At 36.7% G+C, this 131,012-nt stretch overlaps 3 protein-coding genes and 1 long non-coding RNA gene across 4 annotated transcripts in view; 2 read left to right on the top strand and 2 right to left on the bottom strand.

Moving 5' to 3' along the window:
* Positions 1-11,506: 11,506 nt before the first annotated feature.
* Positions 11,507-25,881, bottom strand: LOC129266577 (uncharacterized). Its single transcript, XM_064103180.1, has 13 exons — positions 25,759-25,881; positions 24,657-24,771; positions 23,477-23,638; positions 22,732-22,851; positions 22,367-22,535; positions 21,275-21,347; positions 19,386-19,757; positions 18,567-19,202; positions 17,613-17,805; positions 16,087-16,355; positions 14,806-15,030; positions 14,011-14,148; positions 11,507-12,674 (listed from the first exon to the last, which is right to left on the bottom strand). Exons 1-13 carry the CDS (start codon positions 25,871-25,873, stop codon positions 12,487-12,489), a joined length of 2,775 nt encoding a protein of 924 aa, XP_063959250.1. The 5' UTR covers positions 25,874-25,881; the 3' UTR covers positions 11,507-12,486.
* Positions 25,882-33,294: 7,413 nt separating this feature from the next.
* LOC129266666 (uncharacterized) lies at positions 33,295-76,319 on the top strand. Its single transcript, XM_064104051.1, has 14 exons — positions 33,295-33,392; positions 37,612-37,972; positions 39,587-39,886; positions 43,986-44,083; positions 53,387-53,509; positions 55,623-55,728; positions 55,953-56,119; positions 58,503-58,604; positions 61,458-61,538; positions 68,844-68,985; positions 70,110-70,219; positions 71,157-71,336; positions 72,625-72,706; positions 73,936-76,319. Exons 2-14 carry the CDS (start codon positions 37,645-37,647, stop codon positions 74,055-74,057), a joined length of 1,941 nt encoding a protein of 646 aa, XP_063960121.1. The 5' UTR covers positions 33,295-33,392; positions 37,612-37,644; the 3' UTR covers positions 74,058-76,319.
* A 13,127-nt stretch (positions 76,320-89,446) lies between these two features.
* On the bottom strand, positions 89,447-105,556 carry LOC135155305 (nephrin-like). The gene is made up of 10 exons (XM_064104259.1): positions 105,472-105,556; positions 104,044-104,385; positions 102,023-102,361; positions 101,131-101,463; positions 96,780-97,088; positions 94,830-94,946; positions 93,394-93,594; positions 92,056-92,343; positions 91,064-91,375; positions 89,447-90,387 (listed from the first exon to the last, which is right to left on the bottom strand). The coding sequence occupies exons 1-10, from the start codon at positions 105,554-105,556 to the stop codon at positions 90,065-90,067; spliced, it is 2,649 nt and encodes an 882-aa protein (XP_063960329.1). The 3' UTR covers positions 89,447-90,064.
* Positions 105,557-122,242: 16,686 nt separating this feature from the next.
* LOC135154936 (uncharacterized) overlaps positions 122,243-131,012 on the top strand; it is an 11,688-nt gene continuing 2,918 nt past the window's right edge. The window contains exons 1-2 of the long non-coding RNA XR_010294332.1: positions 122,243-122,443; positions 123,927-124,042. This is a non-coding gene — a long non-coding RNA (uncharacterized LOC135154936). The remainder of the gene's footprint in view (positions 122,444-123,926; positions 124,043-131,012) is intronic.

Here is a 131,012-nt window from a genome sequence, read left to right as displayed (position 1 = left end):
TAGTGTATTATGTTACCTTATTCTGTATTCTCATGCATGCCATTTGAATGATGTTTGTTTAACCACGAGACGCTATTGTAAAGCAGTTTCTCAAACCTAAACAGGTCAAGCATGCAGTATAGAATAAGCAAATAGAATTAATCAATAATGAATATAATTATTGAGGTTATCATTCCAATTATATTTATATATTTTTTCCCTGAATTATGAAGCCTATGAGGCATTGTTTTAGACTGGTACCGTAATTATTTGCATGAATGCCAACAATATGTTTTCATTAACAATAATGTCACAACTGAGAAATATTAACAGCGGTGTTCCCCAGGGTTCCATAATTCGCCAGCTGCTTTTTATACTTTGAACCAACGATTTTAGCAAATTGTCAGATTTATTTTCATTTATCATGTTTATTATGTATGCGCATGACACCAATCTTTTTCTTTCTCACAGAATCATATAGAAAGTAGTTGTCAGGTATCAATTCTGAATTGAATTCCGTGGCAACATGGGTTAAGGCCAACAAATTATCCATAAATCTAGACAAAACCAATTTTATGCTATTTAGTATAGGTTTTCCCGTCCAATTTCATCAGAGTTGCATTTAAATTAATGAATGGACGTTCAGATTCGAAAGATTTGTGTCCACCCTCTGCACACATGATTCATTTTCATTCATTCAGCATTCATTTTCGTTCTATATCATTCATTTAAATTTGTAGAAATTCAATTTAGAGAGAATTTCGTTCAAATTAATGGCCCAATGTTGTCATTTAATTTCGCGACGGCTTACTGTTCGTTCAGTTTCGCCTTAAATACCATTTTCAATTTTATTTTTTCGGCACACATATTTGGACTTTAAACGTCCAAATTCAGATAACATGTTTCTGTGTTTATTTTTATTAGGTTATACAATATTTTTTTCGAACTTTATAAATCAATGAAAAAATCAATAAATTCAATTCAATTCAATTCTAGCAATTTCTTTCCATTTATGGCCGTATTATATAGCCCAGCTTTAATAAGATCTTTCTTCTACAATTTTGTGCTGACAATGAGCGAAAGTTTACGATAAATGTCTTCCTACAATTCGCGATGATATCTATCCAATCATTTATCATACTGTTTGCTCTTTCATCTCAAAGCAGCGTTTTATCAACCCTAATCGGTTTTGTTTTCTTCAACTCGTTTACATGTTTTTTACTGACGTCTTTTGGCACGAATTCATTTCTCAATGACGCAAATTAATTAGAAAAAAAGGTCATGAAAACAGGCAACGTCACTACATTACTTAACAAACTGCATGCGCGCGTGTTATATAATGTGGTATTTTATCCTGTGTTTCTCCCCCTTTTTTGATAATTTTTTGATATGTGATTTGGCAGTAAAGGTTCATCTGGGAGTATAGGGGATGGAATCTAGGCTTTGTGGCGTGCACCTAAACTCAAGTTGAAAAAAAAAAACTTCCCAAAGAAAGCAAAACCAACAACCGTGGGTTGGAAGGTTTGGTGGAGTAAACAAGCCTATATTTTTTAAAAGGGGAGTGAACTGTGGGTAGTCTCTCATTGACTGTGTGTTATAAATGCATAGTCTTAAAATATACGTTTTCAGATATCTACTAATACTACAGAGAATAAATTGACCTATAATTGTATTTGTATAGAAAAACTAAAAAAACATTTGAGTAAAAGTAATTGTTTTGCTACTTGGTGACATAATTATTGCGGTATAAATGTATTGAGTAGTTTAATAATTAGCATGTTATCATTCAAGTTGGTCTATATTACGAGACTATAAACTAGCATTATGGGTCATGAAACTGGCCAGGTATGAGTAGTTGAGGACTCGAGATGGCGCTATTGGTTCGTATCTGCTTTAAAGCTGGTGACAAGTAGCCCCCTCCCCCAAACAACCAAACACTTTTTGCTACAATTTAAAAGAATAAAATTGTACTCAAACTGCCGCATATATATATATGTATATATATTCATTTTTATTTTTAAAAGTATACCCCCAAACTCGGAATAAGCTTGCCTGCTCACTTCGCTTTCTCGCTTATGAAATCTGTATCATCATTGACCTACTAACTCCCGAACAAAATGTCTGCACACGGCCATCATCACATTTGATAATGTCATAACACGTTTCCTACATTTGTTAGCTTAATAATTGTAATGGTTTAAATCAACATGAAAAAGACCTCGCCATGAGAGATCTTTTGGATTTTGGAACTCCCTTTTAACATTTAATTTTATTGATATTTTTTAGGGGGGGGGGGGCTGTTCCACGGTGTGAGTTGTACACTCTATATTCCAAGGATTAAAAATGAATCCAGATCGACTTTGAATAGTAACCATCCGAATATCAGATTTAGATTGGAACCATGTAGATTTCAATATAAAGCTCAAATAGTTTTATTCAAATCTTTTGAAATTTCAAGAGTTAATCCTTAAGATTAACAAGTGGAATGCCTCTGGCCGTCTCACCTGCATCACGCGATTCAATATAGCAGCAGTGCTGATTTTGAAAACTACTATAACTCGCACAAGATGTTCAGTGATACTTGGTTACTCTTATTTCCACGTTTTATGAACTAGACCAATACACTTATAGAGATATGATGGCAATTCAACAAATACCCCCAACGTGGCCAAAGTTCTTTGACCTTACATGACATTTGACCTTGATCATGTGACCTGAAACTCGCACAGGATGTTCAGTGATACTTGATTACTATTATGTCCAAGTTTTATGAACTAGACCAACACACTTTCAAATTTATGGCTGTAATTCAACAAATACCCCAATTTGGCCAAAGTTCATTGACCCTAAATGACCTTTGACCTTGATCATGTGACCTGAAACTTGCACAGGATGTTCAGTAATACTTGATTACTATTATGTCCAAGTTTCATGAATCAGATCCATAAACTTTCAAAGTTATGATGGTAATTCAACAGATACCCCCAATTCGGCCAAAGTTCATTGACCCTAAATGACCTTTGACCTTGGTCATGTGATGTGAAACTCAAGCAGGATGTTTAGTGATACTTGATTAACCTTATGTATAAGTTTCATGAACTAGGTCCATATATTTTCTAAGTTATGATGACATTTCAAAAACTTAACCTTAGGTTAAGATTTTGATGTTGATTCCCCCAACATGGTCTAAGTTCATTGACCCTAAATGACCTTTGACCTTGGTCATGTGACATGAAACTAAGGCAGGATGTTCAGTAATACTTGATTAACCTTATGGCCAAGTTTCATGAACTAGGTCCATATACTTTCTAAGTTATGCTGTCATTTCAAAAACTTAACCTCAGGTTAAGATTTGGTATTGACGCCGCCGCCGCCGTCGCCGCCGCCGTCGCCGCCGCCGCCGTCGCCGTCGCCGTCGGAAAAGCGGCGCCTATAGTCTCACTCTGCTATGCAGGTGAGACAAAAATTAATCCAATATTCGGCTGGTACCTAATAGCGAACAATATGGATTTATCTGAAATCCTTGAAATTTAGAGTGTTAGTGGAGTCATACCTTGTATTTTTGGAAGGGTCATGCATGGTTTTAAATTTCAAACGTGGAGAAAACGATTTTTGATTGTCTAAAGATGAAAATTTCTTCAGTTATTATTGCCATCATGCACCCGGAATGTTTACTCGAATGAGTTGATAATCATCTAATGCATAGGAAGAAAAACATATCGCCACCTCAGGCTAAGATATATGGGCATGATGCCAAGGAGAAAAAAATATATAATACATGAACGCGCAAATTTAGCTATATTTGTTATGGTTGTTATTTGTTAGCAACACATTTTATTATTGTAAGTCTCTGGGTTCAAATCTGTCTTCAAACCCGAAAAAGAAAACGATATACAATCTATCTCCAATTATTACTCTTCCCATTTCTTGTGTTTATATACTTTTTTTGCTTTCAAAGGGCCGGGGGGGGGGGGGGGGGGTGCTCGCATGTGTCATAAATGTTATTCTTATTAATTAATATGTTGTACTCTCATACCCCTAGAGGGGGTCGATAGAGTGAGTAAAATCTTATCGTTAATAATATGTTCTTGTCTATCCGCATTAACCGATTGATTATTGGACCCGACTGGTCCCTATATATACACCAACAACAACAACAAAATCCTCGTTGGGCCTCGTTCATATAACAGATATTATTCAAGGGATGTTATTGGTTTGGTTTGTTTACAGCTTGTTTCAACACTGATCAAGTGATTCGAGGAGAAGTTAAGGGGGGGGGGGGGCAATATCGCGCCGAGTATTAGGGATGTACGCGTCCATGCGCTAATCCGGCTTACATTGACGTGAGGATATAGGAGATGTGTGATTATATGGTATCCATGGTAACATATTTTTCGATCGGGAAGCCCGGTGTTAATGCGCACTTTCTTTTCGCCTCAGATACTCCTGAGATGTGTTAGGTACGATGATTTTGATGAGAGAGGGAGACGAGGAGGTAATGACAGAAAAATGAGGCAAAGATTGAGTTTTAAGGCTATTCTTTTGGGGGATTCATTTGTTATTTAATCTCGATTGATGGTTTCATCCATTTCGTTGATGATCTTTTAGATAGTTTGCAGTTATTACAGTACTGAAGAAAGGGGAGAGAGGGAGGGAAAAAAAATGGAAGAGGGGAGAAAGAAAGGGAAAGTTCACGAATAAGGTCTATATACTTTCTAAGGTATGATGTCATGTCAAAAACTTATTTGTAACCTTCAATATTGACGCCGCCGCCATCGTCGGAAAAGCGTCGCCTATATAGTCTCGCTCTGCTATGCTGGCGAGACAAAAAGTGAGATAACCTCGGCTAGGTAAATACACTTGCATCGCCAGATGGCAGCATGCACTTTATAAGGTTAAACCACAAAGGTGTCCTGTCAATGCTAAAACGGATTGGCATTCAAGAAGTATAATCTATATATACCATCATCCGTCATAACTCATCTTAAAGGGGTACTCATGGTTGAAAATATTTATATCTAAATAAACAAAGTAAAATTCACAAAGCAAAATGATGAAAATTTCATCAAACTCGGATGACAAATAGCGAAGTTATTGAATTTTTAAGTTTTGCAATATTTTTGGAAAATAAAAATAGTATATGCACGTCATCATGAATATTCATTAGTTGGGCTGATGATGTCACATCCCCACTTTCGTTTTTCTTATGTTATTACATGAAATTATAACTGTTTAATTTTTTCATACGTGTGTGAATAATGTGTCTCCTTTATAATAAAATTAGCTGCAGCAATGAATATCTTCTACACTAAATCAGTTGTCAATTCAATTTTTTAAGTTCTTGGTAGAAAAAATTTGAATAAACCTAATTTTATGTGATAAAATACAGAACAACAAATGGGGATATGGCATTATCAATTTGCTAATTGAATATTCACGACATGCCTAGAACTATTTCACCGGAATAATGCAAATCTTTAAAATGCCATAACTTTGTTATTCCTTGTCCGTTTTTATCAAATTTTCAGTGTTTTGTTTTGTCTGATTTTTCTCTACTGTTTAAATCATAATATTTTCAGCCAGGAGCATCCCTTTAAATATTATAGGTTTTAGAATTAAAACACCTTTTTCTTTGCATTGTAAGGATTCTGTAAAGCAAGTCCTAGTATTCATTTATTGAATATGTATGTGAATGAACTACTTGGAGACTTATCTAGTATTTTGGGGACCACCAAGAATAACTTGTAAGAACATTTGAGTATGCAGATTGATCATACATAAAGGCCAAGGCCAGCTTGCATTTATGATACTTTATACATGGTAACACCTCCATTAATATATGTAACCAACATAAAAAAGCAATGGATTCCAATCACTATCTGAAAAGTGACATTATGGAATTTAGATAAACAATAAAAACAATAAAAAGTGAATCATAAGAATGATAGACGGATTTAGCATTGCTGAGCCATGAAAGACTCAAAACTTTTATTCCATATAAAAGAAAGACAATGACCATTTAATGGCAAGAACGCTAAATTATCAACAAACAACAAATTCATAATAAACAGAGTAGTTAATTTCACTAGAGCTCATTTTCTTATATTAGGTCTATTACCATTGACAAAATTGTGACTCAATTGCATTTGCCATACTAACAGAGTTATGTTTAATATGAACAAATTCACCAATCTTGTTGAATCTTCAGTCTATTTCCAATTGGTCTAATGCCAATTCGTCCTATTTCCAACTCGTCCAGTATCATTTGGTCTACTATCAGTTCCTCCACCATTCACATGGTCTAATTGCCATTTTGTCCACTCACCGTTTCATCTAATAACCAGTTGGTCCATATTTGGTCCATATTGGTCTATTTGGACGAGGCATAATTTGGACAAAATGAATGAAAATAAAATTGATATTAAACCAACTGGTTTTGAGACGAAGTGGTCATAGACGAACTGGTGATTAGACGAAGTGATGATTGGACAAAATGGCTGTTAGACAAAATGTCGATGGACGGAATGGCATCAGACTAAATGAAGGTATACAATGTGATGAGTGGACGAGTTGGCAATGGAAAAATTTGCAGTTTTCCAAATTTTCAACAAGTAAAATGAAACAAGTGGAATGCCTCTGGCCGTCTCACCTGCATCACGCGATTCAATATAGCAGCAGTGCTGATTTTGAAAACTACTATAACTCGCACAAGATGTTCAGTGATACTTGGTTACTCTTATTTCCACGTTTTATGAACTAGACCAATACACTTATAGAGATATGATGGCAATTCAACAAATACCCCCAACGTGGCCAAAGTTCTTTGACCTTACATGACCTTTGACCTTGATCATGTGACCTGAAACTCGCACAGGATGTTCAGTGATACTTGATTACTATTATGTCCAAGTTTTATGAACTAGACCAACACACTTTCAAATTTATGGCTGTAATTCAACAAATACCCCAATTTGGCCAAAGTTCATTGACCCTAAATGACCTTTGACCTTGATCATGTGACCTGAAACTTGCACAGGATGTTCAGTAATACTTGATTACTATTATGTCCAAGTTTCATGAATCAGATCCATAAACTTTCAAAGTTATGATGGTAATTCAACAGATACCCCCAATTCGGCCAAAGTTCATTGACCCTAAATGACCTTTGACCTTGGTCATGTGATGTGAAACTCATGCAGGATGTTCAGTGATACTTGATTAACCTTATGTATAAGTTTCATGAACTAGGTCCATATATTTTCTAAGTTATGATGACATTTCAAAAACTTAACCTTAGGTTAAGATTTTGATGTTGATTCCCCCAACATGGTCTAAGTTCATTGACCCTAAATGACCTTTGACCTTGGTCATGTGACATGAAACTCGGGCAGGATGTTCAGTAATACTTGATTAACCTTATGGCCAAGTTTCACGAACTAGGTCCATATACTTTCTAAGTTATGCTGTCATTTCAAAAACTTAACCTCAGGTTAAGATTTGGTGTTGACGCCGCCGCCGCCGTCGCCGTCGCCGTCGGAAAAGCGGCGCCTATAGTCTCACTCTGCTATGCAGGTGAGACAAAAATACATTTACATACCACCAGAGTAGCTCATGTGGCTCAGGTACAGAGATGATATTAACACCAACACACTATGACATGAGAGTTACCATATTAACAGATTTTCTCAGTCATTCAAAATCAAGTGTTTTACTATAAAGCTTTATATGGTAAATCCACCGGGTTGGGTACAAAAGAAAAGAAGGAAAAATAAGAAAAAAAAAACATGTTGTCTATGTAACATAGGTATGATCAATTACCCAGTGAAGTTTAATTCAGATGTGACTTAAATATGATGTATCAATGTAAGGAAGGTCTCCTATCATTGATCTTGAAATCTTTCTGGATTTGTTGTAGTAGAAACCACCTTTTTTTTTAACCAACGTTGCATGGACATCACATTCATATATAATTAGCAATAGAAGGCCAGCTGCAACACATCAGGATGTAGTCTGTAAACATTTTGTGGATACCATTTTTTTTGTGAAAGTAATCAATGGAAACTATATGCCTAGTTTATAAATGAGACACATATTACTGCTGTACTTTGGCAAAAGGAAGCAAGTGACAAATTTGTTGCAAATGAGCGATGTGTGTTTGTCATTTACATAGGCGTCAATGCAATTTAACAGCATATTTCCTTCAATGTCTTTCCATAGAACGATCATTTCTTCCCAAAATTTTGCCTGAATGTGCAACATACAAAGGGTGTTTCAGAAACAACAATAACTCAAATCTGACTGATGTCACTTGCTTCCTTTTGCCAAAGTTGGGCAGATTACAGTTCTGGTATGTCACAAAACTGTACCCAACCCAATGGACTGACCCATATATACAAAACAAAATCTTGATGAATTGATTTTTAACGATTGAACTCCCCTCCCTCTAAAACCCTGATATTTATCCATCTGAAGTAACAATATAAAGAGTAAATATACATAAAATGGACTCAACATTCATTATAAGCCAAACTCTTCTAGAACAAATATCATATAAAAATTATGTACATCGTGAAAGGAAGCAATAACTGCAGCAAAGTTCTTGGCTAGCACAAAACATATTTTTTACAGTATGTTTCAATAATTTTGCAAGCTATAATGCACCTGGAAGACTTGAGTTTTGAAAGATTGAATACATATCTAATGTAAATAATAAAAAACAACACCCCCGAAAGAATCCATTACTGCATACAACCCATAGAATTATTTGAGGTTCAAGTTTCTGAGTTTTTGTACCCTGTTTCATGAATAAACATCACTTTTAGAAAACAACATAAGCACATGAATACAAAACAGGGTTCCCAGCTTTTCAAGAAAAAAAACTCCCTGATTTTTCCCTGATGAAGTTAAAAAATTCACTGATAATTATTCAAACCCATTCCCAGTTTCCCATATTTTCTAAGTTGTTGGAGTGAATCAAATGTATTTTCAGTACAAAAACAATAATGTAAAACTAATTAGTACCACCATAACCAGTCATTAAATAGATGTTGTTTTGATATGCAACAAAATATAACAGAGTCTGACTGGTCATACCGTGCTTTCGAATTTTGGGCCGATTTAAATTCCCTGATTTTTCCCTCATTTGAGGCATTTTCCCCTGATTTTAGGTATTTAAAAGAAAATCAAATTCCTTGATTTTTCCCAGACTGGAAAAAAATAAAATAATTTTCCCTGATGAGCTGGGAACCCTGCAAAAGAGGTATTAGACCTACTGGTATTTTTTTTTAGTTGCAAAGCACAAAAGAATGATCCCCCCCAAAAAAAAAATTAAAATCAATAATCAGTTAAAAAATCATTGATAAATGAAATAAATAGAAACAATCAAATGCAATATATACAGTAAATAAAAAATAAGTTATAGAATAATAAAACTGAAAGAAAGAATAAACAAATATCAGTGTAGAAAAAATACAAGACAAAATCATGGAAAAACAAGATGGGAACAAATACAAAACAATCACAAACAGATATCTGAATAAATGATGAATATTGAATATGTTCACACCTTTATATCATTTAAACAACACTAAGATCACATTTGTTATTAGCACCTCTTTGTTGAAAATTTAATATTTAGCTATGCATTGTACTGGAAATGACTATTATAATATTTTCTATATTTATTTTTATTTTATAGTTTGTATCAAAGTACCCTACAACCATGTGCATTGCATAGTAAAATGTGTAATAAAAGCAGATGAGATGAAAAAAAATGCAAAGAATTGAGAAAAGTCAGCAGTAATTCCACAAAGTAACAAGTTTGAACAAAGAAAGGCAAGAATGCAATACTTTTGTGATAGAAGGAATGAATGAACAAGTAACATGAAATACATTTTATTTTAAATTTTTTTTTTGTCAGAGAAGTGAATTTTGAGAAGATATTTACAAAATAGAAAATATCTAATACTTTGATATACAATATGTACAAGCTCATAAGAATACTGACATTTATCAGATGCTATTTAGCTAAAAAAAAAAGAAGAAAAGAGAACATACTAACAGTTAGAAATATTTCACAAGTAAAATTTTGGCAAGATAATTACCTTCCAAGTACTCATTCGATTGTGTATGTTTATGAATGAAAGAATGCAAAAACTTAGATTACATAAATGGTTATATTTAATTTATATTTCGTTAGAAAAGCAATTTTTGATAAGCTATCTACATATTGGAAACTCAAACTTAAATTAAATACTATATATACAATATAATTCATAATGCAATCAGTAAAAAAGAACATGGACACTTGGAAGATGATGTACAGTAAACTCAGAACGAGTAACAGTTGAAATATGCAATGTCAACAAGTTTTGGCAAAATAATTACATTCTAATAATTTTGATGAAATGTTTACTTTAAGGAAGTATGGCAAAACATGGCAAAGTTGTTGATTGAGGTAACATTGCAACAATGGCAATCATATATTTGAAAAAAAAATACTGGCAAGAAAACATTTGTGGGATACCATTTTTTTGCGGAAGTAATCACTGGAAAATATATGCCTCTAGTTAATTAAATGAGGCACATTTTTTTTTGTTCTGGTATATCTTTAATGCTATTTTCTACAACCATGTATTTATATGTTCATTATCTATCACTTGTATGTATTGACTTGTGTATGTGCTTATTATGAAGAATGAAATGAAATCGATAAAAAAAAAAAAAATGCTGGACCCAACCCAATGGACTGGCCCAAGAAAATCTAATGAATTAATTTTGAATGATTGAACCCCCTCCCCTTTCTCCAAAGCCCCTATATTTATTCACATTTACATGTATATAAATAAGTAACAATATGAAAGTAAATATACATAAAATCGACTCAGCATTCATTATACATTATAAATAAACCATACTACTAGTATTTGAATTCTAAAACAAATGTAAAACATAAATTATTTGGAAAGGAAGCAATTATTGCAGCAAGTTCTTGGCAAGCACAAAACATTTTTGTTTTTACAATATATCTCAATAATTTTGCAAGTTAAATGCACCTGGAAGACTGAGTTTTGAAAGATTGAATACATATTAAATGTAAATTACAAAAAGCAACAACCCCCGAAAAAATCCATTATTGCATACATCTCATGGAAGTATTTGAGGTCCAAGTTTTTGAGTTTGGTACATGTACCCTGTTTCATAAATAAGCACCACTTTTGGAAAACAATATAAACAAATGAATACAAAAGAGGTAGGACACCTACTGTTTTTTTTTATTTGAATAGCAAAAAAGAATGCCCCCCCACAAAAAAGAAAAAAGTACCCTACTACCATGTGCATTGCATAGTAAAATGTGTAATAAAAGCAGATGAGATGAAAAAATGCCAAGAACTGAGAAAAGTCAGCAGTAATTCCACAAAGTAACAAGTTTGAACAATGAAAGGCACGAATGCAATACTTTTGTGGTGTAAGGAATGAATGAACAAGTAAATGAAATTATTTTTTTATTTTTTTTTATTTCTCTTTTGTCAGAGAGGTGAATTTTGAGAAGATATTTACAAAATAGAAAATATCTAATACTTTGATATACAATATGTACAATCTCATAAGAATACTGACATTTATCAAATGCTATTTAGCTAAAAAAAAAGAAGAGAAGAGAACATACTAACAGTTGGAAATATTTCACAAGTAAAGTTTTGGCAAGATAATTGCCTCCCAAGTACTCATTCGATTGTGTATGTTTATGAATGAAAGAATGCAAAAACTTAGATTACATAAATGGTTATATTTAATTTATATTTCGTTAGAAAAGCAATTTTTGATAAGCTATCTACATATTGGAAACTCAAACTTAAATTAAATACTATATATACAATATAATTCATAATGCAATCAGTAAAACAGAAGAACATGGACACTTGGAAGATGATGTACAGTAAACACAGAACGAGTAACAGTTGAAATATTCAATGTCAACAAGTTTTGGCAAGATAATTACATTCTAATTATTTTGATGAAATTTTCACTTTAAGGAAGTATGGCAAAACATGGCAAAGTTGTTGATTGAGGTAATATTGCAACAATGGCAATCATAAAGTTGTAAAAAAATATACTGGCAAGAAAACTAATATGACAACTAAGAGATTAAAGATGCAATAGTACAGTTGTGCTTGCATTATACATTGAATAATATCAAAAATGTGAATAAATAAATGGTTCATTTAGTATAAATCATTATAGAAAGAGAAAAAAGGAGAGAAAAACATCAAAATTGCATTTAACTCTTGCTTGGTTTGTCAGAAAAGATTATTTCAACCAAGTTCAAGATAAACAATAATGATGATATAAATAACACATAGTGGTAAACACAATTCCCCCCTCCATCCTCAAAGAACTTCCTCTCTATAAGTGTGCATGTATATCACCGATATTATACAATTAAAAAAGAATGTCCTTTTGTCACTTGCACCCTTTTGTCATCATAGGTCAGCACTTTTCTTCAAGCTAATCAGAAGTGTTCTGAATTGCTTCCACAGTGGGAGATCTCATCACATCGATCTTGATCAGTTTCTTACCGACCACGCTCGGGGGACTGAATTTGGATGTGAGTTCTGCCTCCGCTCTAGGGGAGGTGGCCGGGGATGGAAAGGGCGGCGTCAAGGCTTTGCGGAGCTCTACTGCTGCTGTTTCTTCTGTAGTTTGTAGAAGAAAAAAAAATTGAAAAAGAAAAAGAAAGACATCAACTAAACACATTAAAAATTTATACATGAAAGTACACACCTAACTTTCAAAATTCTTAAAGGTCAAGTCCAACCCAGAAAAAAGGTTGATTTGAATTAAAAGAGAAAAATCAAACAAGCATTATACAGAAAATTTCATCAAAATCGGATGTAAAATAAGAAAGTTATGACATTTTAAAGTTTCGCATATTTTTCACAAAACAGTGATATGCACAACTCAGTGACATGCAAATGAGACAGTCGATGATGTCCCTCACTCACTACATCTTTTGCTTTTTATTGTTTGAATTATACAATATTTAATTTTTTACAGATTTGACAATAAGGACCAACTTGATTGAACCATATACATGTAGTATTAAACAATGCTAACTGCACATGTTCAGGGAGGAATTATTCGTTGTTTCACATGACAACAGGGAGAAAGTTGGAATATTTCATATTTCACGTAATAAAATACAAAAGAAATAGTGAGTGAGTGATGTCATCAGTCTCCTCATTTGCATACCGACGAGGATGTGAATATAACTGTTCTGTGAAATTAAGCAAAACTTTAAAATGTCATAACTTTCTTATTTTACATTCTATTTTGATGAAATTTTCAGTGTTATGCTTGTTGGATTTTTCTCTTTGTATTCGAATCAACTTTTTGTTGGGGTGGACTTGTCCTTTAAACAATGTGACCTACAAATTTATTCCGATCATTACCAGGAATATATGCTTACATGAAGCAAGTTTGAAGGTGATCCCTTATTGCAATTCTTCATTTATTCCAAGTATAAGATATATCAAAGATTTATAAGAACTCTCGGAGGCATTTGAACTTTGACCTCATGACCTAAGATTTAATTAAATCATCGCCGCTCGCTCGTATATACATGTGCTACGATTGAAGGTCATTTACCACGGGAATGAGATACTTTTCTATAATGACCTTTGTAACTTTTGACCTGGATACCCTCAAACTAGTCACTCTCTATATAGGTACTTAGACCAAGTTTGACGTAGTTCATTAAACGGTTAATTATTGATTAAAACGGGACCTACAAGCTATTAAACCAAAAACCACTCACAGTGGAAATGTGCATAAAGTATTAAGGAAGGGGATTAAAAAATAGGTTGATAATGTACATCAAGATAACAAATGAAACTTTAAAGAAGCTGAAGGAGGCTTACTTAGATTGGATGAAAAGAAGTACAGTGGGGAAAATGAAGAATATGAAGCTTATTTCTAATGATCAAGATGGGGCTATTGATTGTGTATTTAATTTATTTTTTGTTTTCATACCTGTGGTTTCACAGTCACCTGAGTTGTTGACATGACTTGCGGCACTGTTATCTGCTTGGGTGTCTGGGATGGGGCGTGGCGAGTGCTCCTCTGGGGTGCAGGTAGGAGGGGGTGGGGATACAAGCCTCTTCTGATCTACTGGAGGGAAGGATAGAAGGAGGGCGGGGATCAAAACATGATAAAGTAGGTGGAGCACCATTATAATTGTATTCTGTATTTAAAATTGCTTCTTTTTTTTAGCTAAAATCCCTATAACATGTAAACAATTTTCCTAACTTTGTAATTGAATCTTTAATTAATTCTCTTGAAGACTCTATTATCAACATCATCATTATCATCATCTTTAGCATCATCATCATCATCCTCATCTTCAACAACATCATCTTTGTAATCATCACCATCATCATTGAATCTTTAATTAATTCTCTAGAAAACTCTATTATCAACATCATCATCATCTTTAGCATCATCATCATTGTCATCATATTGTCATCATCATCATCACCACTATCCTTACAATTATGATCATTATATCATCATCATTACCATCATATCATTATCATTGTCGTCATCATCACAATCATCTCACCATCACTATCAACTTCTTCAACATCGTCATCATCATCGTTACAATCATCACTATATAGTAACTTCTTCATCAACATCATCGTCATCATCATCATCACCACCACCACCATCATAATCATCACACTATCACTATTCTTCATCGTCATCAGCAGGAGCAGCATCGCCATTTACACCACTAACATTACATCCCAAGTCAACTCTACCCACCTTCAAGTTGCTTATCTGCATCCCCTCTGCCACTCTCTGCACCTGTCTCTCCATCATCGTCTTCGAGGCCGATGACCTCCATGCTCCAACGTAGCTGCTCCTCAAAGGTTGCATCCTCCTCCCCGCTGGCAGGCCAGAGCCAGGAGTCATCCGAATCCATCTCCATGCCGACACTAACAGGCGGGGCTTTCCTGGTGTCCTGGGATGGCATCACTCTTGGGCATTCTGTTCGAGAACAGGTGGGTGTTTCATAAAGCTGGTCGTGAGTTAAGAGCGACTGGTGATCCTTTCTTGTGGTATATGGTATAACTATTGGCGATGGTTAAGCGCGTAAGAATGGTTCACCAGTCCTTCTTAAAGTCGCTCTTAACTTACGAACAGCTTTATGAAACGGGCCCCAGAAGTAATTTATTTGTGGACTACTGAATTCTGTATTTATCATGGGTTCATAAAATAGCTTTTGAGCCAAATGAATTAAGTCCTCTTTATTCCTGAGTCTGAAACCATTTTACAAATATGAAGAAAGCATTAAGAATTAGTTGAAAACTCACCTGTATCCAGCATAGAAGAATTGTCTGTCAGCATTAATTTTTCGTTTAAAGGCATATTTATGTCAATGCTATGGTATAATTTTCTCTGTAAAGCATCTCTAACTATAGTGTATTATCAATGACTAATACAGTGTCAGAAGTTACATGTGATCTGGAATCTTGAATAAAGAGTTGAATCATCTCAATTATTAACCAACTGACACCAACAAATCCCCGCTGCCTCCAAAAATGTTAAAAATTAATCCCATATCCCTGGTCACAGTAATCTTGAATTTCCCTTATTCTATTCATTAAATAATTTTTAATTTTGTTTGCGATTGCAATTCAAGCTTGCCCTTGAAACTCAACTAGAATCAATATTCATAAAAAAATCCATTGCCCCCCCTAAAACAAATATGATTATAAATTATATTGGAGGTACAGTATAATACCATTTTTTTAATCATCTACCCATTTATTCAACACAATTTATATGATCTCATTCTCAGGGTGAGACCACATTGAATTGGCCAGCACCCTAGGTATTCTTGTATTGCAGATTACAGGAATCGGCATTCCTTCATATAGCAGACTACATTCATTGCACCCCCCTCAAAAAGATATGAGAAAGATGAGTATAAGTTTTATTGGAGGTACAGTATAATACCATTTTCTTTATCATCTACCCATTTATTCAACAAAATGTAGATTCCTTGATAGCAGACTACACATTGGCCTGTATGGGGCATACCTGAAGTTGTAGCGTGTGGCTCGGTCGGCTGATGCCGATGCAGCGCTGCCGTATCGCTCACACACCGCCTTGCATCGTGGGCATTTCCTTGATCCAACATGCCATACTCTCGCCTCAAGAGGGCGCCAAGGCTAGTCACGTTAGATCGGAGCGTCTCGCACTGTATCTCTTGTATCTTGGATTCATAGTTGTGTATGAGGTTGCGCACGCTGCCGTGTCCTCCAAACCACTCTTGGACCTCGTCCTTTTCTGCCTGTGTCAGATCGAGCCTAGCAATTAAGACAGACAGACCCATATTCACAAAATAAATCCGTACAAGGTTTTTTGATAGGGGGGGATTGGGAGCTTCAATTTGCCAACCAAGGATGCAAAATTGAAGAGGTTTTGAATCATTAAAGCTTTGAGAAGCAAAATGAAATATAGATCATGGCCTCCGAAATGGTTAAAATTTGCAAATGAAATACATATTTTAAAGTCTTTAAGATATATACATGCATCTCGAACCACTCTCTTTCAAAGATGCTTCATAACTCCAACTCAAATGCTATTAGTTCTATTTTAACTTTGCTCACAGACAATTAAAGCGTATGATTGTAGTGGCTTATTCTTTGGCAAGCTGTAATTGGTGATATGTTTTGTGAAACTAGACCCCATGCAACAAGTTCATATCTTCTGTAGATCACTGACTGATTGGATGGGAAAATGGGTTAGCATTTCTGGGTTATTTTTCACAAAGATTCAAAGAGGGAGCAAACTGACTAACAATGTGTGGTCTCTCATTGAATGTGTGTTACAAACAACTAGTCTTGAAAATATACATTTTGCAATCACCATCAATGATACAGAGAATGATGGAGCCTATAATTTAATTCATACACAGAAACTAAAATGTTTTTGATAGGAAAATACTGGTTTTGCTACTTGGTAATAATAAGAATAGTAATAGGCATTTATATAGTGCCATCTATCTAGAAATAATCTATTCCGAGGTGCATTGTTATTACTATTATTATTACCCAGGCTTTAGCTCGAGCTGCCTTTCAGCGCTCAGTGCATTCATCCTGCCGAGTCGAGTGCAACACAGTGTGGATGAATTTCTTGCTGAAGGAAAACACGCCATGGCTAGGATTTGAACCCACAACCCTCTGTTTGAAAGGCGAGATTCGCAACCACAAGACCAAGACGCCCCCACATATATACCATATTCCAGTGGCATATGGTATCTAACGCATCATCGCATTGGTCAGATGATAGTCAAGGGACAATAATCATCAACAATATTGCACTTGTCAAAAATCACATCCTTTATCAGGAATATCGCTAGCAAGGCACTATGCATGTTTTCATTGCGACTGTGCTGCATTCCCTAGTGATGAAATGTGACGATTGACTATGAAAAGCCGTTTGCAAAAGTTCCTGCGGAAAAGATGCGGCTGGGACTTTTGACATCCCCTGCCTTAAGTATGACATTTAGACAGAGTAAACTCTTCGTGAAACACCCGCTATTATTTCCTTGCTCCACTCACTTGGCTAGTGCTAAATGAAGTGACTTATCTCCCAACGGATCATCCTCTCCTTCCTCTAAATCCCCTTCTCCAGTCCTGACGTCATTGCCCTCTTGCGGCTGGGGAACGCTTTCAAGGGACAACTTGATGCTTTCGTTGACGTTGACCTCGAGGGAGAGATCACTGATGAATGCAGCGTCATTGAGGGCTGAAACTGAGGGAAAGAAGCGAGATTGTTATTTCTAGGAGTCAATGTAGGTAAATTGCCACTTGGTCAACACTCGCTTCATCTACTTTCCATTTGGTCTCTTCACACATGGCCTCATTCTAGTTCATCTTCAACTGTTTGTGTACTAATGTTTTGTCTAATTGCTGTACAGTACATTTAATCTTTTATCTAATTTTCATTTTAGGCTACACCCATTTCATCTTATATCCACTTGTTAAAATGCTACGCGGTATATATGATTAAATGAATTGCCGATTTGTGAATGAAATTTTAATTTGGCAAAGTGAAACTTGGACCATCTGGCCTTTTAACAAAATAACAATTATTAAAGTCAAATGAGAATAAGACCGAGTGATGGTTGGGCAAAAAGTAATTAGACTAAACTATCAAATTTTACCCATTGTCTCATGGAGCCACATGGTTTCATGTATAAAGTCAATGACAAAAAATATAATTGGGTAGTCCATGGGTTAACGTTTTGCCTACTGGAATTCTCTGTTCTCTGTAGAAATAAATAAATTCAGTGGTCAACAGGTTAACACCATGAGTTTGAATGAACAACTATGCCCATTGTATACTTGAACTTGGTGGTCCCTGTCCAGAGTCTATGTGAAATACAGGTTTCATTAGGAAATGCTACAAATCAGAAGGCAATCTACACCCATTGCCTACATCATACATGTGGTCCCTGAAGTCTATGGGAACTACAGAATTCAGTAGTCAACATGTTAACAACTTGAATTCACCTTGATAGAGCGAGCTTCCTGCAGTGACGTCACCTTCTTTCCCATCTTCTTGGTGTTTCCTTGCCTCTGTGTTGTTGTTCAGGTCACAAGGAGAGGTTGGGGAATGGCCCACTGTCTCCGGGAAGACCATCTCAAGATTGGCCGTAAGCATCTTCTGGACATCTATATACCTTCCTTCCTTGATGAAATTGCGATCGTCCTCGTCGTCGTCAGATGAACTGCTGATCACATCCTTCAGCATGAGACCATCGATTTTGATTTCACCTGCTTCAAAGTCATCCCGGTGATTGTCGCCCTCCTGCGGATCTCCTGCAGGGCAAGGGCCATCCTGCTGGTGTAAGTTTCCACCTACCTCACCATTGCCAACCCGCTTGACGGCATCAACGTCCACCTCATCTGGGTCGTCATCGTGGTAGGACTGGAAGTCGACGTCGAAAGACTCCTGAGCGGCGTTGCTTCCTTGGGTGCTGTCGCAGTAGTCCGCCATGAGAGCTGAGACCTTGGGTGCTAGCTCTAGTTTGAATGCATCCTCTAAGATCTCCATCATCCTGTTCTTGCAACTGTCATCTGAGGATGTCGAAGACCTATCAACATTGTCGTCATCTAATGTATCCCGTTCACTCTCATGGCAAGGATCTAAATGATAAACAATCAACCATATTTGATTACTTGTCTAGAATACTTAATAGAATTTTTGAGTAGAACTTATATTATCTTTAAGTGACTGATACAGAAAGAACAGTAGGTGATTTGATATTAATGAACAAGCATTAATTACTTTCTTATAGTATGTTCTTAAACCTCTCAAATTCTTCCTACCGTACTTTTCTGCTGACAGCTCCTTACACGCAGAAATGGCAGGAGACTTCTTTTTATCAACACGTGGTGGATCATCAGTCACCCCTCTCCCAACATGACCATTCTGGAGACCTTGGAGACTACCCTCAAAATCAATTGCAGATGGCATCTTGCCCTTCTCTGCAAGATTGCCATCACCCGTTTCGTCCTTCAGGTGATCATCGCCCTGTCCTGGTGAACTAAACTCCTCAGTGATCTCCATCAGGTCGTGGTGTCGTAGGTCTTCCTTCTCCTTGGTCGACGTAAGCTTCCCATGTTTCTCGTCCACGTAGAGGGTCAAGACGGGGTAGGTGGAGTCGGAAAGTTGGACCTTGCAGCCTTTGGCTTCAGCCTCTGTTTTACCTCAAGATTAAAAGGAGATGAACGCTATGAGAGGCTCATTATTACATAAATTGTACATATACGTTTGCATGCATGCTCTTTTAAAACCAATATCTACACAAAACATAAACATTACGATGGTACTCCAGGCATGGATACCTTACTTTTATTTGTTCACCAGCACTGAAGAATCTCTCCTTATTGTTCTAAAAGCCAACATATTCTCTTCACATTCTCTTGGTGTATCATTTTTGGTTGTTGTTGATTCATATGCCACTACCATTTTGGCATATCCAAAAGTTTGTCTTGTACAGATGTTCATTCTACACAATGGATTAAATTTATGCCAACACTAATGTGCATACCACATTTTCCATAACCATTGCTCAAAAATCGTTCAAGTAATTTGAACATCTTGACATTGTTTCCCTGATCCAAATTTACCTTGAGCATGGTAAAGGACCACATGGCACTATTGATAATTCTATGTCTCACTTGACACTAGCTCCAGACTCTAGATGCTTCTGCTTTACAGCAATTACATGTAAACGTATTGCATTCTTCTGTAACTTGTTTAATTACCATGTTCATATCTCCATAAGATAGCAATGGCAAAGGTTTGTATCCATGTAATAGCTACCTGTTCGCAAGCTTGAGTACCCACCTTAGACTTCATGGTTCCACTGCGGGTGACACTTTTGTTTCATACAGTGGGTCAGTGGTTGGTGTCGTGTTGTGGGTGCTCAAGCATGCAAACAGGGTATATTTATGTATATTTATTTTATTGATATATTTATATTACATGGATGTATCATTTTTATGTATTCATAGTTGGTGATTGATTATTCTTTGTTTAAATGCACTTTTTGTTAATAAGAATCTGAGGAAAATTTTTGTGTTTTTTAATTGAACATGACAATAAAAATAATTGAATTGAATTGTTTGTATAAAAACCATATCTGGGTCCCATCTTACAAAGAGTTATGATTCATCCGATCAACCTCAATTCTATGGAAATCCATCATTGTCATAATATTTTCTACAGGAAATTTTAACAATGTCATTTGTAAACACAGAGAAGCACACTGAATTTAAAAAAATGTATGAAATGGCATTTTAGATGTTGAAATTGCTGGTTTTCCATAGTTGTGGTTGATCGGATCAATTGCAACTCTTCGAGAGACGGGGCCCTGGGGCCTGTTTGAATGTAGAAAATTTGCAATAACAGTTAAAAGCTACTGAAATCATTCATTCTGATTGGCTGATATTAATTTTGTTATAGAAACCATGCATTTGTTTTTATAACAAGTCTTTTTGAGACAGGAACATGAAATGCAACTTGGTCTGTTTTTTTTTGTGTTAACATGGACAAGCTAATAGACTAAATTGCGTCTTGGTCAAATATTTTGGAAGGTATGTGCATTTCGCCTGAAAATCTGTAATTTTTCACTTGGTGTAAACTTTCTTGGTGTGTATTTCACATGGAAACACTCCTTGGTAAATTGCTACTGTGTAAAAGTAATGCTTACGTTTCTCTGGTTCCATCTGAACTTTCATGACATCTTTGCTTCTCAACGTATCCCTCTGTGTTATGTCCACCTCCTGTAGGAAATAAATAGCCAGGGGGTGTTTCACAAAGATTTAAGTATGACTTAAGTCGCACTTAAATGCCGACGCGTACATAATATGCCACGAGCGATCTTATTGATTGATACACAGTATTGCGCGTCTTCATGACACTATCTGACAAATGCGGTCACGCCTTTCGTACGACACGCAACTAGGTATTTAAGTGTACAGGAACTGATTTGTAAAATGTAACTGGTAACTGATTATTTTAGTTAACAACTGTACATTAAAAGATCCGATCAAATGCAAATCATATCACAGAAATACGCCCTAATTGGTGAGATTTTTATCTACAATTACCACTTTTGACCCTGGTGAAGTAAATGGGCACCTGGTAGGAAGGTATACCTTAAATGCTCAAGTACCTGATTAAGGTAGCCTCGCTAAAGCCGGAGTATGCTAGCATTATATGGTGTTTATAAACATTATAAAGTTACTTGCTATATAAAAGTGACATAAATTACACATATTAATAACAAACAATATGCCTTTGGAAGCGCCGTGGTGTAGCAGTTCTGACTCTTGCCTTGTAATCAGAGGGTCGGGTGTTTGATTTCCACCATGGCCTAACGTCCTTTGGCAAGGCGTCTATCCACACTCTGCATGCCACTCTCAACCCGGTGCTTATTGGGTACCGGTAGGAAACAACCATCATTGTGGTTGGTTTAGCAAGTGTGCGCAGGTGCTAAAAAGGCTATTAATCCAGTGACCGGGTAATAATAACTGTGAAGCGCTTTGAGCAGTCGTATATTGATATCGCGCTATACAAAAGCCACTTATTATTATTAATATTGACTCCGTATAAAGATTATCTGCTCAGCTTGAATCAGTAATGTGGCTTAGTCTTGGACTCTCTTTTGTTATGCTTTATTCAATGTATAATATGTATCTTGTCTTGTTATTTTTACACTGTTGATAGAAACCAAAAGCAGCTTTTGCCATCACTTGCAGGAAGAGTACATGTGGTACGTTATCATTAGTAATACAATTACCTCATGCTGGACAAATCGGAAGCACGTAGCTACCATGGTCCAGTCAATATTCCGCAGCCTCCGGAAGAAGGTTGTTACGCTTTCAGGAACCCTTGGTCTGAAGCGATGCTCAGGAGAGTCGGTAAACCATCTTCTTCTTCTCCATTGCCTTCCTCTGCGCTCTGGAAACCTGGGGAGGGAAAGATGGGCGGATGTGGTGAATGCAGTGATGAGATGGGCAGGTACAGATGGAAAGAGAAAGACAGAGAGGGGAGGGGGGGGGAGAGAGAGAGGGGATTTAAAAAGGAAGACTGCTTAGAATTACAATTAAAAGAAAGAGTTCCTTTTATCCATCACTCTTTAACGTCAAATGGGAAAGTACTTACTGTTGAATATTGTTTGTAAAAGCATCCCACCTGGAACGAGCCGTTCTCCTCAGCTTCTCATCCCCGGCGGTACCAACAGCATACAGCTTCATTGCCTCAAGGAACTTCCTCATCTTGAATCTAAATGATAAATATTCAAAAATTCAAATTCAAATTGATTTTCAACAGAACAAAGTAAAGTGATCATATTTATACAATGACATTTGCACATAATGAAACTGATACAAATAATGATAAATTGAAGTAGGTAATACATATGATGTTTTTTCCATACAGGAGTATTATAAAGTAAATTATCATATACATTATACATGTAAAGATCTGAGAAATAAAAGAAAACAAAATATATATAAAATAAGAATATACCAATATATGAAATAAATATATAAATATTTATTTATATATAAAAATCAATTCCAATTTTCCAAACGGACAATTCTAATCAATTACAATGATGTCAAAGTGAATCAAATCGAATCGCTTCAGGTTAAATCAAATAAATTCAGTATAACTAAGAAGGTCAAATCATACTATTTCACTTCAAATGAAAGGAAATCAACAATGCTTTGCTTCAAATAAGGAGAAAAATAATATAACATTCAAAATATCAAATACAGAAGACATTTTGAAGAAATATTAAATTTATCCAGCCAAATCGAACAAATTAACATCAAATCAAATCACTTCATATCAAATCAAATCCTATCATACCAACTAACATTAAATATCTCAAACCAAAGCACACCTTTTGTCAATCTCTTCCTGATAGGATATCCAATCTCGAGGGTGGAGACCTCGGTTGTCATGGTGATTGATGTTTCCACCGGCATCGGCCAAGATGCAGAGAATACTCGGAGAGCAGGAGAGACAGGCCGCATGCATGGGGGTACTACCATCATAGCAAGCACTAGATAGGGGGAGAAAATTAATTGCTTTATTTTCTTTTCCATTTAACAACGTAGGAATTTAGGAAAAAAAGTTAGCCCCTAAAAATAATTTTCCAAAGTATAAAAGTGAAAAAAAAAGAGCAAAATATATTTTGTGATATAATCAATGGCAATAGGCAACATTTTTTTCAAATCTCTACAGGTATATTTTTCCAATTAAATTATCAATCAATTTCATAAATAATTGTACAAGAATCACGATACACCAAAGTGTATCGTTTTGTGGAGTAAGAACATTTTCTTTTAAGGTCTGGTGAAATATGCAGCTTCGCAAACAAAAGCTCACCAAAAGAGAAGCAAACTTATTGCAATAATTAATAAGAGGTTTATTGGAATGTTTTTAAGTGCAAACTTGGCCCGGCCCTCACTGTCAGCAGGGGCTTATTAACATAAATTTGCAATTTATGGAATAGATTGAATAATAGGCCTATACATGTTATGTGTGTATTGAGCAGATTCAATCTAAAGCAGATTGGTGGCAATAAAGAAAGTAATGACGATGGAACATAATGATGGAGATAGTAATGATGACGATGATGTAAAAGTGAAAAAAAAGATTACCCTGTCATTCAGTTTCACCAACTATATTAAGCTCATTAAAGAACTTATTTTGGTGATCTAAATGCCATATTTTTAGAAATTGATAACCAACAGACAACAAATTATTACTATAATTTTTTAAAACAATTTTCAGGGGCTTAATTTCACAACTTACTGCTTAAATCTGCAGCATTGGATATGCTTTAAAATTGCAATGAATAGGGATTTCCAGGGCTTTTTTTTTTAGTTTCCAGGGGTGGAATTCTGGTACACTGTCATAACTTTTGTCATTTCTCTCCGAGATGTGACACCGCTATGTATTTTCTTCCTGATAGTGATTATTCGAATTTACAAAAAAGCCTCCAAGATTTTGGTCTTAGAAAGAGAGTAGACAAAGGTGAAGGGTTAAAAAAAAATGCACCATGGAGATGGACTTACTGATTAGGATCAGCACCAGTGGAAATCAGGAATTGAACAGCCTTTTCTCTGTTGTGTAAGGCAGCTACGAACAAGGGACTCTGGCATTGTTCATTTACAGCGTCAGGGTTTACACCTGTTAAACAAAATTTGAATTACATATTTAATATTGCATGCAGCTTATCAACTCAAATTATTTCAAATGAAACCAATATACAGTCAAGTAAAATTTTATTAATTATTAGCAGAAAAAAAAGGAAACAGGAAGGTTTTCTTTTATCCCCCTATGGAAATTCTTTTCACACCAAAGAAAATACTATTGATATTGAATTTCATAAATTTCTCCCCATTTTTTCAGATGCAACAAGACTACATACATTCAGGTATGTCTGATTTTCAAAATGCAAACCTACATAATGCTTTACATGATCATGCATTGTAAAAAGGAAAATAAATTGATTAATTTGTTATAGATTATGCTGAAACACTTATTTGACTTGTGCATGAAATGGCTTAAGGGAAAACATGCAAAAATAAATGGAAAGGGATATTTAAAAATGAAAGTTGGCAGGCTGAGGAATGAATGACTTCATGACTCATGATTATCATCAACCAAACATACATGTAGTCCATTGTTGATTTAAAAGTGATTGATTAGTTGATCGATTGTTGAATTTTTGGAATGAAAAAGAATAAATGCAATCAATTGTGTGTGTAGTGTAAGTGTAAGTGTTTTGTCAGACACGCATCACTCATGGGATTATACCGACCTTTAACGTCACCAAGCGAATGGCGTGATTATTTCTGTTTCTGTTCAATTTATGGCAGCTCCCGTAGGAACTCGGCAGGACAGCATTTTGCTGGTAAAGGCCAAGCTGGTATTCAACCAATTCCCTAGGAAACATCTTACGTCTAGGACTCTAGGTTAATCAGTCATAGTGGCTGACGTTATAGACGACAGATATCGCTCAAACCTCTGTATCAATTCGTAACCTCCTCACACAACTTTGATTACACGGGCATGCCACAAAGCCTAGTCAATTGCTATTGAATCAATTATTATTTATTCAACCAATTGTGATTCATTGATTGAATACAATTACAAGAGTGTCTTGGAACTGACCTGACTTGCAGAGTTTTCTCAACTTTCGAACGTTTCCCTTTCTGGCTGCCCGATGGAGCTTCCTGTTAGTGGTGAAGTCCTTTGGGTATTCCGTCTCACAGTCTTCGTCCTCCATCACAACAAAGATCTGGACAAGAAAGTTTGAATTTGGACTGTGCCAAGAATAATCACACAGATGATCTAGAATCTAGACTAGATCTAGAAATGTATATCTAGATTCAACATATGCCTATAAGATCAAGGTCTAAACAATTTGGTTATTCAATAATCTTAATTTTACTTAGACTAGGGGCCCCGTTTCATAAAGGAGTTACAACTGTTATAACTTTGCCATTATGGCAACAACCATGGCCAGGACTCAGCAGCCAATCAGAATCAAGGTTACTATTGGAGTTGCCATAATGGCAGAGATGTAACTCTCTAATGAAACGAGCCCCTGATCTAAAGTTAGATCTAACATTACGTCTAAGGCCTACTTCCTCAAGTAATGTTCATGTAGGCACCACTCCACTTCCGCTATGTATGCTAAGGGCAGGTGTAGCATAGTGTAGCTGTAGTGAAGCCTACATGAACAGCACTTGAGGTAGGGCCTACCAACACTAACAGTCTAACTTTAGGCCTAATGTTAGATCTACTAACTTTTAGGCCTACTCTACACATTTTTTTTTTAAGAATTAGGGGGCCAAGGCTAGATCTAGCCTGGTCTGCTTTACAATTTAATGTTAGCAAGGAATTGGTAAATATTCAACATTTAGTTTGATAATTATTCCCCGACCCTGGCCTACATCTAGGCCTGAACATTTAGAAGTCTATTTATTTTTTTTACAATTTCTAGTATGTGCAGCAGGGGCCCCTGGCCACCCATGGCCATGTTTGTGCACCTAACGTCAACGATTTAGGATCTAGATCTAGTAAAATGGTAATCCTGGGTTTTAGGGGACTAAATTGTTTGCACACAAACATGGTCGCTAACGCTAACTCATCCCAGCATTAATATCACATTGTAAAATAATTGATAAATAGCCCCACCCCCCATTCCCCCGGGTGCTGCAGTGCCGGGCTGCCCCCACCCCTCCCCTTGTCTGGGATGGGCCTGAGGAGGGAGGTGGGGTTAGGGAGGGCCTAATAACATGGCAGTTAGTGGTCAATTAATATGGGTGCAAAGGCTCTAAAAGCCAGGATTACCTTAGACTAAGGTAATCCTGGCTTAGTTAGATCTAGATAAGATCTAACCCAGGGGGCTCTGGCCCGCGAAGCGGGTTGGAGCCCAGGGCTCGTCCGTGTAATATTAGGCAGAAGGTAATCTCCAAAATGGGGTAGAATGGGGTCGCAATATTAGTACCCCAAATAAAAGGGGAAAAATGAATTATGCACTTACCTTGATTATGTGGATAAGCACTGATATTATAAAGGTCTATCGTGACACAGAATCCCGACATCGAGATTTGAGGCCCAAACTGGTCCCTCAAAAAAAAAGAGGAAAAGTTAGACCTCTCCCGCTCTGACTATGTTGCGTTAATTCTCACTCTCAGTACTGACAGTAGGCTACCAGGTATGTATTTTTTTGTGGGTCCAGTTTGTGCCTCGACGTCGCCCTCGATGTCAGGATTCTGGGTCACGTCAAAGCAATAGACCTTTTTCCATATAATCAAGGTAGATTCTACTTTTTACTTTTCTAGATCTAAATTAGTAAATAAGCATGATAAGTGCATAATTTATTTCCCCCCTTTTATTTAAGTTTTATTTGGGGTGCTATTGCGACCCCATTTTGGAGAGTACCCTCTGCCTAACTTGTTAATTATTACAAGGACGATTCCTGGGCACCATCCCGCGAAGCGGGCCGGAGCTCCCTGGCCTGGGAGTGGGAGGCTGGGTTAGCCTAGCCCAAGTTTAGGCTAGTAGAGATCTAGCCCTATAGTCCAGGAAAAATAGCCGATTTGGGGGGTCAACCTCAAACAAATTGCAACAGAATTTTTTTCACCACAATGCATTTCCCCGAAGTCCCCAAAATGACATACTAAAAGTCCAGAAAAATCCCAGTGGTGGAAAGACGCCTAATTTGCATAAATCCAAAATGGCCGCCAAATTTTCAGAAAATTTTATATTTTGTACATAGATTTTGACATGAACATTTAATTGCCACAAAATTGGTGTCATATGAAAGAAAATTAAATTTCCTACAATTTGGTATTATTTATAGGGGATAAATAGGTCATTTGGATGATATTTTAAGTGGAAAACTAAATTTTTTGTCATTTTTACCAAAAATTGAAAATTTTGGAAATACGTGATTTTACATAAATCTAAGAAAAATAGAGAAATTACCTTGAAATGTTCCAGAAAACTTTATTGATATACTATTAGCATGTGTATGAAATTCTAACTTGGTCTCTTTCTTTTTGATAAATTTACAAGGTATCAAAGTTGACTACTCAAATTTCACAAATGTCGCTTTTGTATGCATTTTCGAAGACTATATGTATAATGTATAGTGTATAGTTACAAATTGTATGTATTTATATACTCCTTTTTAACCACTTGAATAGATAAGATTAGCCGTTTCTCTGTTAGCTACATAAAAAATCCTGGCACATCAAAGCCTAGCCCTCTCATGCGGGGGGGGGGGGGGGGGGCTGTCGAAGTCACGCCCCTGGCTATATCATGTTGTACAGTGTGACTGTATCAAAATAAACGCAACCCCATTTCATTTCAAATTTGTAAAAATTGTGTTAGCTTTATAGTCCAAGAATAAAAAAACTGATTTGGGGGGTGAACCGCAATCAAATTGCAACAAAAAATTTTCACCGCAATGCATTTCCCTTAAGTCCCCAAGATGACATATTAAAAGTCCAGAAAAATCCACGTAGTGGAAAGACGTCTAATTTGCATACATTCAAAATGGCGGCCATCATGAGAATTTTTCATGATTAGTACAAACACTGGTATGATCATAGCACTTTCAAAAAATTACGATTTAAGCATTTAACGTTCATCAGTGTTATATCTTACCATAGGCTTCATATTAAAATCAGATTTAACCTCTGCTGACCTCTAGAGGTCAATGACCTTAAGGTCAACGACCTAAAAATATCAGAAAATTGATGTTTTACATTTTTAGTTCATGATGAATATTATAATAGTTATAAAGCAAACAGAATTATTTGATATTGATTTTCAAGGTATACTAGAAAGAATTTTGTGTACTATAACTTCTGACCTTTGACCCCGGAGCACTGGCAAAGGTCAATGACCTTAACATGTTAGAATATCGATACTTAGCTTCAGTAATATATGATAAACGGGCCTCTCGTGTAAAAATTACAATACAATTCATTTCAGCACAGTGCATTTTCACTAAGTCTGCAAAATGACATACTAAAAGTCCAGAAAAACCAATGTAGTGGAAAGACATCTAATTTACAGAAATAAAAAAATGGAGGCCGTCGTTAGAATTGTTCATGATTACTATATTAGCAGTTCCATTGCAACACTGGTCTGATCATAATTCAATGACTTTGAAATATCAGACAATTTATGTTTTGCATAAGGCATCAATATTTCATAAAACAATGGTTAAAATGAAAAATAAATATGTTTTATTGACTTTCAATGTATCGATCCTGATATTCTAGAGAGAATTTTGTGAATTGGAAGTTCTGACCTCTGACACTGTCTGGAGAGATGACAAAGGTCAATGAGCTATAAGTTTTAGAATATTGACACTGACTGGTTAGTGATATACAAGACTTTCATTTAAAAATATTGCAATACAAGTTTCCAAGATGATATACTTGAAGTCCAGTAAAATCCAAGAGGTGGAAAGATGCCAATTTGCCTAAATCCAAAATGGCTGTCATCATTACAATTTTACATGATTATCCCATTCCAGGTATAGTATAAACACTGGTCTTATCATAACCCTTTTAAAAATAAAAGCCTTAGTAGCTCTGTGGTTACATCCTGTCATAAACTTCCTTTTAGAATTAGCGTATTATAAGTCAAATTTGACCTTTGCTAACCTCTACGGGTCAATGGCCTCAAGGTCAACGACTTTAAAATATCAGAATATTGATGTTTTGCATCGATAGTTCTTGATTAGCGTGTTAAAATATTTGTCATATCAACGCTTATGTGCCTGAAAATTCCAGAGATAATTTCTACAGGCTTTGAGTTTTGAAATTTGAGGACCTCTAAAGATAATTGTCCTTAAAAATAATGTAAAAATATTGGTACTCGGCATCACTGGTTGATATGATATTTTGAGATATTTGACCTTTCACTTTTCTCAGCAGTCAAATGCTGAGGTCTGCGATCTTTACCCAAATGATCTGTTGAAAAATAACAAAACTGTATCATTTGTACTAGTATATCATTTGTATCATTTTTTTATGAACCAATGATGCTAAGTACCAACATTATCACATTTTTGAGGTCATTGACCTCTGAAAATGATCTCTGAAGGCCCTCCGATGTCAAGGGTCAAAACCTGCCATACTCATTAACACTCTCTTAATTATTCTGACTATTTAAAAGTTGTTTTTTTGCCCATCATTTACATGTAGGCCCTACAATTCCAACCATAGGTTGTTTTGAGTTTCCTCCAAGCATGAGGATTGCGGGGATGAAACAAGCTAACATTGGTTTGGTTGGGTTTGAAGAACATGGGACTCCAGCGAGAACATTACCTTGAAAGACTAAATTCTTTTCAATTCTTCACAGCTGGTCTTCCTGTTGAGCTCCATAAAGAGATGTTTGTTTTCTAGTAGAAGTTTGATGAGTTTGGTCAGATGAATGTCTTCAATGTGTTGTACCATTATATGAGTAGACCAGTGTCAGATGCAGTTGTTAATTCAACAAAATGTTCTACACCCGTTAGTTAGTTAACTGAGTCTGGTTGAGAACCTAGCCTGTATATTAAAAACCAGCCTGGTTAGGAAAAGGATGCTGTTCTATAATGAGACAATCTTTTGTTCAGGATGAGATGCTCAAGTAGCTTGTAGAGATATCAGAGTAGGGGGATCGGCCTGTAGCTTTTAGGCACATTTGGATCTTGCCCAGGTTTGAGGATAGCAATTGCTCTACCCTTAATTCCACCAAATTTCTGGAAGATGGGACTGTATAGCAAAGCATGCTGCAAAGCGATTGGTACCATGGAAGATATTCACTTTACTGTGGCTTGTACCGGGTTGCTCTATTCAGCAGAAGCTGGTTAGTAAACTAGTTAAGTTTCATATTTTAAATCCAGTGACCTTTGAAGCCCTCAAGGTTAAAGGTCACAACTTTTAATACTCACCTATTTTCTCATGAAAATCAAAGGACCTTACAAGTTAAGATTAACTATTCTCACAAACTAACAATGTTTATAACGAACTTATGATGCAAAACATCAATGTTTATGATATTTCGACGTCAATGATCAATTAGGTCATTGCCTCCAGAGTCCAGCAGACGTCAAATCTGACTTTCATATGAAATGAATTTTTAAATGAAACCTATGATAAAATATACCACTGGTGAAAGTTCATTGCCTTAATCATAATTTCAGTGTTATGATTAGACCAGTGTTTGTACTACTACGATTAATCATTTTGGATCACTTTGGATATATGCAAATTAGACGCCTTTCCACCACTTGGGTTTTTCTGGACTTTTGGTACGTGTATGTCATTTTAGAGACTTCATGGATATGCATTGTGTTGAAATAAATAGTATTGCAATTTTTTTGTACAGAGAGGCCTATTTAAGCCTATCATAAAACAATGAGCACTAAGCGTCAATACTCCAATATATTAAGGACATTGACCTTTTCTAGCTCTGCAGGGTCAAAGTTCAAATCTTATAACCCATCAAATTCTTTATAAAATTATAGAATATCAGGTTACTTTGAAAGTCAATATTGGATGATTTTGTTTGCATTAAAACCATTTTTATCATGAGCTAATGATGCAAAACGTAAATTTTCTGATATTTTGAGGTTATTGAACTTAAGGTCAGTGACCTCTAGAGGTCAGCATAGGTCAAATCTGACTTGCATCCTAATTTTGGAATTAAGCATACATGGTGAGATATACATGTAATACCAGTTGGTGAAAGTTTAATGCTTTAATAATAATTTTTTAAAGAACTATGATCAGATCACTATACGTACTACTATTAATAGATATGAAAAATACTCACGATGGCAGCCATTTTGGATTTATGCAAATTAGACGTCTTTCCACGACATGGACTTTTAGTATGTCATTTTTGAGACTTCATGGAAATGCATTACAATATTTTCATGCTGAAATAAATTGTATTGCAATTTTACACAAGAGGCCTATTTCTCATAAACCACTGATGCTAAGTGTCAATATTCTAATATGTAAAGGTCATTGACCTTTGCCAGTGCTACGGGGTCAAAGGTCAAAAGTTTTTTATAATACACAAACTTCATTCTAGAATATTAGGATACCCTGAAATCAATATTGAATATTTTTTAGTATTATAACCTTATTTATCATGAACTTATGATGCAAAACATCAATTTTCTGATATTTTGAGGTCATTGACTTAAGGTCATTGACCTCTAGAGGTCAGCAGAGGTCAAATCTGACTTGCATCATAATTTTAAAATGAAGCCTATGGTAAGATATAACACTGGAGAACTTTTCATGCTTTAATTATAATTTTTAAAAGTGCTATGATCAGATGAGTGTTTGTACAACTAATAATAATTATGAAAAGTTCTCACGATGGCCGCCATTTTGGATTTATGCAAATTAGACGTCTTTCCACCACTTGGATTTTTCTGGACTTTTAGTAGGCCCTATGTCATTTTGGGGACTTCATGGAAATGCATTGCGGTGAAAAAAATTCTGTTGCAATTTGTTTGAGGTCAAACCTTATTTTTCCTGGACTACTAACCTACTCCGTACTATCGTAGAACACTCTTTCATAGCTAACTAACGTTAACGACAGTAACGTTTTCGGTTTAGCCTTAGGCCTAGATTATACATGAATTTAGGGTCTATTAGATTATCCAATTCACAAAAAATTCAGGTGATAATGTTTGTTACATTTTTAGGAGTAATTGTGCCAAAATTCCCATGAAGTTTGGAAATAAATATATATGATTTTCTTGAAAAAACTTCGATCGGCCAGTCTTTTTCAGATTGAACAAAAATGTGCCCCTGTTGTCTGCGCACCCATATTCACTTTACACACGTTTCGGTGATTTTGATGAGAAAGGCTGCAAAAAGTGCAAACGATCAGTCAAAAGAGTGGGATTCAAATACAATTAAAAAGGAGCATCTGCTAATGGCTAAGTAAGTATAGATATGACAAACCTTTTTCTTTACAACTCTAGATGGTGCCTGAACCCGAGTCTCGAAGTAAAAGTGCACAATTTTGAATATTAGTTGAATTTTCAATCAGGTTTTCCACTTATGACATCGGCATAATTACAAGTTAAGAATATCGACGTGAAACTTTCAGCCAATCAGAAGCTGTCTAGACCCTGACGATAGATGGCGTTTTAAAAGTTTCATTAAAATTACATAAACCAAAGGAAAAGAAAGTCGCGACTTGCTGGGTGAGAAGGCTTCCCATTTCCCTTTATTTATTTTCGTAACATTTCTGTGGCTGTTGTTAAGGTAAGCGTACCACTTTTGGCCCCACTTTTTACGAAAAACATGCATTTTATGTCCATTAGAATCTATACATTGATGTCTTAAGCAGAAGAAATGTTATTCGAACATCAGTCACTTTCATTTACTGATCACGCTCCCCACTCACTGAGCTGACCTCGGGCTCAGCCCAACCAGCGGGAGACAGCGGCGTGTCCGCCCGGCTCTAGGCCGGAGCTAGATGGTGGCGTCCTGTTCATCATCATCTGCTAAATCAGGGCCCGGCGCTAATGCAGTTTCTATCTCGAACTTCGAAGATGAAATTAGAGACTAAGATGCACGTTATGATGAGGAGTGAGGGTAATTTCCATGGCGATTTTTCAGGAACTTTTGCCTTTTTGGGAACTGTCAAGCGAAACTGCAAGTGCAAAGTCAAACTCAAGACTCAAGTCAAAGACAGTAAAGTTGGGAGTCAGTTCTTCCAATAAAAATCCAAATCAGATGACAGAACGTTGGGAAATAAATTAAAAGGCAAATTTCCACATGTTCAACTCCCTCCCATAACTACAGGGACCCGCACTTGCAGGGAATTTGCATGCATAAGATACATGAACATAACTGCTATTGAACACACAGTAGATTCAAGTTACTGCTCAAAATCCAGGCCAGGGACCAGGTAAAAAAATAAAAATCCATGATTTGACTTCCAGAGATTCTTATGACCCTCACTAATATTATTAATGGACTCCAAAAGATCGATGACCAAAAAAGAATCTTGTAAGGGGAAAGCGATATCCACCGGAAATACTGCTGCCAAGATCGCACATGTTCAATCTATCGCAATAAAAAAAAATCTGCAATGGCCTCCGCGTGGCTTCCTTACGGCGGGAAATTCGACCCCCTTCTAAATATGGCACAATCCCAAACATTGGACATATCGGCCGATTGCATTGGAAATGCGTGCTGTTGATGCACGCGTGCTCGTTTTCAGAACGAAGTCGCTCGCAACTGAGCGAAGACGTCCGATGTTCGGAGCCGAAAGAGGTCCGATTGGCAAGTAAATTATCATTATTTACCGATTTCTATATCAAAATTATTGATAGAAATAATTAAAATCGGCATTTGCGCAGCTAGAATAAATTATTTTATCAACAATTAAGCAATTATTTTCGGGTCTAGAGTGCGACTTAAATCGTCAAAATTGATTGCGGGGCACAACTTTATGCGTCCGATATTTGGAAAATGCGTCCGATTTTTGGCAAAAAACAAGCTTCTGGTAGTAAGTAAATAATTTCCGTTTACCATAATTTTTTCGATTCTATTTTTTTATGACATTGATATTCAACATTTGTACTACAGAAATAAACATGATCTTTATTTGATTCAATGATTGTATTTTTGTTTTGGTCCAATTATGCTTAAGTGTCCGATATTTGGGCATTATTAATTTGCACAATCAGGGTCCCATCTTACAAAAAGTTGTGATTGATCCGACGGATCAACCACAATTATGAAAAGCCAGCAACATCAACATCTCTGCATGGTTGTTTAAGATATTTTCTAGATATGATGTATGTGGGCGATTCCATGGTAAATCGCATAACACTTTTACATGTCTCTTGTATGTACTCTTTTTCTAATACTTGGTGCTGTCAGATTTAAAGGGGGGGGGGGGGGTCTTTCTGTCAGGTTTATGTTGCCAATTTATCTTGACATATATATGAGACTTTAAAATAATACATACAAAAAGGTTGAATGCTGTAGGCCTACATTATGGACGCAATGACATCCCAAAAATTGGTCAGTCGCATTGCACAAAAGGACATGGAAAAACGGTGACTGAGTACTCTATAATAGTTCTTTCAAATCAAAGCACTTGTACCAATTCCAATACCTGCAAAACATGACTTACAGTTACATATAGTTTCCAGGGATGCCAGTTTTCAGGCAATAGCCTGAATTCAGGCTCTGGTCATTTATTTTCAGGCCATAGTTTTAGCATTTTTGTGTACAAAATATTGTATTATTGTAGGAGTGGGCTATAAATGGGTGATTTTTGGTTTTACTGTGGGAACAGTTTTTTTGTGTTCCTTTTACCTTATCTCAACATGAAATGACAATATTTTTTGTCTCGGGTCCGAGAAAAAAGCGTGCCGGGCCAAAATGCAAAATGGCCGCCAAAACCCCCCAAAATCACAGTTTTGGCCACAACTTTTTTATTTGGTGGTCATTTTCTCTGGTTTTGGTGTCTATTCATATGTTTTGGGGGGCAGGCAATTTGTTTTTCCTATAATTAGTACTTTTAAACCATTATTTGTAGAGTTAAAGTAATTATACCTAAATTTTGCCATTTTTGTAGCCTTTTTTCAGCCAAAAAGTGGGTTTTATCATCCTGGGGTTCTGGGATATTAGATGGTACCAGGTCAACAATAGCAAGCAGCTTCATGTAGCTATATTGCTTTTATTCCTTCACTTTGGGTTTTACGGATATTTGTGAAATATATCTTATCAAATAAAAGAAAATGTCATTTATCCATAGGGGCTATACGGTGTACAATGCACTGTACATACTACACTGCATATATCCATGCATTGACCACCATGGCATATGACAAGGCCTGTATATAAACTATAGTGTCATAGAAATGAGCTTCAAAGGTTTAGAATTAGATTGTAAATTTGATTCCTTGTCAGCTGATGTACATGGTGAAACCAGCAAATTAAATTACACTTACATGTAAATATCACATACATGTATCTATACCAATACGTACATCACATTTTTAGCCATATCTTCTTCATTTGGAGGCTTTTTTTAAAACCTGGTTCTGGTGTATAACTGGCCTATGTTTATGGGGTCAGGTAACTACTAGTATCATGGTAACGCTGATCAACAGCCAATCAGAATAAAGGATTGCATGCAAGTTACCATTAAGTTAAGTTAAGATAATGGTAAATTTTTATGCAACGGGGCCCAGAATAGCTACAGTGTAAATTACCTCTCTCCGCCCCCTGAATTAGCATATTTGACAAAACATGTCCTCAATTTCTGAGACAAAACATATCTTCAATTTCTGAGGCATCTAATTCTAAACCTGAGAGCTCATTTCTATGACACTATAGTTTATACAAGCCTTGTTATCTGTCATGGTGGCCAATGCATTTATGCAGTGCAGTATGTATGTACAGTACATTGTGCATATGTATACTGTATAGCCCCAACGGATAATTGACATTTTTTTATTTAATAAGATATATTTCACAAATATCCGTAAAACCCAAAGTGGAGGAATAAAAGCAATACAGCTATATGAAGCTGCTTGCTATTGTTGACCTCGTACCATCTAATATACCAGAACCCCAGGATGATAAAACCTACTTTTTGGCTGAAAAAAGGCTTCAAAAATGGGAAAATTTAGGTATAATTACCTTTTAACTCTACAAATAATGGTTTAAAAGTACTAATTATAGGAAAAACAAATTGCCTGGCCCCAAAAACATATGAATAGACACCAAAACCAGAGAAATTGACCACCAAATAAAAAAGTTGTGGCCAAAACTGTGATTTTAGGGGGTTTTGGCGGCCATTTTGGATTTTGGCCCGGCACACTTTTTTCTCGGACCCGAGACAAAAAATATTGTAATTTCATGTTGAGATACATTACAAGGAATTAAAAAAAACTGTTGTCATATTGAAATTACAAAAAAAGTATTTTTGACCCATGTATAGCCCACTCCTAATTATAGGTGATTTTCAGGCCCTCTGATGAATTCCAACTGGCATCCCTAAGTTTCAAATAAGACATAATTTGAATTTGGGAAGCAACTTCAAGTTTCTTTCTTTGATATAAAAATTCCAGTCAGTCGCATTACACTTTGTTTTTTAGTCTGGCACCACAAATTTGACATTTTATATCCCTTCCCGGAACTTATATTATGAAAATTTTCTTTTAATATGAAATTCCATTTGAGTTTTGATAGAAAAATTTGATCCAGATTTGAAATAGAGCCAATATAATTTTTTGGAATATGTCGGCTTTTGCTTGGAATTGCCTATATTCAAACATTCATCTTTTTCTTGAAAATACAGTGTGCTACTCTCTGTTTACAAAGAATTCCTACGGTAGAAAAAATATGACAATGATGGATTTCCATATACATGTAGTTCAGGTTGATTGGATCAATCGTAACTCTTTGTATTAAGACAGGACCTTGTAGTATATCTGTGCACATCTTTTCTTTACAGCCATTTGAAGTGCAGACAGGCACCCATCAAGGAATGATGGCATCCTTCACCTTCCACCTCGTGACCTTAATCACGGTGATCATCGCCGTTGTAGATGCGGCCCCCGACCTGAGCGTCTGCGATCCTTCGGACCAGCCCTACCCTTACGACGGCCCCCCGCTGCCCACCCTCCCCTCGCAGTATCGGCTCAAGGTGGAAGCAACCATCACGAACCGGCACTACTCCTTCATCCTCGAGGAGTTCTACGATGAAATCAACAATCGCGGCGCGTCCGTCTCGAAGTCCAGGGGACAGACACATTACACCACCTACGACTATGCTCGCAACCAGACTCTTCAAGTCACAACAGATGACGCCACAGGTTAGTGTAGGGTAATGTAGAGTGAAAAGTGTCTCAGGAATTTAAAGGGTATACCTCCAAGAGCCCAGATACATGTATGTTCAATTTACTTGTGTCTTGAGAGCACATGTCCTCCCTTTAGATTCCCCCTGAATACATTTCCCTTGACCATTGAACCAGGAAATTTAATTGTGTAGCTCTAGGATTAATCCCCCTTTGAAAGTCTTCTCTCCATTATCTGTATAGTAAATCAGAAAAAAAAATCAGCATTTAAATTTCTGTGTACCTGATAAAACAGCAAATTAATATCTTCATTCGTGTGAATCATGATTTAAGATGTCATTCAAATTTTCAGGATTGGGTTATTGCCTTCAATTGTAAATTTTTTCATCATGAAGAGCTTTATACGTGAATGCTTATTTTGAGTATCCCCTATTTAGTGCATTTCACTATTGAATTCCCTCACAGTTATGAAGTGGAGTACACAAAATAGACATTTGTGTTTTGGGGGCCTGGGGGTATAACTTTGTGAGTTTACCTTGAAATTTATTTTGATTTGGTGCCCAATCAAAAAAAAGTCAGCATTTATTTCTTAACCTGTAGAATGCTGAATTCTGTCATTCGCATAAACTTTGTACAGGTATAACGCGGCTCCAGTTGTCAACGGGTTAACCTCTTCCCAAGCAAGGAATTGGCTTCAAATTTCAGGATATAATCTTTGTAAGCTTTCAGATATCCAATCATTGAATTTGTGAGATAATGCCAAAAATTGCCTTTTTTCAAGGCTGCAGAGAGAAGACTCTTAAACTTGTAATTTATGGACGATAATTAGGTTCCATGACATTTGTTCTGGCGACAATTGCTCCGGCGACAATTGCTCTGCTCTTGATTCCGCACTAATGGAATGAGCAACTTCAACCCTGGGTTTAACACTACCCTATCCTAAACCTAATATAAACCCTATTGCGACCCTAACCCTACATCTTAGACAAAATTAAGCCCGGAGCAATTGTCGCAGGAGCAAATGTCGTCTCACCGATATTTAATCAGGCTAAAAGTTTTGTGAAACATTTTCAGTAAGAAGGTTCAATAGTGTGAAAGGTGTAGGATGTAGATTGAGGTACTAAAAATAGCTTAAAGGTATTGTTTAACTTTGTGAGCAGCCGATTTTAAAAAATTCTCAAACCAAGATGAAACATGTGTATAAGTGCATGTATTAGAACTAATAAACCCTGAAAACAACCATTATTGAGAATGAAAAGCTAAACCTACAAGGCAAATCCAGATTTTGTAAATAGGCGTCTTATAGACGCCTAAATAGTACACATAAGTGTATGGGATGAAATTAAGATGGTGTTTCCGGTCACTTTATATTTCAATTTTTGAAGCACTGAATAATTATTTTCGAACGCAATTTTTTCTGGGCTTCATTTTTGTTACATATCACAGACACAGGTGACAAGTGTGACCTTCGAGCTCAGATTTTTTAAAAGTCAAACCAATGTTAACCAATCACTTTAAGATATCAGCTTATATATTGATAACAATGATAATAATAATATGCAGCATGCGCTTAATACAGATGATTCTAAGCACTGCATATTAAAGTTGCATCTCTCTCCTTGTCTCTGGCAGGTACTTCCAGCTGCAGGGTCAGCGGCTTTTCTCGCTTCAGCTTGTTTGGCTTCCACGTTGAGAACGGGAGTGGCCATATCAACGGCACCAACGCTGTCTTCAGGTTTGGCGAGGAATACAACGAAACCTACATGGGCATGACGACGGTGCGGGGTATTCCTGCTAACCACTGGCAGCGTTGCGTCTATGCCCCCGGGGCCAATATTACGTTCCGACTTGATTTCTACTTCTCCAATGCCAGTTTTCATCTTCAATCGGGGGCTAATGCCATTCCTCTAAGAGCAACAATTAATGGATCAGGTAAATTTGATGTCTGTACATCAAATATGTATTTAATACAGTGCACCTAGATGGAGAGATGCAATCGTTTATTCATGTTGTGTAAGCCCTAGCAAACAATATTGTAGAGCAATCATCCATTTAATATTTGACTTGAGTTCATGTGAAACATGAAACATGAAATTTAACTAAACTTTTGGGAAGGTTATTTGCTTCCCCCCTCCCTCAGTTAATTTTAGTCGCTTGTAACAAGCTTGTTATTTTTCTAAATAAAAATTTGAAATGACTCTGCCTGCATAAAGCTATTATTTGTCCCTGTGTTGTTGACACATATCTAAAAAAATGAGGGCAGCTAAAAATAAAATGTATTTTAGAAATGGTAATGTTTGCAACTTCATATTGTCTGAAAACAGTCTCCTTTTGTCTACATGTACATGTAGAACTCTTTCTAGGTAAAAAATGGTTCCACATGACATTGTAATATTTTATAATTAAAAAAAAAAATTGTTTTGACAGACAAAATTTTAACTTCCCAGTGACATATGATGTGATATCATAAATGGTACATGTATGTTGATACGTTGTTTGGCTTTTAGTAGACTTGTTAACTGCAAAAAAAGGGGTGAACGCTGCATTTTTGAGTACAAATGTCCCACTTGGCACAAATGTTCCTTGAGTCAAAAGAAAAGGATTCATCCAAAGAGACACGCTGTATCTATGCAAATAAGCAAGTAATTTGCATAAATTTGCATATTATATCGATATAGTAAAAAAAAGTATTTCAGAATATATTTTTAACCAGAACTGCCCTAAAATTGGAAATAAAGACTTAGGGTAAGAAAGGGAAGAAAATTGTCAAAAAATAATTGGGATATCCTTGTTTATTATTACCTAATTTACATAAATTATGCAAATTATAATTTAAAACAAAGTATTTTTTCATGAATCCTGAACTGTTTTATAAATAACAGCAATTAATACACAATGTCAACATTCTACATGAAAGAGAATATATTAGCGAAAACATCGATATGCTTCATGGCAGTATTAGTGTCTTAATTTGCTTAGAAAGAGGGCAAATATGTCAAAATGTATGACGTGATATTGCGCTAAAACGAGACCAAAACAACCTCTATGTCACAGTCACACTCACGAATCGGACAATAAAGCGATCAATGGTATGTCATTCGAGATAACACAATCTCAACACAATAGCTTCCATCGGCTTCTCGTATCGCTTTTGTTGGTGTGTCTGCCACACCGTAATCTATGGTATATACGGGCAAAATGCATTTCGGTATCGGTAAAACACTATTAATTTTGTTTTATTTGTTTCTAATTTGTTTCTCTTGGAAAATTTACAGGAGACATTGCTTTGCAGGTTACTGCTTTAATGAAGCTCTGGCACATGAATCATGACGAATGTACCCCACCTCAATCCATATTTTAACTTTGTTAAAATATATATCTTTTGGAGACCCTAAAGTGGCAAAACTGCATTCCCCGCGGCATTCCCGCTACTTTACAAAACCAGTTTGACTTGTATTATCGACTTGGAAAAGACAGATGTATGAGACATCAGTTAACATGTTTCCAGAAAATTGTTTTTTTTTTATTTAAGCCTACGTCCATGGGAGCCCTCCGAATTTACCCCATCCCCTCTCTGTATTTCGACACTAAATAACAAAAAAATATCGTGTTTTAAAGCCACCGGCAAGGCAAATTGCGTTTTTGGTATAATAAAGCAACTTTTATATCTATATTTCATATTTATCTATATTAATATTATTATTATCATTAATATTATTATTATTATTATTATTATTGTTATTATTATTATTATTGTTGTTGTTGTTTTGCAGTTTGTAATAATGCTCTAGCACAGTAAAGGCTATAACCCAACAGGAGCATGCCTAGGATACCCTTTCCCCTTTTGGTTTTATGTATTCAAAAATAGTTTATTGTCTTTAGAACTCATATCTTGGAATAGATTGAGGTGAAAATACTCTACAATTGACATGTAGAAGAGCTGTGGTACATTGAAGAAAAGCCACACGTAAGCTCTAAAATACCCCTTTATTGATTCCACTCTATGTTAAATTTAAATATTTTTAGAGTCCATTCGGAAGAAAGATACATTTCTACTACACACAGTAAAGCCTCTTTACTTTCTCCTCTTGAAAAAAAAAACATAGAAGGCATTGTTTTATATCGCATAAAATAAGTTCGTGTACATGACGGTGGCCTGTCGAAGTTGCCCAACCCTTTATTTTGTTTTGACAATATATATTTAGAATATCGTCTAAATGAAGCCCTCATCTGGAAAAGGGCACTTATTAAAGGCAGCATCTACATTATATAGAGGAGGCCCTGGTACTTGGAAGCGGGGGCTGAAGCACCCACAAGATTTTTCTGAAGGGGGGGGGGGGGCTGTGCTGCGTGTGTTATTCTCCATAGACAGCACCCCCTGGAATTCCGGCAGATGTGACAAAACGAAAAAAAGAAACGTTACTTAAAAAAAAACCTTCATTTGTAGTGCAATCCATTTTGTTTATTTGCTTGTTAAATTTCTTGATGTTAATTTGAAAAGCAAAAAAGTTTCAATGTAAAATTTTGGTCCGAAGAAATTTAACAAGCTTCAGCCCCCTCTTCCCAGTGCCAGGGCCTCCTCTATATAATGTAGATGCTGCCTTTAATAAGTGCCCTTTTCCAGATGAGGGTTTCATTTAGACGATATTCTAAATATATATTGTCGAAACAAAATAAACGGTTGGGCAACTTCGACAGGCCACCGTCATGTACACGAACTTATTTTAAGAGATATAAAACAATGCCTTCTATGTTTTTTTTTTCAAGAGGAGTTGCAAAGAATATAAAAATATAGATATAAAAGTTGCTTTATTATACCAAAAAACGCAATTTGCCTTGCCGATGGTTTTAAAACACGATATTTTTTTATTTAAAGTCGAAATACGGAGAGGGTATGGGGTAAATTTGGAGGGCTCCCGTGGGCGTAGGCTTAAATAAACAAAAAAAAAACTTTCTTCAGGAAACATGTTGACTGATGTCTCATACATCTGTCTTTTCCAAATCGATTATACAAGTCAAACTGGTTTTGTGGCGGGAATGCAGGGGGATGCAGTTTTGCCACCTCGGGGTCTCCAAAAAGATATATATTTTAATAAAGTTAAAATATGGATTGAGGTAGGATACATTCGTCATGATTCATGTGCCAGAGTTTCATTAAAGCAGTAACCTGCAAAGCAATGTCTCCTGTAAATTTTCCAAGAGAAACAAATTAGAAACAAATAAAACAAAATTAATAGTGTTTTACCGATACCGAAATGCATTTTGTCCGTATGTATCATAGATTACGGTGTGGCAGACACACCAACAAAAGCGATACGAGAAGCCGATGGAAGCTATTGTGTTGAGATTGTGTTATCTCGAATGACATACCATTGATCGCTTTATTGTCCGATTCGTGAGTGTGACTGTGACATAGAGGTTGTTTTGGTCTCGTTTTAGCGCAATATCACGTCATACATTTTGACATATTTGCCATCTTTCTAAGCAAATTAAGACACTAATACTGTCATGAAGCATATCGATGTTTTCGCTAATATATTCTCTTTCATGTAGAATGTTGACATTGTGTATTAGTTGCTGTTTTTTAAAAGCAGTTCAGGATTCATGAAAAAATACTCTGTTTTAAATTATAATTTGCATAATTTATGTAAATTAGGTAATAATAAACAAGGATATCCCAATTATTTTATGACAATTTTCTTCCCTTTCTTACCCTAAGTCTTTATTTCCAATTTTAGGGCAGTTCTGTTTAAAATATATATTCTGAAATACTTGTTTTTACTATATCGACATAATATGCAAATTTATGCAAATTACTTGCTTATTTGCATAGATACAGCGTGTCTCTTTGGATGAATCTTTTTCTTTTGACTCAAGGAACATTTGTGCCAAGTGGGACATTTGTACTAAAAAATGCAGCGTTCAACCTCTTAACAAGTCTACTATTTAGCAGTTATGGATGTATTGAATAATGATGTGCAACCTTTGCATTCCTGTTCTGATATTGTTTATTATGTTTTATTTCTGACAGCTGTAAACAGAACAACGCAGCAAATGTACAATTTCTATCACAATTATGAATATCTAGAAGTTGAGCCAGGTCCTATAACCTTGGAAAGAGCCTTTGAGGTGAGACACTAAATTTTTTGCATTTACTCGTGAGGACTTTTGATTGTGGCCCAGTGGATTAGTCTTCTGACTTTGAAACAGAGGGCCGTGGGTTAGAATCCCAGCCATGGCGTAATTTCCTTCAGCAAGAAATTTATCCACATTGTGCTGCACTCAACCCAGGTGAGGTAAATGGGTACCCGGCAGGATTAATTCATTGAATGCCGAAATGCAGCTCAAGCTAAAGCCGGGGTAATGATAATAATAACAACGCACCTCGGAATAGAATATTTCTAGATAGATGGCGCTATATACAGGGATGTGAGAGTTCAGATTTTTATCTGATTTCAGATTTTTTTTTTCAGCTTAATTTCAGCTTATTTTGGGCCTTCCTCTGTACAAAAAGTATGAGAGCTCTTTCTATTTCAGACTTTTTCAACACTCCTCAGCTTTTTTCAGATCTTTTTATTTGTGACCACTCACACCCCCTGTATATAAATGCCTATTGTTGTTATAAGGTGTTGCATAAAGCTGTTCTTAAGTTACAAGCGACTTTATGAACGATTGTTGACCCTTTCTCAGGAACTAAATCAACGCCAAAGCCCTATGGAAATCTGGTGTGTATTATTTACCACAAGAAATGATAACCAGAAAGTCACTGGTAAATAACAATCAGCTTAAATATCGAATGCCCACCTAATGCTGTAGAGCTCTCTAGAGTGACATTTTCAGCAACACTTTTTCTGTCACCCATTCTGTAATGGGTTGAGTCTCAGTTGAAGCCTTAAAGGAACAAGTTCAAAATGAGTCCCTTTTTTGCTCCTCAAATTGGCAACAATCAAACATGTTCTTTTCGTTTTCATAAAAAAAAAAAATAATAAAGTATGGATAGAACATATTTCTAAATTTATGATGAATCAATAGAATTGATTCATATTGAAAAGTTACCAATTTGCATTTTTAAACGATGAATTTGTTATTTTCATTGCATTGCCAATTTAGAGTGTGTAGTAATTTCCTTCAACATTATCGGCTTTTATTTAGGAATAGCAAAACATACTGTTATGGGAAGGGTATCAAGCTTGCCACCATACAGGGATGTTGTTGAGAAAGGAAGAGCATATTCTAACAACAACAAAAAAGCAGATCTGCTTCTATCATGCGTACGATATAGCCTTAGGCCTGTATTCTGAAGTTGGGTTTAACTTAAACTCAGGTTTAAAGTTGCGGTTTAAGTATGGGAAGCCAAAAGTATCAAATTTTTTATTAAGTTGTACATTTCTTATGTTTATTCTGCTCTTTCCTGATTCATTGATGGTGAAGACAATTATCTATTTATACTTCCTGGATAATTATGAATGATTTAAGAACCAAATTAGCTGAAATATGATATCTCTACTGTTATTGATTTAGGTAACAATTTGCCATCCATACTTAAACCACAACTTTAAACCTGAGTTTAACTTAAACCCGACTTCAGAATACGGGCCTTAATGTCTGGAACAGTAAAGTTACATAGGTGTAATATGGAACATTGACATGGTCTAGTGGTTTTGACTCCGTCTTCCACAATAAATTATCCACATTGTACTGCAGTCAACCCAGGCATGATGAATGGAGGGAGGGGGGGGGGTGGCAGGATTAATGTGAATCATTCATGCAGCACTGAACAGCTTTTTAGCTACATACATTGTATTAAAATCAGTAATGAAGTTACATGTATTGTGCCATTTATCCTTGGGGGAGGGGGGGGGGGGGGGTGGGAGAAAGCACTATTATGATCGCCTGTTAGGCGATGTAATTTGGGATACAGGGTCAAATTGGGCAAAATTCATCAGTATTTAATTAAAAAAAATGCTATAGTGGTCAATGGTTACATACATGTAGACAGTAAAATAACAAATTTCAATCTTGATTTTCTCAAAATAATCCCTTTGTACAAATTTGCATGAATTTTGAATTTATTATTAACAAACTTCATTCATATGGCATGAATATTTTGTCTTAAAATATATACAATGATAACATAAACAAAACACTCATAACTGTATGTCGTATAAATCAGTAATACATCAATACATAGGTTTCCAACTATTATGCAAGTTAAATTGGATCTATCTATATTAAACAAATGCTATGAAGTTCATATCTTCAGATCATGTTCTTCACATTTGTGGGAATAGAATATTGCAAGAAATTTTGATAAGGAAAAACCTTGAAAAACTTCCTCCTGTTGCCCCTCCCCCACCTGCCTCGGCAACCTTACTCTAGGTTATACATTGTGCTGCCATGTAGCCTCAGATTTCTCTTCTATATTTGTCTCATTAAATTAACGATTTAGCTTACATGAGATCTCAACTTGGTCAATATGACAAGGGATTGCTGAATTACATAATTTTCTTTTTCCTTGTAAACATTATGAAAGGTGTAACTCCCCCACCCTTCTTGGGGTAGCACCAGCTATTACCGTATATTAATTCTGCTTTTATTACTTATTGTATTGGGATTAACCACCGATTCCTTGTTTTGCAATCGTACTCTATCTAGGGCTATCTCTATGTAGTCTGCTGCGCAAACCCTTCACTTGAGTTAACCGGTCTGAGGGTGCAGTTTACAATGACATGTGTAAAGAAGACCTTCGTACATGTACAGCATATTATTTATTGTTGTTTTAGCGGTGCGAAGTATTCAGCAGTGGATGTTCGCGCCAGTTTTACATGTGCTAGTCCTGTGCGAAGAGACCCACTTGTTGATCAAAGTTTCAATCAGGGTCTGTGCCTGCAGACTACATGTCTCAAGGCGAGGCTACATGCATTGTGGACGTGCGTTGGATGCATTTCTAAAGAAGTATTGTGTGTGTTCGCTCACTGATTAGCATGATGATGATACATAACAGAGTGATATAATCAGATTTGGCAAGTTGTCAATATGCATGTACATTACATGTACATGTATCTCAAATTCAAATTTATTTCCAAAGCTAAAAATATATGACAAATCATTGACATTTTAAAAAGAGATATATTACATGTGCAGGGGTCAAAGAAAGCACAACTGCTTGTATAAATTGGCCCCATTGTAACAATAAATCATTAATACATGTGAAATGAACAATTACAATATAATCATAACATTAAAAATAAGTCTAAGAAATAGAGAGAGAGATGGGGTGAAAACAAATCATTAAAATACATGGAAAGCCGTGTTTAGAAGCGCTTTGTTTCGGAAACATGCATGCTTAAACTGATTTAGAGATATAGATAATTTAACAGAATTAGGTTATGAGTTCCAAAAGAGTGGTCCAAAATAGAAACAGATCGTCTAGTTTAACCCTAATTCTCCCGGGGGCGGGGGGCCATAATGGCCCCCCCTCGACAATTTTCGCGATATATCCGCTGCGCAAATTTTTTTGACCTCGCCGCTCACTGACCTTTTACTTTCAAGTCTCGCGCAAATTTTGAGACCAAATTTGTGACGACCGGATACGCGGTTACGACATTACGCAACATTATGTAAGTGCATGTCAGACCCAAAATTGCTCACAAACGTGATTTCATGTACAAATCCAATGCAAATTGTGTATTTAGCCAAAATTCATAAATGTATCATTATTTCTACTTTTACTGATTGAATTTAATTAATTTTGCCTTGCTTATGATCAGAATTAAGTCTGGAACGATTTCCATTGAAAAAACAATAAAAAAACAAAAAGCAAAAAAAACAAGGAAATACATAAGAAATTCATAAAACAATAAAATACATAAGAAATTGATTTCCAAACTGAAGTTTTTTTTAATTGCGATTGTTAAGAATGCTACAAAGAATATTTTAACCAAAAATTAGCATTCTAGGAGCTTTATTTAGTGAATTAGAGCAAAAAGTATGATTTATGCATAAATTAGCATAATTAATTCATATAAAATAAAATCTCAATATTTTGGAAAATTTTACCATACAGCCTTGTAGATTACATCGCACACAACCAGCGTGCAAATTTTTGCGTCGCTCGAGCGATCAGCGGCCGAGATCTTAAGGGGGGGCCATAATGGCCCCCCCCCCCCCCGGGAATGACAAGAATCAAAATACCCCGGGAGATTGAGGGTTAAAGCTATGCATGGCAAAGGAGGATGGTAACTGTTAACAATCTATTTTGATATGAGTGATACAAATTATTCATTTTAAAAATAATCTTGAAGAGACTCGGGTAACATGATTGTGGCATAGGTACATGAATAAACAGGTCTGGAATGACCTGTCAGGATTATTACATGAATTCTTTCTGTAATGTCATGGTGAGTGGACACAATGCAGCCCCATGGGTAATTTTGCCCCTATTGCAACCCATATTCAGAGATGCCAACCGTTACGGATTCGCCGTATTTGTTCCGATTTTATTCCTCCAATTACGGTGTTACGGCAACAATAAAAAGGTTACGGAAAAAACAACTACAATACATGTGTATTGTGTATTGCTTTGCTGTGCATGTGTATGCGTGTATTGTGTATTGTGCATGTATATGCGTGTATTGTGTATACATGTATCGTGCATGCAGCGTGTGTGTGGCCAACGGTAAACCAACGGGAGTTTCTCTACTGAGATTTCTATTGCAAGCGCCTCCGCGCGCTGCTGCTGAATACACAGCGAAGTGCGGAGTGCAAGCCGCGGTTCATGCATGCACAATGTCAATGGCGATTGGGTGGTTGAGCGTATAAACGATGCTACTTCGCGGGATGTTCCTGAGAAACTCCCATTTGTTCCTGACAAATATGGTAAATATTCCTGGCAACCATCCCTTTAGGTTGGCATCTCTGCATATTACTCAAAAATATTCTCAAAACCTTGATTCGATTTGATTTGATTTATTTGTTTCCGTTTCACAATTGTACATAATATGATAAACATAACATAACAAGGTCGAAAATACTACAAGACAAAATATGATATATATTACATAATCATAGATTGAAGGAACACAATTCAGTAAATAAAGATATCTCAAATGACATTTGTATTTAAAAGTAAAACGGAGGGACTTGCCGAAAAAAAGCAAAGCTTGTACAAGAGACAAGTACCTATCTTAGTTACATTACAAAATTACAACAAATAAATATTGGGTCTCAATAATAATTTTGTTTAAAAATAAATACAAACAATTTTTGTGCACTTGACAAAAACGTAACTGATGGATCGTGTGAGAAAAAAAATTACGTTTTACAATATTATAAGAGAGGGGGGAGGTGAGGGGGGAAGACAGGAGGGACAGAGGAGTGCAGTACACTAAGTAGAAACAAAGAAGAAGGCGGGCAGCAGGAGCAGGTACTTTGGCTAATTGCAATTTTAAGAAGAAAATAATTAAACGAATAATATACATGACTATGTATATAATATGAGCGCATATAATACGCATTTACACAAAAGTCGAGTATAATTAAATTAGTAATTCAGCTTGACCTGTTTGCAAGGAGTATTGCAGAATTAACATTTTTTTCAGTTTGCGTTTAAAAATATTTACATTGGGGGATTCTTTGAAATCTTGAGGCAGAGAGTTCCAGTAGGCACGCCCAGAGAAGACAACCTTATTCATTGGGGCAATGCATTTTTTTTTTTATTCCCTACAGATAAAACTCTTCCACTGGATTTTTTTCTCTAGAATAATTTCTAATACCCCATTGCTTCATAAGGAAACGATTGCCGAGTCTGCAAAGTGTCACTCGGTGACACATATATCCAAGCTACATGTATTATGGAAAGCGTAGTGCACTGTGTCACCGCAGTGTTGCCAATCGTTCAGTTTTTAATTGAATTGTCCAGTTTTTAAAGTTATTTTCCCATAAAAAAAATGACATTCAGATTTGGGGATTATGTGAGTATGGGTTTGGGTGCATATATTAGTCAATTATTATTAATCCATTTCTGTATTCTAGCACACCCAGTAATTCCTGAGGCTGAATTTTCTCTCAAGGTATGCACCAGATTGCACAATTGTTGTAAGTCCAAAAAAATGCAAAAGCTCCCTACCTTGGCCACCTCCCACACCTACCCACGTTCCTCCCCCCTCAGTCGCTCTATCTGCTCCCCCGGGGGGGGGGCACTCAGTATATAATGCATAGTGGGTATGTGCCGCGGAGGGGACCCCCATTTTTACACTCAAATTTCTGTTCCAAGGCATAGCATTTTTGTCTTATTGAGAAAAAGAACAAAGAAAGCCGCTCCAAAGCATAGCATTTTCTTCTTATCGAGAAAAAAGAAGAAAGAAATCCGCTCCATAGATTCGCATAGTTTTCATTACGCCGTTCCGGTCGCATTGATCTGCTACAAGGAGCTGCAATTTTGGTGAAAAGCGGCCGCGGAGTGCTGTCCGACCATCGCCTCTGCGCGAGCGCACCCGGCGGAGGCCGCGCTAGCTGCATTGCATGCACGCATGCCCATTCCATAGGGATGCATATACGCACTCATCACACGCTGGCGATCCGTTCCAAGGACCCCCGTTTTCACAAACATTTGTAGTTCCGAAGCCCGTTCCGAGGACCCTCCTTTTTACAATTAGCCCGCTCCAAGGCCCCCGTTTTTGTCTCGCCCGCGGCACACCCCTACCACTTTTTTGGTCGAGTGCCCCCCCCCCGGGTCTGCTCCCTCTGGCTTGGTCTCTTGACTTCCTCGTACTAAATAATTCAGTTAAATCATTCTTCAAATGAATTGATGTTGACAATTGTGTTTGTGTGAAATAACCTTTTGGACTTGTTAGGAAATTTATCTAGGGAAATGCTATTAACAATTGAGAAAGGGATTTTATTCCAGTCAGTCCTTAATAGTGTCCATATTGATAGAATCCTGAATAATCCTGGCCTTGTGGCAAAGCCTGCCAATTTTGTTCCTCTAATATCTTGTATTCCGTTTTATGTAAAACTTGGATTGTGTGACAGATCTTTGGTGACAAGATTGAGATTATAAAATGATGTTTGAAAAATACAAAATAAGTGTGAGGCTATGACATATTCAGTACAGACATGTACATGTAGGCTTATATCATAGTGCAGCATCTGACTTGGTTGCTGTTTTCTAAGGTAATTTCGAATGGGGGGGGGGGGGGGGCTTCAAGTGTGACAAACAAAAGATAATGTATATGTATGCATTGACATGGCAGTTGTTCAATGCACAACCCATTGAAAGCGCTTTAAATCTTCTTTGGAACCCCCCCCAGTTATTGGCGCCATAACATACAGTGTAAGTTGCAGTGATCTGGGGCCCGTAACACAAAGCTTAGCAATGATAATAATAATAATAATTATAACATTTGTAGGGCGCTTAATACAGGTGTTTCTAAGCGCTCAATGATCGTAGAACATTTTTCTGCAATTGATTCCATTGACTACATTGTACAATCAATCGTAAAAATCAAGTGTACGATCAATCACTAATCTTTGTGTTACGGGCCCCTGAAGTCAAATTTATAGAGTGCATGTACTGTGCTGTACTAATAGAGTGTCATTAATTGGAGCTGAGCTGTCTATAGACCTGCTTAAAGCATTCAAAGCTGGGTAGGCCTACCCATTCAACAATTCACGGTTGATTGCATATTCACAATTCTTATTGACTGAGAGGCTGCCATTCATGACTAGGATTTGAACCCCTTCCTCCTATTTGAAAGGCAAGAGTCTGAACCACCGAACCATGACACTTCCTTTATATTGCACAGGCATCACTCTTGTTTTCTGATGAAACATTTGAATGCTTTTATTTTCCAATACCTTCCAATTTCAACAAAATTTATGCTGTTTTGCTCTTATACAATGGCATGTATTTCTTTCATACAGTAATTGTCAAAAATATACTGGAATTGGCATTTGAATGTTATAAATTCCAGTTCATGGGCAACACTCAGATGATCATTTTTGTCTCACCTGCATAGCAGAGTGAGACTATAGGCGCCGCTTTTCCGACTGCGACGGCGTCAACACCAAATCTTAACCGAAGGTTAAGTTTTTTGAAATGACAGTATAACTTAAAAAGTATATGGACCTAGTTCCTGAAACTTAGCCATAAGGTTAATCAAGTATTACTTAACATTCTGCCTGAGTTTCAAGTCATATGACCAAGGTCAAAGGTCATTTAGGGTCAATGAACTTAGACCATGTTGGGGGAATCAGCATCAAAATCTTAACCTAAGGTTAAGTTTTTGAAATGACAGCATAAATTAAAAAGTATATGGACCTAGTTCCTGAAACTTAGCCATAAGGTTAATCAAGTATTACTAAACATTCTGCCTGAGTTTCAAGTCATATGACCAAGGTCAAAGGTCAGTTAGGGTCAATGAACTTTGGCCAAATTGGGGGTTTCTGTTGAATTACCATCATAACTTTGAAAGTTTATGGATCTGATTCATGAAACTTGCACATAAGAGTAATCAAGTATCACTGAACATCCTGTGCAAGTTTCAGGTCACATGATTAAGGTCAAAGGTCATTTAGGGTCAATGAACTTTGGCCAAATTGGGGGTATTTGTTGAATTACCATCATAACTTATATTGGTCTAGTTCATAAAACTTGGACATAAGAGTAATCAAGTATCACTGACAAGTTTTAGGTCACATAATCAAGGTCAAATGTCAATGAACGTAGTATTGTATAATTATATGAATGGTGTTTTTTGTGAATAACTATTCTATAGTAGTTTTCAAAGTCAGCACTGCTGCTATATTGAATTTCGTGATGCAGGTGAGACTGCCAGAGGCATACCACTTGTTACGTTTTTACACACCGTTTAGTGAAAGGGGGGGGGGGGGGAGTGCAGAAGCTCCACCTCCCCCCAGCTCTGCAACTTATGTATTTGTGGTAAAGATGTCAAAATGAGAATCCAATAAAATGATCATAAGGATGCATGTGGCAAATGCTCCTTTGCAGAAAATGTAAAACTGCACATCGAAAGCTATCTTTTCTCAACAAGATAATAATACATGTGCCCAGACATGGGTTTCTGTGTTGGCAAGGTGTATTGGCTTTTTCAATGTAAATTCTATCATTCACAGAGTTTAGTTTACATACATGTATGTATATGTACATGTAAACACACTACACACATATGTTGATCTATATCTCCGATGAAATTATAACTTTTAAAAATTCTATAAAAACTGTTTGCTTGCTACCAACTACAGTTTTACCCTACTTTAAATACGATTCTAATTTATTTTCTTCAATTTTCAAATTCAATTTTCTTAAAATACTCAACAAAAGTCATTGTGAGTTTGCAATTTCGTATGAATATAACAACATATACAGGAAATAATACACATCTATCTAATGCTGTTTTTATGTTCTTTTAGCCACCACTAGGTGTACTTTGTGAAGGGTATAATAGGACAAAGAAGTTCCCGGATTTCCCTTCCGTGTTTGGGGTGAGCTTGGAATCCATGACACCAGGTTATAATTGGATACATTTTTCAAGGGTGAGTACAGGGACCCGTAACACAAAGCTTTTTACGATTGATTGCATTGACCACAATGTATAAGGGTACAATTAGTCCAGGTTATAATTGAGCTAGGTGCTACTTGGAGAAGGAGAAATTTTCATAAAGTGCTTCTAAACCAGTGTTTTACGCTGAATATGAATATATATATATTCACTATCACGATCTGAAAACCCGATCCATTCGGATTATTAGATCTGCGGAGAGCGGGATACATGTAGGAATCAGGAGGAGTGTTAACAACGTTGTGATTACGCCGGAGGTAACAGCCGGCATTTTGTTCAGGTCGGCATGAGCGGCTGAACATGTTCAAAATTTCATGCTGATCTTGCCGATCAGAAAACGCCCATTTTGAATCGAGGGAGAAGCTTGAAAAGCGTAAGCAACATGGCGTGCAGTCGTGGGACGAGCGTAATCAGGTCTTTACTGGCGTACTAACAGCGGCACGTGGACGTACTGAAGTCCCCATATCTTTTAGAAAACTTAACTGCAAATTATTTTTCACTGACTACCGGTAAAATGGCTCATTTTCCCCCGATCCTGCCCGATCTGAAAGTTTGTCAATTTAATCGTTGCCAAATCGGCATCGTGGAACAGGGCCTTTAGTGTTACGGGACCCAGAATCTTAAAATGATTTATTCAGTTTGATCAATTGGAAAAATTTGGCACTGGTATGTCTTACAGCTTAACTGTAGAAAATTAAATTATCAGTTTTGCTTTATTTTAAAGGGTAAGTTCACCCTGACAAAAAGTTTACTGTAAAAATAGCACAAAAGATAATGAAAGAAGTTGCCGAAAGTTTGAGGAAAATCCATCAAAGAATAAACAAGTTTAATATTAGAATTTTAATTATTTGATTTGTGATGTATAAGCGAGCAGCTTTCCTACATACGTTTGTCATTTTCACACCCGTTCCTAAAAAAGAAAATAAAAAATAATATATCACGAACCATTAAAAATTAAATTTATGCATTTTATATTACATGACGTATGGGGCAGCTGCTTGTTTATGACGTCACAAGTAAAAAAACTTGAAATTCTAATAACTTTCTTAATCTTCAGTGGATTTTTCTTGAACCTTCAGCAGAATCTTTATTAGTTTTTTCTGCTATTTAAAAAAAAAAGTTTTCGTCAGGGTGAACTTCCCCTTTAAGATGTCCATGGTGATGTCTGCAACCTCAGTAATCGTAGATCGAAATTATACATGTAGCTCCTTTTGTTATTAATAGCACTATTATTTATTGACAATAGTTGAAATTTCCTGCAGTTAAGTTTATTATGTATTGTAAATTTTAAATATCGTATACTGTTTCAAATGTTTAGTTTCAGTTTGAATTATTTTTAAGTTTGCAATTTATAATATCCAATGAAAAATTGTCCATCTCAAAAATTTTCTTGGCTCTTTTTCTTTTATTTCGAATTTTCCAATTTTATTTTCAATTGTGTTTGTATGATTAGGAATACTACAGCTTTTCAGCCAGTGCTTGCTATTCTCCATGACCCTATTTTCTCGTCACATTGAAATTGGAATGTCATCATTCCAATTTTATTAAAATAACTTGAAATTTGTCTTAATTCCTTTCTTACATTTCAAGTTTTAAATTTTTATTTTCAATGTTATTATCAGGAGTACAACAAATTTTCTTGCTTTTGTCCATGAATCAATTGGCAAGTCCTAACTGAATTCCATCATTCTTATTTCAAATATCTAGTGAAAATTGTTGCAATTTTCTTGATTTCTTTTTCAATATTTATTTTCAATTATTTTCAATTTTATGGGGAATATTACAGCTTTCCTTCTATTATGTTTGCCATAGTCCACAAACTGATTGGCAAGTCATCACTGAATTCCATTATTGAATATCCTTTGAATATTGTCTCCTTTTCCATGTTTCCTTTTTCAATTTCAATTTTTCAATTTTCATTTTCAAACATATGCAATCATATTTTCTGGAGTACTACACCTTTTCTGCTAATATGCTTGCAATAGTCCATGAACCTATTGGCATGTCCTCTTATATATCCTTCGAAAAATTATCTTCATTTTGTTTTTACTTCAATTTCAATTTTTCAATTTTCATTTCATTTACAGGAGTTCTACAGCTTCCCTGCTAATATGTTTGCCTTGGTCCATGAACCTATTGGGAACTCGTCACAGAATGCCACGGCGATCCGAGAAGTCCATGATTTCAATGCAGGTAATATCAAAGACCAACATAGCAAATACATGAGGCGACGGGCGATTAATAAAAAATAAGTCCTCAAACTGGGGCCCGTAACACAAAGCTTAGCAATGATCTTTAATAGAACATTTTTCTACGATTGATTCCATTGACTACAATGTACAATCAGTCGTAAAAATCAAGCGTACGATCAATTGCTAACCTTTGTGTTAAGGGACCCTGGTTTCTCTTCTTAACAGGTCTCTCTTATAGGTTTGAGTACGGGACTGATAAATGTACCATTGGACCGATACCAGTTGATACCTTCATGCATGATGCTGATTCACCGGACGGTAAACGCGTCGTTCTGAAGTCACCCACGAGCTTCCTCCTGCCGAACCAGTCATCTTGGATTTACCAGGGAAATGTAAGAATATCAATAATTGAATGAATAAAAAAAATTATTATCCAATGAAATGATAATAACCATTTTACAAGTTTATAGCCAATTAGTTACGAATACAAAGAAAAGCAAGGATAATGCGAACCAGAAAATAGCTTGAATGCTACTCAAGTCTGGCCCCTTGTAATTCCCTGTTCATAAAGGCCATTGCAACAATATTATGGTAGTATTTGTAATTCACTTTTAATACTGGAAACTGTGATGAATACTAATGCGCGGTTTCATGCAAAAGGAACCAGAAAATAGCATGAATGCCAGTCAAGTCTGGCCCCTTGTAGTTCCCTGTTCATAAAGGCCATGAAACAAAATTATGGTAGTGTTTGTGATGTACATACTGAAAACTGAGAAGAATACTAATGCATGGTTTCATGCAAAATACTGATTTCGAGAAATTCAGTTATATGTGTTATATGGTATTTCAAAGTACTACTTTCTTCACCAAAATACTTACTTTATACATACCTGGCCTCAAACTGCTGTTTTTTTTTATTAATAGTAATCTTGGGCACTTTACAAATATTTTTTCTGATTTAATATGCATAAGTTCTTTGGGTATACTGCCTAAGGCCCCCAAGTACGAACCAAACAGGCACTGTGTGGATACAATGCAGGGTCCTACTGGATGTGAATGCCTCAGGGGTACCGCTTGGTACCTGATGGTTCAATGCGCCGGTTGAACAGCCTGCTCTTTCACGAATACTCGAATAGTGAACTGACATTAACAAGCATAGGTTGTTGCTTGCCTATCCACGAGACCAACTTTTGCATCCTTTCCGATGCATGGAGTATTTTCCAAACCGAATTCACACCTAGAGCAAAACCATTGCAGTATTTTCCTTCAGCAAGAAATTTATCCACAATGTGCTGCGCTCAACCCAGGTGAGGTGAATGGGTACCCGGCAGTATCAGTTCCTTATTTATGCATGAGCGCCTATTATTATAGCAGCAGATTTTTTGTTAGTCATATGTTTCGGCATGAGTGGGACTCGACCCCTAACTTTGAGATTTAGAATCTTATCCAAAAACAGCCGCTCTATTGACTGAGGTACGCCGCCTCCTTATGAATATCAAGAATTCATACATGTCTGATCGCAAGCTAGGAATTCAGGTGTTTTCCTGTTAATGATCGTCCAGTGAAATTGGAGAATTCATGATTTGTGTGGGCATCGTGGTTATGAATCTCGTCTTTGGATCAGAGGGACGTGGGTTCGATTCCTAGTCTTGGCATGTTTTCTTAAACAAGAAATTTACCCACATTGTACTGCACTCAATCCAGGTGTGGTGAATGCGTACCAGGTAGGAAGAAATTCCTTGAATGCTTGAGCACCTATATAGGTAGCCCAGCTTAAGTGGGGGTAAAGATGATAGCCGTCCTGCTGGAGAATAGTTATCGGAACTGAAGTGGCTACCCTGGGTAAATATACTGTTTTTATAATTGTGACCTACCACCACAAAACCACCAATAAGTCGCCAGGTAAGGTTCTCTGTAAATAGCCAAAATAGTATAAATTCACTCTCCAAAACCCAAAATTTAAAAAGTAGCTTATCTGAAAGAGCAATTCTTCCTCTTTATACTGTGAAGATTTGAAGTCGTGAAATTGAATAAATACAAGAGTTTCTTGGACACCACTTTTTCGGACTGCTTGGCAGTTTCAGTGAGATTACACAGTGTGCACATCCCATGCCTGAGTGAACCCCAAACTTTAAACCTTGTTTTCTCCTTATTTTTTAAGCTCTTGCTGAATTTCTTCTGCATTCAAACAAGTACTTGTAATGGTTATTGTTGGTCAATTTTAACATATTATATATCATTTTAAAGCTTAGGAAGTGAATTATCAAGCTCAATGAAAATCTCAATATTCATTTTTGGTCGACTTATTGTTGGTTTTCGGGTGGCAGGTCACAATTATTATGATGATCTTCTTCTTCTTCAAGCTACTCTGACTGGCTCCTTCAATCCTGAAGATTCTTGCAGTATTGTAGTACCGGGGACCGGCAGGTGCAATAAACCGAGTGAACACCCTACTCTATGACGAATAGTGTATTGGTTTTAACGTGCATAGGTTGTGACTCTCCTACACACGGGACCAACATTTGTGTCCTTTCCGATGGACGGAGTGTTTTCCAACTGCATTCACACCCGCACTGAACACAGCGGTGAGGCACGCTAATACACAACGCTAGCATTTGTTTTTTTGTTAGACGTCTTCCGGCATGCTGCGGGACTCGAACCCACGTTGAGATCTACGATCTTATCCGGAACAGGCGCTCTAACCAACTGAGCTACACTGTCTGTACGATACATACATGTATACATGTTATTCTTTTCATGACATTATTTCTGCAGACGACGTTACGTGGTATTGACGTGGAGGGGTGGATCACAGCCACCAATATTACTATCGGCCCTCTCGTCTGGAACGCTACCATGGAATACTTCTTTGCTAGGGTAAGTAGGATTACACAAGTAGCTAAAAGGACAATGTAGAGATACCAGGAAGTACTGATTTTCAGTTTAGTGTTGAAGAAATGAGAAGAAGATGGATGGTTTTTTAATAGCAAAATACTGATTTCTAAGGTTTCAATTTTATGTGATCTCATATGGTATTTCTTTATTATGCTGGTTTCCTCATTTCAAAATACCAATATGTTCTTGTTCAGGTAGGCTGCTCTGACATTGATATATAGGGTTTGAAGGGGAAATCCAACAAAAAGGAATGTTGAAATTCATACATCAGCTACTGTATGCAGAAGATGATGTCATGATGCTGGTGCTTCCTTGTGGACCCAATGGGACAACCTCTTTCTAACCAGTACACGTTGATGGTGAAATGTCACTTATGCACTATGTCAGATGACATCTTCATTTCGCGCATACTCAGACTAATTCATAATGCGTTATGACCCTATGGCAGAGCTGCCAAGTAGTACGATTTTTCCGCATTTAGTACGTTTTTGCAACCAAAATACGGCAGTACGTTTTTTCTCAAAAAAATGCGTTTTTTGTATTAAAAAAAAAAAATTTATTGAGAAAAATCATCTCTATATGTCTCTATTTCATAAAACGTACGCAAATATGGTTATTAGATCAATGTAATTTCAGGTAACTTTTTTTTTTTTTCAATCATTTTGTAAAAACCAGGGTGAGATATACACAAGTTTCAATGTTTTTTTTTTTTCATCTGCAAGAGCAGTGCACATTTTAGCTTGCATGCAAGCATTTTATTATGAAATAAACTTTTTTGGGGAAAAATACAAAATATTTATCTCATACGGTAAAAATACTGATTTTTTTGTCAAAATACTGATTTTGGGGGACAAGAATACTGAAAATGCAAAATACAACTTGGCAGCTCTGCTATGGGCTGAAAAAGATCAGCGAAACAAAAAAGGGCCATCACTGCGAGTGATGATTGATGGGGGAAACTACCCTTTATCACATGACCGCCTTCTGGCCAATCACTATAGCAAGATTCTTAGAATGCAGAATATAAATTGAAATTACACTCAAATTATGATTGATCTTGAGATTGATGTCTTGATATGAGATGGTTTGAGTTTGAATTGAATGGGTGATTTCAAGTCCGGTGTTGGTGTTGGTGTTGGAAGCACATTTTGGATTGCGTTTTCAAGCTTCAAACCCTATTCTGAGATTACACAAATAATCCAGGGCTCCGTAACACAAACGTTTGCGATGGATTGCAATTATGAAAGAACCCCACTGATTGGTCCCTGCTCAGTAATTTTAACCAAAGGCACGTGTAATATTGATATTGATTGGTCAGTTCATTTAGCGATTGATCGCTAATCTTTGTGTTATGGAGCCCTGATCACAATATTGATAGCTCAACACCTAGTGACTGACCTTTCCTTTCAGTACCATCTTCATTTTATGTTTGGTGTTATACTCGTGTAAAAATTGATCTAACACCAACACAGAGAGGTCAACACTGAACCTGAAATCACCCAATCTGTTGGAACTCTTTGTAAGACCACTCTAGAAATTAATTAAATGTAATTGAATTGATTTGATTTGATTTGGATTGGATTGTTAGATTGGATTGGATTGGATTGAATTGAATTGAATAGGATTAAATTGAATTAGATTGCATTTAAAGTAGAAATATATTGAAAATCATAAAAATGAAGAATTATATATCAAATTAAAGGGGAAAATAAGAAGAACACGATGGTGTGCATCATTTATCATGGAGACCGATGAAACTCACTTAATTGATAGTTTAAAGTTCTCTCTCTGAATGTTTCAAACACGCTCAATTACGTCCGCGAAATTGGTTTTTTTTTATGACATGTATAAGTGTACGAGAGACGTGATTGGCTCTCCCACGTCAAGCTCCACTTGCGTCTCTCGTACACTCATACACGTCATCAAATTCGAGTCACTTCAGAGACCGATGGGAGGCTTATTTCGGAGAGGCATTTTAGCGCTTTTTAATTGGCGATTTCCACCTTATGTATTACTTTCGTTATTTTTGAATGGCCAAATGATAATCCCCACATCATGACCTTTCCACTGATATATAATATTCATAATCAATATATTTCTCCTTTATTTGGATTGGAATTTGGATGGAATTGGATTGGATTAAATTGAATTGAATATAAAGATTGAATGGAATTAAATCTAATTGAATTGAATTGAATAGAATTAAAATGAATGTTTTAATATTGAATGTCGTAGATTATCATCAAATTTCCGTTTCCTGTAATTGATTCTGATACACATGACTTTCATTCATAGTACAATAAAACATTGTGTCTATATGCTTGTAGTATCATTTTAAGCTTTTCTGTATTTATAAAATATCTTTATTTTAACAACAGAAGTCAAGATTTATATGTATACAATCAGCACAGTTGTGTAATGATCTATGCCCCGTCTTACAAAGAGTTACAATTGATCCGATCAATCACAACTATGGAAAGCCAGCAAAGTCAACATATAAAATGCATGTTTGTTCAAAAAAAATTCTAGATATGAATGTACAATGTACATGTATATCCATAAATTCATTGATTTCTTGACAATTTGTTGTGTTCTCCTTTGTTTACAAAGGACATTTTGCACACTTTTTGTAGAAAATATTATGACACTGATGGATTTCCATAGAGTTACGATTGATTGGATCAATCGTAACTCTTTGTAAGACGGGGCCCTGGAAACAATATACCTTCATTATAAAATCACTCTAACCACATTTCTCAGCTATACAGCTCGTTTTAATTGATCTCGTCTGTTAGTGAATAACCCCCCTATTCTTGTGAATGATTTTTTGTACAGGGTAACTGGACCGGTGGCACGGATCAAACTGGATTGGTTCATCAGATGCCTTTACAATTTAAATCTTCTTTAACTGCCGATGTGAGTATTATGTGACTTTCACATTGTGAACCTTTTTCCCTTCTAGAATAGTGTAAACGCTGTTATTTTTTGTGGGATTTATTTTTCACGCTGGGCGGCTTAAAAACATATTTGTGGGTTCTTGAACTTGCGATGCCCACTCCACAATCACAAAGTCTCTTCCTTCTTTCCAATTTGTGGCTAGTTTTAATTAACATTTCAGGCCAAAAAATTTTATTTTCTGCTCATATTCTAGCTCTACAGCGGCGTAATTCAGCATTGTTTCGATCCAATCATGAGCTTTTGTGACATTTCGCGCGACTTTTCTTTGTGGGGCAGACAACAGGCAAGGCAAAATGGAGGTGCTGCTGGCCTGGTATGGTATGGGGCCAAGCGCCTGGTAGAGACCGGGGGATTCAAAGTGCATGGGATCAATCGACCTACCTTGGAGATCGACAAGACGTCTTCTTGAAAACTAAAGCTAGATAGTATACAAATATCAGTACCTCTCAAGAAAGCATCAGACATGTCAAACAGACCTAAACACTCGCCAATCAAACAGCAAAAACAACTTATATTTCAAGCAACATCATGTATAAAATAACGATCTGCAACAAAAAAAAAAGTTAGTATTGAAAAAAATATCTTGTGATTGCGATGTGCACGATGAAGCATGCATTATACAGTCTCCTTGACAAAAGGATACACGCAATCGACCCGGGTTCAAAAGATGCTCGTTCACATTTTTTAAATTTGCGCTCGCCGATTAATGTACGGCGAATATTTCTGAATTTACTGTAGTTTACTGCCACAAGTGCTAGGTTACTTTGTTTAACGCTGGTCTGTACACCATAGAAAAAACTTCTTTTTTAATTGTGGGAACCTTCCTTTTGCCTTTGAAGAGTTCTCTACAGGAATTAGAAAACTGTTTTCAGACAATATGACCTGAATTCACTAAGGTGGTTTTGAAAACCATCGGTTGAACCCATGGTTTATGCAGATTTCTTGAATAATTTACGCTTGATTTACAGCGTATTAAAAAAAAAAAAAAAAAATTGATGCTCGCTTTTGTCACAGTGCACCAAATTGATGCCTGTTGCTGTGGTTATCCACGCTGTTTTATTCATGAGTCCACTGTTTTGAATTAATAAGTCCACTGTTCAAAACAATGGACTAAGGAATGAAATGTTACACTCAACCATGGCAACAGGCGTCAATTTGGTGCACTGTGACAGAAAGGCGCATAGGCGTTGTAATTTATCCAGGAAATCTGCATAAACCATGGGTTCAGCCAATGGTTTTCAAAACCACCTTTGTGAATTTGGACCAATGAGATTCCACCATTGACATAATTCTGAAAGACATCTGAGCTGTCCTTCCAAATTTTCAGATTTTGAGATACAAGGTTTTCATATACTAATGATACGACGGTGACACAACATTTGCTCCAGGGGGCTGTTTCATAAAGCCGTTCGTAAGTTAAGAGCATAGAGATGTATACTAATAACGCTAGAGGGCGTACTTCGTCAAATCGCTGTGATTACGCGGAGACCGGCCGCCATTACTCGATAGGTCTTCGCAGCCTGCCATGCGCGTACAGTACCTATGGGGCATGTACATGGATGAGCATAGAACCGGAACAAAACGATGAAATGTGAGCGCGAAAGCAAATTGAAAAGCAAAATTGTAAATATTGCACTGGATTAAAGTTCAAATTAACAAAAAATCCAACAAAACTGAGGACAAATATGCCTAAACAGGCCTATTTATAGCGCATATATCCTACCTATTGGCCAACGATCAGTAGGCTACATCCCCAATTATTTTTGCTTTGATCATAACATTTCGATACATTAATATGACTTCTATTTTCTAATGATTTGGAAGGGATGAATTTTAATAAAACTATGTAGGCCTACTACTGCATTTTTTCAAGTATAGTTTCCTAATATAAGTATGACGCTGATTGCTGATAATTTATTTCTTCACCTTATATATCTACACATAGAAATAATAATAAAGAAAGTTATAATAGGGCCGAACTCCTTTTTCCCCGTGTAACCAACATCACAATAGCTCGTGAGCATTGGCGGCGGAGCAGAGGCCTTTTCTTTTGTGTTTGTGGGGACGGCTATTGTTGAGTCCCCCCCCCCCCCAAACACAAAAGATAATCCTCTGCTCCGCCGCCAATGCTCGTGAGTATCATAAAACGACTTTTTATTGATCATATTTAAAATTGTTTACACATTGGTCCAGTTAATTGATGATTTAGATTTCCAATGTAGGCAACCATCGATCATATTAATTATTTTCTTATATGCGATCAAAAGTTTGTTGACAGCAAAATTTGCATATCAAATGCGCGCATGCAGCCTCGTACATTTTGCAATGTACAGGAGGCCTAATGGGGGGGGGGGTAGGATGATTACAGTATATTATTGCCTTGCAAACATTTCAACAGTTCGCAGAGTAAACAAATTACAATGTGCAACATAAAGCAATTTCACTTTGATTTTCTGGAAAGTCGGACTTGATTCAACCCGGCTGAAATACTATGCTGATAGGGAAATATTCTGTTGATATATCGCTGGTGTTTGTGATCCTATAATGATTCCAATGGACCAATATTATGTGAACAAATCAAAGATAGAATAATAAAGAGAGGGGAAAAAAGAAGAAGAAGGATAGTAGAAGAAAAGGGACGGGAGGAGGAGATTATAATTTGTATCATACTACAAAGAATATTATTACTAAAACTGAATGTAAAAAAAAAATTGATAACAATATCAGACATGAAATGGATAAATGCATATACTTAATAAACTTATATAAAAGCGGTTGCAAAATTGTGAGTACTAAAACCAAGCATACACGTATTAAACAACGATATTGACAATAAAACACTAACAAATACTTGGAATAAGATATTCTAATTTGTCCGCTGTTGAGTGATCATCCTACTTTAATCTCGACTATATGTTCCTTTCTTGAAACTGTTAATTAACTGTGTCTGTGTCGCTTGAATATTAACTTTATGGCAAAGATTTCCCAAAAAAAACTCTGGCACCGGCCTATACATAATTATTGACAGATAAATACGCATTTTGCATAAGTTCAGTTTTGTTTGTCATTTTAAAAGTGTCTTATTTGATTTTCTGGTTTTCTTCTTTTAATTTCATTGGCTAGTCTATGGACCTGAGTTTCAAGATTATTCAGTTTTGTTTTATAACGGATTTCCATGGATGAACAAAATTATTATATCCGTTTATATGCCATGGGGCCACAGAACGGCTTTGAAATTGATCTGTAGTACACAAAATCACAATCATTTAATGTTCATTTTCACCGTTTCAGGGAGGGGTTCAGTTCCACCCCATGTATTCTTTTTTTATTAGTATGTTAAAGTGAATTTGCTTGGGTGCTTATGTTATTTTAATGCACCCCCTAAAAAGCGAATAAAAAAAATAACTTAAAGTGAAGGGAATCAAAAAGCAAAAAGTTGTAACAATAAAAAGTCATTCTCGACATTTAAAATCAATATTTCATTTTCAGTGCCACATAGGCCTGCATGTTTTGGAATTTATTATTTATTATTAACAATAATGAGATGCCCTTTATTCTACTTGCAATTAAAATTATACTACCGCATATAGTAATCAACATCAAAACACTATAACTTATACAAATTATTGTACATTAAAAATGATATATTTCATAAAAATCAAAGCAAGTTACATAAGTAGACACACCGTAGTCATTACAAAATCATATCCAACATAAACAAATTGGTCAAGAGAACATGGAATCAAACGACGTGAACTCGGAAGGAAATGTGGGAAAAGGACGATGCAGTTAAAATAAGGAAATCCAGAGAAGATGGGCTAATTCACTGTCTTTTGAATACTTGTCAAACTGTCTAATTAATGTACGTCGTATGTTTTATCTTTATATATTAATTTATGTGATATTATCAATATTGTTATCTAGTGTTATCTATAATAGGCCTATGAATGGACAGGTAAATGCAAATTATTAAGGAGAATTTCATCCCGAGAAATCAGGTAAAAATGACGAATTAATAGCATAATCCCCATGTAATCACTCTAATAGTTAATTGAGATGCAATTAGTCATTCATATTTTTCGATTGTAATGAGGTTGTGTTCTTTTCTTCAAGATAAAGGCCGGAGATGGCATCCCTTTTTCACAGCGTTACTACGTACGAGCTATGTGTACATCCGGGTACTTTTGTAAATCTAGACCTATCGAGCAATGGCCGACCACGCTCCGCGCAAACACAGACGTTAAGTACGTGCGCCTATGGCGACTCCGCACTCTAGCGTAATTAGTATACATCTCTATGGTTAAGAGTGACTTTAAGAACTACGGGTGATCCTTCTTTGTGGTACATGATATTCACCATTAAATGTTCATTGGTTGTTATTCAGCGTGGAAGAAAGGATCACCAGTCATTCTAAAAGTCGTTGCTAACTTACGTACAGCTTTGTGAAATACACACCTGGGCCCCGTCTTACAAAGAGTTACGATTGATCCAACCAATCGTAACTATGGAAAACCATCAGTGTCATAATTTTTTTTTACTAGAAATTTGCACAATTTCCTTTGTAAAAAACAAAGAGAAACACAGTGAATTTTCAAGGAAACAATGAATGTATGAATATACTTCATAGTTAGAAAATATTTTGAACAAACGTGCATAATAGATGTTGACGTTGCTGGCCGTCCATAGTTCTGGATCTGGATATAATACAGTGCAGGACCGTGAGGTATAATGCACCGGGTTAGGAGAGGGTGCAAATGAGTTTAGTCGAAACGTAGGTGGCTTTCTTCGATTTTGGCTTTAAACGCCTCTGGTGATGTACTGCTGACAACTTCGCTAGGGAGTTGATTCCATGCCAACGTTGTATTCACAAAAAAAGAATTTCTTAACTGCTCTGTGTTACAATGTCTTATTGAGAAACACTTGGAGTTATTTGTTACCTGTCTCTCTATCACATTAGTAGCATCAAAGTTTACAAATTTCTTAGCTTTGATATTACGTTTAGGTCTTGCTATAATTAGAAATTTGTCAACAGGAAGGGCAGGAACCGACCCCTCGACCACTTTGAAGTAGGATGTAAGTTTCAGGACTTGGCGTCTTGAGGCAAGAGTAGGCAGGTTAATATTTTCTCTCATTTTGGTAATCGAACCTGGTTCTCGAGAGCTGTAGTCCCCGCAGATGAACCGTACTGCTCTACGCTGTGTTTTCTCCAGACATTGGATATCCTGAAGATAAGGATCCCACACACATGCACCATATTCCAGGATAGATCTGACTAGTGCAATGTACACTGTGCGCTTGCAGTTTCTGGGCAGAAACTTAGGTTCCTTCTGAGTAAAGCAAGGACAGAGTTTGCCTTCCTCACAGCTTTGTTGATCTGGGGTGACCACTTCAGATTGTCAGCTAGTGTTACTCCAAGATATAAATGTTGAGATACATGTTTAAGTATACAGTCATTTATGGTGTAAAAGTATGTGGTTTTGGCATTTATGCTCATAACTTGGCACTTGCCAGCATTGAACCTCATTCCCCTAGTGGATGCCCAGTTTTCTAATGCAGTAAGGTCCTGCTGCAGCTTATGATGGTCTCGTTGAGACTTAATCTGTCTATACAGCACACAGTCATCTGCGAATAAGCAAACCTGTGACTTGACAACATCAGGGAGGTCGTTGATGTGGCATAGAAATAACAAGGGTCCGAGTACTGTCCCCTGCGGCACACCTGATTTTTCTTCCTCTTGGTCGGAATGCTCTCCATCAACTACAACCGTCATCTCCCTGTGTGTTAGGAAGGATGTAAGCCACTTGTGTATCGAGCCATCTATCCCGTAGTTCGCTAGTTTGTGTAGGAGTAGCGAGTGAGGCACTGTATCAAACGCCTTGGCAAAATCTAGTATGATGACGTCTGACTGTACTTTCTTGTCATGGGCGAGAAGGAGATCATGTCCCGTGGTCAGTAGTTGAGTTTCAGTTGAATGTCCGGACATGAACCCGTGGTTGAGAGACGACAAGATATTGTTTTCTTGTAGATGTTTGAAGAGGTGCTTACAGATGATATGCTCTAGCTGTCTGCAGATCACTGATGTAAGGGAGATAATTTCCAGTTGAGTGTACATCACGTTTCTTAAAGACTGGTGTAACATGTGCCTTCTTCCAGTCAGATGGTACTCTGCCTAAGTCAACCAATAACTGGAAAAATCTTGCAAACCTGGAGCCAGTTCCTTTGCACATTCGTTTAGTACCGTGTGTGGGATGAGATCTGGACCTGACGCTTTGGAAGCATTTATCCTTGATAGCAACTTCTCAACTCCATTCACGGTGATGTGCAGTGGGGAGATCTTTCTTCTGCATGGATTATTCAATTTAAAGTTGTGATTAATCCGATTATTCGCAACTCTTTGTAAAACGGGGGCCAGGTTTTATATTGTCAAAGATGTAGAGTTATGGCTAGGGTTGCAATAGGGCGTTTTGTAAGGTTGGGGGTTCGATTTAGGGAAGGGTATATTGTTAAAACTAGGATAGAAGTTAGTCTTTGATTAGTGTGTGGATTTTAGTTGAGCAATTGTCGCCGGAGCAAATGTCATAGAACCGATACAGCAACCATATTTTGATTAGTAGTGGAAGCGCCGTTTTGCAGCGATTCTGGCTCTCGCTTTGTAATCAGAGGGTTGTGTGTTCGAATCCCACCATGGCCTAGCGCCCTTTGGCAAGGCGTCAATCCACACTTTGCCACTCTCACCCAGGTGCTAATTGGGAACCGGTGGGAAACGACCGTCATTGTGGTTGGTTTAGCAAGTGCGCGTCAAACAGGCTGCTAAAAAGCTATGAATCCAGTGACTGGGTAATGGTAATCGTGGAGTGTTTTGAGCAGTCGTAGATTAATAATAATAATACATGAGCTCAAGGCGCTTCAGAGCAGAACAACAAAAACTACATATAATACATGTCTGAACAATAAGTCAATATCTATCAAAAAACACTCTTATACAGGTATGTTTTCAGATTGTCCTTGGAGGTGGTCGCTGAAGTCTGGGTATTCAAACTCTGTGGGAGAGAATTCCACATGCTAGGCCCTGCATGAGCAAAGGCCCGTTCCCCGCATGATTTATTAGCAACTAGAATTTGTAGGAGATTAGATGGTGAGGATCGTAAATTTCTTGAGGGTTGGTAATTATGCATCAAAGACCTATTGTACATTGTAACTGGGGGAAGTTCCAATGCGCTATATAAAAGCCAATTATTATAATTATTATTGTTTTCTTTTCAGGTTGGGGGCTTTCCAGTCAACGTCGTTCACATACAAAACATGTTTCATTACACCTATCATATCTCATCTTATGTCTTTGATGTTCACCTGTGCTACAATGAAGAGGACAGCCGCTCCATGGCTGTAGAGATCTTGGGAATGGGTACGTAGTAGTGGTCGGAGAGGTGCGGTGGATGGTTTATTTTCAATTGGTCTTACTCTTATGCCAATTCGTCCAATTACCATCTCGTCTTCTATTATTTGGTCTATCATCAGTTCGTCCACTATCCACACGGACTAATTGCCATTTTATACACTCACCATTTCATCTAATAATCAGTTGGTCCAATAGCCATTTAGTCCATATACCATTTGGTCTAAATGGACTGACTGTTAATTGGGCGAAATGAATAAAAAGAAAATGGATATTAGACCAACTTGTTACGAGACGAAATGGTCATAGGTGAACTGATGATTGGACAAAAAGATTATTTGATCAAATGGTTATTGAATTATGGCTGTTAGACGACATTAACCTCCGCTACGGCAAAATTAAACATTTAGTATTACCGTCGATTGTTATAGGCCTATATGAATACAGGCTGGTGTTGACTACCACATCTCAATCTATCTGTATATGGGCAATTCCATAGGTTGGTAGACATGAGCTCAATGTGTCTTTGTACTGTATAGCCCATCTGAACCGTAACGTTAGTAACCACTTTATCTGCACCCCTAGTAAAAACCATGTGTTCTTTATTTTTTTAATTATATACAAACTTGTCTCCCTAATATACTTCTTTGAAATGGATATAAACAACTTTCATAAAAGCCTTGTATGAGGACCCTTTTCACTTATGTCCACTTTTCATTTGATGCATGTCCAAATCATGTAACATGAGTAACCGACACATTTCAAAGATTTGCCATGAGCATAATGAAATTTCCCAAGTTTTGTTTTTATACAAAGGATAGTCAGACTGCGTACTATGTTGTGATAAAGAGATGATTAGTTCCTATCAATAATAATGGAGTTACAGCTCCAAGTATGAGTCAAGGTGTCTCCAAATGTAACGTGGGTAACCGTGGAATAGCCCATATGCTTTCCCTTTTTTCATTAGATATTACATACAGTGATTATGACACGGAAAGCCTTGTAATAAAATCATAGGAATTTGATTCCTTTTTATTAAAATTTTTTTTTTTGTCATCTGCTTCTTTTTTCATTATCATTATGTGAAAATGTCATGAATAACAGACTTAGGTTACTCTTTTTCTCTTTCCTAGATATTCGTAAAAACTACATCGTGAACAACACCCAAAATTTCTATGCTGCAGTTCAGCACGCCATGGCTAATGCCTCTGGTCTTCCGGCGAGCCGTATTGGCAATGTTTATGTGAGTATTTTATTGGTAAATTTCCATCTGTGACCTACCATCCCAAAGCCACTAATAAGTCGCCAGGTAAGGTTCTCTGTAAATAGCCAAGATAGTCATTTAGTCTCCAAAAACCAAAAATTAACAATTGCTTATCTGGAAGAGCAATTCTTCTTCATACTGTAAAAAGTGCAAAATAATATTTCAAGTAGCCAGAGTTGAAATGAGATTATCTGTACATTATACATTGTACATTATAGAGTAAAAGATGTGGAGCGTTGTGGCCCAGTGGATAAGTCTTCTGACTTTGAAACAGAGGGTCGTGGGTTCGAATCCCAGCCATGGCGTAATTTCCTTCAGCAAGAAATTTATCCACATTGTGCTGCACTCAACCCAGGTGAGGTGAATGGGTACCCGGCAGGATTAATTCCTTGAATGCATGAGCGCTGAAAGGCAGCTCGAGCTAAAGCCGGGGTAATAATAATAATAACAACGCGCCTCGGAATAGAATATTTCTAGATAGATGGCGCTATATAAATGCCTATTATTATTATTATTAAATGACATCCAATCAAGATAGAACTATATTTAACCAAAGTCTCATTTGACAAAGTGCGAAATGATACTTTAAGTAGCCAAATATGAAATCATATTATCTGGATATTATACATTGTACATTATAGAGTAAATGACATCTAATCAAGATGGAAAGTGCGCTATATTTATCCAAATTTTCATTTGACAAAGTGCAAAATAATATTTTAAGTAGCCAAACGTAAAATGAGATTATCTGGGCATCATACAATGTACATTATAGAGTAAATGACAGTCTACCCGTAGTGATGCTTCAGGGCTGTGACCCACTGGAAAATGGTTCCATTTACGTCATTTCAGGAACCGTAGTTCCAGTTTTTTTGTTTTTTTTTATTTACTGAATTCCACCTTTTGATTTTCACAGGCTGCTGAGGGTGTTGAAGAGATTCTGATTGTCTACTTTGACATGCTTGGCCTCCCACCTGTTGAAGGGAACGCGGTTAACCCTAAGCACGGTCCCGAGCTGGCGGAGGCTCTCGTTACCCTCGAAGAACGAGTGCTTGGAAAAGATCCAATCCGTATCAATTTCACCAGGGATGGCAAGGTAAGAAAGATATCTATTTAGATAATTGATATCAATCAGTCATCCAGGTGTTAAATTTGGTTTAGTCCCTGACTAGGTGATTTCAAGCTCAGTGTTGACCTTTTGGTGTTGGTGTTGGGCCAATTTATACACGATTATAACACCAAACACAAAATGAAGATGGTCCTGAAAAGCCACTCACTAGTTGCTGAGATGTCATTGATGTGATCTGGAGCGGTTTTACAAACTCTGAATAAGTTTTGGAGCTAGGGGAAGCAATCCAAATTTCAACACCAACGCCAAGGCCAACACTGGACTTGGAAATCACCCAATGTGGGGGTGGCTGGTTTCACCTCTACTTACAGTGATCACCCTCACCCACCTCCCTCCACTTAACTCTCTCCTGTGCACCTTCCCCCATCAACCCAACCCTCCCACCCTCATCCACTACTTGCTCCCTCTTGCTGATATAATGTAAATCACCTAGCTGTCACGGGGGCAGGGGGGGGGGGGATGGAGGGAGAGGGAAGAGAATGTGAGGGTGATCCTTCAATGTCAGGATTTTATATCAATAAACTATTGAATTTGAATTTGTGAATGCACCCCCTCCAGACCACATTGAAAAAAAAAGCTATTTATGCCACCAGCAGCACTGCCTGACATCGGAATTGGTAATTTTGTCTCTTGTTTTTCCCCTAAATGTACCCCCCCCCCTTGAAAAAACCTGGTGACGGCACTGTATCATGATTGTATATTTATTTGGATACATTTTGGATATTGTTGTACAGTGAAGAATTCTTCTTTACTGGGGCCCCATTTCATGATGAACAATAGGGTGGCTTCACAATACGGTGAGCCATCTATCGGTTGCAGCGTACAGGCCAATTTCAAACTTTGGGGTCGACATTGCGTGCTGGCAGCGCACAGTACAAGTGTACTGTATGGTCACTGTGATTACAAAATGAAAACCATATGGCAAAGGCGTAGGAAGAATTCACTGAAAACGGTCTAAATTTCGCAAGTAAGTATGCGCCAAATTTCTCTCCCACCTCCTAGCCCTGGTAAACGGCATAATTTTATGCAAAGCCGGCCAAACTCGAGCGCGCGCGCAATAGATGTCGACTTTTTCCCATAAGGCATTGCAAATTTCGTCCTGTCTGCTGCAAACGATAGGTGGCTTACCGTATCGTGTATCCACTGAATTAGGGTAACTTTTCCATGTATGCAACTACCGTGGCAACCGTACTCAGCAGCCATCAAATCAAAGTCGAGGTTTCCATTGTGGATTTATCAATTTTTTGTTTTATAGGATGTGACCCTGATTGTTGGGAGAGGATCGCTTCGGTTTGACTTTCACCCGCCATCGGATGACAATGAAGGTGTAGGAAGAGGTAAGCTATTGCAGCGCGCGACACTCATAGGCGGCGATCCCCCCCTAAATTTTTCGTTGATGATCTTTTTTTTTGGCTTGTCAAAATTTTTTGTCGGTCCCCCCTAAAAATTTTGGTTGATATATAACTTTTTTTTTTTGCTTGTCAAAAAATTTTGGTGGTCCCCCCTAAATTGTTTGGCTTCCGCCGCCAATGGCGACACTGGCAATGGTACGACGGTCCCAGACCGGTAAAAATTGCTGTCGGGCCAGTAACTTTTCAGAAAAAGCCAGATTTACTGGTCCACCATGACCAGTAAGATTATATCCGACACAAAATATATTTTTCTCTTTTGTAAATGATAAAAATGGCTCTGGCGTCTCAAAAAAATGGCTCTCATGAATTATGTTGTGTGTGTGTACTGGTTTTTTTTTTTTTTTTGGGGGGGGGTAACAATAAGCAATAAAAGACAGCAAAATAAACTCAAGTCTTTTTTTTATTTTTCTTTATTTTGGGGGACCAGTAAATTTTAGGTTTGGTCCAGTTGAAAATGGAAAAAATGGGGATGTACTGGTCGGACATGATCAGGTCGCACCAGTAGAAAAAAAGGGTTAGTGTGGAGCCCTAGCTATCGTTGGACTACCATCCCTCCTAGTTATTCTCAATCTGTTATTTGGTCATTTGCATACCTGACGAGTGTTCCTATTAAATAGCAATATTCCCATTTTTTGGGAGGGGGGAAAGAAAATTGCCATTTTTATCTGTTTATTCCTATTTCGTAAAAAAAAAATTGAATAGGGAATTTATAAGTGTTCCTAATTCTTGCAATGTCTTGGTAATTTTTTCCTATTTCTTTGCTCCTAGGGTTGGGAGGTATGCATTTGTATCCATATTCATGAAAAAAAATAGGTCATTACAATATTCATTAAATTCATGATTTTATGAACACATTCATACGAGTAAACTACATTTAAAGAATTAAGTTACACAATGATATATCAAGGGCTTCAATTGAAAAAAATAAGATATACATGTGGAGGTAAATTAAAATGTGGCACCTAACCCCTAAAAATAAGTTCCCTTTTATATACAATAAATCATAAATTTAGATTTTTAAAAAAATATCAAGTTTTGATATAAAAATTGACTACCTTCCTTGAAAAGCTGGTACAGACCTATTTTCTCATTAAATTACTACTCCTTTCATTTCTGTTATCTTCTTCCTTTTTTTTCTTTCATCCATCTATCAGGAGCTGCAGCTGGTATTGGGATCGGAATGTTCCTCCTGGGAGCTATCATCGCTACATTGATTGCAGTTGCGTATGTCAAACGTAGCTCGTTCCCACCTCCACCATATGGTGTACAGGGGTAATAAAAATAATAATAATGATTGGCATTTATATAGGGTTTTATCAATCTACGACTGCTCAAAGCGCTTCACAGTTATTATTAACCGGTCACTGGATTCATAGCATTTCAAGCAGCCTGTTAGGCGCACACTTGCTAAACCAACCACAATGACGGTCGTTTCCTACCGGTACCCAATTAGCACCTGGGTGAGAGGTGAAAATGTTCTATAATTTTATGATGGATGGGGGATCGCTGTCTTTTTATTGGGGGGGGGGGGGGGGGGGGTCGACATTCTTGGTGGTCTGCAAAGCAAATTTGGTGGCCCTAAAACTATAGAAAACACTACAATTTATCAAAACTTCGGGAGCCCGACCGGACCACCAAGTGTGGGCTTTTACAGAATTTTGGTGGCCCTACTCTCATGTTTGGTTGCCCTGGGCCACACCTAATATCGAGCCCTGCGGTTTGTATACACTTGGTTTACAAGCAGTGCCAGCCACACAAAAACGATGTAAGCACTAATAACAGAGGACCTTTTACAACCGATAATGTCACATCGTTGTCTGATGTAAGTTCCATCTTGGATCGGTGTTTGACACCCAGGGGGGGGGGGGGGGCACTCAGTATATAATGCTTAGTGGGTATGTGCCGCGGAGGGGACCCCCATTTTTATACTCAAATTTCCGTTCCAAGGCATATCATTTTTTGTCTTATTGAGAAAAAGAACAAAGAAAGCCGCTCCAAAGTATAGCATTTTCTTCTTATCGAGAAAAAGAAGAAATAAATCCGCTCCAAGGCTTCGCATATTTTCCGTTACGCCGTTCCGGTCGCATTGTTCTGCTACAATGAGCCGCAATTTTGGTGAAAAGCGGCCGCAGAGCGCTGTCCGACCATCGCCTCTGCGCTAGCGCACCCAGCGCCCGTGCCGCTGGGCTAGCTGCATGCACGTTCCATAGGGATGCATACGCACTCACACGCAGGGACCCGTTCCAAGGACCCCCGTTTTCACAAACATTTGTAGTTCCGAGGACCCTCCTTTTTACAATAAGCCCGCTCCAAGGCCCCCGTTTTTTGTCTCGCCCGCGGCACATACCCACTACTTTTTTGGTTGAGTGCCCCCCCCCCCGGGTTTGACATCACAATCCGAAAGATGTGCCCGGGCCTATTGTTCGTGCTCTGTTAATGCTAACATTTCTATGGGGTTGGTATGGTCGTCTAACACTGTCATGGCTAATCTCACTTGGTCTAACTATCAATTTGCTCTTATTACTGTTTGGTCTACTATAAATTTGGTCTAATTACTGTGTGGTCCACCCATCACATGTCCAGTACTCGCTTGGTCTTATTGGAAATATGACAAAATCGTAAATGGGCTGAATGGCAATTTGATCAAATGATTTAGATGGACATGGGTTTAGATCAAACATCAGTATGCATGCCAGTTGTAGACAATGTGGTGATTATATAATATTGACTGGTCTTGAGGGGAACATCAAATATATTGCCAGCAAAAGAATCATATTGGCCCGAGTCTTTAGACGAGGGCAATATGGGTCTTTTAAGGGCAATATATTTGATGTTCCCCGAAAGAAGGGCAGTCAATATTTTATTATCATCCAAATCAGATATCTAGAGCAAAAATCATGATAACAGTGATATCTTTTAAGAATAGAGTTCTGTTGTGTCATGATAATATCAGTGTCTAGGCTCTGCACTTTACCATTATGACGTACTTGCAAGCGCCCAGATCCAGCGTTGTCTTTATTATGACGTAGATCGTTGGTGCGCGGAACATTATGAAGCGTATCACTTCATTCGCATCCTCAAAGGCCCGGATGGGAGACCAGGGAAAATACAAAGGTATATTTTGCGTCGTCTCTGCATGCAAAGTCAATACGCGCATTGAGACCGAGGAAAATACAAACAATATACCTATCGCTTCCTGATAATAATAAAATACAGGGAAATACGGTTTTGTAAATGACCAGCTCAGATGTCTGATACGGGTGATAATCTACCATATTTCACAGTACACCTTTCATGGTGTACAATGGAATATAATATGAATCGAATATGGTGAGCCATTTGGGATTGCCGATCATGTATATAAAATGCAGGAGCTAAATTGAAATACAGGTAAAGACACCTTTTTGAGTAAATGTAGTGCAAAGTTTATTTTTTCATATTTCTCCAGATTATTATAAATATAGACTCATTTTTAAAAACAGCATGGATATATGAAAGGGAAAGTTCACCTTGACATTAGGCTGGTTTTCATTACAGCAGAAAAAAAAACCAAACAGAAAGAAAATTAAACCAAACCATTAATTATGGATACAAACATGTAACACAGGTGAAATTGAACCAAGTTTGCAGGATATCTTTTAAAAGATTAAAGAACATAATGATCACCTTCACTTTTACAGCTTGTATTCATTAATAGCTCAAGGTATTGTACAGAAAATTATGTCATTTATATATCAGTCAACTTCTATTTCTAATTATATTCCATAATTACAATGGAAACAATGGCCCGTATTCTGAAGTCGGGTTTAACTTAAACTTTGGTTTAAAGTTGTGGTTTAAGTATGGATAGCCAATTGTTACATAAATCACTAACAGTAGAGATATCATATTTCAACTCATTTGGCTCTAAAATCATTCATAATTGTCTAGGAAGTATAAATAGATGATTGTCTTCACCATTGAAGAATCAGGAAAGAACATAGTAAATATAAGAAACATACAACTTAATAAAAATGTTGACACTTTTGGCTTCCCATAATTTTAGCACAGAGTTAGACCATGGTCTAAGTTAAACCTGACTTCAGAATACGGGCAATGAATCTATATCTTTACCTTGTAATTACTTTCACTCGGGAAAATGAAAAACTCCAGTTTGTGGTTTAAAGATGGTGGATCGAAGTGTCTTATTTTATTTTCCAGTACTAATGTATTTACAACACGTGTATTGTACTTTATTCAGGCTGATTCTAAAACCACATTTACAGGGTATATTTTTTCTTTAAGTATTCACAACAAAAGTACTATTCAAAAGCTTTACAAAAAGATGCTGTATGTATATTATCTGAAACTGATTTGTATGTATTATGTTAAAGAACTTGTATGGGTTACATTATTTAAAAGTTACTTACCCACTGCATATTTTGCAGCAGGCTTATATCTGATATACAAAAAGATACTGTATGTATATTATCTGAAACTGAATTATATGTATTAAGTTAAAGAACTTTTATGGGTTACATTATTTAAAAGCTACATGTACTTACCCACTGCATATTTTGCAGCAGGGTTATATCTGATCCATTGTACAAAGTTAAGGGTTGTGCTAAAATGTTTGTATATATGTAATATGTCTTTCAACTTTCCTAAGGGAAACAAAATCCTGAGTGTACTTTGAAATTAATTGATTTTTCAAACCTGACAGGTAAAAACTGGTGATTTTATTGGATATGTAAAAAAATGCAATATATTTGTGATAATACACATAAATATTATATTTCTTGTATGAGTTGCAATCAATTTCAACTTGCTCTTCCACCAATCAAAACCGAGTAGTGGAACTTGGTTATAACTTATAGATAATAGGGAGTTTCTGTACTGCGATGCACGAAGGGATTAAAAACACAGTAAATGTATTGAAAAGGCTCGTCGAATGACAAAGAACAGCTGGGAGGTCTTTGTCGAAAATTGGTGAACCGGAACAGCAGATTCTTTTAAAGATTTGAAGCTGACCAAAAAAAATTGCAAGTTCGCAATTGTCCAGAGTCCAGGAAGAAACTGCTCTTTTGATTCACCAATGATCGACAAAGACTCCTTGGTTGTTCATTGTCACGAAGACCATTTCACAATACATTTTCCAGGGTTCCCAGCCCATCAGGGAAATCGGGGAAAATTATTTTACTTTTTTCCAGTTAGGGAAAAATCTGGGAATTTTATAAAAAAACACACCTCAAATCAGGGAAAAATGCCTCAAATGAGGGAAAAATCAGGGAATTTTGATCAGCCCAAAAGTCGAAAGCACGGTAGTCAGTCAGACTCTGTTATATTTTGTTGCCTATCAAAACAACATCCATCGAATGACTGGTTATGGTGGTACTAATTAGTTTTACATTATTGTTTTTATACTGAAAATAAGGCATGTTATTCACTGCAACAACTTAGAAAACATACGAAACTGGGAATGGGTTTGAATAATTATCAGGGAATTTTCAAACTTCACCAGGGAAAAATCAGGGAAGTTTGTTTTCTTGAAAAGCTGGGAACACTGTTTTCTATGCTCTTGAATCTGTTGTGCATTGTAGAGCAAAATACTCCCTAATAATGATGCTTTAAGTAACTCAAGATCACTTTGTCTAAATGATAGGTTTCATAATTAATCACAAATTTGTACTTGCTGGTTCACTTCTTGCAACAAACAGAAATCTCTAGACACAAATTGTAATCAGTTGTAAATTTGAATAATAATTTAGCAATTGATTGCAAATATTTTCTTGAAACAACCCCTGGTATAGTAGAATTATCCTGTAAAATGATAGATCGAAATTGTTATGGGAATTCATAACTGCATGATAAACTGTTCAGTACTAATTCAGTATTCCACTTTTTTTAACTTGAAAAATAGTGTTATGATTCATGTAAAATAATATTTGAAATGCAGATGTTTCATTATTTCCAGTTTGATATTCCTTCCTTATATTTCTTCCCAGTTTTATTACATCTTCTCAAGACCACAAGCGGCAAGTTTTCTAAAGAAATAACTTTCATTTGCGTATATTATATGAAATTATTGATAACCAGTATTGCATTTGTGTTTAAACAAATATAAAGGGCAATAATCAGAACGTCTTTCACTTCATAATGTAATACATTCTTTCACAGTAAATGAAATGCTTATACCAATATACATATGTATTCGAGATTTAATTTTTTACTTTTCATAACAGATATGAACTTTTGCTGGGAAATAATAAACGTATGCTGAACCACAAATTCTGTAGTATTATTTTGAAGTAGTCTTGAATAAAAAAAAAAATGGTTGCGATATTCAGTTGTTGCGTACCTTAAACCTTTTCTAGAGCTGTGGTAAAGGGCTCTCTAATATAAATAATATAGGGGCCTGTTGCATACAAATTTATGTCATGATTTATGTCATGAAAGAAATACATAAATCAATAATAAATTCTTATGCAACAGGGCCCTGGAGTATTTGTAATGACAGTAGGAGTGATAATGATGATTGTGATGATGATGGTGGTAGTGATGATGATGATAATGATGATGGTGGTGATGATGGTGGTGATGATGATTGTGGTGATGATGGTGATGATGGTGATGATGGTGATGATGATGGTGATGATTGTGGTGATGATGATGGTGATGACTGTGATGATGGTGATAATGGTGGTGGTGATGATGGTGATGATGATGGTGGTGGTGATGATGGTAGTGATGATGATAATGGTGATAATGTTGGTGATGATAACGATGATGATGGTGGTAGTGATGATGATAATGATGGTGGTGATGATGATGATGATGACCAATAATGAAGAAATCGTGCGCATCATTGAAGCATTAAGAATCACACCCAAGATGCCTTTGGCATAATTCTGAAAATCCCAATGCAAAGCTGAGGACGTTAGGGCTGATTAAGATAAAAAGTGTGGGTGATGATGATAATATTAACCATGATTATGATGGTGATATTGATGGTTGATTAATTTCAGAAACAACAATACACATACAGCAGTGAATGGCTGAAATGTGTTTACAAAAGTTTCAAATATACAATAAAAAATACAGATTCAAAATAATACATTAAATAGAGCCGGTAAGATTGTTAGAAAAAATATGAGTACTAATTTGAAACTGAATGATGGAGGGTAATTAATTCATCAAATTATAACCACAGGGGGGGGGGGGGGGCAGTCAAATATATTGCTGTACACACGAGTGACCAAAACAAACGCATTTAAAGGGGTGTTTTTCAGTTTTGGACACGGGTCGCGCGTGCACTCGTTATGGGTATCAAAAACGTATTTATTTGTCTATGCTACTACCCCTCTTCTAGCACGGCTATCCGGACGCTCGAGCATTCAAGGAATTCCTTCCTACCGGGTATCCATTCACTACACCTGGATGGAGAGTGGCAAATGTAGATAAACGCCTTGCCAAAGGACGCTAGTGCTGCGGTGGGATTTGATCCCCGGACCTGGTAGTTCAAAGTCTGGAGACTTATCCACTGAGCCACAACACCCCTATTTCTTATCATAGCAAGTCTCTATTAAACGGGACCCAGATAATGATTGAGTGATGATGGATGTCTTCTATAATATTTTCATTTCCGAAATATTATTATATAGAAATGCTTTTTCAAACTTTGAGCGGATCTTTTTCAAGATTGGTAAATTGGAAATGTGCATAGATGGCTATCAAAGGTCTATAGATTGCAACCCCAACCCTCAAAGAATAAATCGACATTCCCTTCCTAAAAAGTGTTACATTGTTTCCCCGGCCCCTTTCTCCTGTACACACACTCAAATATCTTTCCCATCCACGCACACACACACATGCACACACACCCACTCTAACTCACGCGCGTGAGAACACACACACACTTTCTAAAAAGTGTCACATTGTTATCCACCTCTCTCCAGACCTGTACATAGACACACACACAAATATCTTTCCCAATCCAAACACACACACGGGCTCTCTTACGCACATACACACACATACTCCAGCTATCAGGCATAGAACCCACTCTCCCGTCTTCCCACCCCACCCCTTATATCTACCCTTCATGCTCACACAAAATAAGTAGGCCTACATGTAGGTCTCGCCACACTTTATGATCCAATCACAAGAACGCAACCGAATCCAAACCGACCGATGGTATAAGCCATTTAAAACAACCTATTGGCTTAATTTCGCCTAAAAGATATAGGGTTAGGTTTAAGAAAGTGTACAGTGTTAAATCCAGTGTTGAAGTTGGTCAATCCATTAGTGAGTGGAATTTATAGTGGAGCAATTGTCGCCGGAGCGAATGTCATGATGGAGCCCTCACGTACCGCTTATGCTCTAATCACACCAACAAAACCGAATCCAACCCGACCGATGGTATGTCTGTCATTGGTAATAACCTAAATAGCTTTGGTCGTTCTGGATTCTGTTTCACTGGTGTGATCGTGGCCTGAGTACAGGGGTAATTCCATGACATTTTCTCCGGCGACAATTGCTCCGCTATAAATTCCACACACAGATGGAATTACCAACTTTTATTTATTTCATTTTGTTTACCCAGGGTAACCCCATCAGTGGAATAAGCACTGTTTTTCTTGGGGGCCCTGCACACAAGTAACAAATACAATAAATACAAACAATGAGAAAGTATTAAACAAGGAAGAAAATATGTTCAAAGAGACAAGCAACCTGCAGAACATACACACAGACATACTGAAATACATGTGTGTATGTAGAACAAAAGTCAACATATTGTCCATAATTGATTGGATTTAACTGTACTATATCTTAAACCCAACCCTAACCCTATCTTTACCGGATCTTTTGTCGCAAGAGCAAAAGTCGTGTCGCCTTGAAAATAACCTAGGTATCTGTGATTTGTTTCACCGGCATGACTGTGTCCCGAGATAGGTGTTCCATGGCATTTGCTCCGCGCGCGGTGCGCCGCTGCGACGATTGCTCCGCTATAAATTCCAAACACGAATGAAATGACCAACTTTAATCTTGGATTTAACACTATATCCTATCCTAAACCTTACCCTAAATCCTAAACACAAATCCCTATTGCAACCCTAACGTTACCTACATATTAAACGAAATTATAAGCCCGGAGCAATTGTCGCAGGAGCAAATGTCGTGTCACCTTGAAAATACCTATATTAGCTGTGGTCTGTTTCACCGGCATGACTGAGTCCTCAGACAGGGAGCTGTCATCAATAATTCAGACCAGCCTGGGTCCGTTGCAGAGAGAGTTGTGTTTTAAACGCAAGACACAAAAAATCAATCGCAAGTCCCAGATGCGCGCTGTTGATTGGTTGAAAATCAAGTTGCACATGATTTTTAGAGTTAGGATTGATTGCAACGCTTTCTGCAACGGGTCCCAGGGCAGGCAGGTGTAAGGCTATAATGACGGATAACATGCTCTGCATCCTAACACCTTTCTGCATCAGACGATCATATGGTGGCGTTGCGTCGGTTAGAGCCTGACGTGGAAGGTGACAAATGAAAGAGCCCCCCACTCCTTCAAACCCATATTACAACGATGGTCTCATCCAGTTTCAAATGTCGGTCATCACGTGTTAAACGAGCTTGAAAGAGAAAGGGAATTGATGTTATTATTGACATGGGTGCGGATCCAGATCCAGTGGATTCGTAGGTATGGTTGCCTCGAGGGGGGATGCAATTAAATTTTAAATAATCATATAATAGGTTTTTCCCAAACTGTAAAATATGCTTCTTATTCTAATAAATACATGATTCATTTCAATTTTATCATAATACTCTCATTACACACATTTTGTTATCCATATGAATAAAGGCGTGCAAACCATAAGCCTAGCTACCCTCCCACATTCCTCTCACCCTTTAACACACACTCAGTGCAATTCAAATCTCTCGCATATTAAACCTACTGTAAAGACGGGGGAGGGGGAAAGGAAGGGGGCAGTTGATCACGACGAAAGATCGACACAAACGACACAAATTTATTTCTTATGCTAATTTATGCACGAAATTATAATTTGCTTGATAATTTATAATGAAGCACAAAAAGTGATACTTTTTTGGTAAAATATTTACGGGGTTCTGATCTATTTAATCAAAAAAATATAGTCGGTATCATAATGTCATTTTCTTGTATATTTGATTTTTCCGACTTTTTGTATTTATTTATGTTTTTTATTTGTTGGCATTCGTTTATTTATACAAAACCATTTACACTTGTCATCATCCTGCAATTGTAAAAAAAAAAAAAAAAAAAAAAAAATTATTAAAAATTAAAACTTATATATAGCATGCTATATATTGTAGGTTTTACCATATCAGTTTTAGATCCTTTTTCGTGTTCTTCCTGGATATTTACAAAACATGATTAAGCTATAAATAGATAAATAATAAAAAGACGTAAGTTTCTATTTACATGTTCTAGTAGGCCTAGTAGAAGTAGTAGAAGTAGTAGTAGTAGTAGTAGTAATAGTAGTAGTATTAGTAGTAGCAGTAGTAGTAGAAACATTTATTTTACAATAAAATATTAAGAGCAAACACAATTCTACAAAATGTTTTACATTATTTACATAGTACAATTACAAAATATTCATAAAAACAAATCGATGCTGGATTACCCATTACTAGTTGTGCCAATCACGTCACTGTTGTTCCAGTAAAAAGACGAACAGAGAAAAAATAGGGTGAGAAGGGAGTCAAGGAAAAGTAAATATAAACATAGCAGAGTTCATAAACACGAGGAAAACATTATACTCGAAATAGTAACAATAGTATATAAACACATAATTGTTCATATTTATACATATAATTAGCATAAAAATACACCAAAAGTTATTACAAATGGCGCCGTTATGCTCCATCCTTCTAAATACTAAAAAAAAAAAATTGTCAAAAAGATCGAGCATGAGCAGGAAGATTATTACAAATATGGCTCCTCTACATAGTGATGGTCCTTTTCATAAATTCAGTATGGGGTTTAGGGGTTAATACCATATCTCCAGAACGCAGGTTGTATTCATAGGCGGATGTTTTGAAGCAGTCTGAAATACAGTCAGTATAGTCATTTCATTTAGGGATTTAAACATTATTCTAGATTATGCTCATTATTTTCTCCTTTCAGCGAGGGTATTCCAATAGGGGTCATTTTAAGGCATTCGATATAATATTAGTCCTATGAAATGCACGATTATTTACAAAATCAATTGACCTGCACGGTTTTGGAGTTTTTGTCATCTTTTCGTTAAGTACTTCCTAGCTGAGCCATAGATGGGTCAGGGGTGGCGGAACATATTTTCGTGTTTTTTTTTTTTTTTTTTTTTTTGGGGGGGGGGTGGGGCAAAGCGAAAAAAGGCACTTATTATGTCAATATGGGCATTTTGGTGCAAACGGATATTTTCACCATGATTTTCATCTGCGTAAAGTAGTTGTGTGTTTTGTAGTAATTAAGTTGAGCAAAGAACTTTCAAAGTGATTTCTGATTGATGAGATATATATATATATATATATATATATATGCAGCAATGTAGATACACACCTGAAAGTTGACCCTGAGTCAACCGACTTGAAGTCAATTTACTCAGAGTCATGTTCAGGACTTAGAATTTTTTCGAGCTCAGAGAGTGTACTGCGGGCGGCAACGGAGTGCTATATCACGATTGCAGTTTCTTTCAGTTGATTTTTCTAACATGTTGTCTGTTTTCTTGATAACTGTTCAACTGGTTTGAGTTATTGCTTGGTTATTCATCTCTATTTGCGTTTCCTGTATTAATTATAATGCCTTAATAACAAAATAATGAGTCTAGATTTGTCATTGCAATGTTCCACGCAGAGCGATTAATGTGGGGTTGTGGTCGCTTATTAGAACGGCCACTATACGTACGTGCATAGACCTACTGCGTACTCTGCGGAGCGAGAGCCGATTTTGAGTAATTGTGTAGTCTTATTCCAGGAATAAATAAATAAGTAAAATAATAATTATAAAAATGCTCTAAAATTGTTTGGTTTTGTTTTTGTTGTTCAAACTGTGGTGTGATATTTTGGTTCGACGCTTATTTGCCAAGATTCGTCAATTTTGACATCCAATAAAGTGTACTGACAGTGGCGTAGGCCTACTTCTGGTAGGGTTTGTGTCTTTGTGGGGCGCGCTGCTGTTCCCCCATCCCCCCCGCCCATCCCCCATATTTTCTTCAAAAGGTTTGTGTGTGTATGTGTGTGTGTGTGTGCGCGCGCATGTATGAAAATGTCGATTAATTTGATTTGATTTGATTTGTCAAGTTGAAAATGTAGATCTAGGCCGGATGAGGCAATTCTTTGTAGATCTATTGACATTGAATTGTACTTTTTTCAACATAATCAAAATACTAGATCTAGATCTATATGGTAACTATGTCAGATTTCGATACATATCACCCCGCAACGCTAAAAAAATCCACGAAGAGTCATAAAAACTTGAGGTAAGATGAATACCACCATTATTGACCTGAAGTCAGCAAACTAAAACATATCATCACTTTGAGTCGATTTTAATGAGGGATATATTACTTTATATACTTCATATATTTTAGGTCAGTTTCACGCTAAAGTAAGATACCAACTGCTCCACCCCCCCCAAAAAAAACTATTATATTAAGATATGGACAGGATATGGGAATAGCGTAATGTCATCTATTCCTGAAAATCCACAAAGAGAGTCATAACAACTTCAGGTAAGATGAATACCACCATTATTGACCTCAAGTCAGCTAAGTAAAATATATCATCACTTTGAGTCGATTATATTAAGGGATATAAGGTAATGTTATCTATTCCTGAAAATCCACAAATAGAGTCATAACAACTTCAGGTAAGATGAATACCACCATTATTGCCCTCAAGTCAGCAAACTAAAACATATCATCACTTTGAGTCGATTTAATGAGGGATATCTTACTTTAGATACTTTATATATTTTAGGTCAGTTTCACGCTAAAGTAAGATACCAACTGCTCCACCCCCCCAAAAAAAAAACACTATTATATTAAGATATGGACAGGATATGGGAAGAACGTAATGTTATCCACAATGTGCTGCACTCAACCCAGGTGAGGTAAATGGGTACCAGTAGGAAGTAATTCCTCAAGAAGCTGTGTGCGCTGTGAACGCCTAGCTTAGCCGGGTAATATAGGAGCGCCTTGAGCACCTAACAAGGTGGATATGTGCGCAATATAAATACCCTATATTATTATTATATTATATTATTATTATATATTCCTGAAAATCCACAAAGAGAGTCATAACAACTTCAGGTAAGATGAATACCACCATTATTGACCTCAAGTCAGCTAAGTAAAATATATCATCACTTTGAGTCGATTATATTTAGGGATATAAGGTAATGTTATCTATTCCTGAAAATCCACAAATAGAGTCATAACAACTTCAGGTAAGATGACTACCACCATTATTGACACCAAGTCAGCAAACTAAAACATATATTCTCTTTGAGTTGATTATATTAAGGGATATAAGGTAATGTTATCTAGTCCTGAAAATCCACAAAGAGAGTCATAACAACACACAGTCCCATTCGCACGAAATCGCGTGGGCATTGCTGCGTTAAGTCTCCATGCTGCAGAACTACTGGCGAGGAATGTGCGTCTTTAAATATCAACCCCCCCCCCAAAAAAAAAAAAAAAAATAGTATGAGTAGGTATGATACGTGGATGTCGGACATGCCGGGATAAATTAAATGTCTCTAGACAATGTACACACATGAAAACCATAAAGTGACCCAAAACTTCAAGTAAAGTTAATACTACCCACAAAACCCTCAAGTCATCTAATAAAAAACATGTCATCACTTTTAGTCAGTTACATGAAGGAATATAATCACACGACAGAGGTTGTTTTATTAACAGTTTTATGCAAAATCATGATATCAATTCCCCCCCCCCCCCCGCTGGAAAAAAAAAGTCATAGACAGGGTATGGGATGAAGTAATGTTATCTCAACATGAAAATCCATGAAGTGAGGCATAACAACATCAAGTTAAGTGAATACTACAGACAGTGACCTCCAGTCACCGTACAAAAACATTCCATCACTTTTAGTCCATTATATCAAGAAATATAATCATAATACTGAGTATTATGCTATATTAATTTATCAACTGCACCCCCCCCCAAAAAAAAAAAATTGAGACATGGACAGGATCTAGGATATGTTATGTATACATCGAAATCAAGTCGATCTACCTTTGTTTTCATTTTTATTGTTAATTCAAATATCAACTGCCCCCCCAACTGCAGCCCAGGAAACCCTACTAATCTAGGCCTAAGTACACTTAATTGGATGTAATCCAAATTGAATTGAATGAACAAATATTTTGGTGATTAATCTTGGAACCATATTATTCAACTACAAACAAAAAATCAAAATTTTACTTTTTTTTTTAAGTTATTTATTCGTTCCTGGAATAAGACTACACTATTTCACAAAATCAGCTCTCGCTCCGCAGAACACACAGCAGGTCTATGAATGTACGTAGTGGCTGTTCTAATAAGCGATCACACCCCCAACTGTGTTTCCCATCGTGAAATCACTCCATTGCCGCCCGTCGTACACTCTCCGAGCTCAAAAAAATTCAAAGTCCTGAACATGACTCTGAGTAAATTGACTTCAAGTCGGTTGACTCAGGGTCAACTTTCAGGTGTGTATCTCCATTGCTGCATATATATATATATATTGTAAAGAAATGGATGAAGAGAACAATGGTAGGCGTAGCTTAAATCAAGGTTCCCCAGAGCTATCTACCCTTTGGAAAAATTGGTGATGCCGAAAAAATGTCTCTGCCGGGAATCGAACCCGGGCCCCCAGCTTTGAACGCCGGTGCCTTAACCACTAGACCACAGAGACGGGTTAGTGGCTAGGGCGACCCCGATCCGATTGACCGTCAGATAGAGCCGCCTGTCATGGCGGCTTGTCATTGTTCGAAACCCACCTTCACCCGACAAAGGAAATTATAATTGGTATAGTGTCGAAAATCTGTCTATCTGACGGTCAATCGGATCGGGGTCGCCCTAGCCCCGGTTCCTCCATCCCTTAGATGGTTAAGCATAGTGGGGACGGATACAGCACACACGATAGCTAAATGTTTACATTCTTATTTCCATGTAGGTATTGAAACCTTTTTGCAAGGCGGAGGACGCATTGTCATACTCGGCACTATTACATTCGTAAGAAACATTGGCGTCTATATTTCCGTATGCAGCCGCGGATGCCTTTCGTGTAGGACCAGGACTAGATTTTTCAAGGTTCCGTTTCTTTTGCCCGGTTACTTGGTCTGACTTTTCAATATTCATATAGACAGTTCCAGACTTATCTTGAGTAATACCAGAACCAATGCACTCGTAATCTTGGTCGCCAGGAATAGGCTTCAGACCCATGTAGAGGCTAGTAGTTGGGCCTGGTGAGCATGGTGATAGAGATGATCGGTCCTTGTTAAGGTCTGTGTAGATTCTTTGCTCCACCTTTATAAAAACAACGGTATTTAATGTTATCTCATTGTGCCTTTCAATGTTGAACTTATAACGACAACAAATCAATTAATGAGTAAATGAAATTAAACATAAAACACCAATGAGAAAATATACCATGATAGCCTCTAATACAGAGCCCCATCTCACAAAGAGTTACAATTGATCCAATCAATCATAACTCTATGGAAATCCATCAGTGTCATAATTTTTTTGTATAAGAAATATGCGAAATGTCCTTTGTAAACAAAAGAGAACCTACCGAACTGTCAAGAAATCAATGAACTTATGGATATACATTCATATCTAGGAACAATTTTGAGCAAACATGCATTTTGAATGTTGACTTTGCTGGCTCAATAGTACTGTTGAACGGATCAATCGCAACTTTTTGTAAGGCAGGCCCCAGGTCTACTTACCGTTTGGTTTCCACGTTGGATGTCTTCTCCCTTCCCTGCAAGTACGGAATCAGATGAGGTAAGATGTATGTAAAAGGAAAGAAAAAGGTATAGCGAATTAGTCCGGACTTTCTGATCTGAGGAGACTTTGCCTGATACATGCATCTTCATTTTTATTCCAACTCCAGACAACCAGGCGGGTAGGCACACTGCACTGTTCCCCTTTTGGATGATTCTCTATTTCGTTCGGTTGATTCTAATCTTTAACCATGACAAAAATAATAGGTAAACATTATTACTTCTTACTTTTAGCTCTGTATATTTCTCCATCAATTATAATTCCCTGATTATAGGTTATGAAAAAGGGACCTTTACAGCACACGCTTCGTAACAAAATCTTCGCTTTCTTAACCCGTTCCACCGTAATTTGGCACTGGGAAGCGGGGGATGCTGAAGCACGCCAAGATTTATGGGGGAGGGGCGGGGGGGGGGGGGGTGCTGTGTATGTTATCCATCATAGGCAGCACCCTCAGGAAATGGGGTTGGGGGTTGGTAAGCTAAAAAGTAGAAATTTAACCAAAATCACCTTCAACTTTGGAATAAAAACCTTTTCGCTTTTGCTTGTCAATTTTTTTTCTGACCAAAATCAATTTCATTTAAAAGTGAAATCCCTCGTTTTTTGGCTTGTCATTAAAAAAAAACCCAAATCACCTTCATTTTTCTTTTTTTTTCAAAAACAGTACCCTCTCTTAAAAAAGCTAGAGTTCTACCGGATTTGTATCACTTCACTCTACACAGTCCTGGTTTCGGCATTGTAAAAATAAGGCTTTATGTGAACGTCGGTATTATGGTTAAAGTTGACAAAATTAAACAACTTGCCCTTCTTTCGTTTCCTACGTCCTAACGCCCCACAGAAGTGCATTGCAACCAGTACGGTAAGTAGGATTAGAACAACAGCACCCGTCACTCCAAGGGCGATTGGTAAGACTGGTGTTTGCCTCGGTGCCGTAGAGTCTAAGAAAAAAAAGGATGTCAACTCTATATATGAATAATACAAGTTTATACATTAAGCAGACAAAATAAAATACACTCTTTATGTTACCGAGGCGTTGGGTGGGGATACACCCCCCCCTTAAAAGGGAACTGTCGGGGGTAAAAAAAAAAACTTATGAAAGATCACACCCAAACACACACCTCTTTTCATATTGTTAAAGTAAAAAGTGCACAATGTCTATAAAAATCTTATCAGCCAATCAAATTGAACGATTTCAGTAGCTTGTATCTGTTTTTGCATAATGCTATAACAAGATTCGTGAAACGGGGCCCAGGACTTTGTCGGATTCATCTCACTAATTCTGACATGTCTGAAGGAACTTACCACTTGTGTAAGCCATTGTTCCTACTGCACTGCTGGTACCCAATCTATTGACTGCCCACATGGTCAACCGGTACCAAGTGGATGGATGTAGCCCAACCAGCCTACACGATGTCCATGTCCGGTTGATGAGAGCACCACAACCATCCTCACCCACTTGGGTGTTGTTCGGACAGTACTGCAGAGTGAATGCTTGCCGGTGTCCACCATCAAAACCGGGTTTCCAAGTGACGAAGAGGGTTGAAGATGTAGTCTGATTGTGCTCGACGAACAGCAGAGAAGGGGGGTCAGGGATAGCTGTATACAGATACAGATGTACATGTATAAAGTCAAAATTAACTAATCAGTGGCGTAATGAATAAAAAAAAATTGAGGGGGCGAAACATGGTGCAGGTATAAAATGTTGCAAGCAAGCGAGCAAAGATTTCGTCATTCTTATTACAAAAATCAAATTTTGTGATATATTTTGACTTAATATTCAGAAACCATATACTCTTTCCTTTTTTTCTATTCCACCTTCTTTCTCGATCGTTACTTTCATTTTACTCATTTATTTATTCATTTTTATCTATTCATTTTATTCTTTATTATTATTTTTTTTTGGGGGGGGGGGGGTGAAGCACCCCAAGCCCCCCCCCCCCCCATCTGGAGGCCACTTAAACTAGTTGATCGGTTGTGACCATTATTTTTAATTCAAAATTAAGCCTATGCAAAATCGGTTAAGGGCCTATGAGCAGAGCCCACTTGAAAGGAGAGGAGAAGAAAGAGAGAGATAATCATTGATAATCGATGGGTATAAAGGAGGAGACCCGAGGAGAATACGAGATTGGAGTAAACCCGCGCACGGCTCGAGGCCTATTTTAGTAGTTCCCCCTTCTTTGTAAAATCCCGGTGTAAAATGTGCAGGTCAAACTGTTTTACTTGATATCCCTTGCATATACTCGTGCTTACCAGACATGTTTGATGGACTTACATGTTGCGTTGAGATTAATGACAGCTTCAACTCTTCCTACGACGTTAAATGCGGTGCACCTGTAATTACCGTGATCAATGACGGGCTGCACATCGAAAATCTTCAAGGTACTCGTGACTGTGCTCTCATAATCACTGTTCATCACATTATTCACCACCAGCGTCCCGTCAAAGAGCTGTGCGGAATGGTTGCCAAGCCTCTCCCAGTTGACAACAGGGCTTGGGTTGGCTTTCATGACACAGGTTAGAGTGGCATTTTGACCCTCGTCGGCCGTTTCCCGGAAGTTGTCATTGCTTACTATGGTTGGCGGAACTGTCAAAAGTAGCAGAAATATCAACATCTGTATGGATGGAAACTTCGGGTCTAAGATAATGTTGTCTTTCTTTACTTTTTACTCGTGAAATAGTATTTCTTAATTATGTCAAACCTTTGAAGTCTCAAATATTGCAAAAACAAAATCATGAAAATATTGGTGACTGGAAGAATTAGAATTTCTTGTTTTCTGCTGTTGTGCACTGTGTTATTTTTTTATCACGGAATCGAGAACTTGAACTAAAACCAAATTACTAAGCAATGATATGAGGAATGAACTGTTGATTATCCCCTGTTCGATCGTACTTTTCCTTTAAAACAAATGGGGTACCATATGCAGCCACTTGAGAATTAGACTGTATGATGATAGAATGTCTGTGGGTATGATTATGGCAAATGCAGTGTACATGATTACCCAGTTATTGGGTATAGAGGGAACATGTATGTGATGCTGTGTAAGATAGTGCAAAATAAAATTGCATAATAATATGTACCCGTGTAAAAAGATTCTGACTCAATATTTTATCCAGGAAAAATGCGTGTTCCTGATATGGGATATTTTTTAATCCTCAACCTCTGTTAGAATGCATGAAATGAATCGTAGCTGGGAACTATTATGAAGTACTTTGCTTGCCTTACTTCGATTAATGTGGCTACAGTTATAAGCAATGTCCTCTTACATAGCACAATAAGTTGTTCATAATTGCTACTCATTGGTGGAATGTTGTTATTAGCGATGCATCTGTACACCCCTGCGTGTTGTCTTCTAACATCTCTGAATCTAAATAGCTGTGAGCCATCCTCATTAGTCATCTGGTCAAGCATCAAACCTTCGTTGTCGGTCATCACCCAGGTCAGAGCCGGTCTGGGGTTGCCTTCTGCTCGACAGGTGAATTCTAGGTCTGCAGCGCCCTCTAAAACTTGGCGGGCAGGTATGTTTCTGGAGATAAGGGGTTCTTCTGGTGGAACTGTGGAGAGCGATAATAGCAGCACATCATCGGTAATTAAATGCATATAAACCAGCAGAAGAACGTATGGCAAAATTTAAATAAATGTATAGAATACATTTTCTCCAGGGCTCCGTAACACAAAGGTTAGCGATTAATTGCTAAATGAACTGACCTATCAAGACATTTGATGCATGCGCAATTTGCTCAATTGACTGACTAGGAACAAATCAGAAGCGTTCTTTTAAATTAGCGATTAATCGGAAATCTTTGTGTCACGGAGCCTATATTCTTTATTAGGACCACGAGAACAATTTTTTTTCAATTTAGGAGATCCTTGAATATTATCCTGCATTATACAGCAACGAATTCATCAATACTGTGCTGCACTCAACCCAGGTAATGTAAGGACATGGCATTAATTTATTCTTTGAAACGCTGAGCATTTAACAGATGCTCTAAGACTTACTGGTACTAATGGCCTTTTATTTGATTTTAATAGGCATAGAGAGAGTCGAAACCTCTGACGAAGTTGCTCTTAATAGTGTTATAAGCAAATATATATCTGAAAACTTGCTTCAACATACACTGGTGCTCAATTGTTAGGAAACCCCACCAGACAATTGTGTTCAAGTTCTGACATGTCATGCATGTGTTAGATAGTTAATCGTGAAGTCAGGTAATTAAGATACGATTATCATTATCGTGATCTGAAATCTTGCTTCCACTGTTGAAACAATTTTTGAGATCAACATATATAACAGGGCCGCGGAATGGTTTTGAAAGTGGGGGGGGGGGGGGGGGACTGAACCGAAAGTGGGGGCTGAGCATGCAAAAAAATCTTAATCAGATGGTCATGTTTACGTTTTTATAAACGGTTTTGAAAAAAGTGCGGGTGCCCCACATTCCCCACCCCGTTTCCGCGGCCCTTATATGGAAGTTATCTTTAGTGAACAGACCAAATGCCACCATGGCAACAGTCAGCGCGACGAGACCGACTCCAGTACGTTTTGTCCAGACATACAATTACAGTTATGACTGTTGAGTTGGAAAACTGTAGCCCCTACTCACATTTTACATCAGGAACGCAAGGTTCTGAGCAGACGATAGAGTCACATGATGGGCTTGCAGTGGTACAACACTTGAAGTTCTGTCTGTAGTCTTGTCGGGTGAAGTTTCTCATGTAGCTAAGAGTGGTCCGGGATCCTAATGGTTCAGAGCTCTCCTCAATGTGAGTCTGCAGGTAGTTTGGCTCATAAATGGTTTCATACCCTACAATTATGACAAACATGCCTAATGTTCTATTTTGTAACATTGCTTTGCTTTCTATTATCTGCATTTACAAAAGCATAAAAGCATTTTCCTCTTTACTTGCACTACCCACAAAACTAATTGCGTCCTTATTGTCTCAAACCATTCATAGTTTGTACATCTGTTGTATATCGTTTGAAATTGTCAGCTTGGTATTTATATTCGGTCGAACAAATGGGATAAAATGTAATCTCTTTAATCTACTATTTGAATAACAAACAGGGAATTAAAGTTTTCATCATACCCACGGTTTAATACTCTCTTGAATTTAAACTTTCCCTCACTCGTCATTTTCCTGACAGCGCACCAATTGCAAATTTACTTTATTAGTTTATTTTTTTCTTTTTCTCTGATCTCTCCCTTTCCAAACATTCAAATCACTGCTTATACACTCGGGCACCAACACATGGAAGTGGTCGTGGGCATGGAGGCGGGGTTAAGTGATCAAGCAAAAAAAAAAGATGAACGAAAAAAAAACATCGAAGCAAAAATGATCTTGAAACACATAGAAGGCTTAGTATCCAAAGAACATGTAATGTATATATAAATATGGCATCCTTCCCTCTCATTAATGGAAACAATTGGAAGATATCTTTATGTCATCGATTGCAATAATCATGTGTGTAGAAAATTTAACAAATGTAATATTCTGCCTGTATATTGTGTAATGATTTGTATTTGGAATATCCAATAAGAAAAAACCTTTATGGTATGTTATCATTAATCTGAACAAGGGCGGATCCAGGATTTTCCAAAGGGGGGGGGGACATTTGCCCAAGGAAAATGTGACAAGCAAAAAGTGAAGAAAATAATTAAAAAAAGGTTTTCACTAAAAAGTAAAGACTAGTTTGTCCCGGGTTAAATTTGACAAGCAAAATAAAGAAAATAATAGTAATACTAAACAAAATAATGAATGTGACTCTAAAGGGGGGGGGGGACATTGGACGGAAATGCCCCCTCCCACGACCCGCCACTGAATCTCAAAGATGTGCTTAGCATAATAAATGGGCAACCCGTAGGAATTCCTCGAAAACAACTTTAAAAGTGCCTAAGAAGGGTAAATGCTAGCGCAGAGGTAATAATAAGCAACACTCCGAAATATTTGTATTAAGCGCGTTAATGTTGGCTTTTATCATTATAATTATTACAGTTTTGAGATCACGTAGCCCTCCCTTATGTTTGCAAGTGAAATATACCTTCGATCCAGACTAGATTACACGTAGGATTGCTTGGCCCCGATCGACAAACCATGACCTCCGAAGACCGCTCCTTAACCTCAGGACAGATGGTTACGTCAACGATCGCTGGACAGTCTAGTCGTTGTAGGCAATAATAGAGAGTAGAATTAATAGAGAAATCAGCTGAGGACAACCGTTCTCAGACAGTCGGCAAGCCCTCAAAAAGTAGCTTCTTTTATCCAAGTAATATTCATGACTAGAGGGTTTTTGCATTGTTAATGAGGTTGGTGCGGATGAAAACACCTCTTTTTATTCGGCCATTGCTGCTCTAAATATTGACAAAATTTCATGTTTTTGGTATCTTTATAAAGAAGAAATATCATTCTTTTAGGTCATGTATCTGGATTTTTAAAAAAAATTTGTAACATAGGTGAAACTTTCGATCTAAAACCTGAAAAAAAAAAAAATATTTTCATGCAACAAAACTTGTTGTTTTTACACTTAATTTCTGGTTGGGCCCAAATATTTTGTAAATTATGATAAAGCTGAAGATCTAAGCTTTAATATGATATAATTTTTGATAAGAAGAGGTATCTTAGATGGGTCAGCAACCAGCTTTTCATAGGCCAAGTACATTTAGCAGTTTAAAAACAAGAATGCTGCGCTTTGATTGGTCATAGACACCACACACCCACGCAAATTCCAATGTTCCCACACTGGGCATCTGCAAGGTCACACTTCCCATGTGGTAATTTCTTCAAATTACCCGCGCCTGTTGTTTTGAAAACACTATTCAACCAATCAGAATTCTGGATTTTTTGCTACTCAGACATTTCAGAAATCTCGTCTTGCATTTTGGTGGAAAAAGCTGGCTGCTGACCCATCTAAAAGGTGCCACATATCAAGAGTGACATTGTAAGAAAGTATAGAGTTTGAGCTTTCTGATGATATAAATAATGTTTGTGCCTAAAACACAAAATTTTGCACAATATGCAAGAGAAAAAGTGGAAGAAAATTCCGATTAAGGCATCTTTTCATGCCTATCATTCACTTATTTATCAAAATATTTTATTCAAAAGAAATAATTAGTATAAAGAAGAACGTTTACTCTTTCATATGGTATAACAATAATCAATTTTACTCAAGGAGAAAGTGGTTAAATTCTTTGAGAAACAAAGTCTCACAATTCACGAGATTTTGCAGGGACATGAATTCAGCCACGAGATGACTTGGATAAATCTTGCTCATTTGCTCATTAACACAGGGGCTTGCAGACTGACTGTTCTGCCTGGCGCACCATGGTGGGGGCTGGTATGCAAGGCTGACGAGTCAAGACATGTGGACAAGCAAGAACAAAAACGCCAGCGTCGAAAAAGACAGCAAGTGCCATCAATTGCCTGCCCCCATGCACTGCCGTCTTTTGCTTGCTCACAATGCATTAGATATATTTTTATAGCGAAGTTTGGTCTATTCGGCCATCTTCGTACCCAGAGAAAGTTTTAAGGTTGTTGTCGTCTTCGCTAGAGAAGGACGAACATCATCATCAGTAGAGAGTAAATAATATATAACAAACATGCATAAAGTACTGTTGAAGACACAGTGAATTACTAAGGATTTTAACCACGGTTTGATAATTGAATATTATAAAAATTATACCTCTGTCACATTTGCTCTACGGTGTCCGTACGGCGAGTCGAAAACAGCCGTTTTAACATTTTTTTGTACCAGCTACATATAGGTGGCTTGATTTAAATCTAATAAAATGGCTGTTTCGACTCGCCGAACGGCCGCCGTAGAGCAAATGTGACCGAGGTATAAGTTGAGAAAAAGACAAAAGAATATACAGTCGTATGAAAGATCAACAATGAGTGTCGATATGGCATTTACTGTATATACACACACACACGCACACACACACACACACACACCCTCATATCCAAATCCCACGAAATATCCATATCAACTTACAATTGACCACTAGTTTACCACTCATCGCTCTCAATGGCTGCGAGAGCTGGTCATGAATGACATTACACTGCAACACCAGCCCGTTGTCCTCCCTCAGAGGCAGGTACCGCAATTGACTCAAGGCGTCGATACGGTTCCTGGCGTCTGCGGATACCTGAAGCGTTGCATCCGCACTGATGTTCCTGGTTCCAATGAACCATTGGAAGGAGGGGGATGGCTGGCCATTGTCGGCTTCGCAGGTGATGGATGTTTGCTGATTTTCATCGATGGTGTCCGGGATACCACTGATTACTGGTGGATCAGGTGGACCTGGTCAGACACACGTTAAATATAAGGAAGCGGCATCACGATTCTTAGTATTCGTAAATGTTTCATGATTGGAAGACGAGTGAAAAATCGACCAAGTGGCTATCTGGTGACAACTGTTATAAGATACTAAAATCCTTGTATCTAATTGGCTGAGTGGAAATAGATAAATGGAAATAACTGAAACTATGGTTTGTGAAACTGTTCCCCTGTATACTAAGTTACCATCTACCAAAGATAGTACGGAAGACGTATCACTGATTTTACCAATGGGTCAGATGATCATGATCAGAGAATGGGGAAGGAAACAGTGTCACCTACTGATTATGTCGAGTTATATTACTTATCGAAAATTTGTGATGATTATTGAGGGTATTGATATCTTAGAATCATGACTTTTTAAAATATAAAATCATCTTGGGAAGATTATGAAGTCTCGACTGTTAAGAATTAGTTTTGATGCAACATCGGAGTAGTCAATCAATGTAAAAGAAATGCAGATGATGCTGTTGTGAATAGTGACTACGACAAATAACTACAAAATGTAATTAACGCTGTAGTCGTGGGAAGAAGAAATGTTTGCTGATAAACCGCAAAAAAAAAATTGTTTTTGTCTTCTCGAAGACATCACAAATGCCACAGTTGAAGCGAATGCAGCCATGATGGAACTGGTGGTTTTGCAGAGTTTACTTAATTATATGTAGCACAACCTTATGTAGCACGGCCACATCTGATGGAAGATGTTAAAAGGAAATCCAGCGACCGGTCTGGAATAGCAATAGCTGCATTCAAGATCATCATGGAGAGAGTACTGAAAACTCGAACTACTAGTCTTCCCACCAGACTTATAGAGAGAGGGCGCTGTGCAACTGTAAACATTGATTTCAGTTGTCTTTGCAATTTTTTTTTTTTTCACTTTAAATTTTCCTTTTCTGGTGTGTAAAATTGTTTCAAATTGATACCATATAGTTTTTGGATAACCAAAGTGCTGGGATATTTGGTTTTTATTGCTGGATGACATTATTATTGGTGAGATTTTTACTGATACTTTTATACATTGTACATGCCAGAATTAAGCTTGAAATCTGGTACCTCCCACATATAGATTTTTGTGTTGGGTTGTGTGAATGCTGTATATTTGTACAGGGCCTATATATATATTTAATTCAAACGATGAATGGTTATGCATTTACTGGTGTATATGAGTACTTATTCTGATTATTAGTGTTCATTATCACATACTAGGATAACAATGGAGTGGGAGATGCTCTTATTCATGATTTTAGTCTGTATTCATGGTCCTATTCCAATAAACTTGGGTGGTCATAATGACCTTGTCAATTCACCAATCATATCTGACCATGATAATTCCAACTGATGTGATGGTACCATAGTGTCTTTCACATATGTAAATGTATGTAACAGTGAGAAGAGTAAGCTCTTGGGTTCTAGAGTTTCATACTATGCAAATTCTACATCAACAGTTCATGTTACGCCTGTTCACAAGAGTGGCGATAGATAACTTGAAAAACTACAGACCTAAAGCACTAACATCTATAGTTTCTAAACTGATGGAATCCGTTCTGGCGAAATCTATCAGAGCCCATTTGGATGACTACTGTCTGGTGAATTCCCAGCAGCACGGGTTTATGAAAGGTCGTTCATGTGTAACACAATTGATGAATGTAACTAATGCCTGGTTGAATATTCTTGACAAACCCTGTCCTCCAAAAATTGATGCAGTTTTCTTAGACTTTGCCAAGGCATTCGATGTTATGCCTCACGATGTACTTTTGATGAAATTAGCTACACAGTTTAATATATGTGGTAATATCTGGAAATGGCTTAAGTCTTTCTTACAAGACCGTCAACAGCGAATTGTTTACAAAGGCTGTTACTCAAGTTGGTACTCGGTTACTTCTGGAATACCACAGGGTAGCGTAATCGGCCCGCTCCTGTTTGATTTACTCATTAATGATATTTTTTTCTAGAGTCATGTCTGGCACTGGTCAGATGTTATTTGCTGACGACTCACTGGTTTTCCGTGCTATCCATACCCAAGAGGACGAAAATTTATTGCAGTCTGACCTGACGGCAATCAGTGACTGGTGTAAGAAAAATGATATGAAACTTAACATTTCCAAATGTAAGGTTATGCGAATAACCCAAGGTAGGAATCCTGGGCAGCCTCATTACCATATCAACAACTTGGCTCTCGAGGTTGTCTCAGAGTTCAAATACCTTGGTGTTATTTTAAACAGCGGAATGACTTGGTCAAATCATGTTGATTATGTGGTATCAAGGGCAAACCGCATGTTAGGCTTCATTATCAGTGTAGCAAAACATCTATCCAGTGACACTTTAATGTGTTTGTACAAGAGCCTTGTTCTCCCACTCATTGAATATGGGCAACCAGCCTGGTTTTTACATAGTAAGGGACATATTGATAAAATTGAAAAAATACAAAGGCGAGCAACGCGCATTATTCTCAAGCAGAGAAGACAGGAAATGGAGTATCCCATACGTCTTCAAAACTTGAAGTGGTACACCCTCAATTCTAGACGGAATAATCTTTTGATGAGTTTTATTGTTAAAGTACTATTTTGCCTCATAAAATGTGAAGCTGTTGTATATAATATCCATGTTAATCCCAGATATTTTGAAGTGATTCAATTCAAACATCTAAAAGCTCGCACCCAAAGATTGCATGGTTCTGCTATTCATACATTTCCTCGTGTGTGGGATTCACTACCTTCTACCTTAAAGGTAGATATTGTACTACTGTCCTTTCACACCTGGCTTAATAAATCAAAACAACATGTATTATCAACCGGTTGAATGTAAACTCATTTTATTTTTCAACTAATTTAAATTTAAGCTCTGACAGCTTTCCAGATTTTTGTAAGCTTTATGTTGTGCAGTGTACATGAGACTCTGACGTGTGTGTTTTTTTTCTGAATTAATTGTTCCAAATTCCTTACATTGATCATAATAATTCTCAGTTTACATCAATGAATTTGTAAAAATTGCTTTTGGTCATATATTGCGGGGGGGGGGGGACCAGTAATCTCTTGTCTCAATCATAATGTTGGCTTTTCAGCCTACATGTATAGGGTCTAATCAAACTTAATTTATATGCCAATCATTTTGTATACATGCATGCTAAATCATTTATTGCACAGCGCCCTCTTCATTCAGATTGTGTCAATCTGGGCACGTGCTCACATTTAATTATTATTTGAAATAATTTTTTTTTCTCGTGAGCTCTACTTCTACCCAGGTTGACACTTCTTCTTTTTAATTCTTGATTTGATTCTAATTTAATTTGTTGTCATCTTCAACAACTATATAGTTGTATTTTACTATTTTGTAGTACATGTATGTATGTTATCTTTGTAAAGTCACATGGATTGGAAAGGAAGACCTTCGGGTTATAGTTATTTAGTTAATCTTTTTCCTTTCCCGGCATCCATGTGACTCTCCTTATGTTGTTTATGTATTTGATTATGCCGAATAAATAAAAAAAAAATAATAATAATTACTTGTTGTCTTGCTATATTCGATCTCAGTTGTTTCATAGATCTAAATGCTAGACTCTAAACAAGGTTATGCAATAGCGTTTGAAAGATAATTAAATGTTTTTTTTTTTTGCATATTATGATGGACATGTCAGTAATAATTTTAGGCCGCACTCTTAACAAGCATGCTTTAGAGTAAGTCGCGCTTACTATAAATGGAATGGGGTTTACGTGTACACCAAGGCTTGACACTCCACTCAGGGCTGATAGTGATGCCACTGGTATACGGTCTATTAACATACGCCGATGCCAAGAAAGAGGGGAACTTATTTTGGAGAGCAACGTTAGATTCTGATATGCCAGTTTAATGAAATAGAGTGGTAGTAGGTCTACACAAAATTTTGGAATTTTAAATTTCCGTACTCACTAATAAACAATTTTTTTCCTGTTATGTATAGGGAAAGATTCATGTGATATGTTATAATATCTACATTTCTTAAGAGGTCAGTTTAAGAATTTCATCGTACCATTGACGGAGAGTCTAATACTAACGTCACGGCTGATGCCAAAGGTGGTCGCTTGGCAGCGCAGAACCTGCTCATGATGTTCTCTAGAAGGTTGGATGATGATGCTACTTGACGCATCCTGTAAGCGTCTGTCGTTAGCACTTGGGGAATACTCCGATCTACGGACCCCGGACGTTACATGTACCCCATCGAGGTACCATGTAATTACAGAGGCTGGTCTTGTTCCAATGCTCTTGCAGGTGACGATGTTCTCGGTGCCTTCATCAAGGGTTAGTGTTCCACCGTCAGAAATGATGGCGACTTTGAAAGCGATGGTCACATTCGTTGGTGGCACTGGATAGAACAATGACAGTACTGATGAAAGAAGGGCCATGGATATCTCGATGGAAGGGGAGGGGGGGGGGGGTGACGGTGAAACATCCCCACAGGACGATGGCAAGGGATATACAGGTATATATATTTAAATCTTGGTCAAAAATGTACTCAAGATCAACGTCGTTGGATGTCTTCCAACAACATGTGGTAATACAAATGGTGTTAATCATTTTTGTACATTTTTATTACTCGAAGGCATTTTCTTAATGAGTGTCATTCTTTTTTTTCTTCATTACTTTAATTTTCCTGATTAAATATCATCAACAGACGTCATGTCCAAATTTGATTGTTTTATTGATGTAATATGTATTTTTATTAAGATTAAATACAAGTCCATATACTAAACTTTATAAACCCCCACTTGCCATACATTGTCCAATTTACACAATGATATGATCAAGACCCTATAAAGAAATATGTTGCTATGGTTCATTATTTGTGTGAGTAAGGGTGTGGGTGTGTGTGTGTGTGTGTGGGTTGGTGTATGTAGGAGTTTTGGGGCTAGTTTCAGGCCTACCTTGTACATCAAGCTGAATGAATTTGGTCAACGGTGTCACAAGAGCAGGATGTGTCGCTTCGCAAGTGACCGCTGTCAGATGGTCAGCCATCGATGGAATGAAGGTCACCTCTCTACTGGACATCATCAGCTTACTACCGGTCACTTGCTGGTCAACCGTATCATCCTGGGTGAAACGAGCGGTGGTGGACGTCCATTCGAGGTCTGCAGGGGGGTTTGCACCAGGTTGAGTTGTGCAGGTGAAGGTGTATGTTTGGCCAGACAGGACGGGGACGACAACTCCTTGTCCGTGGCCACCAGATGTCATTGCGTCCGAGAGTTCTATGCTTACAGGTGGAACTACGGGGAGCGAGTAAAAAGAACTTGATTTCAGTCAAGCATTCCAAAGAAAGATGGTTGTGGGCACTGGCGGATCCAAGGGGGGGGGGGGGGAGCCGGTCCGTGCCCCCCCATTCGAGAGGCACAATTAAACATTGTGATGTAAAAATGCTGTTAAATTAGAAGTGTGCCCCCCCCCTTTGAAATTGAAGACCTTATTTACATGATTTACTATGTATTACAAATATCAGAATTCACATCGTCATATCATTTGATTTTTGTGTTAATTTGTTGTGCCATTTTATATTGAATTCGATTGTTATTGCCAGTTGCTATAAATTATTGCTCCCTCGATATTGCATTACAGTTTCACGTAGGCCTATTTACTTTGGAAGAGTGATAACAAGAAATGACAAAATCATTACCCTCTAAAAAACTCCAGTTTCAAATGTAAAAAAAAAAGAAAAAATCAAATACCCAAAACAAGTAGATAATAACATATTTTTTCTTATTAAAAAATCTTGGCATTATAGGGTAGCCTTTCGACCTTTAATGCAATCTTACATTCTTATATCTTGGTATTTATCATTATTTTTCAGGAGGTTGCCTTTAGAGGTGTAGTTCATCAGCAGGTTATTTTAATGTTCCAACGTAAATCAGGTGTGTTCCCGCACTTGCACTGTTAAAAATGAAGTGCTAATTTAGCACTTACAGTGCTTGTATAGTGACTGCACTACGAGTGCTGATTTTCTAGTTCAAATTTAAACTAGAAAATCGGCACTCGTAGTGCAGTCACTATACAAGCACTGTAAGTGCTAAATTAGCACTTCATTTTTTACAGTGTGGTATTTAGTTCGGAAAGTTTGCTCGAGCACATGCTAGGACTGTATAATTTTATGAAATCAAAATCAGAGGGGGTATATCTATACACAGAGCAGATAACAGTCCTTACTTTATAAGAATACAAACAACTCTTTATATTACTCCGTATGTTGCGTAGCCCGAATGATAATGATGCAGTAATGATAAAAAGCTATTAACTTGCATATAACATGGAATGATACAAGAGCTTAAAAAATATGTATATATCCCCTAAGAGATAATTTATATGAATAATTCATACAGTAATCAAAGAGAAGAAATAAAGATATTTGAACTTCATTAAAAATTCATTGTCATCAGTCATTGTCCCAAACAAATAGCCTACCCTCGCCGACGGGTGAGGAGGGGGTCACTGCCATTGACCAGTGGACAGCATCTGCGAGGATCGTCCTGAAAATAGCACCCTATAGGGGAGGATTCAAGGGCAAGCCGCTAGGACACTCTAGACGCAGATTTCCCCCGAGATGTCCCAGATTTGCACACCCTAACCAGGGGAGCGTTTCATCATCATTTTTGTCCGACAAGTTGTCAGATCTGACAACTTTCCCTGATTCTGATTGGCTGAGAAGCGCTGTTACTATGGTAACTGTCGGATAAAACAGGACTTGTCGGATAAAATCCTTTCATGAAACGCTCCCCAGGCATTCTTGTGCAGATGTCCCACCAGATTTGAAAATTACATACTCTTTTGGCGTTTTAGGCCATCGTGATTTAGCAGTCTTTTTCTCATTTTGGCGTTATTGTGCACCTAGTCTCTTTTTTTCTCGCCGATACTGTCCACTCTCCAATAACATTGACCCCCCCCCCTTCCAATTACTCACCATTAACGATGAAGCGGGATGTACTCCCACCAGTCCCATAGTAGCTGGTCACTATACACTGATACTCATTGTCATCCTCCAAAGAGACATCTCTGATTGTCAAATTGCCGCTTGAAATCAAATCAACGTCCAAAGAATAATGGTCTAGATTTTGGTTCGTTCTGCTGCAAGCATTAGGACAACTGTACGCTGCTAACACACTTGAATCCATTTGCCATGTGAGAGAGCCAAAATATAATTCAGTCGTCTTAGGCTCGTAAATGCAAACTAATGTCACTGTCTCTCCTTCTTTGGCGGATAGATGGTCAGGCGTTGATACGACTGTTTGCTGAGCAACTGTTACTGATAGAGATATGAGAAAGCAAGAAGAAAGATGTTAACAAACAATACTGAAACTTAACTTGGGTATGATTCAAGCATTAATCTTTGAGTCGCTTAAGAAGGTATGCCTGTGGTCATAGAAAATTGTGTCATTATAAGAATATAAAGGAATGGGACCAGGAAATGAATAACGAAATTGTCTCTACATGTAAATAAGAACGAGTGTACGCCTACCCTCTTCTCCATGCCTCATTCCCGCTCCAGAAAAGTTAAAACGGACAGGGAGTGTTTGTGTGTGTGTGTGCGCGCGCGGGTGGGGTTTCCGGGGGGGGGGGGGGGTGAGTCAGTGAGAGAGGAAGGGGAGTTGGAGATCGAGAGGGTAGATATAGATTGACTGGGCAAAATGAAAGAGAAGGGGATTTTTGTTTTGTTTTAGAATACTGGTTGTGTGGTCCAGTGGTTAGATCATTGGACTCATAATCGGAAGGTTGTAAGTTCGAATCCCCACTCTGCCATAGATTAAAAATAAAGGCCCGAGAGTAATATCTGTAGTCTATAAGGTCAGCCACTATGAGTGATCAACCTAGACGTAAAATGTTTCGTAGGTAATTGGTTATATACCAGCTTGGCGTTTACCAGCAAAAATGCTGTCCTGTCGAGTTCCTACGGGAGTTAACATAAACAGAAACAGTTATCATCGATTTAAACCTATCGTCAATGCCATGAATGCGATTAATTTACACTGCTCATAATTACCTCATGAGATCCTAGGAAGAGGAAAGTCCATGAAAAAAAATATATAATACTGTGATTTAATATGCTCACGTGGAATTTTGGGCGCTGTGCTGACATAGTAGTGGGCCTAACCTTGCTTTGGTAAAGTAGATTAAAGCATGAATGGCAACATAAATCTCTTTTACTATGTTAGCAATAGGCCCTGAATTAAAACTTTTCACTAGCATTCCAGACACAGCACATCGACAAAACTGTACGGAAAAAGCACCCCAAGGAAGGTATAAAATTGTTTTGGTTTGTCGTTTTCTTTTATTGCAACCCCCCCCCCTCCCTTAATGTTGGATCCGTCCCTGCATGCATAGATGTACTCACCTGAATGCATCCACTTCGTCCAAATCATTGCTGTTATGATCAAGATAACGGGGTGCTTATTATAAGCAGAAGCAACCAATTCCATTATTGCCTGTTAAAAGACAATTATTACTTAGTTTAGATATTAATTTCAATGTTTGAAAATTGCTAAGAATATCTAAATTCAATTATCGGTTAATCCTTATCAAGAAACATCAAGCAGTATATTAATTTTCATCTAAAACAGACGATACATTTTTTGAAACCAACTATGTATCCTGGGGTCTTAGATTTTCTGATTAAATGAATAATTTAATCATCACAGCTGTCGGAGATAAAAGAGCACAATACCAATTCTGCGAGGGGACGGTAAATTATAGTTTAAAACTGATTAAATTTTCAATAAATATGACTACCGCCCTCTTGAGTCCAGTCAGAGACAGCTGCGTGTTATGCTATGAGGAAGTGACTTTGTTTCATGTAAATTAACGCTATGCTGTTAATTGATTTAAGTGAAGTAAAGGCCTAAATATAAGCCTGTTAATGTCTTTGCATAAGGAACGGGTCTACATCATCACTAAAGGGGCGCAGGGTTCTACACCCCCCCCCCCGATTTTCCAAAAGATGGTAAAGAGGAAATATGTATTTTTTTTAATCATAATGGTAGGCCTAATGAAAATAAATCAATAAGAAAATACAAATAAATACATTAATAAATGATTTAAAATAGTGATATTCTTGGACTGCCCTTGTTTAGGAATCATTAATAGAAATAAAGGGCAATGAATAAGCGAAACAAAAGTTTTTCCTGGTATTTGATTTCTCCCGCTTTAATCCCTTGTCCCCCATCATCTAAATATCTTTTGTACACCCCTCTTATAGTTTGCCCTTCTTTCTTTCTTTCTTTCTTTCTTCTTTCTTCCTCGATCCTTTCCTTTCTCTCACTCACAAATTATTTCAACAACCTCTTTCTTCAAACCCCCAAACTAAAATATTTCCACTGATCTGCACAATTCTTGAATTTAGCTTAAAATTTTACTTAGATATCACCGAACCATGCGTTGAAACGGTATGGATACAGCCTGAATATTTTTTTTTCGTAATCATCCCCGGAACTGTCAGGACTAGACGACATGATTTACACTCGAATCCAGCTCGCTATCGATATAGTGATAACAGACCGGGGGTGCAATGGGTGCACGTGCACGGCCCTTCCGCTGAGGCAGAGGAGTTCCGACACTGGCAAGCAAAACGAAATTTGTACCCCTTCTTCTGCTTTCAAGAGCTGATTTTCCAAACTTTAGTTCCACCTCCACAATTATACCACTTTAGTTCCACCTCCCAAGCCGGGTGTGCACCTCCCCAAGCTCAAACCAGTCTACGCCCTTTTTGATAGACACAACACTGTATGTGATTGTAAAGAACTGTTTAAACACTGACTGTCGCCTTCATTTAATACATACAGAGTCATATGACAGGTTCTTACCCCCCAAATAGACCCCCCCCCCCCATTTCTGCGATTCTATGAACTTCAAGGATTGACGGGTTGTGGCTAAGATATAAAAAAAAACTCAACAATCATATTCATACTGTATTTCAGGTATAACACTATGGTAACAATACTAACGCATCTTAAAGCTCGATCGCCGTTGTGGTTAGAAAAATAACAAGTTCTTCCCTTTTCACTTTCTGCTTATCCGCTACTCTCTCTTGTATGTCTTCATCAACTATGACACAAATATACAATCATGGAAACTAAAAGAGAAAGTTGATCATATTATTCGGCGATACTAATCCAAATATTACCTACGCTAAAGAAAACAAATTACAAAACCTCTTATGAATGTCCACTTAAATCCACTTAAAAACTAAAAAGGCCTTCCGATGTTAATGTACGTAATGTACTGAGGCAAAAAAATATGAATGAATGGAATACTCTGTACATTGCGGAACTATGTTAAACTAAGTCGTGATTTCACCACATATAACATATGGCTTGGAGGTGGGACATGCAAAACAGTCCAGTCCAGATTACCATATTATTGCTTCAAAAAGAATAGCTAGATTGATGACGGACAGCCATCATACTTACATACATTTTTTTTTCAATATGTTTTTATTAAGGATTTCATTCAAATGAATTACATAAACTGCAGATAAATACAAAACAAAATACAAATCTTCATTTCATATCAACAAGGATATGCAAAAAAAGTACATATATATTTACCAAGAACTGAAGCAAATAAGGACGGAATGAAACTCCTTAAAATTATACTTTTATATCTGAAAAAAAAATAACTCAAGTGAGTCCCCAACCCTCTATGTATTTCAATAATAATTAATGTTAAATGGCTATATACATGCATACATACACACATACACCCACCCCCACATACATACATGCAGTATATACATAACATGTACTTATATAGCGCTTTACGAAAAATATGACTTGAACGCTTTAAAATGAACAACTAATGATAATAATATATTGTATTATTATATTATATTTAACAAAACAATGTATGTACTTATCACTCTGCTCGTTTATTTCGTGATTTAAGAAATCTGGATATTTCTAAACGATTCCAATATTTGATAGGCGTATTTTTGCAAGATTTGATTAATAATCGGCTGCTGCATAAATTCATTACTATTTATTTATAGAAACATCGACCATCGCAGCAATACAAGAAATGCGAAGTGTGAATCTTAACAAAACTAACACCAATTTGGGTGAAGTATCAATTGTATTTTCTGGCAAGTCTGCATTGAATAATTTGCAAAATGATTTTAGAAACATTCCTAGTAGCTTCATTACATCATTACGAAGAATATTGGTGTATCTTGTTGTACACGATGAATATTTTACATATATTCTGTTTTATTGAAGCAATAAAGATTCAAAAAAGGAAAAAAACATTCCTAGTAGCAGTGGCGTACGCAGGGGGGGGGGGGGGGGGGGGAGGGGGAGGGGGTGGTGGTTTACAGGTGTTTAAACCCCCTCACCTTTTGGATACCCAAACCCCCGCAAAAAAAATGCTGAAGACCCCACCCTAATTATGATTTAAAAAGGAAACTAATCAAAACCCCACAAAAAAGCAATTTTATTGGAAAGGGTAAAATGGTAGGAACAATTTAAAACAAGTTCCATAAAAATCGGTTAATATGAGCAAGTCAGGGGGAGGGGGGGGGGGGGGGGAGTAAAGAGTCTTCTACTTTCTATGGGGCCCGGGTCCTCCAATTTGCTACACCTTGCTTTAGAATGACAGATTTTTTGGACAATTCTCCATTTGTTAATTTGTACACAAATTTTCAGTTTTTCCACATTATCTTTCAAATTTCATATTGCCTCCTTCTGAGCATAACATATGTCATGGGAAAATTTAATTCACACCACATATGTTAAGGTCTGGAGGAGACAATGTGAAATATTCAACATAAAGGGGGAAATCTGAAAATTTGTGTACAAAACAAATGGAGAATTGTCCACAAAATCAGCCATAATGAAGCAAATCTGCCAATTTGAGGATCCCCATATAATGTACAACAATACTTTTTAAACGTCTGTAACATGCTTATTTTTAAACCGATTTTGATGAAACTTGTCTCAAATTGTTTATCTCATTTCACTCTTTCAAACACTGTTGCTATTTCTCTTAGGTTTTGGTTTCCTTTAACACAACTATTAACATTCATACAGCACTTCATATCATGTTTACAAGAAAGGCAGAGTCAGAGTGCTGAACGTCGTGGTAATCGAGTTTACCCATTAAGCGGATGTGACGTCACTCCGCCCCGCCTTTATACTTCCTAAAGCCATCTTGTTTCTAACATAAGGATTATCTATACGCATTATTGGTAGTTTGTTTGGTTTGGTTTTATTCACGGTAACAATGTAGAGTAGTAAAAGGTTACAGATAAGAATATTAATACAATGAATACTTAATAAATACTTTTAAAAGATGGCCGGATGGTTCACCCATTCAGAGCCATTGATATAATGTCTCTGTTTTTCAATGAAGTCAAGGGGTCATTGTTTTTATCTGACTTTACATCTTTTACCACTTGAAGATAAATATTTGATAATCGATCGAAACACCCTTTATTACATGATTACTCCATTGGAATTTCGTTTCTCCTTTATTCTTGTTTAAATGATAAAAAAAAAGTGTATAGAAACTGTCTAATGGGGCAATTAGCAATTGAACCATTATTGTATCTTGACCAATATCACCTCTTTGCTTTTGCTTTTAATCTTATATCAAATTTACCTGACATCTGTTACACTGACGTACAGATGAGGGAATTCGGGGCCATGAACCCCCCCCAAAAAAAAAAAAAAAAATCAGGATTAAGAGAAAGGAGAAACAATAGAAAAAGGAAGGAAAAAATATGACTTAAAAATATTACGTCACAATCTATGACAAGATAAGATTTTTGAATTCAAAATTATCAATTTTTTTGCTGGCTCATTTTGGTCGCTCGTAGCATTTTTTATAGAAAATTTGCCCCATATACCATGTCAGGGCCTCCTTAAATTTACTGTTTACTCATTACCCTACTAATCTGTCATGCTATTAAAACTCAAACACGTCACAAATCCCCAATCCAAGGGGTCTATCAAGTAAAAAGTCATATGTCCATAGAACTTAGAGACAAATTAACGTCTAAGAAACTTAATTTTCTATGAACTTATATGGCTGGATAGTATTAAATGCAGATGAAAAATCCACATATGTAGCTCTTGCATTACACCTACCCAGGGGCGTATCCAGGCTTTTCCGAAGGAGAGGGGGGGGGGGGGGTCACATTTTCCCGAGGGAGGAAAAAAATGATAAGCCTCTAAAAATCTAAAACGGGGAGCACGGGCCGGCTGTGCCCCCCTGGATCCGCCAGGCGACCTAACATAATCTAAATGCTGGTAGAGTATATGGGTTAACATGAGTACTGCATCTATGATTGACCACTAGTCTGAGACTACCAGGTATGTGCACATTGGTTTTGATCAATTTTGTGATGGATTGATACAAATACCTCTTCCAAGATGATTCCGTATCAATTTTACAATCTTCTGCCAGGTCTTGCTTGCTTCCAATGATTTTACAAGAGGAAGGAAGTCCAACCTCTGGATTTTGTTTTTATAAAACCAACATGGGAAGATACTGGCCTATAGAATTTTGTTGTCGGTATGTATATATATTGCGCACAACCCACATGTATGTTCAGGGCGACCAGAAGTCTCAGATTTTAAAGGACAGTCCCGTTTTTAGCAAACTTTTCCCGCTTTCAATATGATTCTGTGCGGGAAGCCGTTTTGGCCCGCATTTACGATTGTTAACACATTTATATGAGCATATGCAAGCATTACGTTTGTTCTCATATGCACACGAGGTAAGGGGAAATGGTGAAATCTAATGCCGTTGTTTTGAGTATTATTTCAAATCTATCACAAAATACGATTTTCTTTTAAGGGCCAAATTTTTTACTCGCTCGCTCAATTTTTTTATTTTTTTTGCCCCGTACGCCATGTTTACCCCTCTAAAAATATTTGGCCCATTACGCCACGAACTTGACCTCGAAATGTCCTTTATATTGACTGTCCAAATCTCGTAACCCAGCTTATATTAGTTGTTTATGTACAAAGTAGATGATTTATGTTAGTCAAATCTTTTTTGTTAATAAAGAAAAGTAAAATACTTACATTGGAATGAATAGGATATAGTAAAAGAAGACAGACACATCAGAACTGGCCGTACAAAAAAGCAAGTTGGCCGGTACATTCCAGCATAATTGTGGAGAAAACAATCGATGTATGAGAACTGATATCTGCTTCAGGATATAATGATTTAATCCTATCTACATGAACAACAAACACAATGTCGTCATTACTAATACTTTTTTAATGTAATTTTACCCATAGATGTCGCTATACCGGCCATTGACGTAATGAATCATAGAATTATGATGGGTTGAGTTTTCGATACATAGTGCGCAATATGTGATTGAAGCGAGTTAGCAATATACATATACATATACATATATATATATAGCTATATATATATATATATATATTAAATATTTATATTCAAATATTCATTAAATATTGATTAATTCTGTCATATATTTCGTAGCAGGATACCAATAGCACGGGACGGCTTTAAAATAAGTTACCTCTTTTTTTATTATGTGTTCAAGATGAAAATGGTTTTCTGAGATTATTTTTTATCTCTCAAATGATATCCCGAATTTTATCTGAGATAAGATTAAAAGTTGTATCTCTATGGATGATGCGTGTCAGACCTGTGCCTGCGTTGTCACATCTAGCTTGTATACATGTATGATATCATCGAATTTTCGATCAGAAACGGGGAATGAATCCTACAACGCAGCAAATGCACTGAAAATGTAAGTCAAATCACAAAGAAGTTTTTGTCGTGGGTCGATGAACCGGAACAACAATTTCGTCTGACGTTTAAGAGCTCCCGAAAAAACAGCAAATGTCGTTTTTCCAGAGCTAGGAACGAATTGAAAATCATTTACAAATATTAAAAAGAGCAAAGGCCCGAGGATTGACCCTTGTGGCACTCCGACAGTTAAATCAAGTTGATCAGATGATACATTGTCAATACATACAAACTGCTTTCTATTATAAAGATAACTTTTAAACCAATTGTGTATATTTCCCCTGATACCGTAATATTCTAGTTTCTGCAATAATATATGGTGATCAATGCAATCAAACGGCTTTAAAAGGTCCAGAAATATTCCAATTACAAACCTTTTCTGTTAAAAAACATTGGCAAGAGTGTTTGTGAAATCTAAAAGAGCAGTGCTCGTTGAGTGACCTTGTCTAAAACCAAATTGTCTTTCGTATAAAATATTGTTTTTATCAATATAATTCAATAATTTATTATATACATTTTTTTTAATGTCTCATTAATATAAATGGCTAGAACTGTTTAAACCAATGACTGCAGCCTTCATTTGATACATACAGAGTGATATGACAGGTTCTTACCCCCCAAAGGACCAGCCCCTCCATTTATTTGCGATTCTATGCCTTTTCAAGGATTGACTGGTTTTCGCCATGATATAAAAACTCAATCATTCATGCTAAATTTATTTTAGGTATAAAACTGTGGTAACAATTATAACGCATCTTAAAGCTCGATCGCCGTTGTGTTAAGGAAAAAAACAAGTTCTCCCCTTTTCACTTATCCGCTACTCTCTCTTGTCTGTCTTCATTAACTATGACATAAATATACAATCATGGCAATTAAAAGGGGAAGTTGATCATATTATTCGGCGATACTAATCCAAATATTACCTACGCTAAAGAAATAAAATTACAAAACCTCTTATGAATGTCCACTTAAATCCACTTAAAAATTAAAAAGGCCTTCCTTAAAACCTTACATGGAAAAAGACACGATGTTAATGTACGTAATGAACTGAGGCAAAAAAATATGAATGAATGGAATACTATGTAAATTGCGGAACTATGTTAAACAAAGCTAGTCACAGGCATGTTATACAACTCGTGATTTCACCACATATAACATATGGCTTGGAGGTGGGACATGCAAAACAGTCCTGATTCCCATATTATTACTTCAAAAAGAATAGCTAGATTAATGACAGACAGCCATCATACTTACATACATGCATACATACATACATACACACACACACACCCACACACACATACATACATATATACATAACATGTACTTATATAGCGCTTTACAAAAAATATGACTTAAACGCTTTAAAATGAACAACTAATGATAATAATATATTGTAGTATTATGTTATATTTAACAAAACAATGTATGTACTTATCACTCTGCTCGTTTATTTCGTGATTTAAGAAATCTGGATATTTCTAAACGATTCCAATATTTGATAGGCGTATTTTTGCAAGATTTGATTAATAATCGGCTGCTGCATAAATTCATTACTATTTATTTATAGAAACATCGACCATCGCAGCAATACAAGAAATGCGAAGTGTGAATCTTGACAAAACTAACACCAATTTGGGTGAACTATAAATTTTATTTTCTGGCAAGTCTGCGTGGAATAATTTGCAAAATGATTTTTAGAAACATTCCTAGTAGCTTCATTACATCATTACGATGAATATTGATGTATCTTGTTGTACACGATGAATATTGTACATATATTCTGTTTTATTGAAGCAATAAAGATTCAAAAAAGAAAAAAAAATCCTAGTAGCAGTGGCGTACGCAGGGGGGGGGGGGGAGGGGGGGGGGGTGGTAGTTTACAGGTGTTTAAACCCCCTCACTTTTGGATACCCAAACCCCCGCCCCCCTAATTATGATTTAAAAAGGAAACTAAGCAAAACCCCACAAAAAAGCAATTTTATTGGAAAGGGTAAAATGGTAGGAACAATTTAAAACAAGTTCCATAAAAAATCGGTTAATATGAGCAAGTCAGGGGGAGGGGGGGGGGGGGGGTAAAGAGTCTTCTACTTTCTATGGGGCCCGGGTCCTCCAATTTGCTACACCTTGCTTTAGAATGACAGATTTTTTGGACAATTCTCCATTTGTTAATTTGTACACAAATTTTCAGTTTTTCCACATTATCTTTCAAATTTCATATTGCCTCCTTCTGAGCATAACATATGTCATGGGAAAATTTAATTCACACCACATATGTTAAGGTCTGGAGGAGACAATGTGAAATATTCAACATAAAGGGGGAAATCTGAAAATTTGTGTACAAAACAAATGGAGAATTGTCCACAAAATCAGCCATAATGAAGCAAATCTGCCAATTTGAGGATCCCCATATAATGTACAACAATACTTTTTAAATGTCTGTAACATGCTTATTTTTAAACCGATTTTGATGAAACTTGTCTCAAATTGTTTATCTCATTTCACTCTTTCAAACACTGTTGCTATTTCTCTTAGGTTTTGGTTTCCTTTAACACAACTATTAACATTCATACAGCACTTCATATCATGTTTACAAGAAAGGCAGAGTCAGAGTGCTGAACGTCGTGGTAATCGAGTTTACCCATTAAGCGGATGTGACGTCACTCCGCCCCGCCTTTATACTTCCTAAAGCCATCTTGTTTCTAACATAAGGATTATCTATACGCATTATTGGTAGTTTGTTTGGTTTGGTTTTATTCACGGTAACAATGTAGAGTAGTAAAAGGTTACAGATAAGAATATTAATACAATGAATACTTAATAAATACTTTTAAAAGATGGCCGGATGGTTCACCCATTCAGAGCCATTGATATAATGTCTCTGTTTTTCAATGAAGTCAAGGGGTCATTGTTTTTATCTCACTTTACATCTTTTACCACTTGAAGATAAATATTTGATAATCGATCGAAACACCCTTTATTACATGATTACTCCATTGGAATTTCGTTTCTCCTTTATTCTTGTTTAAATGATAAAAAAAAAGTGTATAGAAACTGTCTAATGGGGCAATTAGCAATTGAACCATTATTGTATCTTGACCAATATCACCTCTTTGCTTTTGCTTTTAATCTTATATCAAATTTACCTGACATCTGTTACACTGACGTACAGATGAGGGAATTCGGGGCCATGAACCCCCCCCCAAAAAAAAAAAAAATCAGGATTAAGAGAAAGGAGAAACAATAGAAAAAGGAAGGAAGAAATATGACTTAAAAATATTACGTCACAATCTATGACAAGATAAGATTTTTGAATTCAAAATTATCATTTTTCTTCTGGCTCATTTTGGTCGCTCGTAGCCTTTTTAATAGAAAATTTTGCCCCGTATACCATGTCAGGGCCTCCTCAAATTAACTGTTTACACATTACCCTACTGATCTGTCATGCTATTAAAACTCAAACACGTCACAAATCCCAAATCCAAGGGGTCTATCAAGTAAAAAGTCATATGTCTATAGAACTTAGAGACAAATTAACATCTAAGAAACTTAATTTTCTATGAACTTATATGGCTGGATAGTATTAAATGCAGATGAAAAATCCACATATGTAGCTCTTGCATTACACCTACCCAGGGGCGTATCCAGGATTTTCTGGAGGAGAGGGGGGTCACATTTTTTCCGAGGAAAAAAATGACAAGCCTCTAAAAATCTAAAACGGGGAGCACGGGCCGGCTGTGCCCCCCTGGATCCGCGAGGCGACCTAACATAATCTAAATGCTGGTAGAGTATATGGGTTAATATGAGTACTGCATCTATGATTGACCACTAGTCTGAGACTACCAGGTATGTGCACATTGGTTTTGATCAATTTTGTGATGGATTGATACAAATACCTCTTCCAAGATGATTCCGTATCAATTTTACAATCTTCTGCCAGGTCTTGCTTGCTTCCAATGATTTTACAAGAGGAAGGAAGTCCAACCTCCGGATTTTGTTTTTATAAAACCAAAATGGGGAGATACTGGCCTATAGAATTTTGTTGTCGGTATGTATATATATTGCGCACAACCCACATGTATGTTCAGGGCGACAAGTCTCGAATTTTAAAGGACAGTCCCGTTTTTAGCAAACTTTTCCCGCTTTCAATATGATTCTGTGCGGGAAGCCGTTTTGGCACACATTTACGATTGTTAACACATTTATATGAGAATATTCGAGCATTAGGTTTGTTCTCATATGCACACGAGGTAAGGGGAAATGGTGAAATGTAATGCCGTTGTTTTGAGTATTATTTCAAATCTATCACAAAATTCGATTTTCTTTTCAGGGTCAAAATTTTTACTCGCTCGCTCAATTTTTTTATATTTTGCCCCGTACGCCATGTTTACCCCTCTAAACATATTTGTCCCATTACGCCACGAACTTGACCTCGGAATGTCCTTTATATTGACTGTCCAAATCTCGTAACCCAGCTTATATTAGTTGTTTATGTACAAAGTAGATGATTTATGTTAGTCAAATCTTTTTTTTTAATAAAGAAAAGTAAAATACTTACCTTGGAATGAATAGGATATAGTAAAAGAAGACAAACACATCAGAACTGGCCGTACAAAAAAGCATTCCAGCATAATTGTGGAGAAAACAATCGATGTATGAGAACTGATATATGCTTCAGGATATAATGATTTAATCATATCTACATGAACAACAAACACAATGTCGTCATTACTAGTACTTTTTTAATGTAATTTTACCCATAGATGTCGCTATACCGGCCATTGACGTAATGAATCATAGAATTATGATGGGTTGAGTTTTCGATACATAGTGCGCAATATGTGATTGAAGCGAGTTAGCAATATACATATACATATACATATATATATATATATATATACATATATATATATATATGTATATATATATATATATATATATATATATATATATATATTAAATATTTATATTCAAATATTCATTAAATATTGATTAATTCTGTCATATATTTCGTAGCAGGATACCAATAGCACGGGACGGCTTTGAAATAAGTTACCTCTTTTTTTATTATGTGTTCAAGATGAAAATGGTTTTCTGAGATTAGTTTTTATCTCTCAAATTATATCCCGAATTTTATCTGAGATAAGATTAAAAGTTGTATCTCTATGAATGATGCGTGTCAGACCTGTGCCCGCGTTGTCACATTTAGCTTGTATACATGTATGATATCATCGAATTTTCGATCAGAAACGGGGAATGAATCCTACAACGCAGCAAATGCACTGAAAATGCAAGTCAAACACAATGAAGACTTTGTCGTGGGTCGATGAATCAGAACGGCATTTTCGTCCGACGTTTAAGAGCTCACGAAAGAACGTTTTTCCAGGGCGAAGAATGAAACTGATGATTTGAATCACCGAACCTCGACAAAAAATATCATTGTCATGAAGGGCATTTCAGTTCAGTTTCAGCTTCATGTATTTCACATCTCTCATAAAACATTCAAATATCAGATACAATGTAAAACATATTCATACAAATGTACACAATAGAAACAAAGAAGAAAAAAAATACACGATAAATCAATTGTAAAAAAGTGGACGGATAGGAGTGAATAATATTATGTAGCAGTGGATGTGGGGGGATCAGCAATAGGCCATTGGCCTGTCTAGGCTGATCCCTTGTATACTGCAAAAAAAAGCAGATAAAGATTTAATAGAAATAGAAAAGAAAGACCCTACATCAAAAAATAAATTGATCGGGGGGGGGGGGGGGCTGGAGTATTCGACAATAGATTCTCTACGTTCCAGAAAGCGTCTGCATAGCTGTTTCGAAAATATACCTACGCCGCTACGCGTAAGATATTCGTACACCAATGTTGCTTTGAAAAATGAAAGTAAAAATTAAAATACGGTTGGGGTTATGCAGGCCCTAATCTCTGCGAAGCAAATTTCAGCATTATGTTGAGATGGAAAAGATAAGAATATAACAGAAAATCTTAGATACTAATATTGATAATGAAATATCTCAAAAGACTACGTTGATTAATAGTATCATAGATTCAGGGGCGGATCCAGGATTTTCTTTAAAAAAGGGGGGGGGGGGCACATTTTCCCGAGGAAAAATTTTACCATAAAAAAAAAGTTTTCAAACAAAAATTTGTTACATTTCGTCCACCAAAAAAAATTAACAAGCAAAACATAAAACGAGGTTTTCAACCAAAAAATTTGTATATTTCGTCCACGCAAAAAAAAAGGCCATTCATTTTCAATTGTGGGGGGGGGGGGGGGGGGGGGGCTCGAGCCGACTGTCCCGTGGATCCGCCAGTGCATAGAATGATGCATGTAATGATGAAAACGTCTAGGAAAAGGTCAGTGTTGCTAACTGTTTACGACACCCCAGTAAAGAACGTTTGTTACGATACTGCAACAAATAACAATGAAAATTTAGTTTTAAATTTTATTTCCTTTTCTTTTATTACAGGAAATATATGGATCACTAAACAAAACAAATAAATATTAATCTTACATCTCTTGAAATGTCAGTTCTGATTAAAATCCAAAGTTAAATCCAGAAATATCCCAAGTTGGCTGGCGAAAATTCCTTAAATTAAGTTCACAATGATGGCGATGATGAAATTGATGTTGTAGCATGATGAATAACAAGAGTCACTGTAACCAGTTAAAATGTCCGTGAAGACAATGTTGAAGATGATTAACAGTCAATTTCAGCAATCCATGGGTTGCAAAGCGTTCATTAAAACAGGTTGACGATTTCGATGAGAACTGAGAATTCCTCTCTCAAAGTAACTGCAAACAGTTCATTGATGGCGTGCAAATAATTCCACAGAAAATAAATGTTGTATTCCAGGTGGAAATGAACTATGCTCTGACATAAAGTCTGGTGTGAAACTCTGAGTTCTGATCTGATATGATGTGATGATGTCCTTGAAGAAACTGCCAGCTTATATACAAATTATTCACTATTCTGGAAGCTTCTGGTAATTGTCTACAAAAAGAAAATTCTACCAATTTCTAGAGCAGTCAAATTCTAGAAGACTCTTGAATGACCTCAGTGAAATTAACAATATAACAAAAAAGCTAATCCTATTGTCCTTTTCACTACCACTAGGAATCTCTTTTGTGTTGCAGTCTCTATTCAGATATAACACAATTCCTTTGCCTTTAGATAGGTGTAGGCATGCCTAACAAAGCTTTACTAAGATATTCTGGAATATTCTTAATCATTATATGCTATGAATATCCTTAAAGAGGAAATAAATGAATGTAATTGCTCTAATAATTCTTCTTATAATTGTATATAACACGTTTAAGACGCGTATTTGCCTAATGGTGGACCTACATTGTTATTTAATAGGATTGATACACTCTCACTTTTTTGCCCAGCCCCCCCCCCCCCCCGGCGAAAAGGATTTTCAATGGTTCAATGATCCAATGAGAGTGCTTTCAAACAAACTTTCTCATTGGATATTGCTTCATGAATAGGCGTTCCTTAGATTATATAGATGAAATAACGGTAATAGATAAAACGAGACATTTAGATAAAATAGATCTCAGAATACCAGCCCGGGCATTTATGGAAATTTATGAACAAGATCATGTTGAATATACAAAATATTTTTTTTACATTTTCAAACATATCCTGAAATAGGAATTTTAGCAAGGGGGCTATGGGACCTCTTATGTCATCCAAAACATTGTCGACTGGAAGAATGTCAGTCAAAAGATGCAAAATGAGATATAAGAAAGAAAACATATCGAATTTAACAATAGAAAAAAGAAAAGCGAAGTAGCATATGCAATCGAAGAAGAGGAGACCACGGCAAAATCACACGATTAATAAAAGATTAACAAAATAAACACACTTTCATTTCTTTTGAAGTTAGATTTGTAACATTCTATTTCACATGCCTAAATTTCTCATTATTTTTCCAGTGTGAAAGTGGTTTGAAGTGTGTTTGGATGCCTTGTCGTCACATGTGAACAGGTATGAAAGAATATAATTAGAATGTAAAAAAGCAGTGAACAGTGAAAGATTATAGATTGTGAGGCTAATGGTACAAAATAAAAAAAGATTGAATTGAAGTTAACACTGGCATAGTAGTGATAAATAAGAAAATAATGAGGTTGTTCTGAATGAGGTGAATGGTCGACAAAGAAAGAATTGTTGGCAATGGTGCTTGAGAAAATAAGCCCTTTTTTAAGGGAAAATGGTGATGTAAATTGATAATGATGATGATGATAATGAATAATGCACAGAATTGTCATATCAATTCTACGCATTTATTTTTGCTATGAAAATTGTCATGTTTTTTACGAGGAAATTGACAAGGTCAATAAAACTTCAATTTTGGGCAAAAATGAACAAAAAATTGACCATTTTGAAAAGATATATTTTTATTATCTTATTAAAAGATGGTGAGATTAATCATCTCAGAACTAACCTATCCGCTTAATTATGTCTAGAAAATGCCTTACAGTTTGTGTTTACAAAAAAATATTCCAAAAAGTGCCGTCTTGAAAACTTGTAGAGCATGTAATTAAAAAAAAAAAAATATTGTGAATACCCGAGATGCATTGCTGGCAGCGTCACTAACATCTCCAATTTGCACATTAAAGCATAGCTCATGAACAAAAAATCATAAAAAATCAGCCCCTTTATAGATTTTGTTTTTATTCACCGAGAGAAATCGCAATTAACGAAACCATAATAATCACAGCGAGAAGACTGAAAGTGCATTGTCAAAAACAGTATTTGAAATGGACAACAAAAATATAGATTAGCCCATCCCATTGGCGAATTTAAAAGAATATGAATATAGAATTAATTTAATCGTTCACATTTCAATATCCAAACATTTTGTATAAATTTCTTGAATTATTCTTATCAATAATATCATGTTTTGTTTCCTAACGCCTTCACGGTTTGAATTTTTTTTTTGTCGGACCAGGGCACCGTAACACACGGGTTACCGATTAATCGCTAATTTGAAAGAACAAGTCAGTCTACGGAGAAAAATACATATGCAACGACGGTTGTGACAGACCAATTTAAATTTGCGATCAATCGCTAACCTTTGTGTTACGAGGACCAGAATGTTGATGAAACCCTCCACAAGATGTAATTGAGCAATTCACTATACTCATGTTGATGGGAGACCTATTCAGTATGGACTGTGACATATCAGCGTCTTTTAAGATGTTAACCAGCAGAGTTTCGGGTCCGACGATTCGGCGCATGATGGTGATCAATGCCCCGTCCGTTAGCACGCGCCCCATAGCAGACGATTAATAATGCAGCGCCAGTTAAAGTATTCATTGCCACCATGGTCATGTGCAGCGAGGCAGTTTTCGCCGCCAATGCAAGGCGGTGTGAGTCGGAAAAGAGATGAATGGGGCAGAAAGATTTGCTTTAGAACACTTAAAAAAAAACCCGCAAAAATCAATGAACAACTGAAAAGTCTTTGTCGAAAACTCAAATCAGGGGAGCGTTTCAAGTCCAGTTTTATCCGACAGTTACCATAGCAACAGTGGTTCTCAGCCAATCAAATTCAACGAAAGTTGTCAGATCTGACAACTTGTCGGATGAACAATGTTGATGAAACAAAACCCCCCCTGGAATTTCGTCCTGGACTCTTGACAAGCGACATATTTGATTTTTTTTTTCGTCCGCTCCAAAACTAAGAACGAACCGCTGTTCTGATTCTCCAATTTTCGACAAAAACTTCATGTTATTCATTGTCATATTTTGACAGGAGTTTTCAATGCATTAACTATGTTCTAGTATTCGTTCCGCGTGGCGGTGTGAAAGCTGGCTAATGCAATCCAGCAGATAAAAAAAAACACTGATCACAAAAAACAACAACGTTATATTAGAAGGAGAACAGAGGAGCTGCCAATTTCAAATTATGTAGCCAGTTGGATTACTCGCAATAAAAAAGGCATACAAATAATATGTAAATAAAAAAGAGAACAAAATGTAACGAAAAAAAAGGTGAATAAAGCAGAGCAGAATGTCGAAATAATTGAATACCAAACATTATTTCATCCCCTGTTTGCACTCGAAAGATAGAAAATGTGATTCTCCCCTAAAGTGGATGCAAAGTTTTGAATAAACACCTTTTCATGTCCCATGTTACTTTCGATAAATAATGTTCCAAAATAATTAACATCTGGCATGATGACGTATTTTAACCTCACACGGTATTACCATGATAGTGTAACTCTTTGTCAAAAGAGGGCGTGGGAGAAAATGCTTACACATAGGTATCCAATTTGCGCACTGTGTGAGTTGGTTGGACTGAGAGTGAACGGACGAACGCATCAGCATTTCGCACACGTGCGTTACTAGCAGACGACATCCTTAAACGAGCAAGGCGGGAAAATATCCCGAGGAACAAAATCATTTCGTGCATGAGGAGGAAACTTAATGACCGCTTCTATCACCCTCTCTTGAACTTACTAACTTTTTTAAAGGAGGTTATTGTTTTCCAATATTTAATTCTCTTCGTGGAAAAATATATCTTGTGGAATTCCTTAGACAATCTACGACATACTTTTGAGGTGAGTGCATCTACCCTAAACTCGGTTTTAGTATTATGTCTAGCTGGCCTGAGTTAAAGTACATACTGTAAATCAATATGAATTTGATTAGACGTTCAATGTTATAATCAGTCGTGCTTAGTTTGAAAATCGCACAGGTTATATGATTCTTGTAAATTGAGAAGGGAAATAGCTCTCTACTTTTAATACAACCATACTTTCATCTGACATTTAAAACAATATATGATCTTCCAATTGACCTGCACCAAAATTGTAATGATTAATAATATAAGATTTATCAAGGGACATGATATCTGCTAATAAAAGCTAATTTTTTTTGGAGCTAATTGTCTAAGAGTACAGCACAACCTTACGCATTTTAAGGCCACCGCATACCTAACGACTGGTCTGCGACCCGATTTCAGAATAAAATGTAATAGAATTTGATGCTAATATTGAGACTTGGAATATCTTACTGTGTAATGTTCTAAATCATCGTACGAATACCTATGATCAAATTCGTGGCTATGCTATCATCCTTCTTAGAATAAAAGCGATTTTAATATCTAGTCGTAATGATGTCATAGCAGTCGTACGATTGGCTACGATTTGAAACTAATTTGGACTTTACACCAAAATAAGGACTTGCAATCTTTCAAAATTGTTATAAAATTATTATTTCAATTAATTCTAACCTTTAAAAAAATGATATGTTCCATTCACATCTTCAGAAAATGAGCAAAATGCGATTTGTTCCAAAATCGGGTCGCAGACCAGTCGTAAGGTGTGCGGTCGCCTTTAAACAAACAAATAAAAGCTTGAAATGTGTTCGGTAACATCACATCACATAAGGTATGTTTAAGATGCTCTTTCGGGTTGTGACTATATTAGTGATAAGGTTGCAAAATAACTGAGGTTTGATATAATTACAATAAGGCCCCTATGCATACGCCTTATACGTAAAAGAAGCATACGCCTTATACGTAAAACAAACATACATCTTTGAAATTGACGCAACGTAAATCATTTTACAAATATAGGCTTTAAATGAATCACTTGTGTAATATGCGAATTGCCATATTATTTGACAAGATTAAAATAAGGCCCTTATGCATATGCCATATACATACTATATAAATAAGCACACATTAAAATTAAATTTAATCGACAATGCTTTTTTATCCTGCATGCAAATAAATGGAAATGCTGCATGCATTATTGGTAACTAGGTGTGAACTTGATAAAAAAAAAAGTCATATTATAGATAAACGATATACAGTGTGGTTGGATTATCTTTGGTAAATAGAACGAGCGAGTGTGTGTGTAGGTGTGTTTGTGGAAGGGTGAGGATGTGTGTGTGTGTGTGTGGAAGTGTGTGTGCGTGAGGAGGTGTAAATAAGTTCCTAAGCAAGGTGTTGCAATGAAACACTTTTCGGAATAATGGATGTCTGTTATAGTGTTTTATTTTTGCGATTGACCATTAATCTTTTTCTTGTTATTCCAGGTTGCCATTGGATATTCCTGGATTTCTTTCTCTCAAAGGATCAATCAGGATGAATTGTTGGGTTTTTGACTGGGTATATCTCGTTCTATGTCTCGTAATATACGAGACCGTTGGAGGTACGTATGAAATACGATATTGACATTCATGTCAACATCACATTTAGGTTATGAGTAAAAAACAAACAAAACAATCATAACAAGTGGTTTTAAAAACTACAGTGATCATATTAAAGAAGACCGCACAAATTTTCTTTTTATTTCAGTGTTATATTCATTCAATTAAACATAATTTATTGTTATATAGTCCTAACAGACTATTTTTTATTATTTCTAACACCTGATGTGCGGTCCTTTAAGAACAATTAATTGGTTTGTTCTGAGTTTTAAAAGATCAATACAACCAATATTGGTGCTACATCAAAACTGCAATTTTAATCATAAGCGGTACCATGATTTTGATAATTTGCATAATTTTTGTAATTGAACTCTTCATTTGGGTTCATATTATCCACCTAATACTTATTTCATCTTTAAATTAAGTTTAGTCTGACACGGATATACTCTACATGTTCAAAGGTAAGATTGGTTGAGGTCAAAACCTGGAGATTCTTTCCGGTTTGAAATTTAACGTTCAGGGTCACAGCGAGGATCGAGCGCCCGACGTGGTTTAGAAATTAAATTCGTTTAGGGTGTCCATTAGGACACATACTTAAACAAAATAAATTTTGTGTTTTTGTTTATGATTTTTTTTCTAGTTATCTAGCGCTACTGTTTCAATCATCTATCGCTTGCCCATCCTTAAACATCTAGAAAAACATTCAGAATTGGCTAAAATTGAGTATTTTGTGGTGGAAATATTTATTCCTGTGATATTTCAACGAGACACCTCTCTCTCGCTTGGCTTAACAGATAGGTATCATATCCACACAGATATTAGTTTAATTTGTTCGATAAATCTCCGTTATAAAGTGATACTAGAAAGGATCGCTCAAAATCACCAAGCGTTTGTGTATGTGATTTACGTCAGACAGAAATAATCATCAAAATAAACCAGATTTTCAGGCTATTAATTTTCAAGTCGTTAACATGTAGAAGAAATGAATATGAGAACAGAATAGAAAATGGAGGATAATTAATAAGGAAAGAATAAAAAAAGGTATGACCGGGTCGTGAAATAATTTGGTAATATACTTTTTTTCAGTTTAGTGACCTGGCCCATCCCCGACAAAATGTTAACTCTTTGCACACTGAATTATTTTTTTGGGGATAATAATGGCAATATTGTTTCCATGTTATTTTCTTTAATTCAAGATATAGATTTATCCAAGAACTACTGCCTTTTATTAGCTTATCTAATTTGAAGATAGGGAAGAAAGTAATTATTACAATTGTTGTTTAATTGTACGAGTGTGCAAAATTGCAACATCAGCGCGCAAAGGGTTAATTACCACAACAAAGGTGACTTTGTAATTAATAGATCTAGTCAAAGTAATAAGTAAATTATCTTTTTGACGATAATTGACAGAGTCTTTTTCAATGTCCTTATGTTTTTGTCTGTATTTCTTTATGTATTCATGTTATGTTTCCTAAAGTCAGTGATCTAATAATAGTGGCTGCACTAATGGAAAGAACAGAGTGTGTTTACAGTGTGTTCACATTGCGAACTCTGTTAACATGGTTAAGATGTGATTTGCACGAATAAACTGTACAGAAAAATTAATGTGCCAATGTGGAGACAAGGTGTGATCGTTCACAGTGTGTTCACATTGCTGACTATGTTAATGTGCGATTCACACTTCTAAAAAGATTCGAATTTAACATTGGGGTGACAAAGTCTGGGTGTACACAGTGTATTCACATAGAAGACGGTGTTAAGAATGTACTTCACACTATTAAACTTGCTAAAATCAAACTGTGGAGATATAGTGTGAGAGTGAGTGTTCATTGTGTGTTCACATATAAGACTATGTTAAGATATACTTCACACTATTAAATTGCTTAAATCAATTTCTGAAGATAAAGTGTGAGAGTGAGTGTTCAATGTGTGTTCACATTGCTGATAATGTTAACATGTACTTCACACTTCACACACAATCTGTGAAGATATAGTGTCAGTGTGCGTGTTCATTGTGTGTTCACATAGAGACTATGTTAGGATGTGACTCACACTGTAAAATTTATGAAATCAAAGTTAACAATGTAAAGAGAATGTGTTAGTGTTCACAGTATGTTAACCACAATTTTTTCTCCAATATTGGGTAAAATGGGAACATTTGTTCGGTAAAGAGATACATATTTTGTAAATTTTACGCAATTTTGCGTTGAAATTTACACTTCAAACATGCATTTTGCCCAATATTGGTGGAAAAAAATTACTCAGCAAACATGCATATTCCCTTTGTACCCAATATTGGGTAAATTTTTACTCTTTTTTTTAGACACTGTTAGAGTGTATGTTAAGATGTGATCCACTATGTTAAACTGTTCAAATCTAATAGTGTGGAGACAAAGTGTGACGCCTCACAACAGTGTGTTCAGTTTTAGAGAAGACCATGTTAAGATTGCTCAAATAAAACTGTGATGATAAAGTGGGAATGTTCATTATTAATTATGTTGACATGATATTTACTCCGCTTAATACTCAAATCTAACAGTGTGAAAATAAATTCACATTGTGGACACCTCTAAGGGAGATGGGTATCCATATTGTCTTAACATCATGGATATAGTGGACGGTGTGAAAATGCTATCAACACACTTAAAGGACAAGTCCACCCCAACAAAAAGTTGATTCTAATAAAAAGAGAAAAATCCAAAAAAGCATAAAACTGAAAATCTTATCAAAATCGGATGTAAAATAAGAAAGTTATGATACTTTAATAGTTTCGCTTAATTTCACAAAACAGTTTTATGCACATCCTGGTTGGTATGCAAATAAGGTATGACGTCATCTACTCACTTTTTCTTTTGGATTTTATTTTATGAAATATGAAATGTTCTAATTTTCTCCTCATTGTCCTGTGAAACAAAGTTTTGTTTCTCCCTGAACATGTAGAATTTCCATTGTTTAACATCTTATGGTTCAGTCAAGTTGGTCCTTATTGTCACATCAGTAAAAAATGAAATAATGTATAATTCAAACTATAAAAAAAAAAAATAGTGAATGAGATACATTATAGACTTTCTCATTTGCATTTCACTGAGTAGTGCGTATAACTTTTTTCTGAAAAATAAGCGAAACCTTAAAATGTCATAGATTCCTTATGTTAGTTCCGATTTTGATGAAATTCTCAGTGTGGTGTTTGTTTGATTTATCCCTATTTATTAAAATCAACGTTTTTGTTGGGGTGGACTTGACCATTAAAGCTTAACAGTGCGAAAATTTTTCTACACTGTGTTTCACCCGTGTGCACAGACTTCGTTCTTCCTAGCACGGATATACCCGGGAGATTATCTAATCGCCTAGTCAAATTGACTAGTTTATTTCGAACTTGGTCAATTTTACATAATAAACATAAAATAACAATGGACCGCCTCAGCATCCTTGACTTCCCCCATGATATCTCTTTGGATGAAAACTTAACCGAGAGTAATCGGCTCGTTATATTGCTGTCATCGCTTCGCATCCATTCCCCGCACAACCAATAACATATTCAGTAAAATGAGTCTCTACCCATAACTTCATTTCAAACTCTCTCATCACTGTAAAGAGTGAATCATTAACTCAAGAGGGAACATGTGTTAAGAGATACATTCTTAAAAGTGGTGAAGAAAAAAGTGTCCCATTTTTTTGTGCGCAATTTACACGTAGCCTATGTTATCAATTTATTGTCAGGTATATTGTTTTATTTGGAATGTGTAAGGCTTAATTGTTGGGGAATTTGAATGAGGTAATCACATTTCTGGCTAATACCCATTCAATTACATCACATGTTTGGTTTAAATAAAGCAGAGATGTATCTACATTGTATTTTATCTAAGTGAATTTCCGGATTCTAGGGGCATACACCGCAGTGGAATACCTTTGCTAACTCAAGTGATTGTTAAATCAAAACTGATTTCCCAATTCTAGTGAATTTCTAAGTAGACTCACGTTTCCAGATTTATTAAGAGTGTCGATATTCACACTTTAAACGAGGAATTTAATTATGGTTGGGAGTGGTATTTTTATGACGAACTCTGTAGGCCTACCCTCAACCGCACAGACATGTCTACTCGTCAGTCCGAGATGACTTCCGCGTAACTGTATCTCACTGCTCCATCTTAGTGGGCTTTACAGGGATCGTTCTTAAGGGATGGTGCACACTTATTTCCATCCTATAAGCGGATAAGCTACAAAGAAAAATAAGTTTAAATCCAGGGTAGGTGCTGTTATGTTAATGAGAAAAGGAGTGTGCATGTGTCTCCTTGATAATCGATATTGTAAAACAAAATGGTAAAAAATATGAAGCAAATATTATTTTTGTGACTAAAAGCTGATTCCACAAACTCGAATAGTCGGTCATTTTCACTGCAGAGAGTAAGATACGATGTATATTTTACTGTTTTTAAGTTGAGGCGGACCTTGTTTACCCATCGCGCACCAAACCGTGTGCGCTTGGCCATAAATACTACTAAAATGCCATAAAAAACAATTTCATTTTCATTTTCAAGTAGGTGAATGCCGTTTCCTGGATAATTTTCGCAATTACCCCGATAGCACATCAATAATTCATTATAATATTTTGTTAAAAGGCACTCTATTCTTGCTTAAAACTTTCAAGATATTCCGTACGCGTTGTACTGATTAAGCTGTCTTCCAGCATAAAACTCACCTCGTATCGCGTTGGAGTTATTACTACTAGATTTGTTCTACGAAATACTTTTAAACAGGGGCGGCTCTGGGGCAGGGGCAAGATGACCAAATATTGATGCCATTTTGTTTTGACCCTGACGTTACTTTATGATCCCTTTTCCCCTCTTCTCAAGTTCTGTCATATTTGATTTTTTTGTTCATCTGCAGCCCCTACCTTCTTTTTCCCTTTTGCATAAATGTTTAATACAACCTAGATGATGAAGGCTGTTTTACCAGGTTGTACTACTAATATGGCGGTGTTTTTTTTAAAGCAAATTGATGACCACGATGACGTAAAACACGAAGCTTCCTGAAAAAAAAATATCTTGACATTCGCCTTTCATGAAGTTTGGAAGGAACCCCCGACCATCCGCCCTAGAATCAATGAATTGTAGCAACGCATGGCAGGGTACCAGAAATGCCCTCTTTTTTGAAATAATTTTATCGTAAATTCAATGACCAAATTCTGGAATATAACAATGATGATAATCTGTTTTAACAGATTATACCGAATCCCAGGCAAATATTGTTAGATCTACAATTTTCGGAAAGAACCTTTGAATTTATCACATTTTATCGTTGGTATCCAGTCTCATAATATTTTGTTTTCAGTACAAGTGAATAATATCAAAATTAATTAGCGTCTATTGTCTAGTTTCGGTTCTATTATATATTGTTTTTATCTCGCGTTTTAGTCATTCATGCGATTTTACTCCAAAGAGTGCATGTCGAAAAGCTTCAGTATGTCCGTTCTTAAGGCTATTTTACAATATCAAAATTCTTTTGGATGTAGAGGTTTCGTCAAATTATTAATCCATGATTTTGATAAAAGTAATTGATTATGACCAATTTTATTTTGATTGTGCAAAACTTATTTGAATGCTTGGTGATGCAAAATTATGTTCTTTTAATCTTTCAGTCACATAATGTTTTAAATAATATTTTGCTTCATTAAACGTCTTATGAGGCTTTTGCAAGATTTTCAGAATATTTCGCATAATGTCTAAGTGCAATTACACGCTCATGGTTTCCTGTTTACCACGGCTCCCAAAAAATGTTAATTTATTGTCACCTCTTCGTTAATGAAACTCTAATCGAAAATTCATGAGGTCGGGTATATTTAAGCCTTACTCGCATTTTCAAGCATCTTTTATGACCTTCCATTTCTCCCGAGGAGTCAAATATTACCGACCTATGCCGACAGTGTGGTATCCCTTGGCAAATCCCTGTACGTATATATGAGCAATAATCCACACAGTGACGTCATTGTTTTATTCACCTCCACCGGTCTCATCTGTGGGTTATTGTTTACTATTGACTGCGTACGGGTTTTTTATCATTGAACATATTTCTCTAACAACATGGTGCAGCGACCAGTGTGCATATTTCAGGAGATTCTGCATTTTTAAGGGTTGTAGAATAAAACATGTAATGCAACATTCGAGTTGTTTCTATCTTGAACATATGAAAAGATATAGAGAATTTATAAAGAAGTAATAGAGGTTATTAGCTAGTCAATATTTTTCACTCACCTCTTAATTACCTCATAGGAAAAACATAATTTTATCATAAATCATGGAACTAATTTTTTTTATATACACTCGGCAAAAAAAGTTCTTGGACACTTATAAAACTTAAAATATTCCGTATAGATATTTGATTAAAGGCAAATTATTGTATGTCAACATGACCAGACAATATTCCTCTTCCAGTATGACATGACATTTTCATGTGAACAGTCATGCATGGGTGGTTAAATGCTTTAAACAATAGCAATTATTATTATTCAGAGTAGAAGCTCGAGGTACCAACACTAATGGTGCCTCTTGCTCGCTTTATCCTCGAGGTGGTTGTGATGGTGGTGGTGGTGGTGGTGTGTGTGTGTGTGTGGGGGGGGGGGGGGGGTCATTCAAATACCCCCGTAGCGCCTTCGCTATTTTATGCCCCTTTCCGACTCTCACTGTGCCCTGGACACCGCATCCTCATTGGTAGCTCCCAGCCTTCCGTGGTTGGTTAACAATTCATACGGTCCTTTACGTGTTAACCACGGTCGGTCTATTCCTGAGTCTTATCTGTCACAGTGGCAAGGAATCTTCTTCTTCATCGTTCGCGCGCTCTGGGGGCGATCGTTCACCGAGAAGGGGAACGGGTAGTTTGGTAGTTGAAAAAGAAGTGTCTGATGTAGATACAACATATTTATGTGTATAGACATTGATCATTCCAGAGAATATATATAGTATTATTTGCATTATA

The sequence above is a fragment of the Lytechinus pictus genome, chromosome 8 (genome assembly GCF_037042905.1).
Source record: "Lytechinus pictus isolate F3 Inbred chromosome 8, Lp3.0, whole genome shotgun sequence".
In the NCBI taxonomy this organism is placed as follows: Eukaryota; Metazoa; Echinodermata; class Echinoidea; order Temnopleuroida; family Toxopneustidae; genus Lytechinus; species Lytechinus pictus.
The sequence above is the reverse complement of the archived record's forward strand: the minus strand, read 5'-3'. Positions and strand labels throughout refer to the sequence as shown.

Excerpts from the sequence above, each read along its gene's own strand:
- LOC135155305 (XM_064104259.1), bottom strand. The coding sequence starts at position 105,556 with ATGGAATTGGTTGCTTCTGCTTATAATAAGCACCCCGTTATCTTGATC. Across the intron at positions 102,362-104,043 it reads ATCCCGCTTCATCGTTAATG|TTCCACCTGTAAGCATAGAA; the intron begins GTGAGTAATTGG and ends CGCTCCCCGTAG. Across the intron at positions 97,089-101,130 it reads TATTAGACTCTCCGTCAATG|GTCCACCTGATCCACCAGTA; the intron begins GTACGATGAAAT and ends GTGTCTGACCAG.
- LOC129266577 (XM_064103180.1), bottom strand. The coding sequence starts at position 25,873 with ATGGAGGACGAAGACTGTGAGACGGAATACCCAAAGGACTTCACCACT. Across the intron at positions 21,348-22,366 it reads TCCGATTTGTCCAGCATGAG|GAGGTGGACATAACACAGAG; the intron begins GTAATTGTATTA and ends TATTTCCTACAG. Across the intron at positions 17,806-18,566 it reads AGGAAGCTCGCTCTATCAAG|TTTCAGCCCTCAATGACGCT; the intron begins GTGAATTCAAGT and ends TCTTTCCCTCAG.
- LOC129266666 (XM_064104051.1), top strand. The coding sequence starts at position 37,645 with ATGATGGCATCCTTCACCTTCCACCTCGTGACCTTAATCACGGTGATC. Across the intron at positions 37,973-39,586 it reads CACAACAGATGACGCCACAG|GTACTTCCAGCTGCAGGGTC; the intron begins GTTAGTGTAGGG and ends TGTCTCTGGCAG. Across the intron at positions 58,605-61,457 it reads TGGAATACTTCTTTGCTAGG|GGTAACTGGACCGGTGGCAC; the intron begins GTAAGTAGGATT and ends TTTTTTGTACAG.